This window comes from Euleptes europaea, chromosome 11, assembly GCF_029931775.1.
Source record: "Euleptes europaea isolate rEulEur1 chromosome 11, rEulEur1.hap1, whole genome shotgun sequence".
Classification (NCBI taxonomy): domain Eukaryota; kingdom Metazoa; phylum Chordata; class Lepidosauria; order Squamata; family Sphaerodactylidae; genus Euleptes; species Euleptes europaea.
In genome coordinates, this window is record NC_079322.1 from 14,923,915 (window position 1) to 15,068,093 (window position 144,179).

A 144,179-nucleotide genomic window follows, 5' to 3' on the forward strand; every position below is an offset into this window, starting at 1 on the left:
TCAGGGCAGGGGAAGGAATGAGTTTTGGAAGGCCAAAAGCTAACCCTGGGATATGTTGGTTGCAAAGGCCCTCTCTGCTTTGGCCTTAGGGAGTCGCTAATGTTCTGCTGGTGAAGCTCTCGGTAATAACGCAAAGTACGAATATCCAAGCAGGCTCTCGGTTGTCCCTTGACCCGGAGACCATAAGAATACCCAATCCTCTAGGGACAACAGTGGCACCGCACAGAGACAGCAGGGGAAACGGGCTCCTTTTGGACGTATCCAAGCCTTAATCTGCACTACTCTGCAGAAAAGAATCTCCAGCACCATCTCTCTGTGCATCCTTTTCCTTCCTGCCCTGCCTACCTGCAGGTGCCAATCTGCTTTCTGACTCTGATCCAATACCAAGGATGTCTGGATCACCTTAAGATGTGTAAACTTCTGCAATGTGACATTCATCGCTGTTGTGTGAAAAAGGAAGAGGTTAAATAAATTAACCAAGTCTGCAGAAAGCTTCCAACTCTGATGTTTCCTTTCTTTGGGGACCTAGAACTCCCAGTCATCCAGAGTGAGCTCCTCCAAATTGGATTCCATCCCACAAATACTGTTTGGATCTTGTGCTTGCAGGCCTTCAAAATTAGTCATTGGTGTGACAGGGTGCAACAATTCAGGGAGCGCTTCAGATGGACGGCGTTTGATCTAGAGGAGAGAGAAGACATTTAAAAAAAATTATAACATAATTCAAGGCACTGTGCAGGTGAGAAACAGTAAGCTCTTTGTACATGAACAGCTAATTACTCCTCCATCGCACTTTTGCATTCACTCTCCTGGTGTGAATTTACATCCTAAGTACCTTCATTTCCACCAAAACTATCAAGCAAGGTGGTAAGTCGGGTCCCCAAACTTTTCGAGCCTGCGGGAACATTTGGAATTCTCATTTAGCATCAGCAACAAAATGGCTGCTGCAGGAGGCGGAGCCAGCCACAAAATGATTAACGCAGCTTAACTTCAGTAATCCAGTTCAGATCCTTGTGCTGTGGTGGCAGAATGTAACATTTTACAAAAAATATGCACAGCCAATCAAATCTCCAATAGTCATTCAGAAGCCTTCACTGGGCAAAAGCCCTACCAGGCTCCACCCACTCCCTAAAAACACTTGGCGGGCACCAGAAAAAAGTGCCAGCGGGAGCTATGGTGCCTACAAGCACCACATTGGGGACCCCTGTGTTACGCTTTCATGACCTGCCACACATCCTCAGGATAAACGGAGACTGGTTGTGGGATTCCCAGAGGGAATCTACTGTTGGGAACAGGATGTTTGGCTTGGCTGGAATAACCACGTTTAGCCAAAAGGGTGAAGGATGCTTTGCTGAAACCTCCAGTCCCAAATATCATTTGAAGGGGGGGGTACCTTTAGTGCCGTCAGGGGGTTGTGCCTTCTTTCACATTAAATCATACTCCAGACCCTTTCTACTTTTTGCAGTAAGTATTTGTTTAAAATGAATAGCTGTTGGATAAAATTGGTCCTAGAAGTTTCCATGTTTCAGTTAGGCAATCTACAACTAGGAATCTGGTTTTAGATTATGGTGATAGATGAAATCTAAATAAAGTCAACAAGCCACTAGAAAGATGTGGGAAATGTATCAAGTTCTGTACAACTAACCGGGGGCGGGAGTGAAGGATCAGTCCAGAGTAAACACATAAAACAAGATCTTTAACATTTGTCACATTCAAACAGCCTTGAAAGAGAATAAAAAAGCTGGCACACACAAGAAAGTAATTTCTGCCTGCCTGCCTTGCATACTTATATCATACAACAGCCTCAGTTGGTCAGATGAATTACTTTACCAAAGAAAGTGTTACTTACTCTGGATTAGTGCCTAACGGTAAAGCTCTTTTAGCCATAAAGTCAGAACTGCATGCATTTATCCATGGGGGGGAGCCTCTAACTCTCTGAGCAGGGTTGCCAACCTCCAGGTGGGGCCTGGAGAACTCCTGGAATTACAACTGATTTCCAGATGATGGAGCCCAGTTCCCCCAGAGAAAACGGCTGCTTTGGAGGGTGAACTCTATGGAAATATACCCTGCTGAGGTCACTGCCCTCCTCAAACTCTGCCCTCCCCAGGACCCCCCCCCCCAAATCTCCAGGTATCTCCCAACCCCGAGTTGGCTACCCTACCTCTGAGTAAGATCTGACTAGTGCTTCTGTGCTTTACTCTGAGATTGACATGTGTGTCCCAGCCACTCGGCATGGCCACAGAAAGGGAGGAGCAAAAACTCCCAAATTCTGAAATGCAGGGGCTCACACATGAAAAACTCCTTGTTTTACTTGCATCTTGACTCCTGAGTCTTCTTGCCTCCCACCAGCACAAAACTCCCAAGAGAAGGCCAAGTTAGACAAGGCAACTCAAGGGCAGTCTCTGAGCTTCAGAGGCTCTTTGGGTTCACACTTATTAGTTACAGGAGAAGGCTTCAAAATCAGTGTGTGTCCCCCTTCCTTCCAGAGTCGAAGAAGAGTTGGTTTTTATATGCCGACTTTCTCTACCTTTTAAGGAAGAATCAAACCAGCTTTCAGTCGCCTTCCCATCCCCTCCCCACAACAGACACCTTGTGAGGTAGGTGGGGCTGAGAGAGTTCGGAGCAAACTGTGATTAGGCCAAGGTCACCCAGTTGGCTTCATGTGTAGGAGTGGGGAAACCAACCCCGGTTTACCAGATTAGAGTTCACTGCTGTTAACCACTACACTACCTGGCTCTCCCTCAAGTGCACTGAAACAAGAAGGCATGTTACCCAGGAGACAGGCCACTCACCTGTTTGAAAAAGGAATGGTTGAGCAGGGCACTCGCGCTTGGTCTGTGTGAGGGAAACACAAGAAAGAGGTCATCTGTCGATACACAAAGGAACAAGATGGAGAGAGCGAGAGCAGCAGAAAGTTTCTTCCTCCTCAAGATTCTCAAATCTCACATCTAGCAAACTCAACTACAGCTATGAACAGGCAAGGGAAGCTACCATTCCGCAAAATGCGCAAAGCAGCAGTGTTTGGGAGGGCGTTCTTGCAATGGATCTAGAACCGTAGCGGGACAGAACGGTCCATAAGGGCATCTTCATGTGGGAGATATTGGACCTCTGAGATCCCACATCCTCCATTGCTCACACTATGCTGGCCTGGACAGCTGGCCATTCACACTGTCACTTAATTTCGTATTCCTCGTCCTACTGTGATGGTACTGAGAGTAAATTTTGCATTCCTGGTTTACCATGTTGATCATTTGCACTGTTTGTTGTATATCTCATGCTGTATGTTCACATTATTGCTCTCAACGCCCTTCAGTTTTGTACTCCTAGTCCTAATGCATTGTTCATAGGATATCCTATACTGTATGATTACATTTTTCCTCTTTGTTATCTGTAATTCACCTTGAGCCCCAGTGATAAATGCAGGCTCTGTATAAGCTAAATAAATATATCAGAATTGAAGTGGTTACAGGGAACATGTCCAAACTCCTGTTGCCCCCACCACATGTCATATATTTTTCATTGTTAGTCGATGGTTTCTTCCCCACCCGCCCCTCTTTTGTGCTGGTGCACTTTTTCGTAGGTTGTTTTGAGGGATTGCCTTTTTCTTCATCATGACTCATATCAAACCATTCTGAGTCCAGAAAGAGCAGCTGGAATACAAAACCGCAACTTGGGCACGTTTTAGCAAACAAGGAATGTATTGTTTTTCAAAATTTGAACACAGAGGTTTTTAACACAGCATTTGTCTCCCTGACAAAGCTAAAAGAATCAGCTATATAGGCTTATGCTGTAGATGTTTCAAAGTATACATTATTATTGTCGAAGGCTTTCACGGTCAGAGTTCATTGGTTCTTGTAGGTTATCCGGGCTGTGTAACCGTGGTCTTGGAATTTTCTTTCCTGACGTTTCGCCAGCAACTGTGGCAGGCATCTTCAGAGTAGTAACACTGAAGGACAGTGTCTCTCAGTGTCAAGGGTGTAGGAAGAGTAATATATAGTCAGAAAGGGGTTGGGTTTGAGCTGAGTATTGTCCTGCAAAAGTATTGTCCTGTAAGTATCAAGATAATGTGCTAATGAGGGTATGGTATGTTAATATGGAACCATTGTATCCTGAAGTGATCTGTTAATGTGTGTAATCCAAAACTAATCTGTATGGCTATTGTTGAATGTTGTCTTTGTCTGGAGGTTTTTCAGGGCAGGAAGCCAAGCCTTATTCATTCTTAAACTCTCCTCTTTTCTGTTAAAGTTGTGCTGATGTTTATGAATTTCAATGGCTTCTCTGTGCAATCTGACAAAATAGTTGGTAGAATTGTCCAGTCTTTCAGTGTCTTGGAATAAGACCCTGTGTCCTGTTTGTGTCAGTCCATGTTCAGCCACTGCTGATTTCTCAGGTTGGCCAAGTCTGCAGTATCCTTGTTTGTATGCTGCGTTTTGTGGTCCCGATGTAAACTTCTCCACAGCTGGACCACAAAACGCAGCATACAAACAAGGATACTGCAGACTTGGCCAACCTGAGAAATCAGCAGTGGCTGAACATGGACTGACACAAACAGGACACAGGGTCTTATTCCAAGACACTGAAAGACTGGACAATTCTACCAACTATTTTGTCAGATTGCACAGAGAAGCCATTGAAATTCATAAACATCAGCACAACTTTAACAGAAAAGAGGAGAGTTTAAGAATGAATAAGGCTTGGCTTCCTGCCCTGAAAAACCTCCAGACAAAGACAACATTCAACAATAGCCATACAGATTAGTTTTGGATTACACACATTAACAGATCACTTCAGGATACAATGGTTCCATATTAACATACCATACCCTCATTAGCACATTATCTTGATACTTACAGGACAATACTTTTGCAGGACAATACTCAGCTCAAACCCAACCCCTTTCTGACTATATATTACTCTTCCTACACCCTTGACACTGAGAGACACTGTCCTTCAGTGTTACTACTCTGAAGATGCCTGCCACAGTTGCTGGCGAAACGTCAGGAAAGAAAATTCCAAGACCACGGTTACACAGCCCGGATAACCTACAAGAACCAATACATTATTATTATTTGCTACTATGGCCCTAGAAACTTTCCTCTTTTGAAGGAGAATCTCGAAAGCATGCTTTGGTGGGAGAACCTTCTTGCAGAAGAAGCAAATTTCTAGGATCATGGTAGCAAGAAAAAGCTTGAATGTATAACGGGCAGCACCCCCCTCCTCCATCTCCCTAGGGGCAGCAACATTTCAAACCTCCTCCAATCTGTTCTTGAGGTACCTCAGTTCTGGGTTCCTATGAAGGCATTGTTCTACGAAGTGATGGAAGCTGGGTGAGAAAGTACGGAGATACGGATGCGGAGCTGCCTCGCCATTGGAGGCCCTGGTGTTGCTAGCTGCCATATTCTCCCCAAACCCCATGCTGGCTCCCGATCGTAATGGTTTTGTCATCAGCTCCTCTGGGGGGATAGTGGTGGTGTCCAGAAGACAAGGGACTGTGCCATTTAGCTTCTCCAAAAGCATCTGAAGTATGAGAAGGGAAGGCAGATGTCTTTTGGCAGGTGATTAAAGCTTGTTTATTTATTGTATTTATTTAATTTATACCCCTTTCTCTATCCCCGTCCAAGGCTCGGCTCAGGGTGGCTAACATCGCTGAAGACATAATACAATAAAAACCATATACAATAACTTTAACATTCGTTAAAACCAGTGCCCAGTTCCTGATCAATTAAATAGTTAAAACAAGTGGTGCTCAAAATAATAGGGCCACGGTTGGCCTTGAGGAGTTGTCAGGGCCTCCAATGTAAATTGATGACAGCGGAGAGGGTAGCAAGGCCAGCTCTGATGATAAACGTCGCTGCACTCAACTACAGGTCTGGCAGAATACCTCCGTCTTACAGGCCTTGCGGAAGTCTTTAAGGCCCCGCAGTGCCCTGGTCTCGCTAGAAAGGGAGTTCTACCAGGCCGGGGGAAGGGCAGAAAAAGCCCTGGCCCTAGCTGAGGACAGCCAGACAACCTTTAGGCCGGGGACCACCAGTAAATTGCTGTTAACAGAGCATAAAGCTCTTGGGGGGAAGGGGGGCGTACCAGGAGAGATGGTCCCAGACTGTGTAAGGCGTTATTTCAAATAATCGGAGGACACAGAGTCCTTAAGACCACGAAGGGTCATTCCGGTCAACCGATTAAGGCTTGTCACTTCCTTGCACCTCTATGCAGCAGAGCCAGGGGCTGAGATAGAAAAGTAGCAGAACAGCCTACCTGAGTCACAGGCATATCCTTGAAGGGGACGTGGCCGTTCGCCAGCTCACAGGCGGTTATTCCTACACTGTAGATATCGGATTTTGCATCATAGCCATGAAGATTCTGAAACCACAAACATGAAAATACGGTGGGATATTTTGGGACCCTTTTTAAAACAAGGGTGGGGGGGGAAATGAACAAAGAAAGAATTAAATAACTAATCATGGTGACTCACAAAGGCGTTATAAGTACTTATAGAGGCTTTTGTGGCTACCCCTGGCAACAGTGAAAGAAAGAAAACCCAATGAAGTAGAGGAGGAAGAAGCAACAGCAGCAAAAGCTCACTTAAGCTTGCCAGTGCGAAGGTTTAAAGGTGCCTTTTTAGACAAGTAAAATTTGCTGGCTGAAACAGTATGGGGTAGGGTAGTGGGGTGCCAGGGCTGTATGCTGTGTGTGTGTCTGATAAGTGCTGTCAAGTCACTTCTGCCTTAAGGCGACCCTATGAATTAATGACTTTCAAAATGTCCTGTTGTTAACAGCCTTGCTCAGGTCCTGACAACTGAGGGCCGTGGCTTCCTTGATTGAGTCGCTCCATCTCATGTTGGTCTTCCTCTTCTCTTGCTGCCTTCAGCTTTTCCTAGTGTTATTGTCTTTTCCAGTGACTCTTTTCTTCTCATTATGTGACCAAGGCACGATAGCTTCAGTTAAGTCATTTTAGCTTCTAGGGACAATTCAGGCTTGATTTGATCTATAACCCACTGATTTTTTATTTTTTGGGGCGGTCCACTTTATCCATAACACTCGCTTCCAACAACACATTTCAAGGGAGTCTATTTTCTTCCCATCAGCTTTCTTCACTGTCCAGCTTTTACACAGTAATAGAGAATACTATGGCATTAATGCTATACAGTTAATTTTATCAATGAAAAACATTTCAAGAGCCAATGTGGAGTATCAGTTACGAGTGTGGGACTAGGATCTGGGTTCAAATGCCCACTCTGCCATGGAAGCTCACTGGGTGACTTTGGGCTAATCACTCTCTACCCTTACAACAACCACCCTGTGAAGTAGGTTAAGCATAGAGATCATGGAGGAGGAGTGAATGATGTTGTAAGCTACTTTGGGTTTCCCACTGGAAAGTGATGTGTTGAACAAATACATTTGCAAAGACTTGAGGCTAAAAAAGTGAGACAAAGCAAGAATCGACATACCTGCTGCAAAACCTCTGGGCTCAGCCACGGTAAGACCTTTATGCTGAACTTGGGGAAATCGTGAACTACTTTGAGGCGCTGACCATGTCTGATCATGCTGAGATTACTGCGCAGGCCAGAGAGGTACACCTTTCCATCTGCAGAAATCAGGACATGACTGGCCTTCACACTCCTGCATGCAAAGAGGACAGAGAGAAAGCAGCCACAAACCCCCCCCTCCCAAGTCTCAAAAATTCTACACCAATGTACTAGGACAGTGCAAGAAACTATGGTCTTTTATGCGTGGCTGTTTCACTTGCCGTCACCCCTCCAACGACTTTGGGTCATTGCATTGATTATGCATGCCATTTCCGACCATCAGCGTTCCCTTCGCTCTCCCCCTGCATTTCACCGTGTTTTGCCTGTGTTTTCAGGGACCTGTTTCATCTCGAATTTGAAAATGCAGGCAAAATGTGGGAAAACACAGAGTGGGGCAACCTCAGACAGTTGGAAATGGCATGCATAATCAGCGCAAAGCCCCGAAGTCGTTGGAGGGGTGACAACGAGGGAACCAGCCATGCATAAAAGACCTATTTGGCTGCTAAGCTGAGGCAATGCTAACACGAGCAGAAGCTACAGCAGCTTCAGCCTAGGGAGATTTAATTTCTCGTTCCTCAACTTGACCTGAAATCCAAGCAAAAGGCTAAAGGCTCTCCAACTTGTTGCTCGTGTCCCAGTCTAGCTCAAGATGTCATGTTCTGCATTGGATTGACTTAGCTCCTATCTGGCAAACATACAGCATGCCCAGTCTTTGGAGCCAGGGTAATGTTCTCCTACAAGGCCTCGTCAGCATCCTTCAGTTCAACTTCTGCTGGCCCAGACTTCCAGTGCCATGACATGGCAACGTATGATTTGTGTTCTGCAACTACACTACGAATTTGAACCGGCTTCAATCCCATTTAAGTGGTGTGTCTCTCAACTAAGATGTCTTGGGAACTGAAGTTCTACCAATGGACTAGAACAGAAATGTCAAACACATTGGCCCACCCAGGGATCTTATATGGCCTGCAAGGCAACTCCTGCCAGGAACACGGCAGGGATGAAGAAGAGTTGATTTTTATACCCCAATTTTCTCTGCCTTTAAGGAGTCTCAAACTAGCCTTCAATCACCTTCCCTTCCTCTCCCCACAACAGACACCTTGTGAGGTAGGCCGGGCTGAGAGAGTTCTGAGAGAACTGTGACTAGCCCAAGGTCACCCAGTAGGCTTCGTGTGTAGGAGTGGGGGAACCAACCCAGTTCACCAGATTAGAGTCCGCCGCTCATGTGGAGGAGTGGGGAATCAAACCCAGTTCTCCAGATTAAAGTCCACCGCTCTTAACCACTACACCATGCTGGATCAGGAGAACACCAATCCAATTTCGCTTGCCTTAGAGACAGCAGACAACACAGCCACTCAGCCTGTGCTTCTAGACAAAGTCATAGAGCACCAGAGAGGAGGAGGAGGAGAGGAAGAAGAAGTCTGGAACAGTGGAGATGTCTGAGGCAGCTGGCGGCAATGCAAGTCTGTAAGGAGGTTGCTCTGGAACGATCTGCTGCATCTGCTCCAACCTCCTGCCCCTCTGCCTCAGGATTCGAATGCTGGATCACATCATCTGGCGAGAGTAGCTTCCTTATGGGTTGCCACTGGTACCAGCTGCCTTGGGCTCCTGCACACCTCTGCCAACAACGAAAGGGGGGGGGAACTTAACCCTAAAAACTCCAGAATTAAGTACCCTAAGGTCAAGAACAAACATACAAAAGGGCCAAAATTAATACTAAGTGCAAATGATCTTCTGTAATTATATATGATGAATTGATTACAAAGATCAACAAATTATATACAGTCCGGGTATAGCATCTATATTTCTATAATAAATATGGACATAAAACACAAATAGACACAAAATTACAACCAACTTTTAATTAACATTTTTTATGGTAGGTTGCTTAATCATTTCTTTCCATTTATTTTTCAGAACACCACTTTTACTCCATCATAAAGACTGGTATACTGACATATATTTGTAATCTTTATAATGGTATAATTGCATTCTGGATTTTAATGGATTTAGACCACTGAAGAAGGCCACATGGTTGTAATTTTGTGTCTATTTGTGTTATATGTCCATATTTATTATAGAAATATAGAGGCTATAGCAGGGCTGTGTATAATTCGTTGATCTTTGTCTTTGATAAATTATATATAATTACAGAAGATCATTTGCACTTAGTATTAATTTTGTCCCTTCTGAATGTTTGTTTTTGACCTTAGGGCACTTAATTCTGCTGCACACCTCTCCAGCCAGCTGCAATGCTTTCTGTTGGCCCCATGGCAAGCCTCGTGTTCCTTGGCTTTTCCCCCGTGGCTGGAGGCAAACAAAACTCCACAGTTGGCTGGAGAGGTGAGCAGAGCCCAAGGCAGCTGGCATCAATGCAAGGTTGTTTGGAAACTGCTTTGGCTGGACCTGCTGCGTGTGCTCCGCTCCAGTCTCCTGATACCTCCCCAGTTACAGGACAAGGCCAGAGGCAGATATTGCCTGTGTGAGGAGGTTGTAGCATGTGGCTGTTTCTTAAGACAGTGAAAGGCAGATGTTGAGACCCTAATTCAGTATCAATGTAATAATACTGGTTAATTATTACTATAATGTGATTAAGTATACTGATGAATAATACTGTGCACTGTTGAACCCTTGCTCCACTGGTTCTGATGTTGGCATTATCGAGATCTAGGACTAAATTAAAGGTAAAGGTAGTCCCCTGTGCAAGCACTGGATCATTACTGACCCATGGGGTAACATCACATCCTGACGTTTACTAGGCAGACAATGTTTATGGGGTGGTTTGCCATTGCCTTCCCCAGTCGTCTTCACTTTACCCCCAGCAAGCTGGGTACTCACTTTACCGACTTCGAAGGATGGAAGGCTAAGTCAACCTTGAGCCGGCGACCTAAAACCGACTTCCATTGGAATCATACTCAGGTCGTGAGCAGAGCTTTGACTGCAGGACTGCAGCTGACCACTCTGCGCCACGGGGCTCCTTACAGGACCAAATTACCCCCAACTCAAATCTTTTGCTTCACAAATTCTGTGTAGGTTTGGGACAACAGAAGTTTCTTAGGAACTTTCTAAAGAAACACTCTCATGAAGACCACAATTCCCAGGACTTGTTGCCCAGGAAGCCAAGATCATGGTGCTAATTTCAGAACAGCTGAACTTTGCTTTTTCATGCTTAAAGTGCAACAGCCTTGCTTACCTGTGAACGTATCCCATGTGGTGAACATAATCAAGAGCCTTCAATACACCTTGCAGTATATAAGCCATCGCTAGTTCACTCATCCCATCCGTAAAATGGGTACAGATTAAATCTTTAGCAGAACCTACAAAGAGACAGGGTAGAACAAGAAAGCCAAACCAGTTTTCTTAAGAGTAGCTTCTCCTTTTAGAAGAATAGGTTTTTATACCCTGCTTTTCTCTACTGCAAGGAGTCGCAAAGCAGCTTACAATTTTCCTCTCCCTACAACAGACACCTTGTGAGGTAGGTGAGGCTGAGAAAGTTCAAAGAGAACTGTGACTGGCCCAAGGTCACCCAGCAGGCTGCATGTGGAAGAGTAGGGAAACAAACCCGGTTCACCAGATTAGAGTCCGCCGCTCATGTGGAGGAGTGGGGAAGCGAACCCGGTTCTCCAGATTAGTCTGCCGCTTTTAACCACGCTGACTTTTACTTGTACAAGACACACATATTATGACTTAAACTACCTGAAATTTCAAGATTAGCACATAAAACTGTACAAGTGGGAGAGCTACAAGGACACAAAAGAGGGGAAGAAATTTCATTCAACCGGGGGGCCCTCTCTATGCAGACTTCCCTGGCCACTGCTTCTCCCTACCCATCAGCCCTGGCTCTGACTCCCCCCCACCCGCTTCATCCATTTCCCTTCCTCCACCCGCCTACCCAATTTCTGCTTGCCCCCAAGGTGCTTTTCCCCCTTCTTTCCCACCGCCCTCAAGCCCCACTGGCCCCTCTTTACTACCCATCCACCTTCCTGTGTTGCTCAGCCACCAAGGTAGGGGGAGGCTTTGAGCTGAAGATGTAGGACGTGCTTTCAGCAATAAGCCTCCTGGGATGAGCTGGCTGTGGTGGCCAGAGGGTAGGTAGTGCCCCAGACTGCAAATCTGAGCTCCCTGGTAGGGGCTGGAATATTCCCTGGCATCAATGGTAAGACTCCAGAAGACCTTCTGCCATCTTTGTCCTCAGATAGGATTTGAATTCATAAAAACCTTACAATATAAGTTCCTTTATTAAAGGTATTTTTAACTTTTGAAATTGCGGAACTCCCTGCCCCAGGATGTGGTAATGGCGGCCAAGTTGGAAGGCTTTAAGAGGGGAGTGGACATGTTCATGGAGGAGAGGGCTATCCATGGCTACTAGTCAAAATGGATACTAGTCATGATGAGTACCTATTCTCTACAGTCTCAGAGGAGCATTCCTATTATATTAGGTGCTATGAAACACAGGCAGGATGCTGCTGCAGTCACCTTGTTTGTGGGCTTCCTAGAGCCATCTGTGTGAACAGCCGCTGTGTGAACAGACTGCTGGACTTGATGGGCTTGGTCTGATCCAGCATGGCTTTTCTTATGTTTGTAACCTCAGGAATACTTGTGAGAAAACAAACTGGAGAGCCCTACCAAGAATTTCATATCCCATGCTGAAATATACTCTGCCCCCAAGGGTTAAAACCATTCCCCCCCCCCCTGGAATGAGAATATGGAAGATATTCCAGAATATAGAAGAGAATGAGTAAGAATTCATCCAGAACTCATCCAGAACACCATATAAAGAGGAGTCCCTGAGAGAGCACCGGACCACTGCAAGTACCCAGAGGCACCCTTCGGCCTGGGTATCTTGCTGAAAGGCCACATCATAGCAGAACAAGCAGGTTGAGGAAAACCCTGGCTGCACCTACCGTAAGCCATGAAAGAGGTCACAACCCAAAGTTCATTGCTGACTACAAAGGCCGCCTTATATGGCACAAGATTGGGGTTACTGAAGAACTTTGAGACATGAAGTTCATCCTAAAAACCAAAAAACAATAATACAAGCATAGGTTCTTAGCCAATGAGACAGCCAAGTTAATACAGGAAATACAGGGAGAAAAGTGACTAGCCAACAAAGCACAGCTGGATTGCTTCATTTGACCAAAGGCTGTTGAACATGGAGTATGAAACCAACTAATCATGTTGCATGTCATTTTATTTATTCCTATTGGCCTGTTGTATCTGGGGCAGGGGGAATAAAACAATTTGGAAATAAATTAACCAACTGCACAAATAATATTAAAGTCATTTTAATTATAAGTATTGCAGGTGGCAGAAAATGTGTTGAAGAGGAAAAAGAGGTGTTTTTTATATCCCTCTTTTCTCTACCCTTAAGGAGTCTCAAAGTGGCTTACAATCACCTTCACCTCCCCATAACAGATAACATGTGAGATAGGTGAGGCTGAGAGAGTTCGGAGAGAACTGCGACTAGCCCAAGGCCAACCAGCTGGCCTCATGTGGAGGAGCAAGGAATCAAACCCAGTTCTCCATATTAGAGTCCGCTGCTCTTAACAACTACGCCACGCTGGCTTGAGAGCAACAGGTACGACAATTCATAAAATACAGATATCGCTGGCAGAAAAACATTTGACAGAGCCGTTGCCCATAGGTAATGGCGATCTGTATAAGTGGGAAGTACAAGTCAGTGTTAGAGACTACACATTAAAATGCCTCTGTGCTGAAATGTCTCCTTTCTTTGTCTAGGGAAAACCTGCAGGGAATTCCCCTTATACATTTATGTGGAGTTTCAGTTTGCCTTAACTCTGAAGGCTCAACAAAGGCAACATTTAAAAAAACTTCATCAGATCACATTACTACTATTAAAATTGCTTCGAAACAGGGCTTAAGTATGGTTAAGCCATGGCCATAAATAAACCCAGCTAAAACCACCACACGATGGGCTGTCCACGGGATCTATTTGGGTGGTATCACCCATTCTAAATGGGATCTGGGCTCTCTTTACAAGAAAAAGGCTTGTAGGATGGGGGTGCTCTTCAACCTGGGCTTTGCCGCTGGACTGTCAGGTGATGGCCTGGGCACTTTCACACATCCTAAATAATGCATTTTCAATCCACTTAAACAATGATTTGCAAGATGATTTTGCCGTTTCACACAGTAAAATCCCACTGCAAAGTGTATTGAAAGTGGGTTGAAAGTGCATTATTCGGCACGTGTGAAAGTGCCCAAAGATTCCTTCATATCAGCTATAACTGACAACTGTCCCAGACTGACAGGTCACTCATACCCTCGCAACCTCAAAGATTAATTACTGTAACCTACATGAATTGAATACAAAAACAGAGAGCCATCCTTTTTTTTTCTTGCTCAGAGGTCGTATGGTGCAAACTAACATTAAGGGCACCAATGTATTTCGGCTGGCATTGGGCACAGAGATGCCAGTGAGATAAAACTTCTAAGAAGCTAGCCTCTTCCCACCCACCCCCAATTTTTTGCAACATCCAGCCTGATGAAGGGTGCTGGAGAACTCAAAAGCTTTCACACTGTTGTGTATCATTGTAGCTGGTCTGAATAAAAGGTACTACAATGGACTGAGGTTTGATTCTGGATTCTGAAACAGTATGGCAGGTAAACAACTTTTGTAACATTCTGTCCACGGGACTATCCTTGAAGACAGTTCAAAATTTCAGCTGGTACAAAATTCTATAGCTTACTTGTTGTCAGGGCTAAGGGAACATGACTCCAATTCTAGCCATGCTTGCTTTGGCTAACAGCGCATTCCTGAGAGGAATGCATGCGCCAAAACCTCTGCCAGGCGCCAAAAATCCATGCAACCCTATATACACCACCTAAAAGGTAGCGCATCTCAGCTGGAAAAAAGGGGGGCGTTCCCGAGTTGAAACAGCCAGTGGCGTAACGCCCTGGGAACGCCTCCCGGGTCGCCGCCGTGGCCTTTACCGGCGTCTGGCCCTGCATGCCAGTGCTGGGGCCACAAACGCCGGCGTGCGCCTCCCAGACACTGGCGCTGTGGGCCTTTGCGCCAGCATGGGCTGTCGCCGGCCTCCAAAGGCCTTTGGGTGCGGCCGCCGGTGGAGGTCAGGAATGCACGGTAAAAGTTTGCCTCTGAGCTCAGTTCAAGCGTCAGATGCCCGAAGCAGCAATGGATCATGAAACACAGTTTTGTGCATCTGAAGAAGCACATTCTTCTTGATGTTCTGAATTGCTTGCTAAAAATGTCTGGAGTGACTTCACAGGAGGTTAGATTAGCAAGTTCTTTGAGCAGAGACATTGCTTTGCATGTATGACATTCCCTGCAACAAGGCCTGTCTGGAACTTTCTCGTTTGCAACATTTTCTTGCATTGGTAGGAGAATCAATTTATAATATAATTTATAATAAAATATTTAGACTTTTAAGAAAACAAATTTTAAAAGTGATGCTCCAGGCTACAATGCACCGCATCTGAATAGACAGGCATTTCAATAAGAACTCATTAATACTGACAAGTTTTCCTGTTGTGTTAAAATTTACAGTTATGCCTGCCTGCAGCTGCCTAAACATATCAAAACCTCTTAACAACTCATCATACTACCTTCCACCCAATAAGGGAAAACAATTCTATTTTAGTTGAATTCGCTAGTGGGATTTTTTAAAAGAACATAAGGGCCATTGGGGGTTGCATTTTTGTTTACTGTTCAATATTACATTGTCCGCAACAAAAGTGCCATATCATCTACATATAGCAGATACCCCTTTTTATTGTGTGTGTGTATATATATATATATATATATATATATATATATATATATATATATATTACATTGTTCTGTGCTTCAGAAAGGCAGTCTGTTCATTTTAAAATAAATAAAACAGAACAGCCACTAATATTAACCTCTGCTCTCCACCACTCACAAAAAATCTTGCTTGAACAGTCTTATAATACATGCAGAATGTATCAGAAAGGTTGTACATACAAAGATGGAAGAGTTAAGATCAGGACTTTGCAAGAAGTCATGGTTTAAATTAAAAATTAGGAAGGTTCTCCTAATGTGAGAGCAGTTCAGGAATGGAAGCTGTGGTGGAAATTCCATTATTGGAGGTTCTTACAGACAAGACTTTGTCTATCTTGAATTTAGGCAGAAGATGAGCATGGAATCCCTCCCAGCTCGATTGTTTTATAAAGCCATCACTGAATGAGCTAAAGGTTCTTTTGGCTTGCACTTTTCTCAGTTATACAGAATTACAGGGTCCTATGGAAGCGTCAGCAAACATGCCACTTGTTATGCAGTAACCAAGTCCACCAAGGTCTCTCTCTCCAACAAGCCAAGCTACCTCTGCAAAAGACTGCTAACTCTACCTGCAAAAATGCCACCATTTCATTGGTACAGGCCTCTAAGTTGATCCTCCGAACAGTGACAAACTCTCCCGTAGGTTTATAACGCGCTAGATTCACAGTCATTAGATCCTCAAAGCCCTTCCCTGGAAAGATAAAGCCATCAGCGTTAGAACAATGCAACACAGTATTTTTGTATGTCCACTATTCTCATGGCACTTCCCCTCACACCAAGCACATTCAGGAATCCATGGTAGGAAATGTGAAAATGACCACGGTGCTTGTAGTTAAATCAGTGGGACTGGCATTTAAGTCCAAACTGGACATCGTGAATACCAGCTACAAATGAGTCTGACTATTTAGCTGAAACAAAAGAACAAGGATATTAGAGTTCCATCTCTAGGGACAGAAAAGCAGCACAGATGTGATCTAAGCATACCCTCCAAAATGACCAGAAGGGTTTTAAGAACCTGCAGAGCTATAAAGGTATCTAATTACGATTTGTGGCCGGATTTACACCTATCCTTTCTACTCAACTCCTCCCTTTTTTCCCCTCACATGGAGAATTTTCACTTGATTCATGACAGAATTCCCACCAAAAATCTGGACTCTTCCTCTTCCCCCAGCGGTAATCTTTCTCATGAGAATTCCCACATATCTGAAGAACTAAGCTGTGACTTAGGAAAGCCCATAATTAAATAAATGTTGTTAGGCTTTAAGGTGTCAGGGGACTTTTGCTTTACCTAACTAGGAGAACCTACACGGAAAAGGGAAATAACAGCTTGAACTCTCCTCAGGTATGTATTCCCCATCCTCACTCCACGCCACGCTGCTTTCTTTCCTGTGTGTGTGTGTGTGTGTGTGTGTGTGTGTGTGTGTGTGTGTGTGTGTGTGTGAAGTGCAGTCAAGTCGCTTCCAACTTGTGGCGACCCTATGAATCAATGACCTTCCAAATGTCCTGTTGTTAACAGCCTTGCTGAGGTCTTGCAAACTGAGGGCTGTGGCTTCCTTTATAGAGTCAATCCATCTCATATTGGGTTTTCCTCTTTTTCCTGCTGCTTTCCACTTTTCCTAGCGTTATTCTCTTTTCCAGTGACTTTTAGTCTTCTCACAATGTGACCGAATTACAACAGCCTCAGTTTAGTCATTTTATCTTCTAGGGACAGTTCGGGCTAGATTTGATCTAACTTCTTTGTTTTTTTTTACTTAAAAGAGGACGGGGAGCAGGGATGGTAATTCAAGATGGGCCCAACCTATTTTAAAAGATGGTCAACCCTGCCTATTATTTGTCAGTTTGATGACTTAATTAACATTTTATCTGTGTCAGGTAAACAGAAATATTTAGTGGTAGAAAAGGGCAAGAGTCCAGTAGCACCTTAAAGACTAACAAAAATATTTTCTGGTAGGGTATGAGCTTTCGTGAGCCACAGCTCACTTCTTCAGATACCTTCAGATATTTCTTCAGAAATATTTAATGGTTCTTGTAGGTTATCCGGGCTGTGTGACCGTGGTCTTGGTATTTTCTTTCCTGACGTTTCGCCAGCAGCTGTGGCAGGCATCTTCAGATGAGTAACACTGAAGGACAGTGTCTCTCAGAGTCAAGTGTGTAGGAAGAGTAATATATAGTCAGAAGGGGGTTTGGTTTGAGCTGAGTCATTGTCCTGAAAAGTATTAAAGGTAATGTGCTATCATTGTCCTGTAAGTATCAAGATAATGTGCTAATGAGGGTGTGGTATGTTAATGTGGAACCATTGTATCCTGAAGTGATCTGTTAACATGTGGGGTGACAGCACAAAGACTGTGGAGAACCGGGGTAGGGCGGAAGCAACTGGAGAGGATGAGCCCTTTACTTCCATTCCTGGCACGCCTTGCTGCTCAGGGAGGCTGACTGCTAACCCATCCTTCAGTCCCTGCAGCAGGGACTGTTTCAAGATGCAAACCACCTGCCAACCACAAATCCTACTGGAAAAAGGACTTGCCCACTTTCCTAGGGATGACCACCTCCAGGTGGAACCTGGGGATCGCCCAGAACTACAGCTCATCTCCAGACTACAGACACCAGTTCCCCTGGAGAAAATGGATGCTTTGAAGGGTGAGCTCTAAGATGGCATTGTACCCCACTGAGGTCCCTCCCCTCCCCAGGCCCTACCCCAAATCTCCAAGAGTCTCCCAACCTGGAGCTGGCACCCCTACCCTCCACCCCTGCCGGTGGCCAGGAGGGACCTGGCAACCCTACACTTTCCTAAAACATGGGTTGGGTGCCACATTGGATTACAGTGCTCAGAAGAGACGCAGATGGAATATTGAACAGCCACGTGCGGCTCCTGAGCCACTGAGTGCCACTACTGTAGAAATACTAGATCTTGGGTTAAGTTCCCACGTTTAGGTTACAGAGTGGAAAAAGGAATTACAGTACTCCAGTGAGGTTCACTGGGTCTGGTGTTAAACTAAGCAGCAGAAAACTATATGTGTATGTTATAAGAGTGACAGACATCATTGTTCCCATCGTTTTCTCTTTTTTGCCACTGCAAAGTTGCATACTTATAAATGTACTTGAGGTCACAATGAGTACATTTATAAGTATGCAACTTTACAATGGATTCTGCTTCCGAGGGGGGAGGGAATGCACTGTTTGAACAACTGGTTAGATTTATCTCCTTTCATTTGAAATGTTTTGCCCCTTTAAGATGTTAAGAGCATTTCTGAATTCTGAGTCAGCATTTGGTTAACTGCTGCAAACCAGGATTGTGTCTTGGGATGAGAAGACATGTCTGTGATTCACTGCCCTACACTGCATTGGTAAATATGAGGCTTTTGATGCTATTTTGCTTGTTAATTGTTAATATTTTGTTATTCTTTTTTTGAGTTTTGAAGAGTATTCATAAGGTTTTTTAAAGATATAGTCTACTGATATAAATTAGTGGATTGCTTACTTTAGAGCATTTGATTTATTGCAGATGCTGTTTTAAAAGCAATTAATATGTGTATCAGAAGAAGGTTTGAATCGGAGTTGCTAGCATACCATCGTAGAATTCTGCCCTCTGAACTTTGGGGTGAACTGTATTTCAATCACCTTTCAATTCTTTTAATTGTTTTCTTTGTTTCTGTGTTTCTTTAATGAGCCTTATATTATGTATGAAAAAGTACAGGTTGAGTACCCCTTATCAAAAAAATCCAAAATGATCCAAAATCTGAACCTTTTGAGCATCAACATGACGCTGACATGACGTCACCTGACCTCATGTGACAGGTCGCTGTCAAAACACAGGCATACAACAAATAGTTTATTCAGCGTCACCAAGAGAAAATTTCTTATCGGTAGCATATAAATTCAGAGTCAGGAATGATTGTTCACATGGGTAGCTGACACCTTTGCTGTCTGATGGTTCAATGTACACAAATTTTGTTTCTTGCACAAAATTATTGAAGATATTGCATAAAATTACCTTCAGACTATGTGTATAAGGTGCCTACAAAACATAGGTGTATGAAGTGTATATAAAACATAAGGTGTATATAAAACATTAATTTGTTTAGAATGGGGACCCATCCCCAAGATACCTCATTATGTATATGCAAATATTGCAAAATCCCCCCAAAAAAATTCAAAATCCAAAACCCGTCTGGTTCCAAGCATTTTGGATAAGGGATACGCAACCTGTAGTAAAAATTGATATTGGTATTTTCTACTATTTTTAATAGTATTGGTATATACTATTTTTAATATATTCACTCTTTTCAGTTAGTGAGCTCAAAGTGGATTACTGCATGTATCTTGCCAACTACCAGTGAAAAGGGTAAGGGAGAGAAGCTGGAGGCTCTGACTGGCCATTCCTCACCACCGCTGGACGCCTTGCCCCTCACGGCAATAAGCAGTCAAGTAATCTGCTGTAGCAGTGGAGGATGGGCAGCCTCCCTTCACCCTTGTCGACACTGGAGTCATGGCAGGGGCTGTGTTGGCCTTGACACGCCCCCCCCCCCCCCGCCAAAGAACTGATTGCTAGGCTAGCTGCTGCTGCCTGGCTCAAGGGGCTGCCGTACATGGCCCAGCAGCAGCAAGGGCTGCCAGCCTGGGGGGAAGGTGCTGACCTGAAGGTACTACCAGAGCTGAAGAGGAGCCTCCCTGCCCTCTTTCTCTCACTACCTCCCCCCATGTTTTGTGGGCTATGCTGGGTCATGCAGGGCTGAGCAGTGAAGTTCCACCTCAGAGGCACCCCCTCCTGCCCAGTGGCTTCCCTTCCACCACCACATGCAGATATAAACACCCCAAGCTTTGGGACAATATCCAATGACAGAAGATATGTCACTGCAGCTTCTGCCCTGAAGCCCCCAGCCAGCCCCACGACTCCAGAAATGACGAGGTCTAGGGATGGAGGCTGGGAAGGTAGTGGGCCCATCGTTGACTTCTGCCCAGGGCCCAGAATAACTGAGACTACCCCTGACCAACTTGGAGCTAGCATAGGTTGAACAGGACTAGAGAGACAAGATCCCTGACAACCTACTCCATTCAGCATTCTGGCTGCAGCTTTCTGTATACCAACTGTAGGTTCTGGGCACTCTTGAAGGGCAGCCCCACGCAGAGCTCACTGCAGTAGTCTAATAATCAAGATGCTACCGGGGCATGCACCACCGTGGTAAAATCTTTTTGGAAAAGGAAAGGCCAAATCTGGCTCACCAGCCAAAGTTGGTAAAAAGTGCTTGTGGTGTTTTGCCATGTAGATAATCTGTATGTGTTTTATCCCTATGTTTTAATGTGGAGTTTTACATGTATTCTGCTGTGATCTAAATGTAGGTCTGTAGAGTAAGAAGGAAGCTGGATGTGTTATGATTCAATGGTAGCTGTACCCAAGGAGGTGGAGTTGACTGGGTGGTTCAGAGAAGGGCTTTGTTTCAAGTGCTGAGAAGTGTGAGTGTGTGAGAGAGAGAGAGAAAGAGTGTGTCTGTGTGTGCGTGTGCGTGTGTGTGTGTGTGTGAGAGAGAGAGAGAGAGAGAGAGAGAGAGAGAAGGAGCTTGAGTAAGAGTGAGAGAAATCTGTGTTCTCTGTGGAAGTCATTAACCTAAGTGGCAAGTGAAGAAAATAATTCCATGTGGAAGTCATTAGCCTGGGTAGCAAGTGGGGAAGTTACACTTTGTGGAAGTTATTGGCCTAAGAGGCAAGTGAGAAAATAAGCCTGTGTGGTCAGGTCTATTTAAGGAATCATTTAAGCTTATGTACCTATCTGAAACAGTTAAGCTTATTAGTCATACAAAAACTGCTACACTATAAATAAACTCTATTTAAGAAAAATAACTGGATAAAGGATCCCCTTTTACCTCACAGCCACCTCCACAAGCTGACAGTTCTGTCATTCCACCATATACAACTAAGCCGTCTTGTTCTTTGGGTCCAACTAAAAATGCTAAGGCGGTGGCAGCGAAAATAAGGAAGGCAAGGAGGCAGCATAACACGCATCACCTCAGAACACTAGAGAGAGGTGCCTTTAGAGAGGTTACACATAAAGGGGAGAAAATGGGAAAACGTTACCGTGCTTCTTGCCAGTGTGGCCACTTGCTTATGCAACAGGAAACCCAGCAGCACCCCAAGTTATGAATCTGCTTATTTAACTACCATAAAAGAAACGTATTCTTCAATTCAGAAAACAAAGTTAGTCAAGAAATCCAGAGATCCATACTTTGTGAAAGTGCTTTTCTTGGAGCGGAAAACTTACCTATTACAGTCAGTAACTCGTAGAGACTGCTGTCTGGCAAATAACTGTTCATGATGTCCCTTTTGGGCAAATGTGCTATTGACTCAGAGCTTGCTTCATTAGTCTGGAAAAGCACAAAAGAAAAAAAGAAAAGAAATTAAACAAGACACAGAAGCATCTGGGCCAAAAGAAACTTCTATATGGGAGAGTCTCACAGATGCTAAAAGTGGCAGGATGCAGTTGCTTAAAGAAGCATGTGCCCACCTGAGATAATTTCGCTCTGAAATTTTTCTACAGAAGAGAGTCGACTAGGCCCTGATTTCAACAGATGCAAAATAGCCATCTCTGCATATGTTTCTAGCAGAATGTGTTTCCCAAGGTGGCTAGCGAGGGTGGAGCTCATCCTTATGGAAGCCAAATAAGCTCTGAGCGGAGCTTCCATTCCTCTTGTTTGTAAGCATTTAGCCTGGGCATGGCCAAAGACACAAACCTGATAAGCCAGCCCAGAATGTGATGTACTGTATCATTCGTTTCTTTGTTGTCCGCTTATTTTAACTGTATGTTCAAATTTCATAGTTTGTAAGCCACTTTGGGATATTGTGTGTAAAGTGCCGTCAAGTCGCAGCCAACTTATGGCGACCCCTTATGGGGTTTTCAAGGCAAGAGACTAATAGAGGTGGTTTTGCCAGTGCCTTCCTCTGTATAGCAACCCTGGACTTCTTGGTGGTCTCCCATCCAAATACTAACCAGGCCTGACCCTGCTTAGCTTCTGAGATCTGACAAGATCAGGCTGGCCTGGGCCATCCAGGTCAGGGCCTTTGGGATATTACTGGGGAGAAAAGAGGGATTAAAAAAATACTGAAAAAGAAAGCAAAATTGTAGTTGGATTTAATAGCCTTCTTTTATTTTCTCCTAGCCAGCCACAAAGGCACATGTGTGTGTGTGATAGGTGCCGTCAAGTCGCAGCTGCCTTACAGTGACCTCAGCAAGGGGTTTTCAAGGCGAGTGAGAAACAGAGGTGGTTTGCCGTTGCCTTCCTCTGCAGAGCCTTCATTGGTGGTCTGCCTTCCAAGTACTGACCCTGCTTAGCTTCCAAGATCTGATAAGACTGGGATATACCATGCCTCCTTCCATCCTACAAAGGCATACCCCACCACAACAAACTACCTGAAACTATAAGATTCTAGACTAACTGGAAATTGTACTATGTTAATAAAAGGAAAACGATGCTTTTAATTAAAACAAATTTGCTGTCTTTATTTATTTGCTTATTTATTCAAACATTATCTGCCTTTCTCCCTTGCAGAACTCAAGGCTGTTTACAAAATAAATAAAACATTATAAAAACACAATAAAAACGATAAAATGTATTTTAAAAACCACAATTTAAAAACTCCTCTTAGGACTGCCAATAATAAAAGCTAAATCAATGAAATGCAGTCCTAAATAAAACTCTTCAACTGCCTCCTTAAGATTGGCAAGGAGGGGTTTATGCTCCAAAACATGAAGGCTGTATAGTATTTGCATTCATTAAAAACACTGCGTATTTGCTGTTAAAAAAAAAAAAGCAAGTACAATGGTTAGCTTAAGTTCCTATCTGCAAGAATTTAGTACAAAAGTGAAAAGGACCGACAAGCTTCCCAAAAACAAAGAGCTCTGTGGCACCTTAAAGATTAACACTTTCTTGCGGCAAGAATTCCTAAGAGTACCGTCCACTTTCTCCAGCAGTTTCTCCAGCGAGAGGAGCCATAGCTGAGGTTAGAGCACACAGTTTGCCTACAGGAGGTTCCCAAAGCCACACACTGGCGGGTCCAGGCAGAAAGATCTCTGGCAGTAGGACAGCCAGCAATCTGTAGATTAAACCCCTCAAGTCCACTGCTTGCCAAAGCAGATAATGCTAGGCTGGATGGACCAATGGTCTGACTCAATAGCCCTGTTCACAAGTTACAGTGAACACATGTACTGTGTACACTTGATTTTTTTCCTTTATAGGGCTAGTATAAAGCAGCTTTGTAAATTCCTGGCTGTAATCCCATGCACAGTTGCTGAGGACTAAATCCTATTAAACCCAGTATAGCTTACCTCTGAGTAAATATGAATATGATCAGACTGAACATCAATGAAACTCCGTGGCTGATGGGTTTGGAAAAGTTTTCTAGTAAGAATCAGTAGCAAATCTAATTTCAATTTTTTTAAAAAAGAGCTCTCTATTCTTACCTGCAAGATCACCCCAAAGCGGATGTTCCTTCTACCCTCCCCCCTAACATAAAAGATATTAAGACAGAAAGGGAACAGACCCCAAAAGACAATCTGAGAGGTTTTGAGGCACCGAACAGCAGCGAGCTAGAAATGAAAATGAAATCAGCTACTGGCCTAGAAATTATGACGCTGCCTTGAGCTACGATGAAAGGCAAGGTATGAATATTTTAATAAGAATGATGCTGTTAAAGACACAGTGCAGCAAATGCTTTTCCTTAAAAGGTCATTGCCAGGAGAACATGCTTCCTGGCTGCCGGTGAGTGGTTTTGTAAACAAAGAGGATTTGGCTCACTTGCAGTGCTATCTGACACTCAAGGGATTCCAGCCAGGGCTTAGACTGGACTGCATAGCCCTGGTAGTATCCAAAAATATCTACTGCTCCCTCAACTGACTTTCTAAGAGCTCCTCTACTTACAACTCACTCCTCCAACTTACAACACACTTGAATGTTTTATATATGTGAATATGCATTTTACTCAAAGACCGTAACAATAATAAAAGTAAAAGTAATTTGGCATGTTTCCAAATTTCAAAGTAGAAATTAGAACCAAAAACTGCTTTTTGAAATCTGGATTCTATGGCACGGATGTCTCTGTAGTTTCCAAAACTGGATGGGATTTTTTTTTTAATTTCCACGTTTATTTCAGCTTTACAGGAAATGCCGGGTTCAGTCCCCATCATTTCCAGTAAATGGGCCACGACTGAGAAAAGATCTCTGCTTGGAACACTGAAGAACCAATGGAAAACACAGCATAAGGTGGACTCGTCTGTCTTCCTCTCTATGTGTCACATCTTCAGGGGTCACTGGCTGCCTTCCACTTTGGACCCCCGATAATAATGCATCCTCCCAAGGCCAGGGGATACTTGCTTTGATTTCGGTGCAAACAGAGGAGCCTGCCCGTTTTTAGTGTGTCTCCTTTCCCATTTATCCCTCTTTAGGACCCAGCGAATTCCTTCATTCAGGCATTCCCTTCCTCCAGGACGCTTTGGGACTGCTCCTTCTCTCAACCCTCTCCAGACACTTTCCCTTCCTTCCTCCCTACGGTAGGTCCCCTTGAGACCATGCTGGAACCTCATGGTTTGGAGGAGAGTGGCAGCACGGCTACCAGTGCCAAACCTTACATCCAGCCCAGCTGTGTTCAGCTTTTGAGATTATAAATTGCTCTGCGAGTATGCTACGGATCCCTTTTTCAGACCGGCTGTGTCCCAACCTCTTCAGTCAGGGGACTCCTTGGTACATATCCTTTTGCATTGTCCTTACGTGTACCAACTTAGGCTAAAATGGATTATACCATGTTTTAACAAATGGTCCGCATCTTCTTGAGCAACTTTGGAGCAAAAGGTTCAGTTCCTCTTAGAGGACTCTGACCCTCAGCGTACTTATTTTGTTGCTCCTTTTTTGGAGGCTGCAGAGAAGAGTCGAAGGAAGGTGTTTTTAGAGATGGGTCTTATTTATGTTTTATGGCTTTATTGTTCAAGACCCCGGTCTAAGACCAGGAGGAAACAAAGAAAGACAGACAGTTGCTCTGCAGCTCCCACAACCTGCTTCTCAAAGTTACAGCCTGATTTTCTTTGCATTCTTATTAAATACCCCCTCATTGTCCCCCCAGTTTATCTTTGCTTGTAAAGTGCAGTTTGTGGAATTAAAATAAAAAATAAATTGTGAGGAATGTCCAAGGATGGGAGGGAAATGGTAACAAAAAGAAGAGCAGAACATTGGAACAATGAGAGCCGCTAAGTGGCAGCATTTTAAGGCAGACAGGAGGTTAATAAAGTAACTGAAGAAGTTTAGCATTTACAAATAATGAGTTTAACACGATTTTTTGCTCCCTCTATGCAAAGACACAAACCTCATTTCAACTGAAAAAACACCTCCATCCAGAAAATTTTTACTGAAGGCTCAACATTTTATAAAATTGTAGAGAGCTTAAAATCAATGCTAATTTGTGAAGTCCAGCACGCAAAAAGCCCCCAGGAAAAACTAAGGCAGCTGCCTGTAAAGGTTTCAACACAGGAATTTTTTTTTTTGGACAGGGGAGTGCAAATACCAAAAATTTAAAAAACAGCAAAACTCTCTTGTTCAGAATATTGTCGAAGGCTTTCACAGTCAGAGTTCATTGGTTCTTGTAGGTTATCCGGACTGTGTAACCGTGGTCTTGGTATTTTCTTTCCTGACGTTTCACCTGCAGCTGTGGCAGGCATCTTCAGTTTCACCTTCAGAGACACTGAAGGACAGTGTCTCTCAGTGTCAAGTGTGTAGGAAGAGTAATATATAGGTGTGGTATGTTAATATGGAACCATTGTATCCTGAAGTGATCTGTTAATGTGTGAAATCCAAAGCTAATCTGCATGGCTATTGTCGACTGTAGTCTTTGTTAGTCTGGACTACAGTCAACAATAGCCTCATTAGCACATTATCTTGATACTTACAGGACAATGATTAGCACATTACCTTTGATACTTTTTGCAATGCAATGATTCAGCTCACCCAACCCCTTTCTGACTATATATTACTCTTCCTACACACTTGACACTGAGAGACACTGTCCTTCAGTGTTACTCCTCTGAAGATGCCTGCCACAGCTGCTGGCGAAACGTCAGGAAAGAAAATACCAAAACCATGGTAACACAACCCGGATAACCTACAAGAATCTCTTGTTCAGAACTTTGGGTTTTATCATTCCAGCTTTTAAAGAGATGGCTTTTTGACATTTGTTTCACGGGAAACGAACGTTAAGGAAGTTGGGTTTAGAAACATTAAATGTACTTTCACCAGTGCAAGTGGAAAAAACAGAAGCAAAGGTAGAAAAAAAAACTATCGAGATAGAATTCACAGTTTGTCAAAGTTGGCAATGCTGATGCTTTGACGCCAAGCAACCAACAATTTTAAAGTGTACTGTCCAAGGATTTTTTAAAAATTCATTTTAAGGGAAATGTTAGTGCACTTACACTTTGCTTGATTTTGAGCCAATTTGTAAGTTAAAGTGCACCCCTTCCATGTTGTGTCAGTAGTAACACACTGCTCATTTGTATATCAGCCTCCACACATCCACATGTTCTTACAGCCCAATCCTCGTCTTCTGCAGGTAGGGAGCCCCATACAAGATCGGGGCACTGTGCAGGCCATAACGAGCCAGCTGTACTCTGACCCTAATTGCTTTCATTTGGGTTAGAGAGAATAGCCTATGCTGGAAAGGATCAGCTGTATATGAGACGGAGGGCGAGAAACCAGAGGGACAAAGGTTGCAGAAAAGAACACAAGACAAGCACGGGAGGTATCATGAAAAAGATATACAAAAGTAAGCAAGATGGCTTACTTTGATGCTAGAATTATTCCTGTGGCTCCGCCATGGCAGAGCATCTGCTTGGCATGCAGAAGGTCCCAGGTTCAATCCCCAGCATCTCCAGTTAAAGGGACTAGGCAAGTAGGTGATGTGAAAGACCTCTGCCTGAGACCCTGGAGAGCCACTGCCAGTCTGAGTAGACAATACTGACTTTGATGGACCCAAGGGTCTGATTCAGGTATAAGGCAGCTTCATGTGTTCTACTGGTATCTTCATAGGTCATCCAATAGTTCAAGAACTGCACGAGGCATGCAATGTAGCTCCCTGCAATGGTTTTGCCCCCAAAAGGTTGGGGTGTGATAAAAACAGGCAGTGGCCTCTGATAACTCTGGCCCATAGGCTGCAGCTCTCGTGGAATGCCAAACCAGGTAAATCTGGAATTGCACACTTGCAGCAGTGACACCCGGCCAGCTTGTCACAGGCAGCAACATCTCAAAACGCACACGTCAATCACAAAGGGGAAACACAGTAGTACGTCACACACAGCAACACTAGCAAGGGTCACACAGGCATGCTTAGGAGGAGGGCCAAACAGGTAGGTGTCTTCAGGGTCAGAAAGCTGGCTAGGCAGCTGGGATTCTTCTGTGGAAGGTTATCAGGCAATTCCAAAGTGCCAGAATTAACTCCCTAAGATTCAATTTTGGACACAAAAAGGAACAGGCTGTGTTTGGTTTTGACTTTTCAGCAGCTGACAAGCCACCTCATTTATTAATTCCCCTGTCTGAAGAGGCATTTTATTGAATAAAAATAATAAAGTGATCAATCACACAGTCATACACCCAATTCCCATGGGGTGACGTCACATCATGACATTTACAAGACAGACTATGTTTACAGGGTGGTTTGCCATTGCCTTCCCTTGTCGTCTACACTTTACCCCCAGCAAGCTGGATACTAGTGGGAACAACCCTCTGAAAATCCAAAAGCTGAAATGAATTTACATGCCACACAACGAAATATATGTTCCTAAGCAAAACCTTGTTCCCATGCAGGTAAAGCTGAATACATTAAATGCACAAGCAAGGCCGGGGGTGGGGGGACGACGACGGACAAGAAGGCAGAATGCCCACAGGGAATAAAAGAGGTACCCATGCAACGGGCCATATCACGATCCACAAAAGTCACTTACTTTTCTCCGAGAGTCACCTGGAGGCTGCTCTGCAGTAAAGAAATCAATCATTCAGCTCTCTCTGTGAGCGTGTTTTAAAACCTATAGTGGAGCTCGCTCTGCGGCTTGTGGAGAGCCACGTTCCCCAATGGTTGCCAACAGAAAGAGCCACATGAGTACTGTATGTCCTGTGCCCCATACCACAACGTGCGATTATCAGTATTAATATTAAATATGTAACTACAACCTTTTAAATTTTACCAGACTGACTCTGTGCAGGTAGTCTCTTCTCAGCACTGTTGAACCACAACCAGACCTTGGTGTATCTGAAGCGGGGGGAAGGGGCTTCCCTCTCGGTCTTCCCACTCTCTCCTCAGCAAGTCAGGTGAGATAGGGAGGTTGAGAGGGAGGGCCACAGGTAGCATGTCTAAGAGCCATGTGGTAGTTCCCAACCGAGTATCACTGATTTCAGTCGCCAAAAATAATCTGCGTAACGGACAGCTCTCCTTTCTAAATACCTTTTCCCAATTTTCTTAGCAGCAGCAGCAAGAAGAGCTATACACCTGGCCACATACTCCTATCAACCAATACATACACTATTACATCCTATGGGTTCTGATAAGAAAGGTTCTTAATTAGGAGAGCAAGAAACTGTTCTCAAGAATCATTATACAAATAGACTGTTAAACATGGATAAGCTCCTCAGGTTCAAGGCAAACTCCAACACAAAGGGTTCTACGGGTATGTGCATTTATTCATGTTGATTTTTAATTTATAAGGGGATGATAAAGGTCAGGAAACAATTTTCCTCCAGGCCAGATAAGCCAGGGATACTGGAGGGTTGTGGTTGTTTGTTTGTTTGTTTGTTTTTTGGCCATCTTCTGGGCATGGAGCAGGGGTCATTGGGGTGTGGGAGGGGAGGTACCGTAGTTCTGAATTTCCTGCATTGTGCAGGGGGTTCAACTAGATGACCCTGGTGGTCCCTTCCAACTCTTATGATTCTATTCTATGATGCTATATACTAAGCAGTGCGCATGCAGAAACCTCCCCAAAACTGAGGCTTCACAGGGAGCAGCATTATATTAGACAGTCTCACTGTCAGTCAGTCCCACTCAGTTGCCAGAGGATAAGGCTGAACAGTTTCAGGATTGAACTGTTTGTGCTACTAAGCTTTTGCAAATTGACCTTCACAGCACTAATAAACTGTGAAGCATAAACTCACAGCCAAGTGAAGAGATTCCTCACAACTTACCTCCAAGTAGTTCCAACTCTCTCAAGCCGTCAACGATGAACTTCTCGGACACCCACCGCTACAATAGAAACCCCAAATAAGTGAGACTTCAACAGGACATGACAGAATTTTATTTTATCACAGAAAGAATATGATCCACTGATTTCAAACCCCATAATAGAGAAAAGCCACAATTTGTACTTTTCTGCCCCAAAATTAACGTCCAACAGCCTGGCTCTGTGCTAGAAATTCCCAAGGGTAAAGATTCTACTTTCTTCTCTGTTGGTTTACAGTAAGACCTAACCGTTTACATTGCATCACCTTCCACTTTAGCAAGCAAGCCCAAAGCAGCTAAAGTCAGTTCAGACAAGCTCTACTGAAAGATGTAAAGATTAAGCTAGCGCCAAACTACATGTGACATGGGCACTCTTCAACCTGTTTACAGTACTGGGGGGTATTCTACTGTTTAGGTGTTTACTGATTATTTGAACTCCCCTCCCCTGAGTAAAAGAGCCCCGTGGCGCAGAGTGGTAAGCTACAGTACTGCAGACCAAGCTCTGCTCACGACCTGAATTCGATCCCAACAGAAGTTGGTTTCAGGTAGCCAGCTCAAGGTTGACTCAGCCTTCCATCCTTCCAAGGTCGGTAAAATGAGAACCCAGCTTGCTGGGGGTAAAGGGAAGATGACTGGGGAAGGCACTGGCAAACCACCCCGTAAACAAAGACTGCCTAGGAAACGTCGGGATGTGACGTCACCCCATGGGTCAGAAATGACCCGGTGCTTGCACAGGGGACCTTTACCTTTTTACCCCTGAGTAATCCCCCCCACATCAAGAAGTGTCTCTGAAATGGCAGAGCACCGGGATGTAAGGCAGAGGATGAGAGTTAATTCCACTTGCTTAGAAATCCCTTTAATTATTACAAACACTACAACCGCTTTGCGCATGGAGCAGACAGGTGAACAAAAGTGGCAGTGCAGAACCAAAGACGCTCTTTGCCTCCTCTACTTTAGCCATAGTTTCAATGGGATTTGGTCACATCTAATTGTCATCGCAAAGGAAATTGTTCATTTCTTTTATGGAAACTCCAACTCTTACAAAAGTTGAAGTAGGTAGAGGAGCTAAGAACAATAAAGCACTTAGCTCACAGGGAAAAAATGCTGCAAGTCAATGAGGAGGAGAACTTGACTTGGGTCTGGAAGACAGGGCTTCAAACATCATTGCTGCCACTGACTGATCTCACCCAGGCTGGACTACTGTGCTGGTCATTGACCTCAATAAAGATTATCTATCCATCAAGCTGGACTAACGTAATGCTTCTTACATGGGGCTGTCCTTAAAGACAATTCAGAAGCTAAAGAAGAATGCAGTAGGCAGAAGGCTGACAGGCATCTCCTATAACATATTATACCTGTCCTGAGACAGCGGCACTTTGCTTCTGGGCCCAATTCAAGGTGCAGGCACTGACCTTTAAAGCCTTGAATGGCTTAGGATCAGGATGTCTAAAAGACTGCCACCATCCATAAATTCCTCCCCCTCAATGAAGACATTTGTCACAGGCTCTGTGTCATTTTCATCTGTAGCGGGAGCAAGGCGGTCTGCTACTAAGAAGCAGGGCCTTTTCTGCCATAGCTCCTCAGCTATAGAATACACTGGACTAGACATGTGTTTGGCGTAAGGTTAAGGTACTTTTGTTCACCTAGGCCCTGTCTTAAATGGCGGGCTTTGCTCTCTCAGCTTCATTTGCTCTCTCAGCTTCATTTACTGATGATCCTATTGCCTGTAGTGGGATGGTTCATTTTTCCTGATCTGCTCATGTTAAATCTTACAGTGCTGTAGTGCAGGGGATCTCATTTTTAGTACGACTGCAGGTTTGTTCTCGAAGTGACTTTTGGATGGAGTCTTATCATTTGTTCTAAGCTTTGTATTTACTCTCCTTTAAACCACCCCCAAGTACCTTTGGGATAAAGGACAAGGTATAATTTTTCCAGTAAATAACAAGAAATAAGGGACTGTCTGTCAGCAATGCTGATTCTGTGACCTTAGGCAGATGATGAGAGGAAGGACATCTTGGCCATCTTCTGGTCACTAGGGTTGTGGAGGGGGGAGGTAGTTGTGAATTTCCTGCATTGTGCAGGGGGTTGGACTTGATGGCCCTAGTGGTCCCTTCCAACTCTATGATTCTATGACTGAGATAACTTGGGCAGACTATTATCAGCCCGTTTCCCATCTGTAAGTGAAGACCCCCTACTCCACAGTGTTACTGTTGTGAGCAAATACAGTAAAGATTGTAAAAAAAAAAAAAATTCAAAGCAAAGATGACGTATAAAAGATAAATACCACTACTTAAATAGATTTCCAGTAAAAAGACAGAAGGTTGTGGTGGCTGGACTGTTGTGCTAGGATTTGGGAAATCCAGATTTGAATTCCCACTCTGCCATGAAGGCCTACTGTGTGACCATGGGACAGTCCCACACACTCAACCTTATCTCCAAGTTTGCCAAATCCTGCTCAGTAGTTCTGAGAAGCAAAACAGGCTGTTGACTTTAAAGAGGGAAGGATAAATAAAAGGGCCGCACCTGTCACAGGAGATAAAGTAAAGGTAAGGCCGATAGTGCAAAATAAAGTAAAAATCTATTTTATTATTCAGTTAAAATTCCTTACGTGTTTTGCCCAAAAGGCTTCTTTAGGGGAATCTGTAAGTCTTGCAGTGGTTTTTCAAAGAAGGGTATAAGATCAATAGCTTATACTCATCTTTGAAAAGCCAATGCAAGACTGACAGATTCCCCTGAAGAAGCCTCTTGGGATTCTTGCTCCTGACTACTGCTATTGACAGACTAACACGGCTACCCATCATGATATGGCTGTTTAAAATGTATGACATTTCACATCCATAAATGGGACTTTTTTCACATGGCAATAGGCATCATCTCACTGGAACTGGCCCGTGTAAAAAGATCTGTCCTACATTTAAAGAACAGCTTTGAACTGGGCGAGCTTATCGGCTTAAGCCTGATTCTAAATGTGTATGCTTCTTGGTCAGTATGCTTAATATTGCAGGCATGTCTGAGATATTTCCTTACTGACAGTGCCATCCTAAGTAGAACTGGAGTCAATAGGCTTACAAGGGTGTAACTATGCTTAGGATGGCAAGTCTCTGACCAAGACATCAACCTGGAAAGACACAACACCCATTAGTAAATCTTGAAAGTGTTGGACACTCACCCTAATTTGTTCTGGTTTACTTACAAGAAAAGACATGGAATCCAGACTTGATGATTCTAGTCCACAGGTATGAAATGTTTACAATTATCCTGATAGTAAAAAAGAGCAAGAACAGTATTTCAAAAAGCTGAAAACAAATGGACTTTGTTCTTTAAATCATAGGCAAGTGATAACATTTAGTAAAGCAAGAGATCAGCAACAATAGAAAGTGCTGAAAAAGAAGCCAACATTGTATACTGGGCCATTTTTAGTGTATCAGATTCAAATGTCAATTCAATCATAGAGCTCACTGGCTGATTTTGTAGAATTCACTCTCCTATAAATTGGATTTCATTTTATTTGGCACTGGGAGGGAAGAAGGAAGCATCTGTACATTGTCTAGATCAGAGCCATTGTAGCTTTTTGACATACTACCTATGACTCTTGTGAGCACCGTTCCCCAATGTGGCACCTGCCGCATGTTTCAGGGTAGTGGGCAAGGCCTTTTCCTAGTGGGGCTTGTGGTTGGGGGGTGGTTCACACCGTGAAACAGTTGCCACCAGAAGAACAGGTAAACTTTGAGCCTTCTTGAGGTGCAGATTTCATGACAAGGATGGAAGTAAATGTGGCCCATTTTGTTGATAATTGCCAGAGTGGCTCTCTGCATGCCACAGAGTTAGTACCACTTCCCTCGATTCTATGAACCTAACAATGTATGCTGGAAAAAAAGCTCTTGATGCTCATATAATTATAAAAGTATTCCCAAACCATGTCACAGAGGATATGATCAACACATCTACAAAATGAAGCTAGGAACAGACTGGCAGGGGGGGGATTTCTCTACAAACCCAACAGGGGTGGGGGATTTCTCTACAAACCCAAGCTTACCGTACAATCTAAAAAACAACAACAACACACACAGAGAGGATTAAAACTCTCCACAATAACAGAAGCAACACCTGTAGCTTTAAGAAAACAATGCCAGCTCTCAGTGGTTTGCGGGGGGGGGGGTTCCTATGCAACCACAACAATATTGCCACTCCTTGGTTTCTGTAAAGCCCTGAAAAAGGTCCCCCCACATCCACTGCCATGTCCCCTGATGGAGGATTACCAGAAAATCACTACCCTTAAACTTGGCCTTGCCCAGCAGACACAAATGAGCCTTGTTTGGCCCCATGGTGGTGGCCACCAAGCAACTGAATGTGTCAACCATCCAACCTGGCCACACTTTTTGGTGGGAGGAGTAGGGAAGAGGCAAAGCAGAAGTTGGGGGGTGGGGAAGGAAACAGGCTCAGCAGTGGTGGCTGCTACTGCACAACTTGGCCTGGCACTGGTGTGCAACACAGCCTGGCACAGAAGCAATAGTCACCATGCAACTGAGCCTAGCACGCACCGCACAATAGAAGAAGAGCTGGTTTTTATACCCCGATTTTCTCTACCTTTTTAAAGAAACTCAAACCGGTTTACAATCGCCTTCCCTTCCTCTCCCCACAACAGACATCTTGGGAGGTAGGTGAAGCTGAGAGAGTCCAGAGAGAACTGTGATTAGCCCAAAGTCACCCAGCAGGCTTCACGTGGAGGAGTGGGGAATCAAACCCAGTTCTCCAGATTAGTCCACCGCTCCTAACCACTACACTGCAGTGGCTCTCAAGCAGCCTCCCACCCCCCCTCGAAGGCACGGCCACATTCAGAATGTATATAACCAAAGCCAGCAATTATAGTAACTACACCCTGGAGAGACTGACTTAAGCCTTAGGATCAAGCCCCCTTAAATTAAAGGATTCTCTGGCCAGATCGCCATCTGTCAGCCTTTCCTACCTGTCAGGTGATGATCGAATGAGAGGGCCTAAACTCCCTGCAGCAAGGCTTGTTACAAAACCTTACCAGTGAGACAGCAAGGTAGGCTTCCCCTGACTATGGAAGATCCACTGATTTAGCAATTGGTAATAATCTCTTTTCCTTTCTGTAAATGTATTGAAATGTATTAGGACAGCAAGGGAATAGCTTATTGCTGGGCAGGATATCTCTGTGTGTCTGTGTGCTAGTAACTGGGGCAAGAGTCACAGAGGGTTACAGTAAACCATAACAAGAACTGGGTGAAACTGTTACTCTACTGCTGCCTCCATGTCTGCAGTGCTATCAGCTTTACCCTGAATGTTGATGGGTTGTCATATCTTGAATTTGGATAAATATCCCTTCCTCAGTATGATCGGGGCTCAGAGATTTCTGCCCATTAGGGCCTCTGAGTCAGCAGCTGCAAATAAACTGTTTTCTTGAAATAACGCTCTCAGGTCTCTCTCTCCCCCCACGAACCCCCGTTTACCACATCACCAGCAAACTACAAACTGATCTGAAAGGGGCTCCAGAAAGGCCCAGCTGTTGGGGGGAGGGGGGGGCGACGACTTCTCTTAACAGGAGCAAAAGGGCCGCTTGAAGAGGCCCCGTGCCAACGTAGGCAGGTTTGGAGGGCGAGGGGAGGCCCGTCTCTCTGCCACCCTACTGGGCTGGGCCCTGCATTCAGAACAGGCACGAGGACTCCATGCCACCCGCCACCCTCAGCTGATGGGCCCTCACCCACACCAGGAAGGAAGGGGGGGGCGCCTGCAGCGATCGGCGCCGGCTTCCCACACGCCAGGGTTGCCAACCCTCCAGGTGGGGGCTGGAGATCTCCTGGAATGGCCGCTGGTTTCCAGCCTACGCGAATCGTCTAAGTATTTATTACTTTTTAAAACTGAACCCCCTGCCCCCCCTGAACCCCACTCTCCCAGCCCCCCCTGAACCCCACTCTCCCAGCCCCCCCTGAACCCCACTCTCCCAGCCCCCCCTGAACCCCACTCTCCCTGCCCCCCCTGAACCCCACTCTCCCAGCCCCCCCTGAACCCCACTCTCCCAGCCCCCCCTGAACCCCACTCTCCCCCAGGTGTTTCCAAGCCCGGAGTTGGCAGCCTTACCCACAGCAGGCGGGCAAGGCTGGCTTAGGGGCAGAAGCCCGTGGGCTGGCGGCTGAGGAGCCCCTTCGCCCACGCTCGCCCGCTCCACAGGGCCGGCCGGTGGCTCTGTTTCCTAGGCAACCCGGGAGGGAGGGAGGGAGGGAGGGGGGCGCGTTCCGTTCCTTACCGCCGGCGACTCCCGCAGGCAAGACGACGCCAGCGAGCCGAGCGAGCGAGCGTCCTAGAGGGGCGCAGCCTCATTGGTTGGTTCCTGCGGTGGGAGGCGGAGCGCGACGGAGGAAGGGGACGCCAATAAGCGGGCAGGGCTTCCCCGGCGGAAGCGGCTGGCGCGCCGGAAGGACGGCGGGGCTGCAGCTCCCAGGAGTCGGCAGAGGAGGAGGAGGAGGAGGAGGAGAGTGAACAGGGGGGACTATTTTGTGCCTGAACCGCCAAGGAAACAAATCAGTGGGCTTTACATCAAATCAAGCCTGAACTGGCCCCAGACGCTCAAATGACTAAACCGAGGCTGTGAGAAGGCAAGAGTCACTGGAAAAGACAGTCATGCTAGGAAAAGTGGAAGGAGCAGGAAAAGAGGAAGACCCAGCAAGAGATGGATGGACTCGTTTAGAGGGAATCCAAGAGGTCTCACACACTTTTGCCTGGGCTCTACTTCTCTTTATTTATTTTCTTCATTTATGCCCCACCTTTCTCTCCAATGGGGACTCAAAACAGCTCACATTGTTCTCCTCTCTTTCGTTTTATCCTCACAACAACCCTAGGGTGTAGGTTAGGCTGAGAGTGTATAACCAGCCCAAGGTTACCCAGCAAGCCTCCATGGCAATGTGAGAGTTTAAACCGAGGTCTCTTAATCTTCTTAAGAGAGGTGGCTGTAGAACTTTAGATTTATAAAGTTTCAAAAGTTGATTTTCACCATTAAAAATACTAAAATGCATCATTTCGCAATCTTGGAAATAAGAAATATAGCTAGGAACAAGGTTCCCATAAGAGAACTCTGAAACACATTCCAGTGTATGTGCATTGGTGGTTCAGTGGTAGAATTCTCGCCTGCCACGCGGGAGGCCCGGGTTCGATTCCCGGCCAATGCAGCTTGCCATTTTTTTTTGCACTGCAATTCATAATTTCCTGTGATAGCCGAACTGCTGCTCTTATAAAAATTACATGCTAAAAGTTATGTCTAAAATGAAAAAGAAAGCCATACGCAAGCATGCATTTGCAGCACCACACACACAAATCTTACGTATTTATAGATCTGCTTGAAAACAAGTAGGCAAAAGTACAGTTGTTTTGCATGTGCTGAAGGACACAGTGTATTGAAACGTGAAGAAATGTACGTTTAGCAAAAACACTGGAGATGCCGGGGATTGAACCCGGGACCTCACACATGCGAAGCGCGCGCTCTACCACTGAGCTACATCCCCCAGCTGCCAATGCTTGCTCAATGAGGTCTATGCATTCCATTCAGAAAAACCTTCAACCTGTAATGATTGCAGCACATGTTGCCTGTTTCTACACACACACAAAAGATATGAAAACAAGCCTTAGACATCTGCGTGTGAAAAACACGGTACAAGGAAAGGATGCTGAGTGAACATCCCTCTACACCACAATTGTGTTCCGTGAAGCTCCTCCTACTTCCTCATCTGACAATCTGGCAGGCTGTCTTGAGGATTAACCCCTTCAGTTCTTTGGGCAGAAAACTAGAGGAATGTTCTGCATTAGCAGGTCTTTAGGAAACAGACGTTAATCTCTGCAGATGGTGCAAAAAGGACTGCTACTAAAACTGGGTTGGGAAGGCTTTTTTTAAGGGGGTGGGGAAGCAATAGCTATATTTCCATCTGTTACTGCCCCAAATAAACACTTTTGAGGTTTGCTAGAAAGGAGCTACTGAGTAGTACATTATTTGTTCTAACCCCAAATCGTAACAAAGCAAAATGAATTTACGATTCAAATAATACATTACATGGAGCGAGCATAAAGTGTAAACTTTCAGCCACAAACACCAGGACAACCTGTCCAACCGTGTCTGTATGCTAAAAGATACTTTTTTTTTTCTGTTCCACATATCCACACAGATGATCCTAGCGTTCATAGCTTAAAGGTCATTCCTGACCCATGGGGTGATGTCACATCACAACATTTACTAGGCAGACTTTGTTTATGGGGTGGTTTCCCATTGCCTTCCCCGGTCATCCACACTTTACCCCCATCAAGCTGGGCACTCATTTTACATGAATTTAGTGTTTAGACTTGGGTTTCATCCCCAAGATATATCTCATTATGTATATGCAAATATTCCTTTCCTTCCTTTTATTTCAGGCTCATCTGACCAACGGTCTTGAGCACAACGTGCATAGGATAAAATACTTTTAACATTGAAAAGGTAAAGGTCCCCTGTGCAAGCACCAGGTCATTCCTGACCCATGGGGCAACATCGCATCACAACGTTTACTAGGCATACTGTGTTTACAGGGTGGTTTGCCAGTGCCTTCCCCAGTCATCTTCCCTTTACCCCCAGCAAGCTGGGTACTCATTTTACCGACCTTGGAAGGATGGAAGGCTGAGTCAACCTTGAGCCGGCTGCCTGAAACCGACTTCCGTCGGGATCGAACTCAGGTTGTGACCGCCATACTGATTTGGACTGCAATACTGCGGCTTACCACCCTGTGCCACATCTTAGTCCCTTATAAAAAAACAGACCAGCTAATGAGAAAGATCCTCCTCCGCCCAAAATACTTTATTTCTTGTGCTTTTTAGCTTGGATCCAACATTGTTAGCATGAATCGGTACAAAACGCAAGGGGAAAATAGGAGGATGGTTTTGATGAGGAATCATACTAAAAACAGAACGTATATATGAAAGTCATGAATTGTTGATAGTACTTATTGTGTTCACTGTTCTGTAATAAGATGAAGTTAACAAGTTGAATCACAGTAAAGCAATAATAGAATTTTGAACTTGACTTAGTAGAATTATAATTATTTACTCAAACTATCTGAGAAACTATCTACATACAGGGACGAATATATATATAGTGTGGCGATTTGTATCATTTTATTATTTATCTTACCATATATTGCATATTTTTGTACTTACTACTGAATTTTTTATCATTGTCCAAGTAATTATGTTTACTTTGTATAATAGAATTTTGAACTTGACTTAGTAGAATTATAATTATTTACTCAAACTATCTGAGAAACTATCTACATACAGGGACGAATATATATAGTGTGGCGATTTGTATCATTTTATTACTTATCTTACCATATATTGCATATTCTTGTACTTACTACTGAATTTTTTATCATTGTCCAAGTAATTATATGTTTACTTTGTTATATCTAAAGGAGACCTTGGCATGAGTCCTTCGATATAATTTATAGTAATCTCAGTTCCTTAGTGTAATTTGTCTCATGTTTTGTTTTTATTAATATCATAAAATATCCTAAAAGATAGGGGGGAAACAGAATGTGTATTCTATTGCAGGATCCTCAAAATGGGATCTTTCCCCTTACCACATGAAATATCTAAGTCAACATTCCCCAACAAGGAGAACAAATTTACTGAACCTCTTAAATATTAGTAGGGAATTACAACAGGGGATGGCACCAGGGGAGAAAGGGGGCGTGATGAGTGACCATCTTTCAGAACTGAAACTCCATGCTCTTCTCTAGGCAATAAGACGACTGAGGCATAAAAAAACTTATGGATTCCTAACCAGTTTAAGACACTCTCTCAGCACTACATACTTTTTATGTTTAAAAGGGATAGGTTCCCAACCGGGGGTCCATGGACCCCCAGGGGTCCGCGAGAACTAAATTAAGGTCCACGAAACAAAATTATAAACCCATAATAAATTAATATTTTCAATTAAAAGTTATCTATTATAAAATATATATATTCAAATATTATTCTAAGTTTAATGTTTAACTAACAGTTATGATTAAAGTTTATTTTCAAATTCTCAGAATTTTTATTTTGAACCTTGGGGTCCCTGCACCGAACAAAAAAGTCCTAGTGGTCCCTGGTCAAAAAAAGGTTGGGAACCAGATAAGGAAGGGGGGAGGAGCAGCACTGTATGTCAAAGATGTGTACACTTGTGAAGAAGTACATGAATCTGAGCATGGTAGTGCAGTTGAGACTCTATGGGTAAACATAAAAGGAATAAGAAATAGTCGTGATATTCTGGTGGGGGTCTGCTATTGACCGCCAAACCAGGCAGAGGACTTGGATGGGATGCTCCTAGACCAGATCACAAAGTTCTCAAAGAGAAGGGACATGGTGGTCATGGGAGATTTCAATTACCCGGATATCTGTTGGAAGTCCAGCGCTGCTAAAAATGCAAGATCCAATAAATTCCTGACTTGTCTTGCTGACAACTTCCTATTCCAGAAGATGGACAGGGAAAGAAGGGGGTCTGCTATCTTAGACTTGATTCTCACCAACAGGGAAGAACTGGTCGATGAGGTTAAACTGGTAGGCACCCTGGGTAGTAGCGACCACGTACTCTTGGAATTTACAATCTTGGGGAAAGGAAAACCTGTACGTAGTCAGACATATAGGTTGGACTTTAAAAGAGCAAATTTTAACAAACTTAACCTTATGCTAGGTAGAATCCCATGGTCGGAAATACTTAAGGAGAAGGGAATTCAAGAAGGGTGGGCGTTTCTTAAAAATGAAATACTGAAGGCGCAATCCCAAACCATTGCTATGAGAAAGAAAAATGGGAGGAGCCTAAAGAGGCCAGGGTGGCTCCATAAACAGCTTTTTAAAGAGTTGAGAAATAAAAAAGACTCATTTAGGAAGTGGAAGGAGGGCCGTATAACCAAAGAGGAATATAAACAAATAACTAGTGCTTGTAGGGAGAGTGTTAGGAAAGCTAAAGCTCGGTATGAACTTAGGCTAGCGAGAGATGCTAAACGCAACAAAAATGGGTTCTTTTCCTATGTGCAGAGTAGGAGTAAGAGCAAGGACAAGATCAGCCCATTGCGTGGACCGGAAAGTGAAATTGTAACAGGAGATGAAGAGAGGGCAGAACTCCACAATTCCTACTTTTCCTCAGTTTTTTCTCGCGAGGGAAGTGGTGCTCAACATGGCATAAACAGAACATGTGATGAGGGAAGGGATTTGCAGCCTAGAATTGGCATTGGGGTAGTGCACAAACACCTGGTTTCTTTAAATGAAACAAAATCCTCTGGGCCAGATGAATTGCACCCAAGGGAACTCAAAGAACTTGCAGATGTAATATCGGAACCTCTGTCCATTATTTTTGAAAAGTCTTGGCAAACAGGTGAGGTGCCAGAAGATTGGAGGCGGGCAAATGTTGTCTCCATCTTCAAGAAGGGGAAAAAGGAGGATCCGGGTAACTACCGACCCATCAGCTTGACTTCTATACCAGGAAAAGTGTTCGAACAAATCATCAAACAGTCAGTCCTTGAGCATTTAGAAAGGATGGGTCTTTTTATATATTTATTTATTTATTTATTTATTTATTTATTTATTTTTATAATGTAAAACAAAACAAACAAATACAATAATAAGAAAAAAGAAAAAGAAAATACAAAAGAGTATCAGTTATAATTATACAAAGTTATAAAGTTCAACAAAGCAAAAAATACCCTTTTGACCCTCCACCCACCTTAAAAAGTGACCCATCACCTGACTTCCGCAGAAGTGTCTAAACAGTTTTGAAAGTTGTTGATAATAAGAAAAAAGTAAATAAAATTGTTTCTATAACTCACTAACTAAAATAGTAAAATCCATTTTTGCCAGTTTATCCCAATATGTGATGGCCTTTGCCCAAGTTTTTTTTAATTCTTCCATGTCTTTTCCATGTAGGAATTCTGTTAATTTGGCCATCCTCATATACATCCATAGTTTCCCTCTCCAGTCACGAATTGAAGGTTTATTCACTTGCTTCCAAACTTTAGCTATTACAATTCTTGCAGCAGCAAAACTATATTGACAAATGACCCTATCATTACTACCCATTTTTTCTTGTGGGATTCCCAATAAACAAAATGCAGGTTTTCTTTTTACTTTCATATTAATCAAATTATTAGTTTCTATAGCTTGTTTCCAAAAACTTTTGATTTTTTTACATATCCACCATGCATGCATAAATGTTCCTCTTTCCTTTCCACATTTCCAGCATAAGCCCATATCTCCTTTTTATCATTTTGGATATCATCACGGGAGTTATATACCATCTGTAAAACATTTTATATAAGTTTTCTCTAATTTCATGCATGTACACACACAGAGAAGTCACAGTAGAAGTAAGAGGGCAGGGAAATACCCCAGTTATATGACTTCCATGATCTGGTGGTGGAGGAATGGGCCAACTTACAGCAACCCAGTAGGGTTTTCAAGGCAAGAGATGGTTTGCTATTGCCTGGATAGCAACCCTGGACTTCCTTGGTAGTCTCCCCTCCAACTACTAACCAGGGCCAACCTTGCTTAGCTTCTGAGATCAGACTAGCCTGGGCCATCCAGGTCAATATCAGACCTAAATCGCTAATAACTGCTTTGTGCAATTTGAAGTCTACCATGATCCCCTAGTTTTATAGCTATATATGTCTTATAGGTGCCCCTCCCAGGTACCCTGTAGTGGTGGTATTGGCATTTTCCATATAAATTTAGATTGCTGTGATTTTATGCTTGCTGATTGCTTGTTTTAAAATAAACAAAGGTTCTAGTTAGGAATGACAGCAAAGGGAATATAGTTTTTCTTGGGGGGAAAATTAATGACATAGGAAATATTTATCAATGTATTGCTTTAATATGGATCTAGGTGTTCATTGCATATGAAAGCACTGAATGGCCTTTTGAAGAGTTTAATTTCAGTTAATTCAAAGGTTACTTGTTAATGTGCAGTTAATTTTACCTCCATCCTATACACATTGCTTGGAAGTAAATCTCACTGATTTGAACTTCTCAGTTAAGCATCTGTATTTCAGCTGTGAAATCAGCTGTCATGCCAAACATTCTAGTCTTTATATAATACATACAATACTTAGTCTGCATTTTACTTGACAGCAGTTCTCGGTATTTGTAAAGAACACATATGAAATAAAATATTGCCACTCATAACAGGTGGTAGCTGACAAGCCTAATGTGATTGATCACGATCAATCCACAACTTTGAAAGTAAGAAAAGAGCATATTAAGCAGTTTCAGGTGTTTAAAATAAGAATTCCTCCCAAATGATATAATTGTGCCAACTGTGCTACAGCCCCACTTGTCATTCCATCTGTCACAGATGCTCCAGCTACAAACGAATATTTTAAAAAAATCCAGTGCTGGGCAAAGCATTTATGTTTTAATGAACATTGTTTCAGTGTTACAAAGAAGTTAACCCTCTCTGTCACAAAGTTCTGCTCCGCACTGCACTTCAGATCAAGAAATGACAAAGGCTGGTTGTTTCAGCGGCAACCGTGGAAGTTTGCGTTCAGAGAGCCTGCATGGTATGGTTAGGAGCAGTGGACTCTAATCTGGACAGCCGGGTTTGATTCCCCAACTCCTCCACATGAAGCCTGCTGGGTGACCTTGGGCTAGTCACAGTTCTCTCCAAACTCTCTCAACCCCACCTACCTCACAAGGTGTCTGTTGTGGGGAGGGGAAGGCAGTTGTAAGCCAGTTTGAGACTCCTTCAAGATAGAGAAAATAGGGGTATTAAAACCAAGAAGAGTTGGTTTTTATATGCTGACTTTCTCTACCACTTAAGGGAAAATCAAACTTTCCCCTCCCCACAACAGACAGCCTGTCAGGTAGGTGAGGCTGAGAGAGCTCTAAGAGATCTGTGACTAGCCCAAGGTCACCCAGCTGGCTTCATGTGGAGGAGTGGGGAAACAAACCCAGTTCACTAGATCAGAGTCCACCGCACCACGCTGGCTCTCCAATAACAGTAATAATCAGCCTGCCTGTCAATGGAATACATCATATGTCTTGCCCATATATGTATTACTATTTTTCCCATGCTGATTACCAAATTCATAGCGGCTTTCTGCCATGTATTTCCTCAGTCAACTGATACAACTATTATGTGGGGGTCTGAAACAAAATGGGGTCCTCATACTCAAAAAAGATGGGAACCACTTAATATTACCTTCCCCCTTAGAACACACACACAGGGAAGCTGCAAGGACTTGGGTGGGGGGGCATCTCATCCCTACATCCCCCTTCTGTTTCTTCTTTCCCTTCCCCTGCAGCCCCCATAACCTCTCCTTTTCCAGCTTCCTACCCACCAGCCAACCTACCTTTAGTTGCTCCGCCACACAGACTTTGTTTTCCCTTCCCTCCCAGTGTCTCCCCAGGAGACGTCTGGTTAAGTAGCAGATACCTGGCCAGAGTCCTCCTTTATCACAGGACATTGAGCCAGCGTGGTGTAGTGGTTAAGAGCGGTGGATTATCTGGAGAACCGGGTTTGATTCCCCACTCCTCCACATGAGTGGCAGAGGCTAATCTGGGGAACTGGATTTGTTTCCCCACTCCTACACACGAAGCCAGCTGGGTGACCTTGGGCTAGTCACACTCTCTCAGCTCCGCCTACCTCACAGGGTGTCTGTTGTGGGGAGGGGGAGGTGATTGTAAGCCGGTTTGATTCTCCCTTAAGAGGTAGGGAAAGTCGGTATATAAAAACCAACTCTTCTTCATCATGGGCTTTTCCAGAGCTGCCCTGGCATCCCAAGTCCACTCCTGCTCTCCCCTCCTATGGGTTTGCTTTACAGAAACCAAGGCTTGGAAGGCTCAGTGACATCGTGGTTGCTTTGCAACCTCCATCTTGGCCACTGAAAGCTCAGTTGATATCATTTTCTTAAAGCTGCAGGTGTTTATTATTTGAGGGAGTTTTCCAATTTTTCTGAAACCCTGGATTTCCTTCTAGTTGCAGAGAAATGCCCCGTCTGTCCCTTGATCCATTGTGCAATCATCTATATATGCATATATAATTCTGAAGTATGTCCTCTGCCTGCAGATACTTAAATCCACAGATAGGGGGTGCACTCAGCCCCCCCGCCCCCCGGTCTGCAGAATAATCTGAAATGTAAAAGTAGAGGTTAACCCCTCCACCCATTTTTAAAGAGTGTTGTCTGTGCATGCCCAGCACAGCGCCTGGAGATCCAGCAAGAAAGCAGGGCTAGGGTTGGGGGGAGATGGGATTCCACCCTGCGTGAGTTTCACGGGGCCTCACTTCTATAATCTATGACCCAGTTTGGAATTTGAAATATATTAATGAAAGTGGTTGGGAGACTGGGCAACGTTCATCAAATACCTAGAACAGTATTTTAAATACAGGTTTTATGGATGTTCTTTTTTAAAAAAATAATAAAGTTAGATGTTGAAGTCTTGCAGACTGAGTCCCTTTGGGATGGCAGGGTGCAAAAATTCTGCCTGACATGAAGAATTCAAATGGAAATCTCGCCACTCCTTGGATCTTTTGAGTCCGCTAAAATCTGTACCAAGACAACAATACACTCATTTTATTGGATGTACAAGAGTAAATAGCTCCTTATAAGATAACATTTATTTAGGCCAAGATTTCTTACATTTTTATTCAAGAACAGAAGGCAGAACACTGGTTTTTAAATACAGAGTCACCTAAATGTTTGTCAAGTTTAAATTTACCGTTCACAAGTTCCTTTTCTCTGTTATTGCCCACAGTTTTACTACAAGTGCTACAAAAATGGCAAACTTCATCTAGTCAGTACTAAAGTAAGCCACACAACATTTGTGTGAAGAACAACACTTGTATAGGCACATTGTGGTAGCAGAAATAGGGATAAATTTGAATTGTGCATCTTGTATTAGTTGAAACTGAATGACCCAGAGCGGTATTCCTACCACAATACCAAGATCATCAGTAAGAACTTTCATTTACTTATACTGCAAACAATTATTGAACATTCTTATTTCTTCCCAGGTCCTAAAGATAATTTCTAGGGAAGTGGAACATGCCGCTAAGAAAAAAATGTCTTCGCACATAGAACAGGGACTTCGGCACTGGAAAATAAAATAGCAATTTAGGATTTCAAAGCCAGTGGATCTATTTCATGATCTATGAGCTGTTCATAGCTTTGCTACAGTCTATCCATTAATCCTGCTTTTACTAGAAAGCTAATTCAAAATGTTTGTCTTCCCAGACTAGAATTTACCTTTTCGGCCAACATTTGATGTTTGGCATTCTAATGAGATGCAGCTCCATTGTCATTCATAAATACAAAATTTTATTGGCACGTCATTAGTTTAGAACGACAATGCTTTTCAGTTCCACGACAGAGGACATACCGAGTTATTCAAATCCGTAACTACTGGCTTACCACAGCTAATCTATACAGTGCAGTTTCAATAAAAGATATACCAAAAAAATTGTTCACAAGTTCATTCAGACAAAAAGAAGAGCTTTTAGCACAGCATATTAGATGGGAATAAATGCAGTGGAAAAAAGTGTATTTTAACAAACGCCTTTCCCATATTAGTATTGACAGATAAATATATATATATTCCTTAACACAAGGAAAAGTCATATCCTAAAAATGAAAATATTTGTCTAGGACAACAGCAATGTCTTTTATATCTTTCCACTATTTCTCTCTTTTTTTACAGAGTCCAATTACTAGATAATTTATATTTAAGAGGGAAACCAATTGTGAGAATTGCCAATTCATCCATTAAAAACTACACTGAGAACAGTGCCTTAGCACAGAAAGAAAATTAAATTAAAAATACACAATAAATAAGAGAAATTCATAAAACTCATCGGTAGGTTCAGAAACTCAATCCAACAAATTCTGCTGCTGCGCGACCCCTAGGCATTTCAGAGAATTCTGCACACAACCCTATGTGTAAGCATGTGTAAGCATGACTGAATACACAGCGCCAGAACATGGTGAATTTCACTCTCAATCATTTTAAGATTGAACAGTAACAATTGTTTTTCAATAGAAGGGAAAACAATGCTGCTTAAGGACGCTTTATAAATGTATGCCTAATTTTTTTTAAAAAATCCTTTTTTAAAAAAGCTAGCAAAGCACCATATACTAGAAGAGATTCTGTTGATATCAAGGACTATTACAACATTTATGTTCAGAATAAGTAAAGTATGCATTTAATTTCTTACATCCTAGGTTTGGGAGTGCTGTATTTCCCAGCCAAATGTACAATATTTATAGCACTGGGAAAGAGGAGTGGGGAAAAAAAACCCGACTTGTGGGGAAGAGCCGTATTTAACCACTCGCAGCCGAATCCTACCCAGGTTTGCATATTTGCATATTTACAAATTAGTGTGTAGCTCTGATTCTGGATCAAAGTGCAACAAGGAACTGCCCCATGATTGTAGTGCAGAGTTGTACAGGAGCTCTCTCCCCCACTTTCTCACTTCCACTCTGGATGAAACAGCAAGTTAGCAACAACGGACGTGAGGTCTTGGAGGAGGCAGTTCTGGCGGGATTTCCGGCTCTGGTTGTAGGGACAGGATGCTGTTGGACAATTCATTCCGTATAACGTCCAAAGGCATCTTAAAATAGAAAAAAAGAAAGCTAGTAACAGCCTACTAGAAAGACAGGCTACAGAAGCGGTGTGCAATCACAAATGGAATATACCACTGTTTTTTTTATAAACTGGTCTAAGTTTACATTCTGGAACAGCAGTCAGTGTGAAGTTCCACCTCCTACATTTAGCACACAGGGGCATAAAATATTGCAAAATGAAGTGTGACGCCACTCCATTAACAAGTTTGACCAAAAGCAACAGGATCGAAGCAGCTATACCTTTCCCTGGATTGTGCCCATGGTTCTATGGGCTTATAGAAAGTTAAGGCAGAAAAAACTGAAGCTGAATTCAGACAAGACAGAGTGAATGATTGTCAGGAAGGCTGATATTCTAGAGGGACTGACTCCATTTGTCCTAGGTGGAGTGACATTGGCTATTTCAAAGCAGATTAAGAGGTTTGAGATACCTATGGACCCTGCCGTCTATCAGCTGCATCTGGTTCGCCAACTTTCTCATTACCTAGTTTCAGCTGATCTGATCACACTGATCCATGCTTCTCACGCTTGGATTGCTGCAATGTGCTCTACGTGGAGCTGCCCTTGAAGACAACCTGGAAACTGCAACTGGTCCAGAATGCAGCAGCCCAGCCCGACTGCTGTCAGGGGCTGGCCACTGGGAACATACATTGCCAATTTTGGAACAGCCACATTTTCTGCCAGTCTGTTTCCAAGTTCAATTCAAGGTGCTGGTTATGACCTTTAAAACGTCTTATGACCTGAGAAACGTCTTCTTCCATATGTCCCCGTGCACCAACTGCAGTAATCCGGCAGCCATCTGTTAGCTACCCTACCACTTAGGGTGGCTGGTCTGGCACCGACCAGAGCCCAGGCCTTTTCCATCATGGTTCTGGCTCTGCAGAATGGGCTCACTGAAGAGGTGAGGGGTGCCCCCTTTCCCTGGAGATCTTCAGGAGGTGCTGCAAGGCCTGCCTGCTCGCCAGGGCTTTTGAGGGTTAAATGGCAGGGATCTTTTAGTGTGTGTATGTTTGGGGCTTGCTATTTTATCTTTGGTTTTAACAGTTTTAACTATTATTGCAAGCTGCCTTGAACCAAGGCACGATATGAATGTTTTTAATAAATACTAGTTGTATGGAATTTTTATTTGTCATTTTTGTCTCACAGCAAATAGCTGTTTGCAATTCCTATGGCTCCTTGGGCAGGTTCAGCGCTGACCAGCAGGCTCTCTTGCAAAGGCAGGGGTGGGGCCAGCATGGAGCCACAGACTACGAATAAGTGGAATCATGAATGGCAAGAGTCTACTGCAGCAGACAGCTGTGACCAATGCTACTTTAGAACAGTCAACCTTACAATCCCATCAGCTTGCAGCATCAACGCATTTTACCTTTTTTAGGATGTCATCAACCAGTTTCAGAAATATTTCATCCACGTTAAAATTGTCCTTGGCACTCGCTTCACAAAATCGCATCCCAGTTATCTGCTGTGCAAACTGAAAGGAAAAGACAAAAATCAATCAATTTTTTTTGTTCTGAGTTAATGGACTCTAATTTGGTTGATAATGCTTAGTTCCATGTAAAAATATGGATGATCTATAGCAGGGGTGTCAAACATACAGTCCAGGGGCCAGATCCGGCCCCCTGAGAGCTCTTATGAGCCAGCTGAGGCAGCCACCCCCCCCTGGCCCATATCTGGCACTCGTAACGGTTGAGTTCAACACCCCTGAGCTATAGATTAGATCACTATAGATTAAATTAAGCAACAGTTGACTAACAACAGATATCATTCCAAAATGTAAAATGTTGTTATTTCACTATCTGTAAAGACTTGGTTTGCCCTAACCTGGACAGCCCAGGCTAGTCTTATCAAATCTGGGAAGTTAGCAGGGTCATCCCCGGTTAGTATTTGGATGGGAGACCACCAAGGAAGTCCAGGATTGCTATGCAGAGGCAGGGAATGGCAAACTACCCCTGAATGTCTCATAGGGCTTGGTCTTCAGGCCCCTGATCATCCTCATCGCTCTCCTCTGCACCCACTCCATTCTGTTCCCATCCTTTTTGAAGTGAGGCCTCCAGTACTCCAGGTGCAGCCTGACCAATGCAGCGTACAGCAGAACTATGACATCTTGCGATTTGGATGTTATGCCTCTGTTGATGCACCGCAAGATCACATTAGCTTAGAACATTACACAGGTAAAATTTAACGTTGTATAAATCTTCATACAATGCTAAAACACACACCTGTTTTTAATAAATTAGATGTTAGAATTATATCATCAATATTAAGGTTCTGCGCCCTTCATGCTTCCATAAGGAACAACTTCCCCTAATCAACAAATACTAATTTAGTTTTACCTACACTTACTTTTTCTCCCTGTTGCCGACTGATCTCTCTATCCACTTCACAATCCAACTTATTCCCAACCAGTAGGAGCTCTGCATCTTCTGAGGCATACTGGGGAGGGGAGAAACAGTCCGATTCGTTAGCTTAGAACATTAGCCTCTAAAACCTCCACTTGGTCAACCTGGACTTACCCACCCACGGCATTCATACACGCCCTTGGATGCTGAACTATACATGTGATCATGAATTGGTGGCTTCTATCCAGTGAACCGCAAGGTAGTGCCAAGTTCATTGAAACAGGATTTCTCCCTCGTTTTCTGCAAGAAACACAAACCTAGCAGCAGGAGACCACTGCCAAGAGGCCTCGCCTTGCTGTCCTGCTGCCCCTCTCAGCTACCTGCACACAGGCAGGACCTGGCTCTCTAGGCATTCTAAAAGGTAGCAGAAAATGTCACATCGGGCTCTTGGCCTAGCAGGTAGGGCTCTACAACCCATGGGATGAGGATCCCTATGACAGTAGCGCTTAGAAGCTTGCTTTCATTTGAGATCAGCAGGTTCAGCTGGTTTCTGCATCTCCTTGATAACAACTGTCACAATGTCGTTGCAAAAGGTGATGTAGCCAGGCACTGAAAGCTGCTTTACGTTTCTACTAATGCCAATGAAGACCGCAATGCCAACTCAGATAATTAGCAGTAGTTCGCTATTTAGGAACAGGTAGGTGGCCAATAATATGGTACACATGGATAAGGCAAGAAAAAGGGGGCGGCACACCAAAGCAAAGGCAATCCAATAATTGGTGCAAGGGAATAATATGTGAATAAATTGCTTGCTTGCACGCAGATGTGCAATTTCTCATTTCATGCATTCACCCCACTTGATCATACGGATTGCAGTTCAGAGCATCCATTGATGCAATCTTTCAGCCCTTTACATTACTTTCAACCAACCTATTTAAGTTACATAGCACAAGGGCACAGCATCCCATATCAAAGCACGGGAATTTCTCCGACAGCCAATCTACCAGCCCTTCCCCCCTGCCCCATGAAACACAGTACGTTCCACTGATTAGCACAACAGCTGCAGGATAGGTTTCATCACTGGAGACAGTCCCCCCCCCAGTGAGAGCAGGAAAACAGAAGCTTGATGAGGATGCCACACCCACACCCATGTTTAGGGGGCTGTTAAAGCATAGCCGCACACATGTACATGGCTACTGCAGGCTGACATTCCAATGGTAGAGATTTCACACTCCCAGGGAGGCGGGACACTCCTAGTCTAGAAAGCTTTGGAAATCGTATCCATGGCTGGCCTGAAAACACACAGTCCTGATGTGGAGAGCCAGCATGGTGTAGTGGTTAAGAGCGGTGGACTCTGGTCTGGAGAACCGGGTTTAATTCCCCACTCCTCCACATGAGCGGCAGAGGCTAATCTGGTGAACGGGATTTGTTTCCCCGCTCCTACACATGAAGCCAGCTGGGTGACCTTGGGCTAGTCACACTCTCTCAGCCCCACCTACCTCACAGGATTTCTGTTGTGGGGAGGGGAAGGAAAGGTGATTGTAAGCTGGTTCTTTCATAAGTGGTAGAAAAAGTTGGCATATAAAAACCAGCTCTTCTTGCACAGAGGAAACAACAGTGTGGTTGGGTTGGTTGGGGGTTTTTTTATGTCAATTTTCTCTACCTTTAAAGAGAATCAAACTGGCTTACAATCACCTTTCCTTCCCTACAACAGACACCTTGTGAGATAGGTGGGGCTGAGAGAGCTGTGACTGGCCCTAAGTCACCCAGCTGGCTTTATGTGGAGGAGTGGGGAATCGAACCCAGTCCTCTAGATAAGAATCTGCCGCTCTTAACTACTACACCACGCTGGCTCTCATTATAGCCAGGGCGAGTTATCAAAATCAATGCTGCTTATTTTTAGAGAAAATGAAGCTTACCTTATCAATCATTTTCATCCATTTCGGCAAATCGTCGAACGTCTCCTTCTTTGTGATATCGTACACCAATATAATTCCCTTGGCACTTCTGTAATAAGCTGAGGTAATGCTGTTGAATCTTTCCTGACCTGCTGTGTCCCTAAGAAGCAGCAACACATGTTGGCACAAGTATTTTTTTTCCAGTTTACAAAGCATCACACATTTCTACAGGAAGAAAGTCAATTTGTTAAATGAGTATTTTTCCATCATTAACTAGACTGTGTACCCGTTTTGCACGGTGTCTGCCCAAAGCAAGTAGATGAAATCATGGAGATGTAAAACAAGTCTGCGAGCAAGAAAGATAGCGATGCTTCCTTTTCCACAGCATACATTTTTAGAAATTATATTAATGTGTCAGCTTGTCATCCAGGGATGCAAACATTTACTACTTCCACCTTAAAAATCTAAGACAGACACAGAACCCATTGTTTGGACCAAGACAGGAGATAATGGTGGAAGCACTATATGCTGTGATTGTCAGATCCCTGAGGGTCCCACTTCTATAACTAATGTTAACCTGATCAATCACGCATAACAAAATAAAACTGTCACAATACAATGAGGCTTTGCATTACAAGCCACACCCACACTACGCTATATTTTAAAAATCTTGCTGCATTAGCAGCTTCGCTGTACGACATACACAGGGGAAAGGGTGGGATATAAATACTTGAAATGAATAAAACAACGCAGGGAACGGGAGGTTCCAGTTTAGGTAAAGCAGTCAATGGGTATGACTTCCATGTTTCGGCTGCTCTGATGACACGAGAATGCAAACATGACTTGACCAGATCAGTTTTATTTGCTCACAGCAACCAGTGACAAGGCAGACACATTCAGCAAGTTTTTCCATGTGCCATTTTGTCCAAGGCTTGCTCCTCAGTTCTAAATGCAGTGAAGTCCTAACAGCTTCTCCAAGTAAATCTGGCCGGGGCCTCCCAGTGAACACATTTAAGGTTAGAAAGCTTTAATTTTGCAAAAAACAACAACAACAAAAACCCTGAACTGCTATTAGGGAAAAGGCTTCCAAAATTTTATATTCCTGTAAAAGGTGCCTTAGCAGCCCCGTAGCACAGAGTGGTAAGGTGCAGTACTATAATCAAAGCTCTGCTCACGACCTGAGTTCGATCCCGATGGCAGTTGGTTTCAGGTAGCCGGCTCAAGGTTGACAAGCCTTCCGTCCTTCCGAGGTTGGTGAAATGAGTACCCAGCTTGCTGGGGGTAAAGTGTAGATGACTGGGGAAGGCAATGGCAAACCACCCTGTAAACACAGTCTGCCTAGTAATCGTTGTGATGCAACACCACCCCATGGCTCAGTAATGACCCAGTGCTTGCACAGGAGACTACCTTTACCTTTAAAAGGTGCCCTACAGAATGCCCAAGCAACAGTAATTTTTGGTAAGCTATAACATGCATAGAGAAAAGCTTTCCGTTCACAACTCTGTCCTAAATTCCTCCAGAAGGAAAAAAACAGCTGATTCCACAAGTCCCTGTATTCTCTGCTGACGTCGCTACAACATACAAGCTATGGATAACTCTTCCACGGGAGCTTCCTAAATCCAAGTCACCTTGTGTATGGAAAGAGAGAGTTGGTTATCTTTGGTTACCAGATTACATCCAGCCAGAAGGGTAAAGTTCTGCTCACAGAGCCCCACTTGCAAAAAGGAACGTTGCTCCAGAGCCCATTGCGCCCATGCAAAGGCCATCCCAGGAACTCAGAGGAGCCTCCGAAACAGCGCTGGTTTGATGTGTGGCTCCACAGGGGCAGGGAGATGGCAATAATAGTCCCAACCCCTCCTCTTCCAGGGGGAGCACCTTGGCACCAGTGGAAACGGAGGTTTCCATGCTCACTTGCCCACATTAAGGGACGTTTTGGTTCAATTACTGTGATTCCTTCCCAGCACTCTGAAAAGTTGCAACCCTAGAAGGGCTGTACCATGAAGCTCAAAACTCTTAAAGAGTTTTTGCCACTACTCAATACATATACCAGGAAAGAGCAAAAACTCTTCCTCCTTGTATTTAAACGCTAGTCCATCGTTGTTCAGGGCCAAATTGGCCATGTGAACAATATAATTAAAGTTTTTTAAAAAAAACGCCAGTCCTCCACTATTATGTTAAAACAACGTTCTCATTTCTGTCATGCTGGGAGCTCAGAACAACTGAAGTGGAAAACTGACAAACAGTCCTGATGGACACAATACAGCTCTGTATGCAAGGTAACAGGGCTGTATTACCCACCTCCAGCGCTCCCTTTCCTCGTGACCTCTTCTGTCCAATATGGCTGAGGAAATGGAGCAACCGGGATGGCCTGGTATCCTTCCCACTTCTGCCTCTCCAGAAACCTTTCCAAGATTATGAATGCGTAAAGCAGGGATGCACAACGCTAACAGTTGCTTGGGTCATAATGGATATTGACAGGAGCTCAGTGGGTGGCATGAGATCATCGGTGACATGATGTCATCAGGACTCCTCATGGCCTGTAACCTTTTTTTTGGGGGGGGGATCCCCAGAACACCTTGCAGATGTTCTCAACTGTGAGAGGAAGAATTCTGATCTCCCACGCAAACACACACACAGAGATAAATTGTTCTGTTGTATCTCTGGGGTTTGTGTTTCAATTACAAGCCCCTGGGCTGCAACACTGAAATTTCAAGGGTGTGTGTGTATGTTTTAGAATACCACATCTCAGGCCAAAGAACAGCAAGAGGCAACATTCCCCTTGGGGAGGGGGAAAATTTCCTTCCCACATCACAAAGAAGGGATATGGAACACACACTTTTAAAAATCAACTATTTTTATTTCATATTTAGATAAACCCTGAAGAAGTGAAGTGGGAAATGAATGTCTCAAATCCAACAACTTTCAGGAGGGTTAAATATGCAGGCATGCTTGGAATGCAAATACAAACACTAGAACTCCAGACTCCATGACAAGCACAAGGTAGCAACAGAAAAGGGAACGAGGAAAGGGAGCACAGAGCATTACAAACTAGCTAAAAATGAAAGGCCACTTCAAAAGCAATAGTTTCTGATATGAATGAAGCAAAACAAATTTGTGGGCAATGATCTGATGATCTATATGCAGTTTGCACACTCCTTCCTACACAAATACAAGTTGAGTATTCCTTATTCGGACTGCTTGGGACCAGAGTATTTTGGAATTTTTGCATATACATAATGAGATATCTTGGGGATAGGACCCAAGTCTAAACATGAAATTCATTTATGTTTTATATATACTTTATACATATAGCCTGAATGTAATTTTAAACAATATTTTAAAATAATTTTCTGGACATTGAACCATCAATGGGGCTGCTGAGGTCCTGTGAGTGATGCCTGCGTGCCGGCTCAAAAGGTCCGGTTTTCAGATCAGTCAGGATATCGGATGTCTGGATAAGGGATACTCAACCTGTATCGTTTGTATCTGAAAATACCAATGGTATGCTATTTTGACAAGGCAATTAGTTTGGTCAGTTGCTTCTGAAAAAAATACTTCTTTGCCTTTCCAAATGATTCACTGGGTACTGCCAAATTCAAACAGCTTGGAAGTTTTCAAAATGCAAGTTAACAAGGTTTGTTTTTGTAGAAACTAAGTAAGCAGCGGCCTTTGCCAACTGTCAGCATGGATGCCTTTACAACTCCTACTTAATCACAACAGCTGAAATTAGCTCTTTGAAAATCTATGAAATACTGACAGATTTTAAACAGTTCAATAATCCCTGGGGGGGGGGGCATGGTTGCAACTATTTACTTTGTATCAAAATGAAACAGGAAACATTTTTACAATAAACTTTAGGAGAAAAACATCAGCTATATGTGTTCGCTAGCTAATGCTAGTACACTTTAATTCACAGTAGCATAAATTACAACAGATCTTGGGAATTATCTTGAACAGATCATTTCATGTTCATATTCCTATATGACTGGGCCCAGATGCACATCTGGAGATCTCCACTACAAGGGCTGTCCCATTCATTCCAACAGAGACAGAAGAGTCATATGTGTATATCGCTCTGCTTCCTCCACTGATATGAGCAGGGCTGCCCTTGCATGCCAGAGTACATCAGAGCGTACGAGGAACTCCTGATTGGGGTAATGCCTCACATCCAAGCTTCTTTTCATACCAAGAACGTATGCGATATTTTTTGATGAATTTCATTCACAATACAATTTTAAAGTTCCAGCTGAATAAGCAACACAGACTTCAATATCCTGCTGGGAAAAGTTTTAAAATCCGACACAGGCGCCATTATGAAGTAAAAACAGTTTCAGGATCAATGGAAGGCTTTTGTGTGCCCAGATGCATGCACTGAACACTCACCGAAATCAACGGGGTGACTTAACTGAGCAGCAAGTCATGGTTGCGTTTTTAAATATTGGTTTTTGGGAGCGTTCGGTTTCAGAACATCACGATAATTAATCACTTTATACTCAAAGACATTGGCACATTGAAAAATCTACATTACCTCAAATCAGCTTCAGTAGGCCCTGGCTAACCACCACTCTGGCTCAAGTATCGACCCTGTGGCCATGGGGTTCCGGATGGGGACACAGATGAGGAATGAAGTCATGCCAGTAACTTTCAAGTATTAGGTAACGGATGATACGAAAGATGCAACAGCAATTAACGCAGATGGAAGCAAGACAAACACATGGTGTGACAAACAGAGTTGATGGTGACCTGCCAAGAGGGAGTTAGTAAACTGAATTCACTGCATCTATGCAAATGTTAAATTTAATCAGAGCACTCGAGCGGCGTCATTCAAACCAACACTCAACTTTGCTCTTTACCCTAAAGGCAATTAGTGCATCTAGCAGTTACCTCTAATACTCATTATGCATGAAAGACTATTATTAATGCACTGCGGTACAGCCAGTAAAGGGTTAGAAATTGTGTTAACATAGCCAATTTAGATCTCTTGCAGCAGCGACTGGCATCAAACTTCTGTGTTCACTTTTACAGTATAATATGCACTGTTACAGCAAGATTAAATTCATAGAAACTATTTCTGAACTGCCGTTGTCCGTAACGCTATATACGGCCTTATTTTCACGTAGGTGTTTATTTTTCCAGTACCATTAACAGCATATAGAACAGTACACATTTATTTTGCTCTCCTTTCATGATTTTTATGGCTGTCAGCATCAAATATTTAAACATCTAGGCTTTTCCAACCAAGGCAGCCCATTCCTAAATGGGGGGGGGTAGTTAGTTGACGGCCGGGGATGGCACAGCCCCTGCCACCTCCTGAGAGGCTTTCCCGGCCGTACATAAAAATAGAAAATGACTTTTTAACATACCCTGTGAAACTCTCCCATTGAGTTTCATGGGGCCACGCCAGGGGTTTTGCAGGCATAACTGTACGCCAGCAAAATGGCGCATTCCTGGGGCGAAAGGGCAGTAGAAGCTGCCTAAAGGCAGCTTTGCCCCTGGGAACACCCCCCCCCCCGACACCGGTGCGAGCTCTTGCACTACCAGCGTCCATGCAACTCTGGATGGTCCAACGTGGCACCAGCGCTGGGGTCATGCCAACTCCTGTGTGGCTCCACCCCACCTTAGGTTTGCACTCTTTTGCCTTTAAAGTGATGTACTTATTTTAAAATGCACTAAAATGTGGTGTGTTAAAGGGGAATCACTCACTGTTATATCTGCAGTTACATTTTTGTCATTACTGCATAAACAGCTAATGAAATGTTTGCGCATTGAACACATGAAGCTGCCTTACACTGAATCAGGCCCTTGGTCCATCAAAGTCAGCAGCTCTCCAGGGTCTCAGGTAGAGGTCTTACACATCACTTACTTGCCTAGTCCCTTTAACTGGAGATGCCAAGGATTGAACCTGGGACCTTCTGCATGCCAAGCAGATGCTCTACCACTGATCCAGAGGTATGCAGATACTAAAACGGCGAGAGAACGTAGGAGTTGTTTTGCAGTTGGATTGGCCTACATTCATTTCTTTACTACCATCATGTCAGAAAAATCTTTTATTGCTACCTGCACCAGCATTCAAACAATCCAAACATCTATCCTTTAAGGGGAAAAAGAATATTTCTTTTTGGTGGTGGTGCTAGAGCTCTGAAGTCATTGAAATACAGAAATTACATTACTTGGCTGGTTATTTCCCATGTAACCATCTAGTTAAAAATTAGCTGCCTATTTTTAGAGCTGCATGAGGGAAGGGAACAGGAAGTGGATAAGAACTAAATCAGTTTATAACCATTACGAAGATTAGGAAAACATACTGAAACCATGCTAGAGCACCACAAAATGTAAAAGAAAGAAAGAAAATGTGCTGGTTGCATTTGTTTTTACTTACCAGATTTGTAATCTAATTTTCTTTCCTCTTAGCTCTACTGTTTTGATTTTAAAATCAACACCTACAAATAAAATACAATAAACAAAAGTAATAAGCAGCAAAAGCAAATATGGGAATGACTGAGTTTTCTTGACCCATGGAGGCACACCATGCCAATCCCGTATGAAACCATAATGTGTCTCCCCCCGCCTCCTGTCAGCTGAGAGGCACCAATTCCCCTCAAGGGCAGCATTGCCCAAGGCACTGAATTTACTCTGACCACTGCAGCACCTGAGATGGTATTACTAGGAGACCCATACACCTATCAGAAGAAGCCCTCCTCCCACAAGATACGTGGGGCTCCTTGTAGAGCTACCTGAAGTGCTGAGTGAGCAAAGTCCATGGACTTAGCTGAGAGGCTGACCATCCTCAGTTTGCAGCTCCCAGCTGAGGGCCTTACCTTCAAAGGCTGTGGCTTCTTAAATGGGGCTGAAAGGCCTAGTGCCTCTCTGCAGCCCATTCCCCACTTGGCCAGGATGGGACACTCCACCACCCACCCCTAATAAGGGACACAGTGGTTATAGCAGAGAAGATCCCATGGAAGCTAGGAGGAACACAAACTGCATCAAAGCACTGAAAGCTCCCTCACGTGCATGGGTCAAAGGGATCATGGGAAGTTCAGGTCTCAGGATCCCCAGTTGCATGAAGCTTGTATTTACCCACCCCAGGATGGACGTGACCCCTCACAACATCCATTCAGCAGAAAGCCCTCTGGAAGAGAGTTGCTCTGCAGCGTCTTCCAGATATCAACAAAGATAACATCCACCTCACCTCTTCAGAAAGGCCATTCCAGAGGAAAAGAATTGGAACTAAGAAAGTTCACATCTGAACACAGAAGGACCTCTACCCTCCTATCTGAGGGGATGGTACATAACAGCTGTAATTGCTGGCTCACAGCTTCGTACCAGAAGAGACAGTCCTTAAAATATGTGGGTTGCAGATTGTGAAGGGCATTCAAAGTCAATGTTTTGGAGGTCAGCACAAACCAACAGTCTTGGAAGCTCTGCCACAGGTATGGGGAGAGGATCCTATTTAGGCCAGGAGGGGTACAGGCTTCAAAAAGGCACCCAGGTATAATGAAATACTCCATCATTGGCTATGAAAATCACTGATTCATAATTCCTCTTTTGGCCGGGCAGGGGGAAATTAATTTTCAATATCCAGAAGATATATTATTTTCTTAAATAATGTATTTTAAAAGGTAGGAATTGGGTGTGAATATCTGCATAGTATATACTTTTACATATAAGTGAAATCTGAATAAGTTTGCATATCGTCTTTCTTTTGAGAATGTCAAGGTAACCAAAATGTTAGAATAGCTAGTATTCACCAGTAGAATGCAATGTGATCTTTAATGGTTTTCTTTTTCCTCCCTCTTAGAGTAATGCCAAAATAGCATTTAAAAAACAAGTCTGCCCTTCACTCATAAATCAATCAAAACTGGCCCCCACCATTAACCAGCCAAAGCTTTAGTGAATTAATCGAGTGCTTCAATCAATGAAAGCACATGGCCATAACACTGATTTTAAATGTCAGTTACACAGCAACTTTTCAAGTGGGGATTATAGGGATGAAAATCATTCAAAATATAACTGCCAAAGCCCTGACACAGATCTTACCCATATCAGATCTGTTATCCAAATAATGTTTACATATTAGAACCTAGATTACATCATGAACCTTATAAAATGTAAAACGTTACCAGTTTTTTTCATCAGATGTTATGATCTAAACTAAGTAACTGTGGAGGGGAATACCTCCCTCCGAAAGGAAGAATAAACCAAAATCTGGTCAAGTCTCAACTGCTTATCAGCACTTTTGGACTGGATACAACTTTCTCATTCATGTTTTGTCCTAAATTCCCATATGTTGCAGTGCACTGTAAACACATCACCACATTCTCCCAGGGATACTGTCCCAGGGATTTTAAACTGAGAATGTTTTTAACTATTAATGTAAGCCGCCTTGACCTACAAGGAAAGGCAGGATATAAATATTTTAATAAATAAAACTAAGCAGCTCTTGAAAATAATTCATTATCACAGGGTTCAGGAGTTCAGTTACTTTGGGAAATACATTAGGATGAAAGTCATGACACAAATGTGATCACAGATGCTTACAACTATTTCCTTAGATAACATATGCTTACAAATAAAAACCTATGAGCCTTATAGCTTCATTTTCCACTGCAGAAAAATCACTTGACCTTCACATGCGACACAGCCCTTTCTAATGCCAAGGTGGAGCTTCAAGTTTAAAAAACAGAACTGCCTTTTTGCTGCTGCTGTGCTATCGTTTCAGCTGTTTACAGTTTGACAGCTGAACTCTACTTACCAAACACCCATCTATTTACTATACTTGGCTCCACCCATTAGCTCATTTTTCATTTCATTTATCTCACACATGAGCTGCCACTTCTTCTCAGCTGAGTCATGTGCCAACTCGTCCCCCCACAGTGCCAATATACACTTCACAAGGGGCCTTTAAATAAACTGAGATAAACTGAGTAGGTTTCTTCTCTGTATCACCAACACGTTTTGCTATCTCTCTCTAGTCCGCCTAGATTCCAAATGTGAATTTGCAAACAGCTAGTTGTAATGCCTGGCTTTGGTCTGACATGGGAAAGAGGTTAAGATCCTCTCTCTGCTCTTAGCTACCCTGGGCCAGCATTTGTCTCTCAGGTTCACCAATCTCACTCTGAACTTCTTGGAAGTTTTATTTAACAAAAGAATATGGGCCCTTATTGCTCTGGCCTCTAGACTCTGAAGTGTTTTGCCTATGAAAGCTAAGACATGCTCTTTTTTTAATATGTTTCAAAATCTTACATTTCAACATGAATTTGGTTAGTTTTGTTTACTTATTTTAATGAGCTGAATAGATTATTTTAGAGTAGTGCTCTGTAGTAACCCCAGCTTGTAAAGAAGCTCTTTGTCATCTCTTCCATTTCATTACTGCAGAAACTATTGGAACTTATTCTCTAATTTCTACACTGAAAAAATGTGAATGGCTTGTTTCTTGTGGTACCTTCACTGCAAAATTATGAAAAATAGATAACTTAAAATGTTAAAAGACTCATTACTGTATCCATCAGTGCAGCTTTATTTAAAGCATTCATAGGCTGCTTTTGTACCATATGCAAATGTCACATATAACAAGACATGAATCTGGAATGGTCTTACAGCACAGGAGTTACCAAGGGTCTGGTAGACTACAATAAATGACAGTGACTCTTATGGACTAGCTGGGATCAGGAAAGGGAAGATGTGTTTGACTGTTTTGCTTTAAGGAGTCTGTTTTGTTTTGGGCATCCCTCGCGTTTATTTTAAAGAGCAATTAACTTTTCAGAGGTGAGTTAGAAATTTTAAGTATGTACAGAAGTCAAAAACTGGTCTCCCAGATCTAGCTTTGTGATAACCAGTCAGTATGTACTCACTTCTGCAATCCCTGCTTCCAGTTTCTAAAATTAGCCCACATATGATGCCGAGTAAGATACTATTATAAGCAATGAAGTGGTTTATTATTGAACACAAAAACCACATCATCACTAACTGGTATGCTTTAAGGTCTAATTAAAACAACATAATAAAATATAATCTGATATAGTGGTTAGCGTCTGATTGGGGTGTTGAAGACCCAGTATAATGCTTTATAAGGAATGAAGTAATTTATTATTGCACACAAAAACCGTATCAACACTAATTTGTATGCTTTAAGGTCTAATTAACACAATAACATAATAAGATAATCAGTGTGGTTAGTGTCAGAGGGGGATCTTGGAGACCAGGTTCAGACTCCCGTTCTGCCATGGAAGCTTCCTGGTGACCTTAGACCAATCACACTTTTTCCTCCGGAACAGACATTTCAAATTCTACAAGCATTTCCTAGAATTAGTTCAGCCATACAGTTTCTGTACTTTTCCAAGCGGATCTCCTCATGTTTCACCTTGCACCTCCCTTGATGAGATCTGATTCTACGTTAACCCCACTGTGCCCATCTGTCCCCAACTGGGAGTGGTCTTCTCCCACGGAGTGGACTGAATACTCTTTGGACTAGATCCTGCATTCAACTGGGAACTCTCTGTAGAACCTTACTTGCAGCTTTAAATGCGTCTGGCCTAATGGAAGTGCATCTCATGCAACTGAGCTAAAATTTATGCTGGAATAAACTCTTAATTTCTAAAGTGCAACCAGGCTCCAGTCTTGTTTTCACCACAGGATATTCCTCCAGAATTAACCCACCCACCCCCATCCTTAGCTCTTACCACAACATAAAATGAACAGATGCTTTGGCCCCATCCTGCAGCTAAGCAAAAACAGGATGCAGTTGGTTGGAGGCAAGATCAGACTATCTGCTCATCAGACTGGGTGTGAAGGTGTCTACTGGTGTAGTCTGGAGTTCTGCCATCCCTCCAGTAAATAAGAGAAATAAAGATTCCTCTCCTTGACAGAAGAGCAGTCAGTAAAGGACAAAAGACCTCAACTGCAGCTTTACTTTTCTCAACTAACTGTGTTGGTGGGGCTGAGTGTCAGATGGGTTGTGGGGGTTACAATCTTGAAGCATCTAGGTAACTCGGGTTCAAATCCTCATTCTGCCACACAGTTTACTTGGGCCAATCTCTCCCCGCCCCCAACATACAGGGCAGGGTCCTCATGAAGATAAAGTGGGGAAGGCAGAACCACCTACACCAACTTGAACTCCGTAGACCAGCTTTTTAAAAAAACCTCAAAGACTAGACAGGGCAGCAGGCAAGTATCATACCTACGCTGCATAAATCCTTCAACAGGATCTGTTGTTGTTTTTTCACTGTAACAACAGTTTATTCCAGTATAAGCTTTCATTGGGCCTGGTTTATTATGCTGTATGTGTGTTGCAAACCGAGGGTAGTGAGAAAAAAAAGTTTGCAACACACATACAGCATAATAAACCAGGCCCAATGGTTGTTCGCTCCATGCATCTGGAAGAAGTGAGCTCTTATTCATGAAAGCTTATACTGGAATAAACTGTTGTTACAGTGCATTCCTAAGGAGAGTTACTCCAGTCTAAGTCCAGTGAAATGAACGGGTTTAGACTGGAGTAACTCTCTTTGGGATTGCACTGTAAGGACATATTTACACAGCCCAAATAATGCACTTTCAATGCACTTTGAAGGTGGATTTTATTGTGCGAACTGGCAAAAACCCCTTGCGAACGATCGTTAAGGTGCAGTGAAAGTGGATTGTAAGTGAATTATCTGGGCTGTGTAAACAGCACCTGCCCTGGATGGCCCAGGTTAGCCTGATCTCTCAGAAGCAAAGCAGGGTCGGCCCTGGTTAGCATTTGGATGGGAGACCCCCAAGGAAGTCCAGGGTCGCTGTGCAGGGGAAGGCGCTGGCAAACCACCTCTGTGAGTCCCTTGCCATGAAAACCCCAATAAGGGGTCGCCATAAGTCGGCTGCGACTTCAGGGCACTTTCCACACACACACAAAGAGCACCTAAGTCTCTCATGCGCTGCTGGACTCCTCTGCAATTTTGCTGCCGCAGCCTGACAACGGCCACCTTTCCCAAACAGGTCGGTGCAGAACTCCCCAGGCCGCCTCACCAATCTCACTCTGAACTTCTTGGAAGTTTTATTTAACAAAAGAATAGGGGCCCTTATTGCTCTGGCCTCTAGGCTCTGAAGTGTTTTGCCTATGAAAGCTAAGACATGCTCTTTTTTTAATACGTTTCAAAACCTTACATTTCAACGTGAATTTGGTTAGTTTGGCTTACTTATTTTAACGAGCTGGATAGCTTATTTTAGAGGAGTGCTCTGCAGTAACCCCAGCTTGTAAAGAAGCTCTTTGTCAACTCTTCCGAAACTACTGGAACTTATTCTCTGATTCCTACACTGAAAAAAAATGTGAATGGCTTGTTTCTTGTGGTACCTTCACTGCAAAATTATGAAAAATAGATAACTTAATAGATAACTTAAAAATAGATAAAAATAGATAACTTAATAGATAACTTAAAAATAGATAAAAATAGATAACTTAATAGATAACTTAAAAATAGATAAAAATAGATAACTTAATAGATAACTTAAAAATAGATAAAAATAGATAACTTAAAAGCCCGAGGTGCCTCCTCCTCGGGCCCGGGCCGTGCCGTACCTACGGTGGACTTGCAGGCCTCGCAGAAGGTGTCGTCGGTGAAGCGCTCCATGAGGCTGGTCTTGCCCACGCCCCGCGAGCCGATGATGATCACCTGCAGCTTGAAGTCGGCCGGCCGCGGCGGCTGCTTCCTGCGGCGGGCCTGAGGCCCCGACAGCGCCGGGGAGCCCCCCGCAGAGCCCAGGCCGCCGCCGCCCCGCCGCTGCAGCCCGCCGCCCGCCTCCATCCGCACATGCGGCTCGCGCGCCCCCCGGCCCGCCACGCCACCTCGCGCGGGGCCGCTCGCGCTCCCCCTTTGGCTCCTGGCCACGGCCGGAGCGAGTGGAGAGCGAGGCCGGGGCAACCGTCCGCCAACGGCCGCCAACGGCCGCCCGGGTGACGAGCGAGAGGCGGGGCGGAGCGGCCCCCGCAGCGCCCCCTAAGCCTGGGAGGACTCGGCGGCGGATTCAGGCCTCTTGTTCAACTTCCAATAAAACTCATCTTTAAACTGTGACAGCAGCTAGACTTCCCCTGACTATGGAAGATCCACTGATTTAGCAATTTGTAATAATCTCTTTTCCTTTCTGTAAAATGTATTAGGACAGCCAGGGAATAGCTTGTTGCTGGGCAGAATCTCCCTGTGTGTCTGTGAGCTAGTAACTGGGGTAAGAGTCATAGAGGGTTACAGTAAACCATAACAAGAACTGGGTGAAACTATTACTCCACTGCCGCCTCGATGTCTGGAGTGTTATCAGCCTACCCTGAATGTTGATGGGTTGTCATATCTTGAATTTGGATAAATATCCCTTCCTCAGTATGATCGGGGCTCAGAGATTTTGGTGGTATAGTGGTTAGCATAGCTGCCAGAATAAACTGTTTTCTTGAATAACGATCTCAGGTCTCTCTCTCCCCCCACGAACCCCCGTTTGCCGTATCAAAACCACTCCGGCGAGCTGAGAACTCGGAGGGATGGTTCCCAACCAGGGGTCCCCAGGAACTAAATTAAGGCCCACGAAACAAAGTTATAAACCCATACTAAATTAATATTTTCAATTAAAAAGTTCTCTGTTATAAAAAATATATATTCAAATATTATTCTAAGTTTAATGTTTAACTAAAAAGTTCTCTGTTCTAAAAATATATATTCAAATATTATTCTAAGTTTAATGTTTAACTAACAGTTATGGTTAAAGTTTATTTTCAAATTCTCTGAATTTTCATTTTGAACCTTGGGGTCCCTGCACCGAACAAAAAAGTCCTAGTGGTCCCTGGTCAAGAAAAGGTTGGGAACCGCTGGAGGTGGGGAGGCAAACAGCTCCCAGAAGGGATGAGTTGTTTGGACTTTTTTTAAAAAAACTCCCACCCTGTTGGAATATCTATCGTGGGGATATTCCGGTATTTAGCAGAGTGCCTTAGGCTTAGCAGCAGCAGAAGCTACACGTGCGTGAAAATAAAAGGAGCATCAGCCGTGTGCTCTAATCAAACTAAAGTACATTTGTTGTTGAAATACACATTGGATAGGAAAGGACAAACAAGGGTCCCCTATCCTGATCTACCTTGCTAATTCTCTAGGTATAAAAAGGGTATCTGCCTTCCACTCCATCTTTGGGGGGGGGGAAGGCCTGGACGCGCAGAGCGCCTGGCCAGGGAAGGCGGGAAAAGGGCGGCCTTGGCTTTCCTGGCCCCAGCCTCAGCCCGGGAGGCATCAACGCACAGCGGCGCCCTTTCATTACTTATTGGGGGGGTCGTATTATTGTAATTCTATGCCAATAAAGGCTTGTGTTGTGTATTATTGTAGTCCGCCTCGATCCCCTCCCTCTCTCCTAATACCTTTCCTTTCATCCCTTAGAAGCTCCTTGATCAATTGATCTTGAGCAGCATCTATCTAGTGTTGGAGGGATATAAGGACTGAAACAAACCTTGCCACTGACAATGTAGCCTTGGGGTCCCCGTCGCTTAGTAAAAAAGGCATTATGTCAGTCACGGAGGCATTGGATTTGTATATTAAAAGGGGGGAAATATAGCGCGATCGAAGTTCCTCGTAAAAGCGGCCTTCCAAAAGGGCATGGGCTAATGAGTCAATAGAGCCTGAACAGCAAGGGCAGATCCTGTCTGAGTATGATATATTCAGAATTCTGCCCTGCATTACCATAGAAGGGTTAGCATTCAATCTAGCCAAGCAAAAAGCTCTACAGAGACGAGGAGTTGTCAGATAATATGTATAGGCAGGCAGACCCCGTGGAGGGGGTATTCCGAAGAACGCGGGGTCATCTGCTGGGCTGAAACCGGAGGGAGAGCCGTTCACAAAGAGAGAAAAGGAATTGGGTCTTGTAGGTCAGCGATGGCGAGCCTTTTAGTGACCGAGTGCCCAAACTGCTAACCCAAAACCCACTTATTTATCGCCAAGTGCCAACACGGCACTTTAACCTGAATACTGAGGTTTTAGTTTAGAAAAAAACATATTTTGTCCAGCTCCTGTATCTCACAGCGGCCCACATCTATAGTATAAAGGAAGCCACGACCTTCAGTTTGCAAGGCCGATAATGTTAGGCTGTTTTGAAGGTCTTTAATTGACGCGCGTACAAAGGCAAAAATTCTCTGCTCGAGGTTCCTTAACCCTCTCCCCAAAACTACAATTCCCAGGCTTCCCTGGGGGAAAGGGAGGGGCTATAAGAACTGTCACATGCCGCCCTGCCGCACGCGACGGGAGGGAGCGCTCCCATTGGGCTGCTGTTAATGTGTGAAATCCAAAGCTAATCTGCATGGCTATTGTTGAATGTTGTCTTTGTTAGTCTGGAGGTTTTCAAGACAGGAAGCCAAGCCTTATTCGTTCTTAAACTCTCTTCTGTTAAAGTTGTGCTGATGTTTATGAATTTCAATGGCTTCTCTGTGCAATCTGACAAAACAGTTAGTAGAACTGTCCAGTCTTCAAGTGTCTTTCACACATTAACAGATCACCTAAGGATACCATGGTTCCATATTAACATACCACACCCTCATTAGCACATTATCTTGATACTTACAGGACAATGGTTAGCACATTACCTTTGATACTTTTTGCAGGACAATGATTCAGCTCAAACCCAACCCCTTTCTGACTATATGTTACTCTTCCTACACACTTAACACTGAGAGACACTGTCCTTCAGTGGTACTCCTCTGAAGATGCCTGCCACAGCTGCTGGCGAAACGTCAGGAAAGAAAATACCGAGACCACGGTCACACAGCCCGGATAACCTACAAGAACCAATGAACTCTGACCGTGAAAGCCTAGAGAAAAGGAAGTCTTTCTTCCCACAAGGAACGGTGGAACTCCCTGCCCCAGGATGTGGGGATGGCGGCTAACTTGGAAGGCTTGAAGCGGGGAGCGGGCATATTCATGGAGGAGAGAGGGCTTCTGCATAGGTCCAATTCACCACTTGCAGTCCCAAGGGGGGTTAATTCCTATGACAATTCTGAGTGTTCAAGGAGGAATGTAAACTATTCTTATTTCACACGCTATACACTGGTTGTCACTGTGTAGGAATAGCAATTTTGTTTTCTACTTCCACTACAATTTAACCAATACCTTAGTAAGAACCCTATTCCTCCAAACTAAAAATCCTGTACAGAGTTCCTTGGGTGGGGTGGTAAAGAATTAGGCATAGGAGCTCGATGTACTGGATATATACATTGTTTTTAAATTCAAATAACTTTCATCTGATCCAGCGAGGCACCTTTGTGTTCATAAGCGAAAGTGCATGGTCAGAAAACCTAAGCACTGATGAATAGCAGTTTTGTAATTTAAAATACTTGGATGGAGCATGGAATTCTATGGGTTTTGTTTTTTTAAGTAAGTCACGCAAGATTGAAGTCAGACCGCACTTACTATAAAACACTGCATGCTACATTTACTTATGTTTTTTGAATCGGTCTATGTACCAACAGGGCTGCTTGTAACCTTTGTCCATTTTGGGCAACACCAAATTTAGCTGTCAAAGGGAAGAACGCTTCCACTGGAAGACAGTCAACCTCCAGCTGGGGGCTACCCTTCCTATTTTACACTTTAAACATTTGGGCCTTTGCCACCATGCCCTAAACAACTGTCTCCCCTCCCCTTACCATTACCTGCCTCAGGCCTTGAGTTTGATAGATGAAAAACTAATTTTTACATTAAATGTAATAACTGCAGGAGCTGGCCACTAGAGGGAGCGTTGCTAATGTTAGACATAGAATGGGATGAGTTAATTATCTACCATGCGAAAATGATACCTTCAGGGAACTCCCAGTGTAATTTTGTGAGGATCTTGAAAAGTACTTTGCAGGCCAATCCAAGCAGTTGATATGCAAACTAAACATTGTATGGCTTGTTATTGTGGCAGTCTTGATACTTTGGTCAGTGTTATAGAATCATAGGATCTTAGACTTGGAAGGGACCACCAGGGTCATCTAGTCCAACCCCTTGCACCATGCAGGAAATTCACTACCTCGCCCCCACATCCCCAGTGACCCCTGCTCCATGCCCTGAAGATGGCCAAGTTGCCCTCCCTCTCATGATGTGCCTAAGGTTACAGAATCAGCATTGATGACAGATGGCCATTAGCCTGTACTTAAAAACCTCCAGGGAAGGAGAGCTTGCCACCTCCCGAGGAAGCCTGTTCCACGGAGGAACCGCTCTAACTGTTAGAAAATTCTTCCTAATGTTTGGACGGAAACTCTTTTGATTTAATTTCCACCCGTTGGTTCTGGTCCGACCTTCTGGGGCAACAGAAAACAACTCGGCACTATCCTCTATATGACAGCCTTTCAAGTACCTGAAGATGGTTATCATATCACCTCTCAGTCTTCTGCTCTTCAGGCTAAACATACGCAGCTCCTTCAACCTTTCCTCATAGGATTTAGTCTCCAGACCCCATTGTTCAGACAATGCTCTTTATTTCCTGGTTGTAACAGGAAATAAACAGGTATCCTGTTGACATTTGTTAATGGATTTGTTGGTACCTTCAGATATTTTACAAACATGAGCCCTATGACGCTAACTAAAGGCCAGGTCTTCAATATTATCAGAGATCCCAGGCTTTATGAAATGAATTCTTCACATTTCTGAAATAGTCTTTCTACCCATACTGCAAGAGGAAACAGCTTTGCTATGGTTAACATTTATTGAACGCCATCAGGTTGGCATTTTTAATAAGGTTACCAGGTCCCTCTTTGCCACCGGTGGGAGGTTTTTGGGATGGAGCCTGAGGAGGGCAGGGTTTGGGGAGGGACTTCAATGCCATAGAGTCCAATTGCCAAAATGGCCATTTTCTCCAGGTGAACCGATCTCTATCAGCTGGAGATCAGTTGTAATCCCAGGAGATCTCCAGCTAGTACCTGGAGGTTGGCAACCCTAGGGCTTAGATGTGGGTAGGGGAAGAAAAATTTCTCCCCCCCCCCCAAGGGTGGCAAGGCCATTCTACTACCTAGGCCATCCTTTAAATAAATATTTCCATCTCTATTTTATATTTAGCCTGATGAGTTGGGGGTGTGTACAAAAGACCCAAGTTTTGGAAGTCGAGGGGTGAGGATGAGCAGAGGCCTGTGGCCTAAATGGCGGAAGTTATGTTGATTTTGGTGACCTGGAACCTGCTTTGGAGAAAAAGAAACTGAGGAGATGGGAGTATTTCTGACTTTAGACATTTCTGTTTGTCTCTGTGCATCTGTACTTTGGGGGGGGGATATCAAACAGGTTTCCCGGATTTGAAAAGTGAGGTGATTCTGCTGTCATGTACCCTTCTTCAAACAAACGGTCGTGTGTTTTCTGGCCAGCAATTCTGAGAAGCCAGTATTTATTCTGGATTTTGAGATTCTTGTGGAGATGAGTATCCAGCATGTAAGCAGGGTAATTGTTCGAGCGCTGGTCTCAGATTGTGGTCGAAGAGTTAAAATCCCCACTTGGCCATGAAACTCAGTATGTGACCTTGGGTCAGTCAGCATAACCTGCCTCGTATGGTACTTGCGAGGGAAAGAGAGAGGGGAAGAAGCATTTCCTTTCATACTCAAATGAGGTATTTAATCGAACCGTCTCCGTGAAGGAGTTCATGACATCTGTCTTGTCATTTTACAGAGCCCTCTTCCTTTGATTTGGGGCCAGTCTAATACAAGTGGGGACCCCCCCACACACACACATACAATTAATTGTCGATGGCTGGTGCTTTCTGGAAATATGAGTAATTTCATTTTGAAATAATTTCACATAGATTCCCAAGTATGGGCCTGGGCCACGTTAGGTCCTGTGCCTAAGGTTGCCAGCTCCAGGTTAGGAAATACCTAATACCTCCTCAGGTGGAGCCTGAGGAGGGTGGGACTTGGAGAGGGGTAGGGACTTCACTGCCATAAAGTCCACCTTCCAAAGCAGTCATTTTCTCCAGGGGAACTGATCCCTGTCGCCTGGAGATCAGTTGCAATAGCAGGAGATCTCCAGCCACCACCTGGAGGCTGGCCACCCTACCTGTGCTCCACCCCAGGAGAAATTAAGGGGTCCATGCCCCTGCTCCCCACCAGAGTTGAGCAGGGATTTCGAATTTGTATCTTACTCTAGATGTTAACTACCTCAGTGAAAACTAGAGCTCCCCCACCCCATGCAGATAGTGTCAAGTGAGTAGCCATGTTAGTTTGAAACAGAAGAACAAAATTGGAGTCCACAAAAGCTTATCCCCTGAAAAATCTGGTTGGTCTTTAAGGTGCTGCAGGACTAAAATTTTGTCCCACCCGGCTTAATATGCTCTGTAAACATGCAAAAAACCACAACTGGTCCATTTCTTGATTTGCTTTGAATTTTACATCATCATGTTTACCCCTGAGCTGCCTGCATTTCGCGAGCCTTTCACCCTGCCGTTTGTCTCCCCGCACTTAGAATCATAGTTGGAAGGGTCCATACAGGCCACCTAGTCCAACCCTTTGCTCAATGCAGGATCAGCCTAGAGCATCCATAACAGGTGTTTGTCCAGCCTCTGCTTAAAGATTACCAGTGAAGGGGAGCTCACCACCTCCCTAGGTTGCTGGCTCCACTGTCGAACAACTCGTACTGTAAAACATGTTTTTCCTAATGTCCAGTCAATACCTTCCTGCCCACAATTTAATCCCATTGTCGAGTCCTATCCTCTGCTGGCAACAAGAACAGCTCCCTGCCCTCCTTTAAGCGTCAGCCCTTCAAATACTTAAGAGAGCAATCATGCCCCCCTCAACCTCTTCTCCAGACGAAGCATTCCCAACTGCCTCAATCTTTCCTCCTAGGGCTTGGTCGCCAGGCCCCTGATCATCTTTGTTGCTCTCCTCTGCACCCGCTCCATTCTGTCTACATCCTTTTTGAAGTAAGGCCTCCAGAGATGCACACAATACTCCAAGTGCAGCCTGACCAATGTTTGCATAGTGAGGACACACTCTTTGCATCTGACCTGGCAGGCTCTAGTCCATAACGAACTGAACTAAAATCTTGTCATTCTTTAGGGCACCACAAGACTCCCGTTTCTTTTGTTTTCATCAGCCAGGGCCTCACATGTCTAAGTCCTCTAGAATTTTTCGTAAAGCATGATTAAAAAGCAATCCTAAACATTGACCTCAGAAGGGCATAACTGCATTTAGGATCGCACTGCAAACCTTCTGCAATTTTGACCAAATTAGAGGGAGCTGCCAAAGCATGCCTTCATGAAAGGCGGGACTTGCCCTCCCCAGATCATTTCCCCAGAGCAATCCTAAGCAAAGTTATACCCTTCTGAAGCCATTGGCTTCAGCGACCTCAGAAGGGCACAACCGGAGGGAAAGTACAAGAAATTAGCAAGATCTGAGTGGGCATGTCGTTGCGGATCCGGCGAAATGGAAAGCACTAGTCACGTTCTATTTAGATGTACCTTTTATGAGGGAATTCGTCAGAATCTCATTTTACCTCTTATTGACATGATGGAGTCCAGTTCAGAGGAAGAGAAAATTAAATTCCTCTTATGGGAGGGAGACTCTCAGCGATCTTTGCAAGTAGCCAAGTATTGCTCTGTAACAAGAAACGTGCTGTTGTTTCTTGTTATAGTCATAATTTTCAGCATAGGTCATTGCTCTGGAAGTATTGCTCTGTAGCTATTAAAATTCGGTCGGAGAAGGGTATTAGTGATTTTAATTGATTTTAATTGCTTTATGCCTTGCGAATATCATGATTATTAATTGTTATAACTTTATCTACATTTGGCATACAGAGGTTTTAATTTAATTTAATTATTTAAATTTGTAATCGATTTTAATTGATAAAGTTTGTAGTTTATCTGGCTACCGCCGCAATAATAAAATCATCAACTGCGTTTAGGATCATACTGCGAACCTTCTGCAATTTGGACGAAACCAGAGGGAGCTAGAGCACTGGTTCCCAACTGGGGGTCCGTGGACCCCCAGGGGTCCGCGAGAACGAAATTAAGGTCCGCGAAACAAAGTTATAAACCCAGAATAAATTAATATTTTCAATTATAAGTTCTCTATCATAAAAATATATATTCAAATATTATTCTAAGTTTAATGTTTAACTAACAGTTATGGTTAAAGTTTATTTTCAAATTCTCGGAATTTTTATTTTGAACCTTGGGGTCCCTGCGCCGAACAAAAAAAGTCCTAGTGGTCCCTGGTCCAAAAAAGGTTGGGAACCAGTGAGCTAGAGCATGCCTTCATGAAAGGAAGGACCGGCCCTCCCCAGCCCATCTAACCCTCCCTACACTGACGTGGAACAAACTGCCCAGCTCAAACCAAGTGACTCCCACTCGGGACCACGCCCCCTCCCGTGACCTCACCGCCGCCCACCCAACCCCAAAGCGCGACGTGGCTTCCCAGCCTTGCCGGCCACGCCCACTTATCCCCAGTCCTCCCTCCCTTTGTCCCTTTCCCCCCTGTTCCTCCGCCCCGGGGGGGGGTTTATTTGCATAGGCAACGGAGTGGCAAGCCCTGATTGGTGCTCCGCGGGCCCGCCAATCGGAGAGAGGCACCTCAGAGCCGGAGCGGCGTTTTTTTTAAAAAACCCCGGACACGGGCGGCGTTCACACGCGCGCGGCCCTCCTTAGGCGTGCATTCTTAAGGAGGCGAGAACGGGTGAATCGGCCGGCGCAGGCGCTCTTGCAGCAGAGGCAATAAGCCCACTGTGAATTTAAAAAAAAAAAAAAAAGCCACCACTTTTTATTTCTTTCAGGGTTCTTGGGATTCCTGCTTTTTTCTCCTTTCTTTTCTTTTTTTGCACCTGGAGACCGCCGGGCGCCGCTGATTGGCTGGCAGCTCCCGCGGCCCCTGATCCTTCCCCAGCCAACCGGAGAGGAGGGCTTCCCCGAAGGCTCCCCCGCTGGGATCCGGCTCCCCCTGGGAGGCCTGGCCAGGGAAGAGGGAGGAGGCGCCGCCGAGGCCCAGGCGAAGATGGGGAAGGCGCCCCGAGCGTGCCTGCTGACCCTCCTCCTCCTCCTGGCGCTGGCCCAGCTCGCCCTCCTCGCCCGGGGGGAAGAAGAGCAGCCCCACGCAGGTGAGCGGGCCGGGGGGCGGGCAGACGGGCTCAGGTGCGGCTGCAACAAGGGCAGCAGGTAGGGCGGGGTAGAAGCACAGAGCTGGCAGGGACCACCAGGGTCATCTAGTCCATCCCCCTGCACCATGCAGGAAATTCACAACTACTTCCCCCTCCACACCCCTAGTGACCAGAAGATGGCCAAGATGCCCTCCCTCTCATCATCTGCCTAAGGTCACAGAATCAGCATTGCTGACAGATGGCCATCTAACCTCTGCTTAAAAACCTCCAGGGAAGGAGAGCCTACCACCTCCCGAGGAAGCCTGTTCCGCCGAGGAAAAGCTCTGTTAAGAGCAAAGGCTTTGGGGTGTAATCCTAAGATGAACAACACCCTTGTAAGCCCGTTGACTTCAATGGGCACAGAAGTGGAGTGCCCTTCAAATTTTTCAAATTGTATATGACAGAGAGATTGTGTATGTACCTGCGTGTGTTTGCATCAAAACTGTGAAGCCCTTGTTACTGGAATCACAGAGTTGGAAGGGACCACCAGGGTCATCTAGTCCAACCCCCTGCCCCATGCAGGAAATTCACAACTACCTCCCCCAGTGACCCCTACTCCATGCCCAGAAGATGGCCAAGACGCCCTCCCTCTCATCATCTGCCTAAGATGACAGAATCAGCATTGCTGACAGATGGCCATCCAGCCTCTGCTTAAAAACCTCCAGGGAGGGAGAGCTCACCACCTCCTGAGGAAGCCTGTTCCACTGAGCAACCGCTCTAACGGTTAGAAAATTCTTCCTAAAGGGGAGAAGGGGGGCATATCTTTTTTTACCCTTTCACAGGATCGCTAAAATTGAGAGATTTGACTGTATTTAGCTGCCGACGGGATAAATCCGGCTGTTTTCATGCACGTTTGCAGAGCATTTTTTGTATTCTCTTCACCTTTTTAATTTTCTGCTGCTCCAGATAAAAAACCCTTGCTCTCCTGCAGTGGCGTGATACAGTTGTGTAGGCCTTCTGTTTTTTGGCGTTCTTGGAGTCAAAGGGTGCCTGGAGTTTTCGTAGCTTACCTTGCAAGGTGGCGTCAACGTGAATCAGTGGTCAGGTGTTGGATCTTGGACCTACAGTTCATCTCCAAGGTCTTAGATGAGTGAGGCCTGTTGAGTTACTAGTAGGTGTTGGTGGCCTTCAAACGTTGCCATCCTTCAAAACTTTGATCGAGAACAAAGGGACTACGATATGGATAGGTAGAACCACCACAATCAATAGTAGTATATCTTTGCCCCCAACTACAGGTGTACAGGTAATAGGGAAGGCTATGGTTTCCCTTTGCCCAAGTCAGCCTGCTAGCCACAGCAGAAACCGAATGTTGGCTTCGGAGGATATTTGGTCAGGATATGGCAAGGTAGTTCTTACATTTATCTAAACTTGGAGAGAAAGCCATGGTGAGCTGTTTGATCTTGTTTTAAAATTGATCTCCAGGCCTTAGATAAAATAGACTAGTAAGGCATGTAGCATTAATTGTAGTGGCACTGCTGGTGTATTTCTGAATAAACTTCTATTTTGGAAGTCGCCTAAAATTCTGAGCTAAATGGTGCTTATTGTATGACCGCAGGGCTGAGATGTAAAGCTTCATTTGCAAAATATTTGTGATGTTGATTATTTCCAGGCACTTTCTATTTACACAATTGGTCGATCTCAAATGTACCTCCCTGGTGCAAGTTAAAGATTTAGTTGCATTGTTTTTAGGGGTTGACTTGAAAGTTTTGCTTGGTAAGGTGCTGAAATGTATGCATACATAGTTTCAGTGTGTTCAGTGGTCCAATGTATGCGACCCCCAAACAGTAATTTTGTAAGTGATGTGTTTTTTACCTTGACATTGATTTCAAACATGCTTTAAAATAAAACCTGAAGTTTCAAGAGGGAAACAGAAATGCTGCTCACTTTGAAATATTACAGGACAAATTCTGGTGAGTCTGTGGTAAGCACCTTAAAGACTAACAGTGCAGTCCTAAAGAGAGTTACTCTAGTCTAAGCCCATTCGTTTAAATAGGTAGCTCTGTATAAGATTGCGCTGTAACTGATACACTGAAGGATAAACATCACAGCTCACATCATTGCAGATTCAGAATTCCCCCTCCCCCCCAAAAAAAAATCTTTTGGGAGACATGCCTTGGAAGGGTGCTCGGGACCTGGAGACCAAGCACTGCGAGGAAAGGCTGAGGGAGTTGGGAATGTTCAGTCTGGAGAAGAGGAGGTTGGGGGGACAGACATGATTTAAGTATTTGGAGGGCTGTCACTTAGAGGAGGGCAGGGAGCTGTTCCTATTGGCAGCAGAGGATAATGGGTATAAATTGTGAGTGGAAAGGTACTGGCTGGATGTTAGAAAAAGAATTTTTTACAGTAAGAGTAGTTCAGCAGTGGAATCCGCTGCCTAGGGAGGTGGTGAGCTCCCCCTCACTGGCAGTCTTCAAGCAGCGGCTGGACGAACACTTGTCAGGGATGCTCTAAGATGATCCTGCATTGAGTTGAGGGTTGGATTAGATGGCCTGTATGGCCCCTTCCAACTCTATGATAAATCATAATAATTGCTAGATATTCTTACCACCTAAATTGAGTGTATCTGGGTGGCTCGGCTTTAGGGGGGTTCCTCCAGCCAACATACCAATTTATTTCATTTTTGGAAAGAAATTGGTTTTATGATATTGTGTGGAGGGGAGGAGATTGTGGAGTCAAGGCTGTTTTACAAGATTGTCCTGAGCCCAGAGAACTAATGCTAGGCTGGACTTCTATATCTGTATATTATTTTCAGATTTTTTAAAAAGTTGGGCCTTCTCCTGCAGAGGCTAAAAACAGCGCTGTGGTCTTGCAAAGACCCTACGCTCAGGGTTGGCCCAAGGAAGTTGGCAGTGTCTTGTGCATGCTGTTTGGTCTGTTACACAAATGAGATCACTGGGGAGATTTTGTTTACAGTCTTGTAACTGTACAGGTTTTAAACACACAATTAAATCCGCCCAAGCCCTATAATCAGTTCAGCTCTCAAATGCATCTTGGGATCGAAGCCAGAAATTAAACGAAGGATTCCTTGTACCTGATCTAAAGCAAGAATTATTCCTCCATCAGATAATTCAAGGATTCTCCTAGGACTCAATTGCATTTCACTGAAAATAGAAGCAGTGTTAATTCTGGGCTGCCCCTGCCCAGTAGATAGGATTGCTTATGAATTGTCATAAGACTTCTGAAAAAGTATACCTCTGCTAAAACCTTTTCAACACGAGCAAAGGCTGCAGACCCTTAAAACAGGCGAGGTCCTTTCGAGCTGTAAAATAAATGTCTTGTATGGCTTACCTGCTTCCCATAGTTTGATGTAGCAAAATAAAACCTGCCCCTGGCCTTTTATCTTTCTTCCCCTCCCCCAGCTCATTAGGTAATGGTCAGTGCAACGTCCGTTCTGAGTGGGTTGCATGCTGAGGACAGAGAAGTAAGTTGGGTGGCATGGTTTGAACAACAAGCTGCACGCTGTATTTATTTAACGCGAAACCTACATCAGCAATAGATTTCCTGGTCTAGAGTGCCGTCCAACTCTTCAACTGGACAATAACACTATTTATTGTAGAGTGATGTTAATTTCCACTGCTCACCCACGCTATTCAGGCACCATCCGTACACAAGAAGACTGCTGCTGTTCACGGTATTTATTACCAGTTTCGTGCTAGAACAGTCCTGCACAGTTTTTGGCTTGCCAAACCCTGCATGGCTCACTGGGCCAAGCATTTTTTTAAAAAAATTACGTTATTTATAGTGCACCTTTCTCACCGTCAGCAGGCTTCACAGTATGAGTCAATACAATCAACTGTTGAGACGTTCAATAAGCAATGCAATAGAGTTTGAATGGCCAAAATTTGAAAACAGGCAGAGATCTGAATACAGAGCTGAAACTAAGCATGAGCATCTAAACATTACATGTTAAACAATGCGGAAACAACCTTGTAGGAACGAACATACCTGCAACAACAGAAGGTACACAGTGGAATAGTCTACAGCCCCTATTCCTTTACCAAAGCACCTTTCTGAACCATTTTCTTACATTATAGCCCTCTTACCTGTGCCCAAAAAGCTCTCCTGAATACTTGAGGAGGCAGACAACAAACAGCGAAAAATTTATTGAGTCATTAATAGAGCTGTGTTTGGTTTGGGCGTGTTATGATGTTTCTAATATGATTGCATCCTTGAGGACTGAAATGGGGCAAAAAGGAAGGGGGAGATGAGTGAAGGGTGAGTGACCCTTGGGATCCTGGCCAGTCCCCACAGATAAGTGAAAGAACTTTCTTTCCCATACAGATTTGAACTAAGCTGTCAAAAGCTTGGGGCAGGAGAGCTCTAAAATGATTGCAGAGTTAGTTGAGTTCTCCAGGGCATAAAAGTAAAACTTGAGTATTACCGTTTTCTCTGTCAAACTGGAAGAAATTAATCTGATCTTTCCACATCTTTGTTGTAGAGAGGACATTTACATTATCTAATGCTGGAAGCTGCTTGTTTTAAAGTAGTCAACAGAGCTTATGATTTTTCTCTCCTGCATGAGATCCTTTAGCAGATGCTAAAGCTGGATGGAATATACTCGGAAAATTAATTGAAAATATAGATGCATCTTTTAAAATGAATGAACCAAAGGTGGCTTTTCAGCCTGTGACTGAGAACCATTTTGCTTAGGTTGAGGAAGGGCCCTTCGCTCAGCACTTTAATATGCGCTGTGCGTAAGGTTCCGGATTCAATTTCCAACATCTCCAGAATCAAAGTGGAAAGACCACTGCCCGAGATCTCGGAGAGTACTTCCAATCAGAGTAAGCGATGCGAGGCTAGATGAACCAATGAGCTTACTTGGTGCAAGTTGGTTTTCATACAAGACTGCCAATAAGATTTTGCCTCCTCATATAGCATCCATCCCCTGACCTAGATGCCGTCGCTCATTAATTGCTGTACTCGCACAAACAAAAAATTTGTTAGCATATTGGGGAACCATTTGTGGACACTAAATCATTGCATTCTATACCTTTCATTTTCACAGAAATGGGCATGTATTGATGGTTTACACCTCCATTGCAATGTCAGTTTCTTTTTCTTGATTAACTCAGAATCTCTTGCCAAAGAGGAAGCTGATGATGATGATGATGATGAAGATGAAGTTGACGATTCCGAAGTGAAAGAAGAAAATGGTGTGCTGGTGCTGAACGATGCAAACTTTGATACATTTGTGGAAGGCCAAGATACTGTGCTTTTAGAATTCTATGCCCCATGGTAAGCTTGACAGTGGCATTATTTTCTTGTTTTGACCGAGCGGATGCGGTAGTTGTCTGCCGCATGTATGCTGGCAGCTGCCATAAAATGCTCCCACCCTCTTCTCTACAGCATGAATGCCCATTTTTTAAACTAGTGTGGTGTAGTGGTTAAGAGTGTCAAACTAATATCAGGGAGACCCAGGTTTTGAATCCCCACGTGCCACTGAAGCTCCCTGGGTGACCTTGGCCCAGTATTTGAAAGGCTGTCACTGAGTGGAGGGCAGGGAGCTGTCCCTTTGGGCAACAGAGGATAGGACTTGCAATAGTGGGTTTAAATTATGGGTGGAAAGGTACCAGATGAAAACATTCCTTTACAGTAAGAGAGTTGTTCAGGAACCCTGTGGCGTAGAGTGGTAAGCTGCAATACTGCAGTCAAAAGCTCTGCTCACGACCTGAGTTCGATCCCGATGGAAGTCGGTTTCAGGTAGCCAACTCAAGGTCGACTCAGCCTTCCATCCTTCCAAGATCAGTAAAATGAGTACCCAACTTGCTGGGGGTAAAGTGTAGATGAGTGGGGAAGGCAATGGCAAACCACCCCGTAAACATAGTCTGCCTATTAAACGTCGGGATCTAATGTCACCCCATGGGTCAGTAATGACCTGGTGCTTGCACAGGGGACTACCTTTTAACCTTTAAAAGTAGTTCAGCAGTGGAACTGGCTGTTTAGGGAGGTGGTGAGCTCCCCCTTACTGGCAGTCTTTAAGCAGGAGCAGAAGGAACACTTGTCAGGGTTGCTTTAGACTGATCCTGCATTGAGCAGGGGGTTGGACTGGATGGCCCCTTGCAACTCTTTGCTTCTAGTCCTACTCTCTCAACTTAACCTACCTCACAGGGGTGTTGTGAGGATAAAATGGTGGGAATAATGATGAGGCCCCATTGGGGAGAAAAGCAGGGTATAAATTAATTAAAGAAAGAATAAAATAAATGAACAAACAAAACATAGGCACCAGTATTTAACTCTGGCTTGCACTAAGCCAGATTTTGGTGACTTAACTTCAAGCCGTGGTTAAGAGGGAACCGTGGTTAGCCTTAACCGTGGCTAACAGTGCTGGCATTGGTGTGCCTGTTGGGAGTTGTGGGAAACTGTTAATGGTGCCAAATGTGATGTGTTCAACCTTTTGGGGGGGCTTTCGCTGAGGAGAGAATGTATGATTTTACAGTATGGTAAAGACGCATGGGCATTTGTTTGTATTGGGTTCTGTACGCGAGATATTTTCCGTAGTTGTGGGGGTTTCTACCAGGGGAATGCTCATGCCCATGGTCTTCTTCCACCTGAAGTGCTAAAATCACCCCAAAAAATGTGTCCTTGTGATTCCTCTGCATGTCACATCAGGCCTTAGAGGGTCTCTGGGTGTTGTTCTTGGTTATCCTGTGCAGTGATTCAGCTTGGCCCAGGAGTACCCTACGGATGGAAGAAGCAGCACAGTTATGAATGCAGCACTTGCTAATGGTTCACTACATATATAGCTGGTTCACGCTCATTTCTAAAGCACCTAAGATCTACTAGTCAGGGTAGCAATTTTTGCCTGCATGTATAACAAACGTGAAAGAGTTCAGTGATGTGAGGGGGACCTTTATTTTGTACCAAGTTTTCACCATCTCGCTTCAACAGCAAATTATAGCTTGCTTCCACAGACAAACTCATCTGTGGAAGCTTGACTTCCTTGCCTCCCCACTCCCTCTGCAGCTGGAAATGCTGCTCCTTAGAGACTCAGACCCCCCAGGAATAGCTTGTAGGAGGGAATGGGTGAAAATCACCCTGCTTTTGTGTGCACAGAAATTTTTGGTGGTTTAAAAGAGGGGCCACCCGTAGCCGCAACTCTAGGTGCTCTCTTTTGGGGATGCAAGGGCAGGTGTCCTGGATTAATAACCCCCGAGCTGGGAATCACCCAGCTTCCTCCGATAGCTGCCACCACTCTTGAGTAGGGTCTGGCACCAGCCTGGGGCCAAGAGCACACCAGTCTGCCCCTTGGTGCCGCAGCAACTCACACACCAAACCTGCAGAGTAGCCCCTCTGCAGCGTGAGGTGAAAATAATCAAACTTGGTAAGTGTATAGCCACACAAGGTCATCTAGATTTAGTCTTGCAGCCAGCAAGAGTTCAAGAAGCCAAACAGGGACATAATCTAAAGATTTATTATGACTTGCACGTAGTTCCAGTTCAGAAAATATACATAAGCAAGGCAACAGAAAATAATAAAACTTAACATATATCTGACTCCACAGTAAGGTCTCTTAAAGCAAGGCTTTTAGTAGGCAAGGCAATTGACCAATTCACAGGCGTTGGTCACGGGTTTCCCCTGATTCAGCGTTCAGGATCGCGTCCAGGGAGGAAAAAGAGTGCATCCCTTCCTATGGAACAAACAGGCATGGTGATGGCCTCTGAGCACACAAGCCCAAAAGAACCACTCCCTGACCATCCAAGTCAGGTGTTCTTATTTTTGCGAGCTGTGGGGTGGGCCCTTACCCAATCCCAGGTCGCCCCGGATCCAAGCCAGGTGTTACCGCTTTGTACCTCATTGGTTCTTCTAATTACACGGCCTTGAAGGCCGGAAAAAGGCAGTTGGAGATCTCTCCAGCTGCCCGCTGTCTCGGGGTGTGAAACTCCCCACACCCTTTTCATACCAAGGCTTCCCAAGACATAAAGCAGGCAGGCCAAACTTCAGGCCTGAACCAAGGAATATTCTACAAGGAATTGTGGATACTCGCAATATCTTGACAGGTGGGAACCAGCACTCGATATAGTATATCTTCCCCCATTTAGAGAAGCGCTTGGTATTGTCTGGAGGCCACAAATCCAAGTGCTTGGACGGCTCAGAATGTTTATTGTCAGCAAATATTTTTTTATAGAAGGGTGAAGAATGCTGAAATAAAAATACAGCTACATATTTTGTTGTGGAAAAGGCAAGAAAAGGCATTTGAAATATGTGATGGTTGAAAGCCTGCATCTTCTTCCCCACATTCAGTTTGAGGTTTTGTTATTCTTGGGTTCTGCAACTACATAAAATGCAAGCAGAGTTAGTCGTGGATGTAACCCCTAGCCAGTCCATTGCAAAAAAAAAAAAAAATCCCCCCTTCCTCCTTCAGGTGTGGACACTGCAAGCAGTTCGCTCCAGAATATGAAAAGATCGCCAAAACACTGAAAGAAAACGATCCTCCCATCCCGGTCGCCAAAATAGATGCTACAGCAGCCACTGCGGTGTCGAGTCGTTTTGATGTTGGCGGTTACCCAACCATCAAAATTCTGAAGAAGGGGCAGCCTGTGGATTATGATGGATCGAGGACAGAAGCAGGTAAGCATCACCATGCTAAGCCGAGGATGCTGCGCATAGCTTGTAACCTGTCCCCAACATAGAGGCTAGTGAAATAGAGGAAGTCTAAGGGCTGTTTCACGTGTGGCGTAGTGGTTAGAGTGCCAGACTGGGATCTGGGAGGCCCAGGTTCGAATCCCCATTCTACCATGGAAGCTTGCTGGGTGACCCTGGGTCACTCACTCTCTCACTTTATAGCCTGCCTCACAGGGCAAAGTTTAGGTAAAATGAAGAAGAGTTGGTTTTTATATGCTGGCTTTTTCTACCAGTTAAGGGAGACTCAAACCGGCTTACTATCACCTTTCCTTCCCCTCCCCCAACAGACACCCTGTGAGGTAGGTGGGGCTGAGAGAGTGTGACTAGCCCAAGGTCACCCAGCTGGCTTCGTGTGTAGGAGTGGGAAAACAAATCCAGTTCACCAGATTAGCCTCTGCCGCTCATGTGGAGGAGTGGGGAATCAAACCCCGTTCTCCAGATCAGACTCCACCGCTTCAAACCAGCTTTGGGGCCCCTTTGGGAAAAACAAAGGGTATAAGCATCTAAATAATACATTTTTATTTAGAGCCAGGAATAACTTGGGGGCCTTCTGCTTACTATGTAAAGGACAAAATTGCATATCCCCCCCCCCACACACACACACACACTAAGATGTGTAAGTTATGCCCCTCTCAGGAATTCTTCATCTCCCCCTTAACGGCACAGAAACCTGAAAGAAGATGCAGAGGCCACGTGTAGGGTCCAAAATGTTTTTTAAAGCTAAGCACCTTCCCCAAAAACCATTATCGCAATGCAACATCCCCATATCCAAAGAAACAGTGCTCACTATAGAATTTTATGCTGTCCCAAGACTTAAGGGCGCTTTTACACATGCCAAATAATGCACTTTCAATCGACTTTGCAGCTGGATTTTACTCTGTGGATTGAAAGTGCATTATTTTGTGCGATAGCTCTCTCAGTTAGCAAAATTCAATTGTTTTTTTCAGAAGCACCAGTGGTAGCAAACTACCCTTTTGTGCCATTCTGTAGCTGCAGTCCACCCTTCTACACCAACCTTTAAGGAGTCTCAAAGTGTCTTACAATCGCCTCCCCCCCCCCCCAACAGGCACCTTGTGAGGTAGGTGGGGCTGAGAGAGTTCGGAGAGAACTGACTAGCCCAAGATCACCCAGCAGGCTTCATGTGGAGGAGTGGGGAATCAAACCCCCCCCTGGATTCTCCAGAATAGAGTCCGCCAGCTAAGAACATGGGCATTCTTCAAGGCAGAAGGTCTCCAGTTCAGGTCTTGCCAGTCAACTTCATTATCTTCTTGAGAATGTTGCAGGACAACCCATAATGTCATGTGCATGCTAGGGAAACATTTTGGGGGGTTTAACAAGGAAGGTATACATGTAATAAAAATAGTTAAATTATGGAACTCCCTGCCCCAGGATGTGGTGGTGGCTACCAGCTTAGAAGGCTTTAAGAGGGGAGTGGACATGTTCATGGAGGAGAGGGGTATATATGGCTACTAGTAAAAATGGTTAGTTGTCATGATGCATACCTATTCTCTCCAGAATCAGAGGAGTATGCCTACTATGTTAGGTGCTGTGGAACACAGGCAAGATAATGCTGCTGCAGTCATCTTGTTTGTAGGCTTCCAGAGGCACCTGGTTGGCCACTGTGTGAACTGACTGCTAGACTTCTTGTAGTGATTTTTAATTTTATTTTAATAAAGGGGTACAGAAGGAAAACGGGAAAGGGAAAAAATAGAAATATTTGTCATACCATTAACAAACTGAAAAGTAGCAGTTACAATGCTAGACTTGATGGGCCTTGGTCTGATCCAGCATGGCTTTTCTTATGTTCTTATGAGACCCAAGGTAGCTCTATGCTGATAAATTCAGACTCAGTTCTTAAGGACTAGGGACTTGCTGCCTCTACCATTTGACATCGTTAAGCACACCCTTTTATTTTCTCCCACATAGGAGTGAGAAGTGTCAAACGTGGGGGGATGCTGCTGTGATCAGAACAGAGTATGCCCTGACTCTGGGGACGGGGCTGGATCCCACTAATGAGGGCTTTGCCAGAGGCGGGGCACACTGCACTTTTTCCAGATGTCTTTGCAGTATACAAACCTAGCTCTTCATTGTGTCCTCAGTTCACAATCTCTTGTGTCTTTTTTTTCTTTTTAAAGAAATTGTGGCTAAAGTGAAAGAGGTTTCACAGCCTGATTGGATCCCTCCACCTGAAGCAACCTTAGTGTTGACAAAAGATAACTTTGATGAAACTGTGAATGAGGCTGACATAATCTTGGTTGAATTCTATGCTCCATGGTAAGAGGGAACCCTGGTTGTTTATCCCATTCCTTCTACTAATTTCACATCTGCTCATGGCTCCTTTGTTGAACAGAGATTGGCTTCATGCTTCTGTGTTCCTTTCAGAATAGTTCCTGAAAAGGAAGTGGTAGTGGGTATTGTCACGTCTAAGTGCATTCAACTGGTTTTTGATGCCTCTGATTTCTGATGTGCCGCTTCATGGTGTTAAAAACCAGCTATTTTTGTTCGTAGTAGACATATCAGTAGATATCCATTTGCTTTGGGCCTCTGGTTATCTTTGCACATGCACGTTGGGGTAAAAAAGAGAAAGCAGTGACCATTTGCAAGGCAGCATCCATTCTTTTGAAAACGCATAGTGTTCTCTACTGAAAAGCCTTTGTTATAACCTGAATTTTACAGTGGAAAGGGAACCGGTTGTCTACAGTTTCCCACTGTTGCATATGAACATACACATCCAGTTGCAAACGTGGGTAGTATTCTTGAGCCTGCTTGCATATCCAGGACACTTTCATAAAAATTCATTTGAGATGTTTGCCTCTGAATATGTAAATGAGAGCTAACTATAGTAATTCATTTCACCCAATCCAAGGGTATCATCTGTAAATTTTAAAGAATACATCTCTAACACTGATACATTTCAAATATTAGGAAAGACAATAGTGTTTTCCCATTTTGTTCCTATCTCTTTCATTTATAATAAAGTAAGCCTCTTTCCTTTCTCTTAAAAAATTGAAAGATCTTGAACTTTTGCCTGTGAAATTACCGGGTTTCTTTATAGGTGCGGCCACTGCAAACAGCTGGCTCCAGAATATGAGAAAGCGGCCAAGGAGCTTAGCAAACGCACTCCCCCCATCCCCCTGGCAAAGGTTGACGCCACTGCTGAGATGGATCTCGCTAAGAAATTCGAAGTGTCGGGATACCCAACGCTCAAGATCTTCCGCAAGGGCAAGCCGTTTGACTACAATGGCCCAAGAGAAAAATATGGTATGTAATCATGAATGACGCTTCTCATTTCTAGTTCATGCAAAAATTATTATAAATGCCACTGGTCATCTTTGCCACCGACGCGTGGGTTTTTTTTTTTAACAGAGCAGGGGCTGAAACAGGGTTTTGCTTCTCAGGGAATGTGTAGTGGGAAGAAAAAAGTTGGTTTTTATACCCTGATTTTCTCTCCCTTAAAGAGTCTCAAATCGGCTTACAATCACCTTCTCTTCCTCTCCCCACAACAGACATCTTGTGAGGTAGGTGGGGCTGAGAGAGTTCGGTGAGTAGCCCGAGGTCACCCAGCAGGCTTCATGTGGAGGAGTGGGGAAACCAACTGGGTTCACCAGGTTAGAGTCCACTGGTCTTAACCACTACACTTCGCTGGTTCTCTGATGAAACGAGTGGAGGTTTTTGCAAACATTCAACATATTGGACATCACTGTTGTTTCTTTGACTCTGTACAGAGGCAGTGTTGTGTAGTGGTTAGAGTGTTGGATTGGGATCTGGCATCCCCACTCTGCCATAGAAGCTTACTGAGTGACCTTGAGCCAGTCACTCTCTCTCTCTCTGATTAACCTACCTCGCAAAATGGAGAAGAGGAAAATGGTGCAATCCGTTTGGATTCCCATAGGAGAGAAAGGCGGGGTATGGATGAAGTAAAGAATACATCCTGGAAATGAATTGAGAAAATTTCGAAACCACATCCTGGAATTTTTTCACTGGAATGATGTGGCCAGTGTTGCAGCAGTCCTGTTTGCCACTCCAGTTTCCTATAATCAGTCTACATTTTTCATCATGCGCACCTTGAGGTACAATGGTATGTTCTTATGGGCAGGATAACTTTCTGCGTTTGGGGGTCAAGATGGAGGAGGGCATTTTCTCTTGTAGCCTGCTGGAAATCAAACCATGTAGAGAACTTTTTGCGGACAGAAGCATCTGCCGAGGAATTCTTGCATGTCTGCCACAAAAGCCCAGATGCGTTACGGAAGGTTCTGGGGCTTGACCTCGGTTGCCCATTGAGTTTACACTTTCTGGCTTCAGATTCAGCATGTGTGTCAATCGCTTCCCCCTTGCAGCGTGTTCCAAGGGTAGCGGGCAAGAAAGCTTTTCCTCCAGCCCTGCTTCTGTTACTGGGAAGCCCTGAAGCTTCTGAGGTTCCCCAAATCACACAGGCCTAAGAATATTTATGATCCATGGTTTCCGGGGCGAAAAGGCTTGGCTTTTCCTAGTACTTGTTTGCACAGGCAGTAGTGGTGATGGCCAGCAGCAGATTTGCTCGATCACGCAACTGAAGAACAAATACCATGAAATCACCTCTGCATTTGACCATATTTGCAGCTGCCGAGATCACAAGGCATGTTTCATCACCAAGAGGGATTTATGCATGGGCAAACATGCGTACATGGTTGAGTGACCCCCACGGTGGTATGGTGAAAGAGCATTCTGCTTTTTGTAGGAAGTCTTAATGTGTATGCCCAGATGAGGAGAGCAAGCTCGAAGGAGTTTTAGCAAGTTTTGCAACTGATCTAGTTTCAATCTATGTACTGTTGGGGGTGATGTCTTCGAAGAGTAAAATGGAGATTTTGCTTTGGTGTATCTTCCCCCCCCCCCCACTGGTTATGCAGCCTTGTAACTGCTGTACCATGAAATCAGTAACATTGCAGGTGCTGCATCCTGTAGTACCTTTGCACCAATGCCTCCCTAGCTCAATTCTCTCTTGGGCTGTGGTTGTGGGAAGTGCTTGTGTTATCCTGGATTTCTCAGCATCAGCAATATGATGGAGTAGCCACAGAGGAATAATTAGCCATAACCATACCGTATGCGTAATGTTTTGAAAGAGGGTCTAATGGGGTCAATTTTTCCACCTGGAGTGATAGGATTTGTTCTTTTAGATTATTTTTAAAATCCTGACGCTGCAAAGAAAATAGCAGCATGTGACTCCAGTTTGAGGGTAGTCCTTTTGTGCCATGCTTGCAAAGCGTGACTTCTTCCAAAAAAAGTTATAGAACATCCTTTGATCCAAAACATAATTCCAGAGCACCTACAGGTCTATATGTCCTTCATTTTTAAAATTTTCTCTAGAAAATGTACTGCAGCTATAAATGTTAAGAGGTGGGAATGGCACATTCAGTGCTGCAAAAAGAGACAGTGCAATCCTTAGAAGGCTTTCCTGGGAGGAAGCACTGTTGAATAACATGGAAATTACTTCTGTGAAGGCTTGCCTTGGATTGCTGTGAGTCACCAAAATCCAGGGACCACTTTGTGAAGATGTATGTTCCTACTCAGAGCTCTGCTGACTGTGGTCTGCCTAGTATGCAGAGAGTGGACAGGGAGAAGCTTTCTCCCTTTCTCATAACATCAAAACGTGGGGTCATCTTGCTGAAGCTAGAGGGTGAGACATTCAAAACAGATAAAGTGAAGTATTTCTTCATACAACGCCTAGTTAAATTGTGGAACTCTCTGCCCAGGGTGTGGTGATGGCTGCCAACTTGGAAGGCTTTAAGAGGGGAGTGAGCATGTTCATGGGGAAGAGGGGTATTCATGGCTACTAGTCAAAATGGATACTAGTCAAGATGTATACCTATTCTTTCCAGGATCAGAGGAACATTCCCATTATATTAGGTACTGTGAAACACAGACAGGATAGTACTGCAGTCGTCTTTTTTGTGGGCTTCCTAGAGGCACCTGGTTGGCCACTGTGTGAACAGACTGCTGGACTTGATGGACCTTGGTCTAATCCAGCATGGCTTTTCTTATGTTCTTACGTGTTGTGTGTGTATGTGTGTGTGTAAAATAAAGTTATCAGATTGAATTTTAAAATGCAGAGTGTACCATCAAGTTGCAAAGGAGCCATAGCAAACCCATAAAGTTCCCCCGCATGGGGTTTTCAAGGCAAGAGATGAGTGAAGGCGGTTTGCCGTGGCATTCCTCTGCATAGTGGTCCCGATCTTCTCTGGTGCTTAGCTTCCAAATTCTGATGAGTTTGGGCTGGTCTGGGGTGTTAGGGCTCCTAATTGAATGTTTATATGTGTCACTAATTGGTTTTCTTTTTTTAAGCCAAGCAATAATGCTGTGTTTCTTTTTTTATTCTTCAAACGTAGGAATTGTGGATTTCATGATCGAACAGGCTGGCCCCCCATCCAAACAGATCCAGGCTGTCAAACAAGTGCAGGAATTTATGAAAGATGGAGATGATGTCATCATCATTGGTCTGTTCAAAGGAGATCAGGACCCAGCCTACCAACTTTACCAAGATGCTGGTAAATCTTTTCTTTATTGATAAGTAATTTTACCAATGTCTGATGCCTAAGTTACATTCTTATGTCACAAACAAACCAGTTTATTTCTTGGTGAGAGCCGAAGAGTATGCAAGTGAATTTTCAACCGGGAAATCTCCATGTAAGGGGAGCAGGGGAAGGCAGAATCCAGAATGTCTCCTGGGTCATTCTCACTATGGACAGCCTATCACTGCTCATTTGAATATGGTCATAGAATCATAGAATAGAATCACAGAGTTGGAAGGGACCACCAGGGTCATCTAGTCCAACCCCCTGCCCAATGCAGGGATTTCACAACTACCTCCCACACACACACCCAGTGACCCCTACTCCATGCCCAGAAGATGGCCAAGACGCCCTCCCTCTCATCTGCCTAAGGTAATAGAATCAGCATTGCTGACAGATGGCCATCTAGTCTCTGCTTAAAACCTCCAGGGAAGGAGAGCTCATATGTAGTGAGAGTATTACATAAGCCCTTGTGAATGTACAGAAGAGGAGAGTTGATTTTGGCTGATAGATACCCACCAGTTATTCCTTAAGTTCTGGCATATCTCCTCCGTTACTGATTATTGTAGAGCAGGGGTCCCCAGTGTGGTGCCCATGGGCGTCATGGCGCCCACCAACACCTTTTCTGGTGCCTGCCAACTGTTTTTAGGAAGTGGGTGAGGCCAGGAAGGGCTTTAGCCCAAGAAGGCTTCTAATTGCCTATGCAGATTTTTTTTAATGTTGCTTTGGCACCAGCTGCCACCACAGCACAAGGATCTGCGCAGTGTTACTGAAGTTAAGTTGTGGCAGTCATTCGCAGCCATTTTGCTGCTGTGCCCACCATGCCGTGTCAGAATTCCAAATGTGCCTGCAGGCTGAAAAACCTTGGGGACCCCTGTTGTACAGCCCTCAATATTACCTGGGTATTTTCGCTGAACTCTGGCCTGGGGTGAGAGAACCACCAGCTGTCTCCCGGTTCCCCGCCCTGGATGGGAGAATTCACATACATGCCAGAGAAAAGTATATAGGGGGAAACAGCAAAGAAATGTTTGCAGTCTGCCGCTGGAGTCAAATCCCTGGCAGGATCAGCAGTCCTTGTTTTCTGATGGAAGGAGAGAAGTGGTCTCTTCCCGTGTGCAAAATCCGTAATAATTGTTTGGCCACTGTGTGAGACAGGATACTGGACTTGATGGATCACTGATCTGATCCAGCAGGACTCTTCTTATGTTCTTATCCAGTGGATTAAGAGGCAGGCTGTCTCCTTTGTATTTTATATTTATACATGCAGTTTTAGAAAGTTGATACTGTATTCTGTGCTGTAGTTTAAGGAAGGTATAGAAACTCTTTGGATTAACTGTTTGCATTGATGATTCAGCAGCTGTTGTTGTGTTTCTGATTTGGGGATGTTTTTGTTTCAATTTTCTCTAAGCTAACAACCTAAGAGAAGATTACAAATTCTATCACACCTTCAGCAATGAAATCTCAAGCTTCTTGAAAGTGGATCCTGGGAAACTGGTGGTGATGCAGCCCGAAAAATTTCAGTCCAAATATGAGCCCAAAATGCATGTCTTGGATATTAAAGTGAGTACTGATGTCAGCAGAAGAAATAAAGTTGACCTTATCAGCCCATTTGCAAGTTCTGAACTTTGGCGCTCTGCGCTACATTGTAACTGGTCAGTTCTCTTCAGTACAGAAGTACCTTTAGATCAGGCTCTGACCAAGGCCCTTAGCTGTAGAGGGCGGTGGGCTTTCTTGCAGTGGGATTCGTCTTCTGCATTCTGAGCTTGCCACGCTGTTTGAAGAAGCAGAGCTCATAAAGATCAAAATCATCCCCTTCATTCCACAAACTATTAAAAGTTCTCCCTGAAGGGCAAATCACAGTCAGAACCATGGTAATTATTGAAACTAGCATATTATTACCATTTGTTTACTCACTTCATTTATACCCCACCTTTCTCCCCAGTGGGGACCAAACCAGCTTACGTTGTTCTCTCTTCTGTTTTATCGTCACAACAATCCTGTGAGGTAGGTTAGGCTGAGAGTGTGTGACTGGCCCATGGTCACCCAGCAAGCTTCCACAGCAGTATAGGGTTTCGAATCTGGGTCTCCCAGATGCTCATCTTAACAACTCTAGCTCTGACAGATATGAGCTCTGAGCATACTGAGTTTGAACAAAAATGAAGGACTCCAAGGTGAAGGGAGGGATAGAGTCTGAACTGTGATGGGTCTGGGGTTGAGAAGATTGGGAAGGACTTCCAGTCAGCATCTTGGAAGGAGAAATGTAATGTCTTTAGTGGGGAAGGATACGTAAAGCCGTCATGGAATAAATCTTCTCACTCTCACCACTGACTAACTCTGATTATATTATGAGTAAATCATAACTTCTCAGTTACAAATGGGCAAGAGTATGTTTTGCACAGCAGGAAATGCTGAACAATCCTGAATATTTCCATACTCAGATTTCCTGAGTCTGGATGGTATAAATTATACTCCGTACATATGCACACATGAAGCTGCCTTCTACTGAATCAGACCCTTGGTCCACCAAAGTCAGTATTGTCTACTCAGACCGGCAGTGGCTCTTCGGGGTCTCGGGTAGAGGTCTTTCACATCACCTACTTGCCTGATCCCTTTAACTGGAGATGCTGGGGATTGAACCTGAGACCTTCTGCTTGTAACTGGAGATGCTGAGGATTGAACCTGGGACCTTCTGCATGCCAAGCAGATGCTCTACCACTGAGCCACAACCCTTCATAGACTGTAAGGCTCAAAAAATTGTGGCATTTTAAAGATCTGTAGCCATATTTCCATTAAGTGTGGTGGTTAGTGTGTTGGGCTAGGATCTGGGAGACCAAGGCTCAAATCCATACTCTGCCATGAAAACGTGCTGGGTGAGGGGCTAGTCACACTCTCTCAACCTTATGGAAGAAGGGATGCTGAAATATGCCTCCGTGAACGTTTGGAAGGAAGGGCAGGATAAAGATGAAAGTAGTAAATGAGTAAGTAAATAAATGTCAGCTTTTCCAAATACTGCATCTTGTTTTTTTTTTTTTTTACTGTAAACAGGAGTCCACCGATGCTGCTGCAGTTACAGAGCACATAGTGAAACACGCCTTGCCTCTAGTTGGTCATCGTAAGACGTCCAATGACGCTAAGAGATACGGGAAGAAACCTCTTGTGGTCATCTATTATATGGTAGACTTCAGCTTTGATTATCGTGTGGGTAGGTATGTTTTTGAAAAGGGTCACTTTGCAAGAACTGTGTGTGTTTAGTGCCGTCAAGTCACTTCTGACTCATGGCGACCCTATGAATCAGCGTCCTCCAAAACGTCTTATCTTTAACAGCCTTGCTCAGGTCTTGCAAATTGAGGGCTGTGGCTTCCTTTATTGAGTCAATCCATCTCTTGTTGGGTCTTCCTCTTTTCCTGCTGCCTTCAACTTTTCCTAGCATGATTGTCTTTTCCAGTGACTCATAATGTGTCTTCTCATGATGTGACCAAGAACTAGTGTACAGAAAAGCAGAAATCTCTTTAACTTTTTTGGTGTGTGTATGTGTTTGGTGATTTCCAGCTACCCAGTACTGGCGAAACAAAATTTTGGAGGTGGCTAAGGACTTCCCAGAATACACATTTGCCATTGCTGATGAAGAAGACTACTCCACTGAGATAAAAGACCTGGGGCTGATTGACAGTGGCGAGGATGTAAACGCTGCAATCTTCGATGAAGGGGGCAAGAAATATGCCATGGAGCCAGAAGAGTTCGACTCGGATGTGCTACGGGAATTTGTCTTAGCATTCAAAAAAGGTATGTTATGGCTGGATTGGTAACCAATGTTTCCTACCTCCCAATTGAGCTGTTGGGTGACTCTCACACATCTGGTGCTTCCTTAGGGCAGGTGGACTCTCGCACAGACTGGAGAGATCTTTATGTAGAACCAGGTGTACAGGAAACTAGCTCTGAGTGTTCAGATGTTCACATTAATAGACTTATCTTAAAGCTAAATCTTTAGCTCAACTTCAATATGGTTCCTTCTTGGGCCCATCAACCTCTTGCTTCTCACCACTGGAGAGAGTGCAATCCAAATTTCTAAGAGCAACTTTCCAGGTTCCCAAATGCGTCCCAAATGCCTGGATCAGATTAGAAACCGGAATGCTGAAGGTGCAAGCTAGAGTTTGCATCTCATTCATCCAGCTATGGTTGAAAGGAATATTGAAACCCCCAAGGGATCTTTCCTTTGATATTCCAGGATAAATTTCAAGCAAGTTGGTTGAGGACTGTTGGTAAAAGAATCAATTCCTTGGGATTTATCCCCGCAGGCACTGTTGAAAAGTGGGTATGAACGTGATAAAGATATTCAACAGAGGGTGGAAGACATCGAGCGGCAAGCAGACCTCTCTAGTGCCCCAAATTGTAAATGTCAGCTGAGCATTAAATATGTGGTTGCCCCTGCAGCCTATTTAACCAAACTAGAATTTAACAACAGCAGAAGGGCATTTACCTTGGCAAGGTGCGCGGCACTTCCTTCTGCCATGCTGGTAGGGAGATTCAAAAAGATCCCTTACTCAGAAAGATTATGTTTATGCTCGATGGGGGAGGTGGAAACTACAGAGCACACACTTCTGAGATGTCCACATTACAAGGAGGCCAGATCAAAATATCTCCAGCCAGTGTCAGTTGGGCTTCTTGATGAATCTGATGCTGCCAAACTGGAATATCTGTTGTCTGATAGAAACCACTGGATATCCAGACAAGTTGCCAAATTCTGTCTAGGGATATGCAAGACATGGGGAAATGATAATAAAGCTGACGCAGAGTTTTAAACCCATTTGACTAGCTCAAATGTTCATGCAGCTATTTTTGTTGTTGTATTGAACTGTTGTTGTTTTAATGATGTTTTAACTTTGCAATACTGGTCAAGGACCTCAATAAATTATAATGAATGAATTATCAGAGCTCTTTTACATCCAGTCCTGCATGCTTAAAGACAGTGGGTTGGATCCAGCGGTGCATGAGCTAAAAGGAAAACATACTTGAGTGCAGCTTCATCATTTGTCCAAGGTGTCAAAATAGCAAGGAGATTGTAAGCCAGTTTGAGACTCCTTAAAATCAGAGAAAATCGGGGTATAAAAATCAACTCTTCTTCTGTTTAGTTCTTAACACAATAACTGTGTTCCTGTGGAGCAATGGAATATACAACAGATGGTTTGCCATTCTGTATAGGATTAGCTTTGAAATAGTTCCTTAAATGCAACCTTGTGAGTGTGGGAAAATAGGAACATTTTTCACTGGGCACAGGTACTCCCATGGAAGTATCGCCTGGGGCTCATCGTGCTATTTTGACACCTTGGACGAATGATGTGATGACAGTTGCCACCAAACTGAAGATGTTCTGTAGCTAGGCTTTTGCAGTAGCTGTGACAAGTGAGAGTAACATCCTTTTTTTATCACAAGATCACAAGGCTGGAAGAGACCACAAGGGCCATCCAGTCCAACCCCCTGCCATGCAGGATCCCACAATTAAAGCACTCCCAACAGATGGCCATCCAGCCTCTGCTTAAAGACCTCCAAAGACGGAGACTCCACCACCCTCCGAGGCTGCGCATTCCACCATCGAACCAAACCGCCCTCACCATCAGAAAGTTCTTTCTAATGTTTAGGTGGAATCGCTTTTCTTAGTTTAAATCCATTACTCCGTGTCCTAGTCTCTGGAGCAACTGAGAATAAGCCAGTTCCCTCATTAACATGGCATCCCTTCAAATATTTAAACATGGCTATCATGTCACCCCTTAACCTCTTCTCCAGACTAAACAAACCCAGCTCCTTAAGTCTCTCCTCATAGGGCATAGATTCCAGACCTTTGACCATTCTGGTCACTCTTCTGGACATGCTCCAACTTGTCAACATACTTCTTAAATTGTGGAGCCCAAAACTGGACACAGTATTCTAAGTGTAGTCTGACCAATGCAGAATACAGTGGTAGTATTACTTCCCTTAATCTAGACACAGTACTCCTATTGATGCAGCCCAGAACTGCATTGGGCTTCTTAGCCACCATATTACACTGTTGACTCATATTCAGTTTGTGGTCCACTAAGACTCCCAGATCTCTTTCACATGTACTGTTGTCAAGCCAACTATCTTCCATCCTGTACCTATTATCCAGCCAGTTAGGAAAACTCATCAAACCTGAACATGGATTTTTTCCTTAAGTGCACCTCTGGTTACTAGTGTAGAGGCAGGAAGTGAGCTAGTAAAACTTCTTCCATTAAACCTCTTTTCAAGGATGCAGCGTATCAAAGAAGTTATATCTGTATGACAGCTTTTCTTTTTCCCTCCTAGGTAAACTAAAACCCATCGTGAAATCCCAGCCGATACCCAAAAATAACAAGGGTCCCGTGAAGATTGTAGTTGGTAAAACATTTGATTCTATAGTATTGGATCCTAACTCTGATGTCCTCATAGAACTCTATGCCCCCTGGTGCGGGCACTGCAAGAAACTTGAGCCTATCTATCTAGAGTTGGGTAAGAAATACAAGAACCAGAAGAACTTGGTCATTGCCAAGATGGATGCTACTGCCAATGACATCACCCACGACAACTACAAAGCTGAAGGATTCCCCACCATCTATTTTGCTCCCAGCAACAATAAGAGGAATCCTATTAAGTTCGAGGGTGGGGAGAGAGATCTGGAGCACTTGAGCAAGTTTGTAGAAGAACACGCCACCAAACTGAGCAGAACAAAAGAAGAACTTTGAATGGAGCGAAGATCATCCAATGTGTGGGGGCGGGAATGTTGAGGCAAAGTTAGGTTCACAGGAACAGCTCAGCATCCGGAGCACAGGGAGTTTTGGGAGTAACAAAACAATGCAGTATGAAACTTTATTACACAAGAAATATGGACTGTGAACTTCTCTGATGTGATTTGTTTTCATTAGTTAACCGTTCTTTATCTCATGAGAAAAATACATTATTTTTTGTGACTAACTGGAGCTTGGTTCTTGTGATATTTTATTGCCTACGCCAAACAAACTTTTAAGGATCTACCTTAACGTGTCTGACAAAGTTTAGCCAAACAGGATTGTTTCTGCCTGTAAGTGAGGAGAATTTTTATCAGGCATGGCCCCGGTATACAGCCATATCAAGCACTAATGCCTCCTCCAGGGTTTGGTCTTTGCATGGAACAGTATGGAACAGATGAATAATTCTAAATGAAAGCAGCATCTGTGCCTTATTTGCACGGCTAATCTCCCATCTTAACTCTCGTGAGATTTTTTTTAAAATACCGTAAAAAAAAATGTATCAGGTCACTTTTGCAGATACCAGTTTATTGGCTAGGAGCAACATTTCTTCGGTGGTTGCAACAGTCCAATATCATATCCAAGGTATCTCAGCATCTGTTTAGTCACTTGCTGCTTAGCCTCAGTCAACTAAGCATCTTTGTCCTTCCAAATTTGGGGCATTGATTCGCTTGTATTTCAGAATATAGTTAATTGAAAGAGCCGAAGATTGGAAAACAGATGCATTTCTTTTTACTTCTTGTGGTTGTAGTCTACCCCTTCTCATGTGTGTCGTATCAGTAAGTTAAGAGATTTAAAAAGGCTATATCCAATGGTGCAAAATAGGTAAAAATATTTTTTTAATTAATTCCCTACGTGTTTCGCCCAAGGAGCTTCTTCAGGGGAATCTGTAGTTATAGCAGTAGTCCTTCAAATGAGCATACATTCTGCAGCAATTCGCTATATTTACGCTTGTTTGAAGGACTACTGCAATAACTAGATTCCCCTGAAGAAGCCCTTTGGGCGAAACATGTAGGGCATTTGTATTCTGAGTAATAAAAAATCTTTTTACTTATTTTGCACCATTGGCTGTCACCTTTTTAAATCTCCTGTTACTGATGCATCCCTTTTATCTCTCTTTTGATATCAGTGTCACACTGAGTTTTGTGCTGTCAGCTGCTGATCTTTGTATTGCTTCTGAGCTCTGCTCCTCATTGGATTTTAAAAGCTCCACGTGTTAGCTAAGGGTAAGTGAGACATCTGTAAGTTCCCTGGGGCAGCTTATCCACACAGAAGTCATCACTTGATGTTGTCTTCACTTGACAAGCCTGTGTCTCTGAAGCAGACTTGGTTTCACTATAGTAGGTAAGGTGGCTGTCTGTCCGGTTGAGAAGGTTTGGGCCTTTCCACAGTAAGTTTGGTCCAGAGACCAGGGCTGCAGATGAAGTCCCAGGGCTTCTGTTTTGGGGAGAAAGAGCTAAACAGAAGACAAAAGTATCTTGAATGAAAAGAAAAGGGCAATTGAATATCTGAACATAATGTTTTTTTGTTGCATTCAGAGAAGACAGGTGGAAAACACAGCCCCTCTTAAAAGTCCATTTGTACAACACCATCCTCCTTTTGTGCTGTTTTAACTGCAAGGCTCTGCCTGTGAAGGGGGGCTTAAATACACTTGTGTGTTTTCTTAGGAGAGGTTGCAGATGCCCTTGAAACCAGAGTCTTTAGGAAGCTGGTGGCTTTCCAAAGCAACTGTCTGCTTTTGAAAGGCTTATCAGAGCAGCACACCTAATCACCTTGACTGATCACTTCAGACTGTGCTGCAGGTTTAAACACTAACCCCTTTCATGTGTTTAGCTGTCTGCATAAAAACTACCAGGACAGGATCTGTTTCCTCCTCTGTGAGTCTTGAAAGGTAAAGTGTTAGGAGCTGCTGTAATGTGCAGTAGCCGTCACCCTTTTCCTGTTGGCTCCACCAAGAAGACTTGTGGGTCAAGTTGTCAGATCTGGCTCTGATGTATTTTAAAGTAACCGAAAGGTTAATTTTTTAGGAACATTCTATTCTTCCACATTTTCCCCATACTTGCATTTGTAGTAAAATCATCTGGTAAAGGTAACTTTGGCACCAAATGGGTAGGTTGACCCCAGGTACGGGCTCCGTTGCTTGTCTCATCATTATCAATATCCTGCCTATGAAATGCCCCAGCGGAAACACTATGTTTTGCCTCCTTTGCTTGAACAAGGGCAGGAGTTTTGGCTACGAAAGCTCGGCCCTCCAACTTTCAGAGGTGGTCCTGCATTCTGAAGTTTACCTCTGCTTAGAGGAGAAGCAGGAGCTGAAGGGGCAAAAGAAGCTAGTGGTATGTGATGGCCTTTTTCTCACACAGAGGGCCTCCCACCCTCCACAACCTCTCCCACATGTTCAGGATTATAGGTAGCTTAGGCAGTAAGCCTTTAAAAAGAGCCAGCCTGGTGGTGTAGTTAAGAGCGGTGGACTCTAATCTGGAGAACCAGGTTTGATTCCCCATTCCTCCACATGAGGGGCCGACTCTGATCTGGTGGGCTGTGTTGGTTTCCCCGCTCCTACACCCAAAGCCTGCTGGGTGACCTTGGGCTAGTCACAGCTCTCTCAGAACTCTCTCAGTCCCACCTACCTCACAAGGTGTCTGTTGTGGGGAGAGGAAGGGAAGGCACTTGGAAGCAGCTTTGAGACTCCTTAAAGGTAGAGAAAAGCAGGGTATAAAAACCAACTCTTCTAAAATATATACAGCACTGTGACCATTTCACATACCAGTTCCTCCTCCAAGACACCAATAGACAGAGTAGTCAGTCCCCTTTAATAACCACGTGTCACCGACACTGTATAGAGTTATTGGGGTTGGGGCCTCATGTTCCATTTGCATGCTGCCAGCATTTATTAATATCCATATATAAAATATGGACCAAGATCTTAGCTTGTGCGTGTACGGGTATGTTTCTTTCCCTGAGACAACCAGCGCGCAGGGTTACACAAGGCGTTAACCTTTCTTTCTGCTTTGAGCACAACACTGCAGTAGATCAAATATGGGTCACAGCTTCTTTTCAGTTCTATTCCAGCATTTGTGATTCTTCCTTAAAACTTACTCTTTTCAGCCAGCTCTAAGCTGCTCTTCTCCGCACCCCCACTTGGCCAGACCCCCCCCCCAACTCAATTCAATGAATGGCTGCCTTCAGTTGTCTCCCTCGCCAACATTCCGTTGGCTCCCATTGGCTGCTTTTAGGGGGAGGTGGAACCTAACCTGTCACGTGGTGTCTGTGAGTTCTCTCTTGTCCTGTTAGTACCTGTCAGTCTGAAGCTACCTGCAACAACTTCACCTGATAGGAAATAGCACTGGTGCCCCTGGGTGGAGGTATCTGTTGTGTAAACCAGATCCTGCCTTAGGCTGTTGCCGCACTAGGTATTCCCAGCAATGTATTCAGAGTTTGGAAATGTTATAAAAAATACTGTTCGCACTTTCTATGTATTCCCACCAATGTATTAAGAGTTTGAAACTGTTGCAAAAAATACTATTCGCACTTTGTTTGGCCCCTTTAACTGTGAAGGCGTCTTCCAACCATTTTTTAACCGTGGCATCCAAAAACCCTTTTAAAGCGATGTTTTTTTATAACATTTCCAAACTCTTGATACATCACTGGGAATACCTAGTGCGGTAACAGCCATACTTTTGGCTTGTTTTTACAAGATAATGGGGCCAATGTGAAAGTCACGAGTGCAAAAGCCGCATCTATGTTTAAACCCACTTGTCTTTAAAGCCTGTTCCTGGAGTATGTGGGCAGCTCAAACGATTCACTCCAATATCTACCTTTTGTGCCAACGCTTACCTGCGTGGTGTGCTATTTATTACCCTGTCAGAGTTTGCATGAAATGATAGAACCCATTAATATCCTTTCTTGCTCAAGCCATCTGTGAGATGGCATCTGTTTAGAAACATGCCTTTTTCAGTACATCCATCTTTCCATCTACTACTCATTCCTATATGGAACCTGGGCGTCGTTTATTATTTATTTCATTCATTTATACCCCATCTAGAAGTAACCGGGTAGGGAGCTCGGGGTCATATAAATACTATAGGGTAGGGGTGAGCAGGAACTTGTGGCTCTAGCAAGAAGGGTTTGTTCCCCAATGTCTGTGATCCTTCGTTTTAAGATTCTATAGGCTTGCGCCTCATTTAAGGGGAGTAGCACCTCAAAGGAAATCCCTATGGATTTAATTTTATCAGTGATAGACCTGCTCCAGAGAGAGACAGAGCGGTTGGAAAGCATATGCCACGTCAGACTCGACTGGGTGGCTCGATAATGGAGCCTCAACCAGAATTTAAAAATAAGCAACCAGACCCTGGTTTCTAAAAGAACTACCGTAGTCCTGTCTCTAAACAAAGAACGGAATACGGGACACAATTGGGAATTCCTAGTAATTGACGTAAAAAGGAAGACTGGGCTGATTCTAGCTTCTGGTTGAGGGTAGCCCCCCAAATGGGGGTTCCATAGAGTAGCAGGGGGAGCAGCTTCGCGTTATAGATTTTGAGAGCGGCAGGCACGTGTTGCCCACCCCTGGAGTAGAAACATTTTGTGACAGCATCAGACCGAAGTCTCATGGCGTTGATTGCCAAGCTGGCCTGGTTATTCCAATTCAAGTTGCTCTGAAAGTGAACACCTAGGTATTTAAACACCCTAACCTGCTCAATGCTGTTTCCTTTCAGCGCCCAGGACCACGTCTTGCGAGACTTTGAAAACACCAAAATTTTGGAAATAATTGAAGGGAAGGCACATTGCAAGTGCCTTGATAAAAGACACACACAGCTGTATCTTTTCTCCTTGGAGAATTGCTCTCTCTTCCTCTCTGAGCATCCAAGGTTTTATTAAGAAATATTACAATGGATAGCAAAGGTCAGTCAGTGATTACACAATGGAACTAAAACAAGGCATACCAAGATTAATGATTAATGAGATCAAAAGGACAGAAAGACAATGACACCTTCTATCTTGGAGTCAGCATCCTTAGAGCAAACACTGGCTGTCTGTTACATAGAATGATGAGCTTAGTAGACTTTAATCCCTTTAAGATTGCTCCACTGAGGTCATTAGGTCACTATACAGTCAGCAGACCTTGGACAGTATATATCCAGAGATGAGACCCAGAAATTGTTATGACAATATTATAAGCAATGAGGGTGTGCCTAGCCATTGCAATATTCCCATAAGAATCTGCTACAAATAATTAAGGAGTTTTCATCGCAGAAGTCAGCAAAAGCCTGAAGAAGGCAGTTCAAACCTACTCTCGTGCGGGATAAAAGTGCATCATCAGCGTAGAGGAGCAGGGGGACAGCCTGGGCGTTTAAAATGGGTGGGTGACCATCCACCATCTCCAAATAAGAGGGAAGGTCAGCAAGATAAAAATTAAAAAGGTGGGGCGCCAAAACGCAACCCTGCTTGACTCCCTTGTTTGAGTTTATATGGGGAGTAAGTTGGCCGGATCTATTGCACCAAATTTGGCAGCTGTTGGAGGAGTATAGTTGTCGAATCAAAGTGAGTAAGCGAGGAGCCATTCCCATACTGGCCAACTTGCGCCAGAGGTGCTCTCCCCTTCCCTCAGGCGCCTTTTTATGCAAGCCCGCCTAAATATCCTTCCCACGCCTGGACCAGGGGCAGATATGCCAAGGTCCCCTATGTTAAAAGGCTATGCTCTTGTGCCACTGGCCAAGCTGAAACAGTGGCCCACGTTTTGCTACATTGTGAGCATGGCTCACCCTTTCGAGAACAGATCATTGAATCCCCCCTGAAAGATTGCCTTGGCGGCACCGATAAGGAGCTAGTCAGATTTCTCCTAAGTGATAGTCACTCTCAGGTTACTGCAGGAGTTGCCAACTTCCTGGTACTTATTTTTAAACTACTCTTAACCACAAGTATGATTCTAAGGAAGAGTCTTACTCAAGTTTTAAAACCTCCTTTTATCCTAATATGTATTTATTTATTTTATGCCAATAAAGGTTTTGATATGATATGATGATACCCCATCTTTTTCTCCACTGGGGACCCAAAGCCGCTTACATCCTTCTCCCCTCCATTTTATCCTCACAATAACCCTGTGAGGTAGGTTAGGCCGCGAGAATATGACTGGCCTGAGGTCACCCAGTGAGCTTCCATAGGGCAAGTGGGGATTCGAACCTGGGTCTCCCAGATCCTCCGCCAACACTCTTAACCACGTCACCACACTGGCTCACTGTTAGTAAGCATGGAGAATGGACTTGACTGTTGCAGGATTTTATTATTAATGCTGGTGACCATTGTGTTTGTATTAGCATAATTAAACAACATTTCTTTAAAACTTTCTGTGGCCCCTCTTCCAAAGCAAAAAGGTTAGGGTAGTGTCCCCTTAAAAAAAAAAAAAGTCTTAATTGATGGCTGTTAGGCTGCACTGAATCATACCCACACAAATAACAACAATGGCCCTTTGATGATTGTCATAGATCAAAGCTAGAGAATTTAGGGTGCCACTCAAGCTGTGGATTTGGGGAGAGCATACCTGGGAGGTTGCTGGGCTGTTGCAACTTAACTGCTGAAGAAGTGATCTGTGACTCATGAATGCTCATGCTGAAATAAAATGTGAGGCTTTAAGGAGCCACTGGACATTGGCTGTATGTACCTGGGGAAGACATTGGCAGTAAAGGACAGTCCTACTCAATGTGGAGAATATGAGTAATCTAGAAGTAAATGTGTGGGGCCCACGGCTCAATGGCAGAGCATTCACTTGGCATGCAGAAGGTCCAAGGTTCTGTGCCCGGCATCCCCATCAATTCTGACCTGAAGATGTAAAACATTGTGGTGGACTGTTGTTGGCAGAGTGGTGGAAAGAGCCGTCAAGTCATGAAATGCCTAGTGGTCTCATAGAGTCCAATGAAGACAACTAGGAGGAGGTTAACGGAACAGTTCTTTATTTAGCTAAGTAAAGACCCTGGGGTGAAATAACCCACAAATAAGTTGCAGAGTTACTCACCAGAGAAACAAAGGAAAGTCAGTATCATTTATGCATTCGCATGGGGCAGGCCCAAGGCTGCTGACAAGCAGATTGATACACAAAAGCACCAATGCACATTAAGTGTCCACCCCACTCCAACCAGCACAACCTATAGATATTGGCTGAAGGCGTCACTTAGTCAGTGCCTGATCTTGTGAGCTTGGTAAGCAGAGACCACATTCCTGAAGATGAACGTAACCCAAAGCTCTCTGCTGGTGCGAGGCAGTGCCAGACACAGAGGCCATGATTTGTTGGTTCATGGCTCCCGGATGCCAACCTCCCAAAGCTTCCATGCGTGCGCGCATGAATACACAGTATTCCAAACCAGTTCCTATACTTTAGGCCTGGCATTTCCACAAGAGCAATTATGCAGCTAAATACAAAAGCATACATTCAAATAATAGTAATGATCACAGGCACTACAGTCACAGCCAGACCTAGGGTTTTCAAGGCCAAAGGCAGAGATTATTTGTCATTGTCTGCCTCTGCGGAGCATCCCTTCACCTTGTTTAGTGGACTCCCATCCACATACTGACCAAAACCAATCCTGCTTAGTTTCACTGGATCTGACAAGGTCAGGCTCCCCTCAGCCATCCAGATTATGTCTCTGAGAATAATATACAGGCTTAAATATAAAAGTAATTGAGAGCCAGCTTGATGTAGTGGTTTTGGTGTCGGCCCATTCCCACTCGAGCCATGGAGGCTTGCTGGGTGACCTTGGGCCAGTCACACACTCTCAGCTAGTATTTGGATGTAGGGTTGCCAACCTCCAGGTACTAGCTGGAGATCTTCTGCTATTACAACTTATCTCCAGCCGACAGAGATCAGTTCCCCTGGAGAAAATGGCCTCTTTGGCAACTGGACTCTATGGCATTGAAGTCCCTCCCCTCCCTAAACCCCACCCTCCCCAGGCTCTGACCCAAAAACCTCCCGCCGGTGGCAAAGAGGGACCTGGCAACCCTATTTGGATGGGAGATCTCCAAGGAATGTTAGAGTCTTGAAGCAGAGGCAGGCAATGACAAACCACCTCTGAACCTCTCTTGCCTTGAAAACCTAAGTCAGGGTTAACCTAAGGTTGCCTAAGCTGTGACTTGATGGCAAAAAAAAAAAAAGATTAATTATGCCATTGATACATTAAAAAACAGAACTGTGTTTTAGTGAATGGTTATACAATTGCTTCATATTCCTACAAAATCTAAAAAAAAATGAGGCACCTCTGTGGAATGTTGTAGGGTATGATGAGCATGTTTTCAACAGCAATGAAACCTTATCTAGGATTAACATTTCCCATATTCTGTTATACTACAGTTTTTGAGTGTGAGTTTCATTTCCCCTCCCCATCTGGCTGCTATCACAAATCTTGCAGCTGGTAACAATAGCAAAATTAACTCTGTTCATTTCTTTGGAACTGACTCAGTAGCAAACTTTGCGAACAGAATGACAACTGGGCTCAATGTTATTTTTATAGCAAATGGTGTTGCTACGTTTTTGTTTCCTGTAATGAAAACGTTGCAGAGTGACATCTGGGTTCAGTGTTAGGGTTACCAGCTTCCGGGTGGGGCTTAGAGAACTCCCAGTATTACAACTGATGTCCAGGCTCCTGAGATAAATTCCCCTGGAGAAAAGGGCTGCTTTGGAAGGTGGTGCTGAGGTCCCCACCCTCCTCAGACTCCACCCCCAAAACCTCCAGGTATTTCCCAACCCAGAGCTGGCAACCCTTTAACCTTGCCATTTCACAACCTGCTTTAGGGCTAGGATTGCCAACCTTCAGGTACTAGCTGGAGATCTCCATGCACTTGTCCACTTTGAGACCTACATGAATTTCTTCTGGTCCTATTTGAGACTGTGTTTTTTTCCTTGCACTTTATTGATACATATAGCTGATGAAGCCATGAGCGAAACGTGATTTGGATCTAGACAACATGTCCTGACATCTTCCCTCCGTGGCTCTCGCCTGGGACATCGCTTTCCAGCAGTCTACAAACATAGAGAAGTCTATATTTGATTATTAAGACTGACTTACCTGTCACACAGGATATTCAGGAATAGACATTCACTTACCTGATTTTCAGGATGTTTATATATTGAATCTGTTCTTCTGCTGGACTGTTATTTATATATTCATATGTGTATCTTATTGTTATCTTGTTGTATATATTGTTCACTTTTGCACCTACTTTCACTTTTTATAAATTAGCACTTTAATATATTGTGTGAGGGCTGTCTGGATGTATTGCTTTATTGGTAATATTCAGTAAGGGCTTAATCAAAGCCAGAGCAAAAGACTAGTCAAGTGAAGCAGTGGAAGTGGAGAAAGAACAAAGAAACCTGTAACTGACTGTGATCAATTAATTATAAGAAACGGCAGTATTTTTATGTTTAACAGGACAGATCAAGGACAACCTTACTAGTTTTAAGGTTAACGTATTCTTGGGGTGCAATTAGGAACAAAAGATTTAAAGAACCAGGTTGTTTGTTTGTAATGGGAAGATGTTTCTGGCTTTTCTTTCCAGTGTCATGCAATCCATGCAGAAAAAGAGTTCATTTTTAAAAACCAAAAAGACTAGTCAAGTGCAGTAGTGGGAAGGGGGGAGAGAGAGAACAAGGAGATCAATCTGTAACTGACTGTGAACAATCAATTGAAATAACCCACTACCTTCGGACCAGCCAGACAAACCACCCCATCGGCTGTTTATTTATATCTCTGGAATTTCATTTTTTTCCAAGATATAGTGAGGTGTTTGTGGTGTTTCACTTTAAAGGGGAGACGACCGACAGTTTTGTTCGCATTAAGAAGGAAACACATTTAGAATGATTTTTATTGCCTGTGCTGAAAATAAACCTTTGAGAGGAAACCTCTCTGGCCCTGTTGCATGCTGGGAAGCCAGTATGCAAAACTTGAAGCTGATTCGCTTGGCTCCAGCCAATAGGCAGCAAAGAACAGAAGAGGAGAGTTTCTGAATCCTTTTTGTGTTGTATGTTTAGAGTACTGGTGTATGGTATTAATACACAAAGAGTTGCTACTAGTGCTGGCCTTTTTGGAGTGGTGCTAACTTCAGCCTTTGGGTGACTTTTGCTGTTCCTGAAGATGGGCTTTTAAACCGAGACGTTCCCTTATATTCCAAAGCAAGCAGGAAGTGCCTCAGATGCACTAGATCAGTTCCCAACCTTTTTTTGACCAGGGACCACTAGGACTTTTTTGTTCGGTGCAGGGACCCCAAGGTTCAAAATAAAAATTCAGAGAATTTGAAAAATAAACTTTAATCATAACTGTTAGTTAAACATTAAACTTAGAATAATATTTGAATATATATTTTTATAATAGAGAACTTTTAATTGAAAATATTAATTTATGTTGGGTTTATAACTTTGTTTCGCGGACCTTAATTTAGTTCTCGCGGACCCCTGGGGGTCCATGGACCCCCGGTTGGGAACCAGTGCACTAGATCATGAGAGAGAGGGCAGGAAGGTTTGCATCAGTGTTTGGCTCTTGTAGCCCTTTCTTGCATGCCCAGGGTAATGCTGATCACCACTATGGGATCAGGAAGCAATTTTCCTCCAGGCCAGATTGGCCAGGGGTCCTGGAGGGTTTTGTTGCCATGTTCTCGGCATGGAGCAGGGGTCACTGGGGGTGTTGGGGGGGAGGTAGTTGTGAATTTCCTGCATTGTGCCGGGGGTTGGACTAGATGACCCTGGCGGTCCCTTCCAACTCTATGATTCTGTCCTATTCTAGATTCTATGTTAATGATAGTGCATACACTGTTCAGTCTACCTAAATTTATTCATTTTATCCCTGTCAAACAACCCTGAAGGAGGTTCACCATCCTTGAAGGAACAAAGCCCAGGGCCGTGTTAGAATTAGGACAGATTGTTCTGGGTGCAACTTAGACAAGGATGTAACACGGGCATTAAAGACAGTGTGAATTCTTGAAAGATATTAGAAGGCTGTTTGTACATTTTATTTCCTTTTGAGCTAGGATGTTTTCAAGGCGCTAAATGACACACCAGATCCCAGCTTCCTCCAAGAGGCTTAGTAACAGCAGCAGGCCAGGCAGGCAGGCCCTGCCAAAGTTGCTTCTTGGTTGAGTGGGAGTTCCCGTAAACTCTGCCAAACCTGCATGTTCAGCTATTAGAACACAGCGGAGGGACAAGATAGTCTGGTGTGTATGGAGCAGGGGGGTGTTCAGCATTCAGCCCTTTAACTGCAAGTGAGAAAAATCCCTCTTTCCCAAACCCTGAAATCCAAGGCATGCTTTGGTTTGTTGGCTGCTGGGGACCATTAAAAATTAGATTATGTGTTGCGAGTTTCAGGCAGAAGAGATTTAAAAAATAAATGTTTGGATGCTTCTAGCAGTTAAAATGTCGGATTCTCTGCACATCAAAGGCCCTCTTTCCCCCTTTTGATTTAAGTGGGAAACAGTGTAACCTACTTCACAGGGTTGTTGTGAGGATAACATGAAGAGATTATTGGTTCTCGCAGGTTATCCGGGCTGTGTAACCGTGGTCTTGGTATTTTCTTTACTGACATTTCGCCAGCAGCTGAAGAGAGTCGTGTAAGCTGTTTTGTGTCCCCACTGAGAAAAAGGTATACCAGAAGTAAAGAAATAAATACATTAATGCGATGTATTGCTTTATTTATAACACTGGTTCCCAACCAGGGGTCCGTGGACCCCCAGGGGTCCGTGAGAACTAAATTAAGGTCCGTGAAACAAAGTTATAAACCCATAATAAATTAATATTTTCAATTAAAAGTTCTCTATTATAAAACATATATATTCAAATATTATTCTAAGCTTAATGTTTAACTAACAGTCATGATTAAAGTTTATTTTCAAATTCTCTGAATTTTTATTTTGAACCTTGGGGTCCCTGCACTGAACAAAAAAGTCCTAGTGGTCCCTGGTCAAAAAAAGGTTGGGAACCACTGGTTTATAATATTCAGTAAGGGCTTAATCAAAGCCAGAGCAAAAGACTAGTCAAGTGAAGCAGTGGGAGTGGAGAAAGAACAAAGAAACCTGTAACTGACTGTGATCAATTAATTATAAATACCACTGCCATCGGACCAGCCAACATAGACCTTTGAGTTGAACTATATATAGGGCTCAGACTTTTTAAAATTTTGAAGTTATGGTGAGTAGACTTTGTCAAGACTGGCGTATTGATGGAATAGAAATGTACTCATTTCACATATTACAACCCAGCTGGTTGCATTTTACAAAAACGCGACAGTCGCTTTCCCTCTCCGCTCCCGCTTGCAGAAAAAGAGAAGGCAGCGTTGCATCATGGGCAAGAGGTATGCAAATAAAAGAGGACTCTCGGCGAATCGAACGCGCCGTCCCGTTCACGGGGGCCGGGCTGGCGTTAACCCCTTCGAGCGCGCCTTCGGCGGCGGCGGACTCGGCCGCGCTCTGAGTCGGGCGCAAACGAGAGCGGCGGGATGGGCGTGGCCGTGCGCAGGTGAGCTCTGCGGGGGCCGAGCATCCCTTGGCGCTGGAGCGGGAGGGAAGCCCTGCGGGGATGCAACGCATTGGATGTGTGTTAAGTGCCGTCAAGTCGCTTCCGACTCATGGCGACCCTATGAATCAGCGTCCTCCAAAATGGCCTGCCTTTGACAGCCTTGCTCAGGTCTTGCAAACTGAAGGCTGTGTGGTTCCCAACCTTTTTTTGACCAGGGACCACTAGGACTTTTTTGTTCAGTGCAGGGAGCCCAAGGTTCAAAATAAAAATTCAGAGAATTTGAAAATAAACTTTTATCATAACTTGTTAGTTAAACATTAAGCTTAGAATAATATTGGAATATATATTTTTATAATAGAGAACTTTTAATTGAAAATATTAATTTATGATGGGTTTATAACTTTGTTTCGCGGACCTTAATTTAGTTCTCGCGGACCCCTGGGGGTCCACGGACCCCTGGTTGGGAACCAGTGCACTATGAGAAGGCAAGAGTCACTGGAGAAGACAGTAATGCTAGGAAAGGTTGAAGGCAGCCGGAAAAGAGGAAGACCCAACAAGAGATGGGTTGACGCCATAAAGCACTGGACCCCCCAGGGGTCCGCGAGAACTAAATTAAGGTCCGCGAAACAAAGTTATAAACCCATCATAAATTAATATTTTCAATTAAAAGTTCTCTATTATAAAAATATATATTCGAATATTATTCTAAGCTTAATGTTTAACTAACAGTTCTGATTAAAGTTTATTTTCAAATTATTGGAATTTTTATTTTGAAGCTTGGGGTCCCTGCACCGAACAAAAAAGTCCTAGTGGTCCCTGGTCAAAAAAAGGTTGGGAACCACGGTCATAGTGTGTCCAAAGTACGACAGCCTCAGTTTAATTCACAGTGGGTCGCCGTGTTAGTCTGTTTGCAGTAATCGAAAAGGGCCAGAGTCCAGTAGCACCTTAAAGACTAACAAAAATATTTTCTGGCAGGGTAGGAGCTTTCGTGAGCCACAGCTCACTTCTTCAGATACAGCTAGAAAGTGAATCCATCTGTCTTTAAGCAGAGGAGAGTGAATTCAGACAAGCATTAGTATGTAAATGTTAGCAGTATGTAAATGTGAATAGCAGGCGTGATGGGATGAGGTGTGGTATGCAGAAGAGTCTGTGATGTCCAGGGGAGAGATGGGTGTGGAGAAATCAGCATTGGTAATGGGCCATGAATGCAAGGTCTTTATTCAGCCCAGGTAAATGCATTGACTTTAATTTGAATATCAACTGTAATTCAGCAGTTTCTCTTTCCAATCTCCCTTTAAAATTCCTTTAGTCATTTTAGCTTCTAGGGTCAGTTCAGGCTTGATTTGATCTATGACCCACTGATTTGTTTTTTTTGGCAGTCCACGGTATCCGTAACACTCTCCTCCAACACCACATTTCAAGGAGCCTACTCTCTTCCTATCCGCTTTCTTCATTGTCCAGCTTTCACACCCAACATAGAAATAGGGAATACGATGGCATGAATTAACTTAATCTTGGTGGCCAGTGACACATCCTTACACTTCAAAATCTTTTCTAGCTCCTTCATGGCTGTCCTTCCTAGTCTCAATCTCCTTCCGATTTCTTGGCTGCAGTCTCCCTTTTGGTTGATGGTGGAGCCAAGGAATAGAAAGTCTTGAACAATTTCAGTTTCCTCATTGCCAACCTTAAAGTTGTGTAATTCTCCTGTAGTCATTACTTTTGTCTTCTTGGTGTTCAGCCGTAGCCCTGCTTTGGCACTTTCTCTTTTAACTTTCAGCAGTAGTCGTTTCAAGTCTTGGCTATTTTCTGCCAGTCATGTAGTATTATCGGCATATCTCAAATTGTTAATGTCCCTTCCCCCAATTTTCACTCCACCTTAATCTAAATCTAATCCAATTTTCCTAATGATATGTTTTGCATGCAGATTGAAGAGGCAAGGAGATAAAATACATCCCGTTTAATTACCAGGCTCTAAACCACTGGTTCCAAACCGGTGGTCCGTGGACCCCCAGGGGTCCGCGAAACAAAGTTATAAACCCATCATAAATTAATATTTTCAATTAAAAGTTCTCTATTATAAAAATATATATTCAAATATTATTCTAAGTTTAATGTTTAACAGTTATGATTAAAGTTTATTTTCAAATTCTCGGAATTTTTATTTTGAACCTTGGGGTCCCTGCACCGAACAAAAAAGTCCTAGTGGTCCCTGGTCAAAAAAAGGTTGGGAACCACTGCTCTAAACAAAGCAAAAGCCAATACAAGACCATTTTAATGTTTTCCAGAATCCTAAAGTCCTCATTGCTTTGACCTGAATTAAATTGCTGGGGGGGAGGGGGAAATGCTGCATGTAAGGATATGAATCCTTGTAAAACTTCGCCCCCTTATGGCCTTTTATTCTATTGGAGAACACAATCTAACATCAGTACTGACTTTTGTGCAAGAGCCTTCTGTTCTGAACTGGGAAAAATATACTCACAGTCCTATTAATATCCGGCAAAATTTGTTGGGTTAAGTTGCTACAAATAACTTTCCGATAGACTAAAAACAGGTTATTTTTGTTTTTATAGCAAGTGATTTAAGGATCTATTTGTGTAGTGTTGTTGTAGGCTCACTCTTGTCTTACTGTATTTTTATTTGTTGGGGCGGTTGGAAAACATTTTCTGTATATGCCTCTGTATTTGTTTGGCTGCTAACCATTTTTTTTAAATAAAGGTGAGATAATAATAAAGATACAGTCAAGAGAGAGAGAGAAAAAACTTTAAAGTTAGCAGATCTGTTTCAGTAATATAATGCAGTCATTAAAATAGGTAATACATAGCAGTTGTACATGTTTGCTTCACAAAATGTCTTCATCCCCCCCCCTTCATTCATACCCTGCCTTTCTCATCTAGGATCTAGTCTGAATATGTTCTTTTATAAAATTATGTTATCCCCTGCAAGAAAAAAAGGTAATAGGGTCTTCTGCTGAAAGGCTATCCCTATAGGCAAAAAATGGAAGTTATTGTTTCTCTGAGAGTGCCATCCTAAGCAAAGTTACACCCTCCTAAGCCCGCTGATCTCAGTAGACTTTGCAGGGTGTATAATTCTGTTTCACTGTAACTCCTTATAGGCTACAGAGTCCAGTACCTTATAGGAGTTACAGTGGGCTACGCACATGGGCTACGCAGGGGTCCCCAACAAGTTTCCTGCCAATACCTTTCTTGGTACCCACCAAGTATTTTCAGAAAGTGGGTGGGGCCAGATAGGACTCTTGCCCAGCAGAGCTTCTGATTGGATATCCAGATGACACTAGTATTATTTCAGCAGCAGCTGCCACCAGGGTTTGTTTTATTGCCCCTTACTCTTTCCCCCCCAGTGTATTTTTAAAATCCTCTCTCTCCTCCCCTTCATTTGGGCTTCTTTTATGGGTGTGGCGCCACTTCCTGCGCAGGCATGTTGTGGTTGCGCCTACCACGCTGTGGCAGAATTAGAAAACGGCCCACAGGTGCAAAAGGACTGGGGACCGCTGGGCTGCAGAGTCCAGTACCCCTGCAGACAAAAAACGAAACAATTCTTTCAGAAAACTAAAAATTCTGAATATTTCCCCCGCCCCCCATCCTTACTGGATTTACCATGTTGGTCTTTCATACTTTTAAAGGTTGAAACCATCTTTGCTTCCTGTAAAGGCCTTTAACTCCACTAATGCCAGGCTGAAATTCACCAAATGAAGCTGTCCTCAATATATCGCTGTAGTGATGTGGAAAACATCATTTGCTGAATTTGAGATTACCAAACTCCTGTTAAAAGCACGTGAACCCTGTCTATACTGCAAACCCAGAGCAGGGTGCACTTTGCTTGTGAATCTCAAGAAGTCTAAAAACAATACCGTGAGCCCTTCTCAATGTTTGTGAAGAGTGTGTTTGAATGCAGGCAGGGTGGGGGGGATCTAGCCAACTTTTTCACTCATTCTCTTGCAAGTCCCTTGCCTACCATTCCATGTCCCTGACCTGCATGGACCAGGCTAGCCTGATCTTGCCAGCTCTTGGAAGCTATGTGCAGTCGGCCCTGGTTGGTACTTAGATGGGAGACCACTAGGGTTGCCAGCCTTTAGGTGGTGGCTGGAGATCTCCCACTATTACCACTGATCGCCAGGTGACAGAAATCAGTTTCCCTGGAGAAAATGGCTGCTTTGGCAATTGGACTCTATGGCGTTGAAGTCCCTCCCCTCTCCAAACCCCGCCCTCTTCAGACTCCACCCCCCAAATCTCCAGGTATGTCTCAGCCCGGTGCTGGCAACCCTAGAGACCACCCAGAAAGCCCAGAGTTGCTACTCACAGGCAGGCATTGGCAAACCATCTCTGTTTGTCTTGTGCCTTGTAAAAAAAACCTTACCGGGTCGCCATAAGTTTGCTGTGACTTGATGGTGCTTTCCACCACTACCACCATGCCATTTGGCTAGAATCATAGAGTTGGAAGGGACCACCAGGGTCATCTAGTTCAACCCTCTGCACAATGCAGGAAATTCACAACTACCTCCCCCCACCACACCCCCAGTGACCCCCCACTCCATGCCCAGAAGATGGCCAAGATGCCCTCCCTCTCAAGATCTGCCTAAGGTCATAGAATCAGCCTTGCTGTCAAATGGCCATCTAGCCTCTGCTTAAAAACCTCCACAGGGAAGGAGAGCACACCACCTCCCGAGGAAGCCTGTTCTACTGAGCATCCGCTCTAACTGTTAGAAAGTTCTTCCTAATGTAGAGCTGGAAACTCTTTTGATTTAATTGCAACCCGTTGTTTTGTGGATGCACTCCCCTGGTTCTCGCGATAGGCTTTTTTGATGGCCAAAGAGGACTCCCTCTTTCCTTTTTCACCTGCAGAGCTGGCTGCATCCAACCCAGAGTGTTAACATAGCATCATAACAGCCACCTATGAGGTCAGCGCTGTGAGCACTATGAGGTCAGATGAACTGAATGGTCTGTCAGTTCCCCGGGGTGGGGTGGGGAAGCTCTGAAGACTAGCATGTAGCTAGTGGTTCAGAGAGATCTGCACATGGAGATAATGAAGACGAGGGTAGACTGAAGTGAGCCGGATTGGAAGGAAAGGAGGACTGAATCTCAGCCCACGGCAGAGAAGAACCCTCTTCCTTTAAACTGTAACTAAGGATAGCTTCAGATATGTCCCAAAGGCTGCTGGAAATATTCTGGAGATGGTTCACGTGGCCCCCTCAGGTGGTAAGTTGCTTGCAAAATTTGTGGCTTCCCCTTAGCTGCTTTTCTCCCTCTCAGTAGCATGTAGGAAGCCATTGGAGGTGGGTCAGTGCCATGCACGAGGGTGAAGAGATTCATGATGTGACTGGAAAACTGGGATGCATTTTTTGAGCTCCTGAGCCTTTTATGCAGGGCTCTTTCCCTTGCGGTCACCCCTTCGACAACTTTGGGTCTTCGTTTGGGTTATGCATGCTGTTTCTGACAGTCAGAGGTCGCCTCGCTTTCTCCACATTTTGCCCACGTTTTCAAATCCAATGAAAACGGGTCCCTCAAAACGCAGGCACGACGCGAAGAAACGCAGGGGGAGAGCAAGGAAACCTCTGACAACCAGATACGGCATGCATAATCCTTACATAGACCCGAAGTCTTAGTTACATCGTGGAGCTTCCTGCCCCAGGACGTGGTGATGGCTGCCAACTTGGAAGGCTTTAAGAGGGGAGTGGACATGTTCATGGAGGAGAGGGCTATCCATGGCCACTAGTCAAAATGGATACTGATCATGATGCATATCTATTCTCTAGTATCAGAGGAGCAGGCCCATTATATTAGGTGCTTTGGTACACAGGCAGGATAATGCTGCTGCAGTCTTGTGGGCTTCCTAGAGGCACCTGGTTGGCCACTGTGTGAACAGACTGCTGGACTTGATGGGCCTGGGTCTGATCCAGCAGGGCCTTTCTGATGTTCTTATGTGACCACAAGGGAAACAGCCATGCATAAAAGGCCCTGGACACCATTTTGACCGTCTCCCCTTTCTTTCTCAGAAAGGAAACAAGTCTTTTTAACAGCACAGAGTTGGGATGTACTGCAGTTGCTTCTTCCCTCAGGCTTCTTCTTAAACAAAGAGAGATTGCATGATTTTTTAAAAAAAACTAAAAACCTTTGGTTTCCTCAGACCACTTATTTTACAGCTGCCGTGGAGACATATTTGAATTTTACGAGCGCCCGACGTTCTGTACTGTTGATTGCAGAACCTTCTGTCACATAGCTGTTTGGAATTGTTTTATAGGTTTGTCATTGTGGTATCGTGAACAAGAGGACATGTCAGCTTTGTTCAACTTAAGAAGGGTTTTTCTTTAACTCTCTGACTCTCTGTGTCTTGGCCTTCCCTTAGTCAGCCTCTCAATCAGCAACCTCAGCAACCCACTGACACGTGTGTGTGTGTGTGTGTGTGTGTGTGTGTAAAGTGCCGTCAAGTCGCAGCCGACTTATGGCGACCCCTTTTGGGGTTTTCATGGCAAGAGACGAACAGAGGTGATTTGCCAGCGCCTTCCTCTGCACAGCAACCCTGGCAATCCTTGGTGGTCTCCCATCCAAATACACCAGGGCTGACCCTGCTTAGCTTCTGAGCTCTGACGAGATCAGGCTAGCCTGGGCCATCCAGGTCAGGGCAGCCCACTGACATACAGGGCCAAAACTCAAGGACATGCAAAACAGAAACTTGCCCCCCAGAAACTTCATGTATACATCACAACATTCTCCCTCCTCCATTAAGTTTTAGCTGAGCTCCCAAACCAGAATACAATGACAATACCCCTTATCTGAACTTCTTGGGACCAGAAGTGGTCCGTATTTCAGATCTTTTCGTATTTTGGAATTTTTGGATGTACATGTCGACTGGTGGCAGTTTTTCAACCAACAGTTTCATCCCTTGGTGTCCTGACCCAATAAGCACACCAAGGAGGAGGTTTAAAGATTTATTATTCAGCTGAATAACAGGCTCCAGTCCAAAGCAGAAGCAAACACTTTTAGTCCAACATAAGATTATATACTTGCCATGATGTCAGTCATTACAAACATCATGTTCTCCTCTTTGCATCATTCTTTCCCCACCTTAGACCTACAAAATCATGTTATGATATCATATCTCTCCATGCGACCCATGATCAGAACATGGAGGCGATTCTGCCTTTAGGGTGGGCAATTTACTGTGCGAATGAAGTAACACCTCTTACTCTGGCCTTGGCCGAAGCAACTACTTCATCAGCAGGCTAATAGAGCAATCGGTGCTTAAAGCAGGGCAAGGGGGAGACTGGATACACTTTTTATCTCTTGTCTCCTACAACTGCATCAGAAGTCCATGAATCTACAGCTCCTTTCATCTACTTCAGAAAGCTGCTCTCATTATTTTCATTAACCCTTAGCTCAGGCCTACATACATAATGAGATATCTTGGGGATGGGACCCAAGTCTAAACCCAGAATTCATTTATGTTTTTACTTGCTTTATACACATAGCCAGAATGGATTTTTAAACAATATTTTTTTAATAATTTTGTGTACATTGAACCATCAATGGCACTGCTGAGGGCCTATGAGTAACGCCTTCATGCCGGCTCAAAAGGTCGTTTTTGGATCAGTCCAGATATCTTGATGTCTGGATGAGGGATACTCAACCTGTACTACATAATCTTTCACATTAGTTGGTGTAAATCTCTGATGTGTAGAACAACGTATTGGCAGCTCCACAGGTGGTAGTGTTTTCAGTCATCAGTCAGATCATCAGACACAGGATGATCAGAGCCGCCCTCATTTTGAACAATGGGAGACACTGTTTCGTCCAACTTCTCACTTTTAGGGACTGTGCTCCCAGGTAGATGTATCATTGGACTTCTTAGCCTGAAAGAGATTCCGGACAATTAGAGCCAATGGCTTGCTCCTCAGATACAATGCTAGGTGCCGTTGGAAATAAGACAGTTGATCCACATGATCCTTCCATCGTGTAAGGCAGGGGTGGGGAACCTTTTTCCTGCCAAGGGCCATTTGCACATTTACAACATCATTTGGGGGCCATACCAGGTGTAGTTCTGGGGGGGAGAGGCTAGGGTTGCCAGGTCTCCAGCCACCACCTGGAGGTTGACAACTCTAGGAGAGGCTATGCAGAGGAGGGTGAGAAGGAAGAAATGAGAAAGGAAGAAAGAAATGAGGAAGGAAGGAATGAGAAAGGAAGGAAGGAAAGAGAGGGAGGCTTCACACAGGCACACACGCCTTCCTGGCTCCCCCCCAGGCCTCCATACACACACATACATGGGGGAAGTCTTCTCAGCTCCCCCCACATACACATACACACACGCGCACTCGGGAGAAGTCTTCTCCCCCCCCTCCATACACACAAACATTCACCGGGCCGCGTTAGCAGCCCGACTTCCATACACACACACGCACTCGGGGGAAGTCTTCTCCCCCCCCTCCATACACACATGCATTCGCCAGGCTGCTTTAGCAGCCTGGCTTACACACACACACACACACACACACACACTTGGGGAAAGTCTTCTCGGCTCCCCCCCCCCTCCATACACACACACATTCACCGGGCTGTGTTAGCAGCCCGGCTTCCATACACATGCGCACGAACTCAAGGGAAGTCTTCTTGGCTCCCCCCCCCATACATGCATTCACCGGGCCACATTAGCGGCCCGGCGCAATTGAGGGAAGTCTTCCCGGCTTCATGCATGCGCGCACGTGCCTGCCCCTGCAGCGGCAATGGAGGCGGCTTCGAGGGAGAGTCCGTGGGCCGCAGCTGATGATGTCGCGGGCCTTAAATGGCCCACGGGCCGGAGGTTCCCCACCCCTGGTGTAAGGTGACAGAATAAGACACAGGACCTGTAACGGTTCTCGCTGTAGTAGATATCTACAAAGGACCCGTACCAAAGTTTTAACACAGCCTGCCTCTCCAATCATAAAAAGGTGTTTTGATTGCCTATTTTTGTTGCTGTTGTTTATGATGCATAAGTCCTGTTGGGTTTTGGTGTATCAAAATGAACTTGGACCTCGATTTCCTGCCCATTAACATTTCAGCTGGAGATAAACTTGTGGTAGAATGCGGAGAAATTCTGTAATTGAACAAATAATGAACAAGCTTTTAATTGAGCCTCTCACCTGGTATTCGGGACTTTTACCTGGTATTTGGGTGGTATGGTGCAGGGGTAACATGCTGAACACCATTTTGTTCCAAAAATGGTTTGTTGACTAGTAAAGGAACTTGCATTATCCGTCACAAGCATTTCCGGCAGCCCATGCATACTGAAACACATTCTTAACTTTTCAATGGTAGCATCGCTAGTTGATGTTGACATAGGCCAACAGCCCATTCCTGAGCTTTCGGCGGACGGGACGGCATGGCTGAGGCACCGTTGCGGCGCTTCCTAAGCTGTTCCCCGGCTGCCAAAAAGCTTTAAAAAGTCTTTAAAAGTCTTTTTATTTTTTAAATGGGGCTTTTTGCCCCATTGAGAACAGCGATGCTATGCCTGCAAAAAAGCAAATGCAGCAACGCGATTCTCCCACCTCCGTGCCGTACCGAAAGGGGACAGGAAGCTGCCTATCGGCAGCTCCACCCCCGGCATGCCCTGGTCATGCCCCCTGGGAGGCGGGTGGAAGGCCCAGCCGGTGTCTCTGGGTGGCACTGCTGCAGCAGCACCAGGAGACCGGCATCCAGGCCTCCCCACTGACATTGAGGCCACTAACTGTGGCATAAGTAGCCCGGGCGCCAGTGCGGGGGCCCCTTTTTGGCCTCAGGACTTTTGTCCTCGGAGGTCAGGAATGGGCTCCCCATCTCTGCCGATTCCAAATGTGCATCTAGCAATACAAGGAACATCTTACCCAGAAAGGAACCTGCATAGTCTACATGTAATTGCCTCTAAGGTTGATCTGGCCACTCCCAAGGCAGTGCCAGTGGGAAAAGGGGTAGTGGAAGGAGCACCCAAGGAAGAATCAGTGGTTCCCAACCTTTTTTCACTTGTGTACCCCTTGGTAGCCCATTTCCAGAAACTGTACACTTCATATTACCAATTTTTAAAATTCATATAGTTGCAGTTATTTCAAATGTATATGTTGTAACTGTAAATTACTAGTCCAATAATGGGATTAAAAAACAATGGAATAAGGTGAACAGACAGTGCATATATTTACATTCAAAACTCAAAAGATACAATGAATTCAAGTAAATACATCACAGATTACATTTTTTAAATAAATTTTTATTAGTTTTATATCTTTTCCATTAAACAAGCAACAATTTAAAAATATAACATTTAAATGTCTAGGTATGTTGCTATCATTCTAAATACATGATAATAAAAAATAAAAAAGAAAAGAAAGAAAAGAAATTTTGACTTCCCCTTCACCTCCGTCTGCCTCTTAATAAAATGGTTAAATTCCGTCATGATAAGTTCTGATCCTAATTACTTCCACTAAAATCATAACATTTTCACTTCTAAGCTATATAGTCAGTTCAATAATAATAATTAACATTAATATTATCACCTGGATCAGATTAATAAGTAATCTTCCATTTTTCCCAGATCTAATTCATGTTTACAATATTTCAACCAAACCTCCCACTCCCCCATAAATTGCTCATTGTCCTTTTGATTTAAGGTAGCTGTAAGTTTCGCCATTTCCACCAGTTCAAACATTTTTATAATCCAGTCTTTTTTTCCAGGAATCTCTGCCCCTTTCCATTTAGTTGCATACAGCAGTCTTGCAGCTGTTGTAGCATAGATAAAAAATGTCCTTTGTATTATCACATCATCTGGGATCATGCTAAGTAGCATCAATTCCGGTGTTTTGGGTAAGTTTCTTTGAAGAATTATTCTTATTTCATTGTAAATCATATCCCAAAAGTCTTTAGCTTTATCGCAAGTCCACCACATATGATAAAAGGAACCAATTTCTTTATTACATTTCCAACATTTAGGGAAAGTCACCTTATATATCCTTGCAATTTTCTTAGGTGTTAAATGCCATCTATACATCATTTTATAAATATTTTCACGAATTGATTGTGCATTTATTCCTTTCAAATCCTTTGTCCATAGTCTCTCCCATTTATTTAAAGTAATATTATGCCCCACGGTTTGCGCCCAATCAATCATTGTTGGTTTTATTGTTTCTTGCTCACAATAAATTGTCAAAAGAAGACTATACATTTTAGAGATCAATTGAGTCTTATTATCTAACAAAAGTTTGTGAAAAACTGACCTATCCTTAGCAAATCCATTCTTCATATCTTGTAAAAAGACAGATTTAATTTGATAATATTGGAGCCATTGCAAGTCTTCTTTTAAAAACTGGAAGTCTTTTAATGAATATTTTGTTCCATCCCAAACAATCAAATCTTGATAAGTTAAAAATTTATCTGGTCTAAGTGGGCGCAATGTTAACATTTCTTGAGGTGAGATCCACAACGGTGTTATTGGTTCCAAAATATGTTTGTATCTCATCCAAACATGAAATAAGGAGGACTTGATTATATGATTACGAAATGATGCTTGTATCTTAATTTTATTATACCACAAATAGCCATGCCATCCACTTATATTGTCAAAACCTTCTAAATCTAATAGTCGTATATTAGATAAATTAATCCAGTCTTTTAGCCATACTAAAGCAGCTGCTTCAGCATATAATTGAAAGTTTGGTAACGCAAAACCTCCTCTAATTTTAGAGTCCACTAAATATTTGTATGCAATCCTCGGTTTCTTCCCTTGCCAAATGAAGTTTAATATGTCTTTCCTCCAAATATTAAAATATTTAATATGTGAAATTATAGGTAAATTTTGGAACAGGAAAAGTATTCTTGGTAGAATATTCATTTGGACTGTAGATATACGTCCAAAAAGTGAAAGTTTTTTATTAGACCAGATGATCATATAAGTTTTTATCTTATCCCATAACTTAAAATAATTATTGGCTATCAATTCTTTGTTCTTTGCCGAGATCCAGATTCCCAAATACTTGACCTTGGTAGTCTTCTCCCATCCTGTATAAAAAGTAAAGTCTCTCTGTTCCATTTCTGTCAAATTCTTAAATATCGTTTTTGTTTTTTCTCGATTTACTTTAAAACCTGAAACTTTCCCAAAGATGTCTAATATCTCCATCAAGGCCTTCACTGATTGTGTCGGTTCTTCTAAAATCAACAAGAGGTCATCCGCGAAAGCTCTCAGTTTAAATTCCTGTTTCTTAATCCTTAATCCGCGGATGTCCTCCAGATCTCTTACTTTGCAACATAATGATTCCAACACCAAAATAAAGAGTATCGGAGATAAGGGACATCCCTGTCTAGTCCCTTTTCTTATTGAACAATTATCTGACATTGATTCATTTACTAAAATTTTTGCGTACTGGGATGTGTATATTGCCGATATGCCTCTCAAAAAACGGTCTCCAAAGTTTAGTTTCTCCAATATTTTTTTTATAAAATCCCAAGAGACCATATCAAAGGCTTTTTCTGCATCCAAAAAAATAAAGGCTGCTTTTTGTTGACTATTCTGGTCATAGAATTCCAACGAATCTAATAAGATTCTGATGTTATCTTTGATTTGCCTTCCTGGAACAAAACCCCCTTGGTCTTCATGTATTAAGTCTTTAATGAAATGTTTTACTCTATTCGATAAGACCGAAGCGTAAATTTTATAATCCACATTAAGCAGTGAGATAGGTCTATAATTGGAGGTTTTTTCCGGATCTCTTCCTTCCTTAGGTATCAATGATATAAATGCATGGGACCAAGTCTCTGGGGACTCCCCCTTGTCCAAAATTGTATTGCAAAGTGATTAAAAAATTTCCACTAAATTGTCTTTGAATGTTCTATAAAATAACGTAGTTATTCCATCTGGCCCGGGTGTCTTGTCCGTTTTCTGTTTCATTATTGCATCTTGTAATTCATCCTTAGTAATTGGGGCATCTATTATTTGTTGTTGGGCCGTTGAAAGAGATTTCATTTGTATTGAGTTTAAAAAATTATCCATTTTCTTATTCGAAATATTGTCTCTCTGATATAGCTTAGTATAAAATGTTACAAATTCTTTTTGTATATCTGTAGTTGTATACACAGGTCCTTTAGATGATTGAATTTTTGTTATTATCCTTTTTTGAAAAGAATCTTTCAGCTGAGATGCCAAAAACTTCCCTGGTTTATTCGCATGCTCAAAATATTTCTGTTTAGCAAATTTTAAATTTCTATTCATTTCTTCCATCGTTACCAGATTCAATTGGTGTTTTGATACAGATATCTTCATTAAAATGTCTTTTTTTTTCATCATCTTGTGTTGCTGTAAGGAGTTTCTGTTCCAATTTTTGTAAATCCCAAAGAATGTTGTTGGTTAGTTGTAATTGAGTTTTCTTCCATGCCACATTTTTCTGTATCATAAATCCTCTTAATACTGCCTTGAATGCATCCCAGACTGTGTTTAGAGATGTTTCTCCATTGAGATTTATTTCAAAAAAGTCTTTGATTAAATCCTGTAATTGCTTTTGAGTCTTTACATCTTTTAAAAGTTTATCATTCAATCGCCATCTAAATGCCTGCTTGCTGTTCCACTCAAATGTAACTGGATTATGATCAGAAAAAGTTCTAGGCACAATTTGAACTTTACGTAATTGTGTAAAAATTGATTTGCTGGTCCATATCATATCTATCCTGGAGTGTGAGTCATGTCTTGCTGAATAAAAAGTAAATTCTTTGGCTGTAGTATTCATAGTTCTCCAGATGTCCTGCAATTCCAGTTCAGAAGCCATGGAGAAGAAGGTTTTAGGTAAACATCCTTCATTTTTGTCTTTTGCTTCCGGTTTTTTATCCATAGTCGGTGAAACAACGCCGTTAAAGTCTCCCATCAAGAGGATCTGTTCATTCGCATATTGAGAGATTACTTCATGTAATTGTTCATAGAACTTTGCTTTCCCTTCGTTAGGTGCATATATTCCTACCACAATTGTCTTTTGCCCCAATATTTTTGTTTTAATAATTACAATTCTTCCTTCATCATCTTTATACAGTAGTTCAGGGCTCAGACTAGGATGTGCGTATATCACTACTCCCTTCGTTTTTGTTTTAGCTGAAGTGACAAATGCTTGTCCAAGCACTTGTCTATCCAAATATTTTCTGTTTCTTGTTGCAATATGAGTCTCTTGTAAGCAAATTAGGGAGTATTTATATTTCTGTAAATGTTTAAAAATTCTGGCCCTCTTAATTTTTTCATTCAGTCCATTCACATTCCATGAGATTACTTTTGCCATACTGTAATATTATACAAAGCAAAATGTTAAATTTATTGATCAGCACCACCTTCTGCTCCCTGTGGATCCTCTTCCTCTTCTTCATCCTCTTCTTTTTGTTCCGAAGTTAAGCCCCTAAGTTCTCTCTTATATTTTCTCAGAAATTTCCCAACATCTGTTGGCGATGTGATTGTTGTCTTTATTTCTTTGTAAGTAAAGGCCAAGCCCTGTGGCATTATCCATCGGTATTTGATACCATTAGCTTTCAAAACAGATACAAATTCTTTGTAATTACTCCTCTGAGAGAGCAAATGTCTTGGTATGTCCTTAAGGAGTATCAAAGAGATGTCTCCTACTGACACTGGGTTGTCATAATGGATCTTCATCATCTTGTCTTTAATCCTGGTGTCATAGAAGACTATCATAAGATCCCTTGGCTTAGATCTCTTCATTCTTGCCGGTAATGGTACTCTATAGGCTCTATTTATTGCTTGGCCTAATACTTCTTCTTCCATATTAAATAAGTAAGCCAAATTGGAAGGAGAGTCTCTTTATTTTCACCCATCGCCTCTGGTAGATTGCGTAGACAAAGGTTGGTTTCTCTAACCTTCATCTCCATCATGGCGATTTGGTCCTTTGCAACAACCTGATTGCCTTGTATTGCTTCAATCTGTTTTTCTTGGGATTCTATTTTTTTCTTTGTGTCTTTATGTTCTTCCATCACCTTTTTAATTGATGTGTCCATAGCCTGCATATCCATCTTCATAGTTGACATTTGAGCCTTGACATCTTTTACACCTTCAGTAACAACATCCAATTTCTGATTAATGGCTTGGGTCGATTGACTAAGCGTAGTCATCATAGAAGTCAGTTGTGTCATCTGGGTGGACATCTGTTCAAACTGCTTGGCATTAGCCTCCGATTGTTTGGCTAACATATCTTGTAATTTCTTATCCATGGTGTTCTGTGTGGTTTCTTTGAGTTTAGTGAAGGCAGGACTATGTAATGAACTAGAACGAGGGCGGCCAGACATTTACATATGTTTAAAGCTGGAAAAAAAATCACCTCTGGCAGGGTTCAAACAAACAGTCAATAGAAGATAAGCCACTGATCAGCTTTTTTTTAAAAAAATTGGGTCAAATAGAGCAGTTTTCCACGTAGAAATAGTCCTTTAAAGTTTTAAAATACCAGCGAGTTTCCGGACGCTCTAGGTCGGCAAAAGCAGGAAGTGCTCCGAAAGTTTCTTACACCGCGGACCTTCTACCTTCTACCGCCTCTTCTTGCTGGTTGTTTCCTTCAGGAACTGTAACAGTGGGACGCGAGTGGGACATGTTTCCGGTCCTGCGGGTTGGTTTCTGATGTTACTCAGATGATAGAGAGGGAGTGAACAATACAGAGTGTCTTCCGGTCTTGGATATCCCCTGTTTTACAACGTGGCTGGAGGACTCTTTAAACCAGGAAGTCCAAAAGTTGTTCTCCCTCCCCTTCCTCTAAAAGACATGCATCTTATTGGTTAAGAGTTCATTCCATCACAAGTCTATCCGTCCGGCTCATTGTTTTGGTTATAGCTGATCAGTTTGATAAGATTCCTGCCGTTTATGCTGGTGGATCTTTTAGTCCAAATTCATCTGGTTACATTGGGGGAGGGCCAAGGCTACTGGGAATATTTTTTCTACCCCCTCTGTTATTCGGTATGCCAGTAAGGAGACGAAGAATTCTCATGTACTCACTTGGGCGCCTGGAGGTGAGGTGCTTATCTTGATGTTATCCTTATGTTGTGAGTGAGGTGGTGGAGGGTAGAGTCTTCAGCCGAAGTTGCGTTTTGGCAATTGTATTCCCTTGGTGCCCGCGGGACCGGCATCTAGATCTCTGGGGGACTTAAAGAAGCTCCCTCAGAGTATCTAGGAGGTCAAACCGCACAGAGGGCTGCAGGGAGTTCCTGCTACCCAACCCACTTGCAAGGGTTGGGTTGGGGTGAAGTAAATCACCCCTATTTAACGCGAACTTGGATTCCCCCCAGGAGCTCTGGGGGAACGTGGCACTCACCCCAGCGTCACCACCGGAAGTCCATCACAGATTACATTTTTAAAAACTACATTACATTAATTAATACATTACATTTGTTACTTTAATTTGCCAAAATAACAAAGTGAGGGAACGGGGCTTTTCTCGAGGTTAAATAACTAAAGAAACCCTCTCTGCTACTCGTTGTAACGTTCAATTATTTTCACAGCTTCGGTCTTGTATCTTCTTACCCTTGTAAAAAATAAATAAAAGGATACCCTTTTATTTTATCCATCCTTTTCCCCCCCTTCTGTATCCCTATAATATTTCAAAACTAATAAAATAGTATTTAAAAAAATCTTGTCTGACACTTTTGATGTATGTGCCTTTCCCCACCATTATTCAGTTTCCCCCCCCCCCACGTACTCCTAAATGTCCTGGTTTTGTACCCCTTGGGGTATGTGTACCCCAGATTGGGAATCACTGCTGTCAAGTCAGACCCGGGCCCTGTGGGACCTCAGGGCCTGTAAGTCTGAGATGTTTCGCCAGGCCTATAGCTGAGGCAGTGATGGTTACATCACAACTGGCCCCCCACCCCTTTTCTTCTGTTTATTTTTAATTTTCCTTTATTTTTTTAGTTGGCCTTTGCTTTTGTTTCCCCCCCACACACACCTTCTTCTCCGCCCCTTCCTGTTTGTTATCCCCATCATCGCTTTGTATTATTACTAGGGCGCCTATTGAATTTTACGATGAATAAGGTTTTGGATTTATGGTAAGTATTTTATATTGATAGTTTATTTCTCTTAGTAGCCATCCTGTGCCTGACTGTAGTCAGGAAAGGGTGGGGTATAAATCTAATAAAATAAATTAATACATTATAGCACAAGACAAGAACATTTTTTATCATCTGCAGGGTCATAGCGATGCTGAGCATTGCCATGATGGTTGTGATGGCTTCTAAGTATTTGGCGCTGCAAGAACACTGGGAGCCAGTTGACACACCGTTTACAGCTGAAGGGAGTCTTCAGCAGCTGCAGTCCATGAGCCACCGTTCCTAGTCACCTTTGCATAATTATTGTGAGCCGAGTACTATTATTTGGTACAACCTCCAGGTAGTAGCTGGAGATCTCCAACTGATCTCCAGCTGATCGAGATCAGTTCAGCTGGGGAAAATGGCCACTTTGGCAACTGGACTCTATGGCGCTGAAGTCCTCCCCCTCCCCAAACCCCACCCTCCTTAGGCTCCACCCCAAAAATCTCCAGGTATTTCCCAACCCGGAGCTGGCAACCCTACCTGGAACCTTCATGGAAGGAGGCTCTACTACTTTTCCAAAAGAGGAAAAAACCTGGTATGATGCTGAGAACGTCTGCATTTCCAGAGATGTGCCCTTGGCCTTTGTCCTCAACGATGAAGAGGAGAATTTCATCAGTTCCCAATTTCAGCACACTTCCTGGCTTGGCCTTACAGGTGAAAACAAGGAAGGCAAATGGAGATGGTCAGATGGCTCCACGCTGGTGAAACGAATTTCATCAGTTCCCAACTAAAGCACACTTCCTGGATTGGCCTTACAGTTTAAAATAGGGTTGCCAACCTCTAGGTAGTGGCTGGTGATCTCCTGCTATTACAACTGATCTCCAGCTGATAGAGATCAGTTCCCCTAGAGAAAATGGCCGCTTTGGCAATTGGACTCTATGGCATTGAAGTCTCGCCTTTCTCCAAACCCTGCCCTCCTCAGGCTCCACCCCCAAAATCTCCAGGTATTTCCCAATGCGGAGCTGGCAAACCGTAGTTGAAAACGAGGAAGGCAAATGGAGATGGTCAGATGGCTCCACGCCACTGAAACGCTGGTGAAACAAATTTAATCAGTTCCCAACTTCAGCACACTTCCTGGATTGGCCTTACAGCTGAAAACGAGGAAGGCGTATGGAGGTGGTCAGATGGCTCCACGCTGGTGAAAGAGTATCGGTCTGAAGGCTGGCCTGGCAAAGCAAAGCTCTTTGGGAAATCAACCCAAGATTGTGCCATGATAGTATCTTCGTTAATTTACCCTAACTGGAAAGGTAACAGTTTTCAAAAAATCTACAGATGGCTTTGCAAGGAGAACCTAGAACTTGGGGAGCAATAAAGCTGGCTGAATCAACTTCGCCAGCAACCCACTTACATATAGGAGCCCTGCAGGACAAAAACTAATGGACATGCAAAGCAGAAACACGCTCCCTGGATGCTTCATGTATGCATTAAAACAATTATTAACTTTTATTTTTGTGGTGGGAAATAACGATGGAAAGATGATGAAGGGAGCTTTGACTCTTGAAAGCTTATACTCCAAAAATCTTTTTGGTGTCTAAGGTGCTACTGGGCTAGAATCTAACTTGGGAAATATGATAGACAGGACGTATGATATATAAACTGCTTTTACCACCATTCTAGTCAGGGTTTTGAGGACATTGGTGGTTGGTTTGACAGGAATACTTTTAGTGTGAGTTCACATGTGTGATTATTACTGGCCTGTATCTGACTCCACATTCCAAATATTTAAGGCAGGTGTGGGGAACGTCAGGCCCAGGGGCTGTTTAAGGCCCGCGAAACCATTTGGTCTGGCCCTTCGTGCCTGCTTGGGGCTTGGTCGGCTAATTTTTAAGTTGATAATTTTGTATGGCCTATGAATGATGTTATAAATATCCAAATGGCCCTTGGCGGAAAAAAGGTTCCCCACCCCTGATTTATGGGCACTTAAGTTTCTTCACATTATAAGAAGACAAGAGTCACTGGAAAAGACAGTCATGCTAGGAAGAGTTGAGGGCAGCAGGAAAAGAGGAAGACCCAACAAGAGATGGATGGACTCAATAAAGGAAGCCACAGCCTTCAATTTGCAAGATCTGAGCAAGGCTGTCAAAGATAGGACATTTTGGAGGACTTTCATTCATAGGGTCGCCATGAGTCGGAAGCGACTTGACGGCACTTAACACACACACAAGTTTCCTAACAGGAGGTGCTGATTTCCACTGATTGACCCCTCTCCCTGTAGATACCCACTATTACCCTTATGCTGTTCCTGAGTGTCTGTTTATTGGGGGATGTCAGGAGGGTGCAACAAGGGCAAAATTGGTGTATGCTGACATCCTGTCCTATGAAAAATGAAGTAATATTATCTCTTCCCTAAATTATTTATTTTCCAAAGCAAAGAGCCAGTCCTGGCTTTCCTCTACCTCAGTGGAGCAGAAAGTGCTTTGGAAGAGCCCGTGAGAAATCAACTTTGTCCCATTAAGTGACGGCTTGGAATCTCCCAGCGTTTTGTGATTAGTCCAAGCATGGCACCCATTTTCTGGTTAGCTATGCCCCATTTCACCCAGTAGCCAATTTGGAGTGGTGCCCATTGGTGGTGGTGGAAAGTGCCAACTTAAGGCAACCTTGTATTAGAGTTTTCAAGGCAAGAGACTTAAGAGAGAGGTGTTTGCCATTGCCATTCCTGCCACTGCACAACAACCCTGGACTTCCTTAGTGGTCCCCCATCCAAACACTAACTAGAGCCAACCCTGCTTAGCTTCCAAGATGTGAAGAGATCAGGCTAGCCTGGGCCAACCAGGTCAAGGCTGGTGCCTTCTACCTGTTCATGTGTCCACAGATTCAACAAGGTTAGGAATCTCTACCTTGAGTCTTCAGAACTCAGTAGGGGCTCTTGCCTGATTATATCGTCCAATTAATTTGACAAAAGGGAAGAATGTAAAGTAAGCTCCTTTTATCTACATAAACGTGGTCACGACCTCCTGATTGCCCTTCTTTGTTTATTCAAAGCATGTGCAAAAGTGAAAAAATAGTTATTACTCATTTTACGGAAAAAATGATCACATAGGATCACATGTCAGAAAGGTGATAGCATATGGGCCTGCCTGAACCTCCCGGACGGGACCTGGCAACCCGCTGTGCTGGCACTTGACTACTTTGCTGGCTGTGCGCCCTCCCCAAACGCTATAGGGACGGTCGCTGCGCGCTCCGTTGTCACGGACTCGGCCGCTCCTGCGAGCGCCGTGCAGTTTAGCAGCCACGAAGCAGATGGAGGGGCAGCCTCCAGTGACTCTGAGAGAAGCCGTGTTCCTGCACAACTACTGACCAGACCGCAGCCATGTCAGGAGAAGCAGGCTGTCACGTAGACAGTGCCAAGCACCCCCCCTTGCAAAGTCCACCGCTTGATGGGCCGTCAGCAGCAATCCAGATATCAAGATGAGTCATTCCTCCACCTCAGCAGCAGCAACCCCAGGACGTTTGTACAGATCGCACCCATTGTTCCTGAATGCTAATCTTGTCAGCAGAGAAGTTCCAGCTCATCACGGGTTGCAAAAGCCATTGGAATTAGAATAGATTTCCAAATTCTCACTAACCCACCCTGGCAGCCACAGCTTAGTCTTTTGTCACCTTTTGTCACCTGGGAACCTAGGAGGGGTGAAACCCCTCTCCCCAGCCCCAGAAAAACAGTATAACTGGGGTGCCTCCTGCCCATTCTAGTCACCTTAGGTGTTTCCTGGCACCTTTGCCGTTACTCTGTTGGTTTGGTTTTGCGCAGCCTAACCACGCTCCCTCCCACCTTGCTGGTCAAGTCTACGGGAACCCCTGCCCCCATCTCGGCTTTAACTTTCAATCTGTCTTAGTCTACGTGAATTTGGACAACACCTCATCTAGATACGGTAAATATATATGATCAACGATCTCCTGCCGCATTGGCAAACGTCTCTGTACTCCTCTCTTTTATCTCCTAGCCTCTCTGTATGTTTGTGTTGCACCATTTGAATGCTTGAATACATAAACACCATTTAATTAGGAAGTCTTTGTCTCTGTCTTTATTCAACGTCTCATTAAAACGGATTCTGGTATAGTTGAGTGCGAACCTGCTATAAAAATACATAGTTACCGATTGCTCAGCTAAATTCCCCATATAAAGGAGCAATTCGGCTAACAAAGGAGTTCACTCAACTTCCATATTAGCTCTTGGAGTATGTGTCTATATAGCTGAGAGAGTAATGTTTAAACAAGGAAGCCAGAAGGGGGAAATGAGTTATTAGGATTTATATTTTGCACAGGTGGCTAGCAAATTTATTGGATTAGCTTCAATTTGCCTGTAAGTGTAAGGTCTGAGTTCACCTGTCAAATCCCAATCAACAGACGTCCAGACAGAGTAGTCTAAGAAGCAGTTTATTTGGGAAGCATAAGGTGTATAGCAGCAACTTACAGGAAAAGGTACGAGGACTCAAGTGGGGGGAAGCGGGCAGGTTGAAACATATAAATCAGAAAGGCACCGTTGGATACCAGGCTGAGCCTGGTTCCCATGATAGATTACAGTTATCGCGGGGTGTAGGCCGTCATAACAAACCTCTGAGCTACTTGACCTTGACTCCAGCTGCGTTCTCAGTCTGGAGCTCACAGTAAGATCAAGAAAAACAGCAACTTGCACAATGGGGAAAATGTATGTAAATGACCAAACAACCTTCTTGTGTGTGTGTTAAAATCTTGCTGCAAATGTATCAAGGCAGATTACGGCTTACCACATTAAGTAAACAGAATATATTGCATTTAAAAAAAAACTTTAACGGACTTTTTTTTCTAATTTGAAATGTGTTGGGCTTTCTTCCCCTCCATTACTATTGACAATAATACCAAAAGGTTTGCATTCTGAAAATGCAGCAGATGGCAGTAATGTACAATTCTATCCGTACCTATTCTCATTGAATTGCACATTGAATTGCACAGTGATGTATGGAAATATGTGTTCTGCTAACTGATAGAAGACTAGTTGAACCCACAGAGGTCTGCTTTTAGTATTTCTATTCATCCTGTTTTGGAGCATCGCTATTGCAGCATAGGTTTTTGCTTTGTTATTTACTACCTGGAGGTTGGCAGTCCTACGATGTAAGGAGAGACAACTGCCTGCTTCCCAAGGGCTTCTCAATTGGTAAAGAGCATCCATGGTAACCCTCCCAGTTTGAATCAGGATTGTACTGGATAGTGATAAAGGGGGATCACACCTTTCCTTCTGCAGCCTTTTCTACCCTTCAAATTCCCGCCTCTGGGCTGGTTCAAGGTCGTCCCATCACCTCCTGCCCTGCGCTGCGGCCAGTCAGATCCTTCCCAATGCCACAGGCTTCTCTGGAATATGATGTTTGTGCCTGGCGAACCTTATGTGACCTTGCGTTTATTGCACATGATCTTTTGTCTCGCTGTTGTTGTGATTTTTTGCTGTGATTTTTGTGAACTGCGGGACAGAATAGGCTCCAGGCATGAGTATTGCCTAGGCCAGGCTTGTCCAAACTGCGGCCCCTGGGCCGCATGCGGCCCAGGACAGCTATGTATGCTGCCCAACACAAAATTGTAAATTTACTGACGGAAAGGTTTCCACTGTGCTGGGGATTCTGAGCGAAGGGAGAGGGTTTACAAGAGACAGATAGCTTTGTAGGAGCTTCGGGCCCCAGGTCTGCAGCATCTTGCCACATCGAGAAAATCTCCTAGCTCCGAGTATGGGCCATGCGTCGAGTGTAGAATGCAGCCCCATGACATGTGTTGTGAAATATTGGAAGAAATTGGGAAGTGCACAAGGGTTATCAAAAAACCAGTTTATTTTCTTTTGCCAGGTAGCCTGGCCTCAGTTTGAGTTTGACGGAGAGACTAGATGGCCCCGGGAGGACTCATTTGATTACTCTCTTCTTACACTCATGGACCATCTTATGAATATAACAACCCTACACATCTCTTGAACCCTCTTCCAAACTGACTTTCATGGTACCATTATCCCTCTTTTCCTCCCCGATTTACAATTCTGGATTAGATTTCAGTGCAAGTTGCCTTCTGGGGAAGAGATGGGGGAGGTGGAGAATTACAGTTCTCGGGGTGGGTGGGGGGAATTGGCATCCCTGGAACAATGATGCTACTTACAGCATGACCGAGAAGTGGCGCATTCCACCATAGTTTGGGGCAAATGCTAGAGCGTCACCTGGTTTGACGACATCACTCCCTGATTGCGACGTCATCTTGCTGGGGATGCCAAACCCCCCCCCCATTTTGTTGGGTAATTTCCTCCTTCTGCCCAGGTCAGTGGCAATGGGCAATGGGAGGCAATGGGGGGTAGGGTTGCCAATCTCCAGGTACTAGCTGGAGATCTCCTGCTATTACAACTGATCTCCAGCCAATAGAGATCAGTTCACCTGGAGAAAATGGCCATTTTGGCAATTGGACTCTATGGCATTGAAGTCCCTCCCCAAACCCTGCCCTCCTCAGGCTCCACCCCCAAAACCTCCCGCCAGTGGCGAAGAGGGACCTGGCAACCCTACTGGGGGGACTGGCAACCCAAACTGTGAAAACTGATGCATTATTTGCATCTTGACTCCATAGATTTGGGTTTAAAGCAAGTAAGTCTAACAGTCTTGACGATAAATATTGGCAGAAATTCACTGGGTTTGAAGTAATGCCAAGGAATTGGGATTGTCCCCAAACTAGTACATGTTTTCTATATAATTCTTTCCAATTGTTGCCATGTGATTTTTGCTGAAAGGATCACAAGGAAGGGGCTTTTCATGATTATTTCATTTTGCTAGGATGTTGTAGACAGGGATGAAAAGTATGGGCTACCACCAGAGTGAGATACTGCTTGCAAAATGGTTGCTGCTTGCGGTCATGCTGACTCATCTATGAGTAATGAACCGATAATCGCTTAGCAGTTGGGGATTCATATGACTTCAAAACCCTTCCATATTTGGTGTCTCTTAGGAGACATAGTGACACTGATACCAAAATTTAATGGACATGGGAAACCGTAGCTTTCTGCTGAAAACTCTCCTTGAAGCATATGTTGCAAGACGGCTGCCTCCTAAGTAGGAATTCTTGTTTCTTTCCCGTTATATCCATGAAATCTAAGGTTTGACATTTTGCCACGCACCTTTGAAAATACAGTTCTGTTTACAGCACACTGCTCAGGTCGCTTGTTCAGGGGGAGGACGTGAACTGTTTCTTCTTCATTTTCAGGATTTCTCCATCACGTCCTGGATTAAGAACATAAGAGCTGAGCCAGATCAGAAGGAAGGTTTATCTAGTCCATCGTCTCGTTGCCAAGACTGCGTATCATCCAGATGCCTCCAGGAAGCTCCCAAGGAGGGCATGAAGGCAACAGGCCTCTCGAATGGTCTGTCCCCGGCATCAGGTACTCAGGAGTAAAACTGCCTCTTTATTTAGCTGTCTTGGCTACTAGTTGTTGAGAAACCTATCTCCGTGGATTTGTTTATTCCCTTTCAAAGGCTGTCGAAAGGATGAACTAGATGCGTTTGCAGCAGCTTCATGTCATAGAATGTGGGTCACGGATTCATTTCCCAATTGATATCATGCAGAAAAAAAGGATGGGTGGAAGCTAATCCTTTCCTCCACTGTAGTTCCTGCTCCATAGCTGTATTTCTCCGAAATGGGTTTTGAACCGGGAATAAACCCCACCAGCAGAAAAGCTGCCAGGGAAATTCAGAATGCACCTCCTTCCTCAATTTAATTTGCTCCCTCTTTTCTTAGTAAGTATTTGGCATAACGCACTTTTTAACAAGTAATTAAGCAAACAGCCCTCTTTCCCAGTCACAGTGGGATTGCAAATTGCAAGCAGCATCCTTGCACTCTTGGAGAACAATTTGTGCTCAAACACACAAAGTCATTCTAAACTTTATTGCAAATGCTTGGCGCATGCACACTCTTGCAGTACTATCGCATAGCTGTCCCTCTCCCCTCGTAGGCCTGACATTGGCTGTGTCACTATGTCACTTCTGAGCCGGCTTGCTGGGGAGGGTGGACTATAAATACGAAAAATAAATAAATAAAAGCCTGGAAGTGACACAGGGTAACTCTAGGAATTGGCAGAATCTCTGATAAAACTATAGAGTTTCTGGTGATTCCTAGAGTTGCCTTGTGTCACTTCTGAGTTCTTTCCCAGAAGTGACACAGCCCACATTGTGTCCCCTTATATCTCCGCCCCCAATCTTCCCACTGGTTGCCAGGCCCGGCCTTGCAACCTTATCCCCCGCCCCCCAGCATCCCCCCAACAGAAAAAAATCAACTTACAAAATAAGTGGTTTACTTCATTGGCATGGGGAGGGGGAGGGGGTTGTATGGTTTCTGTCTCTAGCATTTCAGTCTTGCCCATTATGCCTGTTCAGCTCCCAAAGCTGACTACATTCCTGCTGAGTGTTCTAAGCCAGATTGTGGATGCCTTTCATGTTCTCCCACTGCTGCCTGGGAATTGTAGTTCCATCCCATAAATTCTGAGTATAGCCCAACGTACAATGCATGTTGCCAACTGATTACTGCTGTTGACTACGCAGAGTCAGAGTCCCATTCTTCAGAGATTGAACTGTAACGGAACAATTTTTTTAAAAGCTTTTCGCAAGAAATCAAAAGCGGACCATCAGCCCAGGGAGGGGAAAAAATCCTCTGTTGTAGAGCCACTGGCATGCCTGCCATGTGAAAACAGCTGCTCTGTCCAATTTGTCCTTGAGTCCAACTGGCAGTGTAAATATTTTCAAGGCAGTTCTGATAGACCGCAGCGGCTGCCGCACTTGCATTTGAGATAGCAGAGGGATCACAGGGCCCAACCCCAGAGTGTTCCTTCAAGGTGCAAGCAAACCGTGGTATTCTGCAAAGTTTAGCCTGCAGAGGAGAAGAGTGAGAGGTGATATGATAACCACCTTCAAGTACTTGAAGGGCTGTCCTATAGAGGATGGTGTCGAGTTGTCCTTTCCTCTTCTGCTGTTCTGTTTCAAGAATGGACATCCCTTTATTTCTCTCCACCACTGGAGGTTAGATCTGTAGAAACTTCATTCTTAGGTGTGTAGGGGCTCGATTTAGATCAGGGGTGTGGGGCAAGGGGGCTTTAGCCTCTCCCCATGCCATTTTTCCAACATGAAGTGGTCCTGTAGTTACCTCAAAATCCTTAGGACTATTCAGGCCTTACAATGCCAAAAGGGGAAAACAGCATGGAGATTCCCCCTTTGTAATCCCAGAGACTAAAAGCAAGGAGGAGACTCCATTTTAAATCAGGGCCCAAAGCCTGTCAGTTCCTACAAAGAAATTAAAGCCATATCAGATGCCATGTCAAGGTGAGGCAAACAGGTGTCCTGTGAGAAATACGCAGCCCAGCCCAAGGTGTGCTTCCTGGCTTTGAGGTCATTGGAAAATTACTGCCACCAGAAAATGGTCAAAGCCTGTAAGAAGCTCAGTAAGCATTCTAGTATAATTCAGTAGATTTCTAAAATAATACTGATCCCATCAGGTAGGGCAATCTAGTCTCTTTTCTGACTTAATCATCAAGATATTGACCATCTCCTAATAAAATAAACGTTGCCTCAGAACATCCTCTGTTGAGGTAGGCCTTTTATGCAGGGACGTTTCCCCACAGTCACCCCTGCTGACTTCTTCGGGGCTTCCTTTTGATTATGTGTGCCTTTTCCGCCCGTCAGAGGTTGCCTTGCTCTCCCTGTGTGTTTTCCCCACATTTTCCAGATTCTGGCTTAAACAGAGGGCACCTCTTGAATTTTGAGAGGGGGTAGTGAGTTAGGGTTGCCAAGTGCACGTTGGTGGCAGGTAAAATCCCGCCGATCCACGGGGCTGCCTGCCGGCCAGCTGATGGCCAACGGGCCCTGCGTGCACACACATACACATGCTCGCACGCGTCACTTTTGGGTAAACCCGAAAGTGACGCAGACGCTCTGGCAATCTCGGATAAAACTCTATGGAAACCTGTAGTTCACGTCCCATTCTTGCGTGACACAGGGCATAATGGCATTTCCCTGACCTTATTTGCATTACTTGCATCCAGATGGCAATTGTGGGGAACTTATTTTCCAAGCGTCACAGGGCCTGATTCAGATTTGGACTGCAGCACAGGGGGAGGGGTTTCAGCCTACCTTGCACAGTTTTCCTGACCTGAAATGGTTGGGGGGGGGGCATTATTTACCCTGTTGGGGAGGCTGCATGTGCAGTAAAAATTATGTGTTTGTATGAGGGGATTTGAGCCACAACCTGTGCTTTGGTGTCCTGAATGTTGGATTGCTGTAATGTGCTCTGCATAGGATTGCCCTTGAAGGCGATGTAGAAACTTCAGTTGGCGCAAAATGCTGCAGCTAGTTTGTTGTTACAAGGGATCAGCCAATTGAACTGTATTACCATTATATCCCTTGGTGGTTTGCTTCTGGGTTCACTTCACAATGCTGGTGAACATATGAAGCTGCCTTATGCTGAATCAGACTCTTGGTCCATCAAAGTCAGTATTGTCTACTCAGACCAGCAGCAGCTGTCCAGGGTCTCAGGCAGGGGTCTTTCGCATCACCTACTTGTCTAGTCCCTTTAACTGGAGATGCTGGGGGTTGAACCTGGGACCTTCTGCGTGCCAAGCAGATGCTCTACCACTGAGCCACAGCCCCTCCCCTACCTTTAAAGCTTACCTTTAAAGCCCTTCATGACCTGGGGTAGACATACTTGAAGGACCTGACTGTTCCCTGGCAGGCTCTCCACTCTTCTCTGCAGGGTCTGCTGTCTGTGCCCCTTTGTCAAGGGTTCATTCTGCAATTGCCCAGACTTGGGACTTCTCAGCTGTTGCCCCCATATTTGTGGAGCAGCCGCCTGGAAGGGGTCAGGTGGGCTTCTACCCTGCTGGCTTTGCAGCAAGGCTATAAATCAAAACTATTTTGTAAAGCCTGGGGAGCAATTTGAGAGTATTGGCAAAACAATTGTTTCCTAGCAGTTTAATAGGGTGTTCCTATTTTGTCGTCGTTTTTCTTTCATTGTGGTTTTGACGTATTTGATATTTATTGTCTATTGTTATTGAGTCCTGATGTGCCAGGAGAAAGCTGGACATATAACTATTTTAAATAAGTAAATCAGTCGGTAGTTTCCAGGAATAGAGTTGTAATGGGGTTCTTACTGAACAGGCTGAAGTCCTCCATACAGCAAGAGAGCCCCATGTGTTTCGCTTGTTCCCATGTGTGTGTGGGTGACATCAGGGGGGCGGGCTGGCATTGCTGTGCGTCGGTTGGCTGCTTCCATATCTGACTGACAGAGGTGTCATTGGCGCACGTGGCTGGTGTTACGATGGTCTCTGGTGCAGTTGCTGCTGTGCTCTCAGCTCCTAGAAGTTGTGCCTTTTTTTGCCATTTCTTTCCTCCCATGAAAGAGCATAGAATACTAGCTGCAACAGCTGTCTGTTGACAATGCGCTGGCATCTGCGATTTAGGATTGCACAGCCAATCCCTTTGGCTTGTGAGGTTGAAGCGGGTCGTGATGTTCAGATGATAGGCTCTTAGAATGTTTCACTTACTGAGAAGCGAAGGTATCTTATTCATCCAATCATCGAGTAAGCAGGACTCAACAACTTTACCTACTTTTAAAAAGCAAGTCTTTTTATTGAAATACTTCTAGTAAAAATATGAAAAGGATATTTGAATAAAAATATTATTTATTTCACATAAAATATATGCACATAAATAATTACAGAAATAAAAACTATATTAGTTAGTTCAACAGGAACAAATATATATGCAAGCATCAATAGCAATATCATCAATCTTTATGATTCTATATGAGAGTTTCTCAAGTATATATTTCAGTCAGGAAATAATACAGTTTACAGAAATCTTATAAAATAATGATTAGTGCATTGAATAAGTATTCTAGTTCAAATTATTTAATTATAAGACATACTTCACCCAGTTATGTCATTGCAGAGCCTCTGTAAGGATTCTATAAGTTCATTTAAAATAGTTAGATTTCCTTCAGGTATTCTCTAAGCATCATTCTATTATTTCAATGCTTTTAGTAGTTGTAAGAATAGATCTCTCTGGTTTCATAGTTTCATGTTAGAGCTGATACTGTAGCTCTTTCAGCAGTCTATTTGTGACTGAAATTTATGAAACCACAAAGTCTTTACATGTTTAAGGTCTATAGATCTGAAGATGAGCTTAAGAATAGAAAAGACTATATTTAAGCCATGCTCTAAGCATGCATTTAATATAAGCATTGTTGTATAGCTAAGAGCCAATCTAATGGTTTAACCATACTATGATTAATCAGTATTTGAAGCTATGTGTAGCTTTAACATTATGTGTAGAGTGTTAACTCCATTCTACAGTCTCTCTGGCAGTACCAATTTCTAGAGAGTACAGAGTATATTTTAGTTTAAGAGCTTAAGGCTTCATGGATCTCCATCCATGTATTCCAATTATATGCATTCCAAATAGAGTATTTCTATGTGTTAAGCCATTGTTGGCTGTAATGCATGTTCATGTATGCCAGACAGTTCTGTGTCAGACCTCAGTCTTAGAACTGACTGCAGAGTATATTCAGTGCTCTCACCTTGTGTAGAAAAACCCCTGAAATATGCTCTGTAACAGGCTTCTTAGAGAAGCTGCATTTACATCTTGTCCATAAGACTAGGAAGGCTGTATATAGATGGATCTTGTGAGAAGACATAAGTCTTGTCAGAACAAATGAGTTCTTAATGTCACCATATTCAAATATGGCAAGGTCCATTCTCTTATGATCCTTAGAACACAAGAGTCTCCATCACAGGATGGAGCATTTATACAGACAAATCTCCCAGACAATCAGTCTTCAGAGAGACAGATTGTGTGGCATAATATTTCTCTGTGAGAATTCTCCAGAATTAAAAGACAAGTATAAATGTGTCCTGATCCACGCAAGGATCAGTTTCCCTAATCCACGCAAGGAATAGGCTGCCAAGGGTTTTACATCTCTTGGTCGATTGAGGAAGTCCATAAGTCAGAGTGTTCAGACTATCAGGATCTTCTCTCTTAGTCTCACGCCAGAGACTAAGTGTAGGGAGTGAGGTCAGACAGCGTCCAGCCGTCTTCCTTCAACCCCCTGCCTTCCTAGTTTTACATCTTAGCGGATGTTTGGGAGGGCTAACAGCCAGGCAACCTTCAGTTGCCCTCTGTCAACTCTCTAACCTGAAGTCCGAGAGAGAGCTCTATGTATACCTTTCAGTGCCCTAGGATGGATGGGTGCTAATCCAGTCAACCATAGGACTTACAAGCAATGTTTATGCTTGCCTATTTTCAATCAGCAGAAAATAGTTAGTCGGACCTGTATAAAATAGTCAGTCAGGTTCATACATTAGTTAGCAAGCTAATATTCAGCTGAGACAGCAGTTTACATAATTACAACATCAAGACTCTGAACAGCATAGTAAGTTTAGCTGACCTTGAACTAGTTCTGTCACAGGCATACTAGTTTATTCCATGGTATGACTATAACAGTAGAATCAGGCTTGCCTTTAAAGAGTTACTTCCATCTGGCTGGAGCTTATTCCATTCCAGTTTATGAAGTAATTACATCTTCTCAATACATTTAATCCTTATAAAACCTAATGGGGACATGCTTCCCTAACATAATCCAGGTTATATGGTCTCAGCCCATGACAAGGTGAGCAAGTGCCATGGCCAAATAACTTGTGATAGCCTTGGCATGGCAGTGACTGCATAACATTTTGGCCTGGCTTCCTAATAACACTGTTTTCAAGTCATAGGTCGGAAAACATGATTTATGTTCACTCTTGTGCTGTTTAGATAAGTGTTGCTGTGAAAACTGGAACCTCCAGTTGTACTATGATTTGAAATAAGTCCCATAATTTATACTATCTTTCAACTGTCTTCCATTTTACTGCCCAGGAAAAGCAGTACGAAATAGCAGAACTGTCTGGCAGCCTTGCACATGAAGGCCCTTGGTGCCTTTGGAATAAGTCCACAAGATTCCTTTACAGTAACTCTTCCAGCCCAAAATGTTTAATTTGCCCTATGGCCCAAAATGTTTAATTTGCCCTACGGGCCTCACAATGCACACAGATCCCCGATGCTGTGATTCAGGGAACTGGAAAATTGCATCAATGTGTCAGTGGTGATCCAATGATGCATTGATTCATGTAGGCACTTTTGTGAATCCCCACATCTCCCCCCCATGCTCTTCCTCTCATTTAAGAAGAATAAGGAGAAGTTGGTTTATATATGCTGACTTTCTCTACCACTTAAGGAAGAATCAGACACCCTGTGAGGTAGGTGGGGCTGAGAGAGCTCTAAGAGAGCTGTGACTAGTCCGAGAGAGCCAGCATACGGTAGTGGTTAAGAGCGGTGGAGTCTGATCTGGAGAACCAGGTTTGATTCCCCACTCCTCCACATGAGTGGCGGAGGCCAATCTGGTGAACTGGGTTGGTTTCCCCACTCCTACACATGAAGCCAGCTGGGTGACCTTGGGCTAGTCACAGTTCTCTCAGCCCCACCTACCTCACAGGGTGTCTGTTGTGGGGAGGGGAAGGGGATTGTAAGCCGGTTTGATTCTTCCTTAAGTGGTAGAGAAAGTCAGCATATAAAAACCAACTCTTCTTCTTCTTCAAGGTCACCCAGCTGGCTCCAAGTGTAGGAGTGGGGAAACCAGCCCAGTTCACCAGATTAGAGTCCATCGTTCCAAACCACCGCTCTTAACCACTACACCACGCTGGCTCTCATTGAATTGTGCTTCTGCTTTTGATACACCTGGACCCTACACAAACTATAGGGGACAGCTGTCAGAAATAGGAAGCTATGCCCAGGTATGCTTCCATCTGCAACATGAGGATGATAATACTCAGGTATACAATACAGGGCTGTTATAATGATTGTTGAAGAAAAAGTGCAAATTATTGCTAATTATTAGCATCTTCCAGTACAACAACCGATGAAATTGAACAAAAAATGGCATTTGTTTCACAGATTGTTGATGTTCCTCTGGAAACTAGGCTAATATCCTGTAAGACAGCGAACAGCTGCCAGATGGCAACATTTCACCCTTATCATCATTGACCTCCTTTGTAGTTATATCACAGGTTTCCCTATACATATCCCATTAAGAATTGAGTTGATAAATCAGTACGGCAGGAAAAGCCACCCAATTCCTTACACTGACAGAAGATCTTCTATACCTAGATATGAAAATAAAGATTTAAAGTGGCTTTTAAAATTGTGGTCCACTGCTGTTCAGGATTGTTTTCCCGCCGCTAAATCCGTGTTTTATATTGCTTGTTTAGTGTGCTGTTTTATATTGCTTGCAGTTTTATTGGTTTAATTTTTTCCCTGTATTGTGCATTACCTTTTTTAGAAACCAGTTTATAAACAAGTACACATACCTAAGTACCCCTCCCCCTGCCAAAATATTTTAACAAGCAGAAAGCAAGATACATCATGCAAAGAGCGCCTGAAAGAGAAACATTGGACTCACATTCTAGCTGTATCTGAAGAAGTGAGCTGTGACTCATGAGAGCTTGCACCCTGCCAGAAATTTTGTTAGCCTTTAAGGTGCTACTGGACTCCTGCTCTTTTCTACTGCAAGAAAAACAGTACTGTTGCACGTTTGGCTGTCTTACGTCCCACAAATGAACGTATCACTCTGGTAGTGGATAATCTAGCGCCTGAGAGTAGATCAGAGGGTAATGGTTTTTAATGGCTGGAAGTAAAGATGTGAAGGTGTGGGGGAAGGGGAACAGAAAAAATGGGGGGGGCTTTGTTAACAGACTCCCCCCCCCATTTTTCCATAGGAAAAAATGGAAAGTTAGGAGCAGTGGAAAAAATTCTGTGAAACACTTTCTCTTTTTGCATGAGTAAAATGCTTCTTGGTGCAAGGCTTTCCACACTCAAAATGTATAGCATGAAAAGGTCTCGAGAACTTTTTGGGTTTTTTTCAAGGGGAAAATTGAGAAGCACTCATAAAACCTCCTAGTATTTTTTTTGAGTGAGAAAACCCTTGCCTTATAAAACATTTCACTCATTTCAAATGAACAGCGGGAAAAGGTCTGAGGATTTACTATCCAAATATGCTGACCATCCTACCTACTGAAACAGAGTTTGTCCAAATACTACAGTATGTGTTCTCTACCTTTAACCCCCCCCACCACCTCTCAGATGATAAAAAGTAAAAATACACATTCTATGGTAGCATAGGGTGCAGCAGTTTATATTGTTTAATTATGTAGATATGGCAAATAGTACATTTTTATATGCTAACTGAATTATAAAAAATGCATCTTATGTTCTTCAATCAGTACAAGAAGTTAAAATTTGATTTAAAAAGTACTGCATGCATTTCAACATTTCCCCCAAATTTAATTTGTTTCCCCAAGTCGTCGTCTCCCCCCCCCCCCCCGTGGCTTCAGAATTTCTGAAAACGTGACATCTCTAGCTAGAAGTCTCTCTCTAGCTGATGGAACGTCACACTTTACCACACTCCAGTGTGTGTGCTGGTTGCCACATCACAACAGCTCCTGACCAGAATTGCAGCTGCTGGGCAGAAACAGTTGAAACTGCACCTACCACTCACAGCTACGGCACCAGTTGCTGGAGTACATGTCAGGCACGCCTGGGTGTTAGTGTTAACGAAGCCACAGCATGTATTAGTATTTCTCTGCACATTTCCTTTCATACCTGAAACAGATGCTTCTCAGATGGTTAGCATACAGTGGGAGCTTGCTTTTCCACTAATAATTGCATGCAAGTTTGCATTTGCTTTCTCCCTTGTGTGACGGAGAACTCTCTTATCGGAAGAACTGCATTAACTAATCCAGCTCTATGTCATTTCTCTCAGCAAATAGCAAACTTCTCAGAACAAATATAGTTATGTTTTAACTCATACACTTCATGCTGATCCAGTATTTAGGCACCACCTTCTTGATGTCAGATATGACTCATGTCCTCATTATATTTTGATGTCTTTTATATAATAGACATCTTAACTCCCTGTGACATTTGTTAAAGACGCCTATTATATAAAAGACATCAAAATATAATGAGGACATTTCAGGAAACAAATGACCCACTCTTGTGTGGTTGTAATGATTATGAGTCTCCAGTTTTGCAAATATTTTCCCCAAGCCTCACAAGAAAGATTAATTAAATAGTCCCACAAAATACCGTTGTCACCTAAAACAGGTGTTTTCTCTTAGACATATTTTATGAGAGAATTCAGTAACCAGGTATAAGAGAACAACTACATTGTGTCAACTGTGCACAGAGCCATCTGCCCTTTGCACGTCAAATGCATTTCATAAAATCAGTCCTGAAAGCCCCTTCTTGTGAGTCATTCTGGGGCCAAGCTGTGGTGCATAAAAATATATTTGCAAGCTTCGTTTCAGTTATACAGCCAGTTTTAGAAATCTGGGCACAGCACTTTGGGAGCCCCAACTGATCTGCAAATATGCTTCCACGTCATGTGACCCACCAAGCCAAATGCAACCCATCAGCATAAGGCAACCCACCAGGGGTGCGATAAAGCTATTTTTTGCTGCCTGCCCGGGTTGCAAAAAAACTGGCAGGTGGTGTCAAGCGTGTGATCTCCTGCACAAAGGAGATACTGAACCCTTCCCTCCTCCTGTTTTTCTTCTAGAAGGAATTGCTTTCAGTCTTGTAGCCCTACTCTGGGAAAAATGGCTGAGAAAAAATGGTTTTCAGCCCTTCCCAACAATCTTTAAATGGCCTCCATGCTCCTTTATAGGAATTTGGTGGCAGGCTCAATTCTGACACTTGGTTCTGCTATCATCACATCTACTTTGACAGCTAGAAATGCAGAAGTTTGGTAGTACATTCCTTGGGAGGAGTTTCCCACAGGCTCACTGCAGAAACTGTTAGGACAGCAGCAGAGGCATCGCAGAGAGCTAGGGAGAAGCTTTAACATCGTGCCCCTCCAGTATCTCTATCAGCTGTTCCGTACCAAGAAAGGTACCAGATGACATATCCTATCTGGGCTCCTAGAGTCATGTTTCTTGCACTGTTTAATCTATTGTAAACCACTTTAAAGATCAAAAGGTGGGGTATAAATCTTTAAACAAACAAACCATCAAACAGTTTAACCTTGAGTGTGCCTGCTGAAGGAAGACAAGAGAGTGCAGAACATAGAGGTAAATAAGGGTGGAACACTAACTCATGTGATTTATGTCGTGGATGTAAGGCCTGGTTGCATTGGGCACAGATGGCTGATGTAATGTTATTTCCCTTCCCTATTTTCCCTTTCTTTTTTCCTGTACCCTATCAAAATAAAAATAAAAATCTTATTAAAAAAAAAGAGAGAGTGCAGAACAAACCAACAAGGGTACTCTGATGTGGTTTAAGGAGGGCATTTTAAAGAATAGAAGCAGAGGGAACAACCTAACCAAAGTTAAGTGCTTTTAACATTTTTTGACATTAACAAGATATTTAAGAACATATTTAACTCTCCCAATGAAATCTAAAGAGGTTAGATTTGACTGGGTCATGCCCAATGGAAGCAGAAAAATAGGTCACTTTTTTTTTTGTTCAGAGCAGAAATATCTGTTTCTTGGTGATCAGAAGTCACACTTATGGATCATCCAAAATTTTACAGTGCAAAACCTGATTCCAGTCTTACTTCACCTATTACTTCCCTTAAACTAAGTTAAATATTGTGTTTCAGATGCCATTCTGGCAAATTTGTAAATCTAGTGATTTGCATTGCCATCCTAAGCAGTTATATCCTTCTAAGCTGTGACATCAATGACCTTCGAAGGGTATAACTCTAACATTGTACTCTTTGCCTACACTACAATGCTGTATTATGAAAGGAAAGGTCTCCTAGGACATGCATGAATATTTAAATGGACAGCGTTGCATTACTGCTGCATAGCTCCCAATAAATTTGCAGTGCAACTTAATCACGTTTTACTTGGAAAGAAGTCCCACTGAGTTCAGCGCACAAGTCTCTCAGATAAGGAGTAAGCAGTTCTTGGATCCTGACCTTAGAAAGTGCTCTTCTAACAGTTTACTCATACACAAGGCCAGGAGGATGAGGTAGTGATGGTAACAGAGCCCTAATGGAAGGCACCATTTCAGGCTGCATGGGGATTCCCCCTTTGTGGGTTTCTTCACATAAACAGAATACCATGAAAACAGAAAGCTAGGGTAGCAGGCAAAAATAATTATACCACCTCTCTTGACCTGCAGTGCTGTGTTTCTATTTGGGGGGAGTTTTCTACATTTGGCTTGACAAAA

General features: G+C 43.8%; 3 protein-coding genes and 2 non-coding genes across 6 annotated transcripts; 2 read left to right on the forward strand and 3 right to left on the reverse strand.

The window, feature by feature from the left end:
- Positions 1-269: 269 nt before the first annotated feature.
- On the reverse strand, positions 270-32,787 carry STRADA (STE20 related adaptor alpha). The gene is made up of 12 exons (XM_056857395.1): positions 32,699-32,787; positions 29,496-29,553; positions 28,265-28,293; positions 21,554-21,656; positions 15,870-15,991; positions 12,425-12,533; positions 10,714-10,837; positions 7,443-7,614; positions 6,250-6,354; positions 5,273-5,514; positions 2,790-2,832; positions 270-678 (listed from the first exon to the last, which is right to left on the reverse strand). Exons 1-12 carry the CDS (start codon positions 32,732-32,734, stop codon positions 526-528), a joined length of 1,296 nt encoding a protein of 431 aa, XP_056713373.1. The 5' UTR covers positions 32,735-32,787; the 3' UTR covers positions 270-525.
- Positions 32,788-36,642: 3,855 nt separating this feature from the next.
- TRNAG-GCC (transfer RNA glycine (anticodon GCC)) lies at positions 36,643-36,713 on the forward strand. The gene has a single exon. It is a non-coding gene; the product is annotated as a tRNA-Gly (tRNA).
- Positions 36,714-36,974: 261 nt separating this feature from the next.
- Positions 36,975-37,046, reverse strand: TRNAA-CGC (transfer RNA alanine (anticodon CGC)). The gene has a single exon. It is a non-coding gene; the product is annotated as a tRNA-Ala (tRNA).
- A 9,947-nt stretch (positions 37,047-46,993) lies between these two features.
- Positions 46,994-64,172, reverse strand: RAB12 (RAB12, member RAS oncogene family). Of its 2 annotated transcripts, none has more exons than XM_056857554.1 (6): positions 63,935-64,172; positions 57,767-57,827; positions 51,409-51,547; positions 49,494-49,583; positions 48,517-48,621; positions 46,994-47,140 (listed from the first exon to the last, which is right to left on the reverse strand). In XM_056857554.1, exons 1-6 carry the CDS (start codon positions 64,158-64,160, stop codon positions 47,027-47,029), a joined length of 735 nt encoding a protein of 244 aa, XP_056713532.1. In that variant the 5' UTR covers positions 64,161-64,172; the 3' UTR covers positions 46,994-47,026. The 2 variants fall into 2 exon arrangements, with proteins under 2 accessions (XP_056713532.1, XP_056713531.1); XM_056857553.1 differs by having other exon boundaries at positions 49,488-49,583; positions 63,935-64,160.
- Positions 64,173-73,312: 9,140 nt separating this feature from the next.
- PDIA4 (protein disulfide isomerase family A member 4) lies at positions 73,313-95,371 on the forward strand. The gene is made up of 10 exons (XM_056857033.1): positions 73,313-73,415; positions 78,527-78,689; positions 81,817-82,022; positions 84,212-84,350; positions 85,132-85,337; positions 88,439-88,597; positions 90,030-90,181; positions 91,667-91,823; positions 92,171-92,404; positions 94,940-95,371. The coding sequence occupies exons 1-10, from the start codon at positions 73,313-73,315 to the stop codon at positions 95,353-95,355; spliced, it is 1,935 nt and encodes a 644-aa protein (XP_056713011.1). The 3' UTR covers positions 95,356-95,371.
- Positions 95,372-144,179: the final 48,808 nt, after the last annotated feature.

Excerpts from the sequence above, each read along its gene's own strand:
- STRADA (XM_056857395.1), bottom strand. The coding sequence starts at position 32,734 with ATGTCTTTTCTTGTAAGTAAACCAGAACAAATTAGG. Across the intron at positions 21,657-28,264 it reads CAGGTGACTCTCGGAGAAAA|ACTAATGAAGCAAGCTCTGA; the intron begins GTAAGTGACTTT and ends GTGCTTTTCCAG. Across the intron at positions 12,534-15,869 it reads AAATGGTGGCATTTTTGCAG|GATGAACTTCATGTCTCAAA; the intron begins GTAGAGTTAGCA and ends TTTGGTTTTTAG.
- RAB12 (XM_056857553.1), bottom strand. The coding sequence starts at position 64,160 with ATGGAGGCGGGCGGCGGGCTGCAGCGGCGGGGCGGCGGCGGCCTGGGC. Across the intron at positions 49,584-51,408 it reads GGATGAAAATGATTGATAAG|TATGCCTCAGAAGATGCAGA; the intron begins GTAAGCTTCATT and ends TCCCCTCCCCAG. Across the intron at positions 48,622-49,487 it reads AACAGGGAGAAAAAGTAAGT|TTTGCACAGCAGATAACTGG; the intron begins GTAGGTAAAACT and ends TTTTCCTTTCAG.
- PDIA4 (XM_056857033.1), top strand. The coding sequence starts at position 73,313 with ATGGGGAAGGCGCCCCGAGCGTGCCTGCTGACCCTCCTCCTCCTCCTG. Across the intron at positions 73,416-78,526 it reads AGAAGAGCAGCCCCACGCAG|AATCTCTTGCCAAAGAGGAA; the intron begins GTGAGCGGGCCG and ends TGATTAACTCAG. Across the intron at positions 82,023-84,211 it reads TGGATCGAGGACAGAAGCAG|AAATTGTGGCTAAAGTGAAA; the intron begins GTAAGCATCACC and ends TTCTTTTTAAAG.